At 42.4% G+C, this 120985-nt stretch overlaps 3 protein-coding genes, 2 long non-coding RNA genes, 1 other non-coding gene and 1 pseudogene across 11 annotated transcripts; 5 read left to right on the top strand and 2 right to left on the bottom strand.

Annotated features, from left to right (window-relative positions):
- Window positions 1-2048: 2048 nt before the first annotated feature.
- On the bottom strand, window positions 2049-2198 carry LOC133363523 (U12 minor spliceosomal RNA). Its single transcript, XR_009757694.1, has one exon. It is a non-coding gene; the product is annotated as a U12 minor spliceosomal RNA (small nuclear RNA).
- Window positions 2199-2483: 285 nt separating this feature from the next.
- Window positions 2484-28713, top strand: POLDIP3 (DNA polymerase delta interacting protein 3). Of its 2 annotated transcripts, none has more exons than XM_061639349.1 (9): window positions 2484-2671; window positions 6925-7309; window positions 11563-11637; window positions 15733-15828; window positions 22518-22700; window positions 23256-23333; window positions 24747-24876; window positions 26028-26094; window positions 26642-28713. In XM_061639349.1, the coding sequence occupies exons 1-9, from the start codon at window positions 2607-2609 to the stop codon at window positions 26814-26816; spliced, it is 1254 nt and encodes a 417-aa protein (XP_061495333.1). In that variant the 5' UTR covers window positions 2484-2606; the 3' UTR covers window positions 26817-28713. The 2 variants fall into 2 exon arrangements, with proteins under 2 accessions (XP_061495333.1, XP_061495332.1); XM_061639348.1 differs by having other exon boundaries at window positions 11560-11637.
- A 967-nt stretch (window positions 28714-29680) lies between these two features.
- Window positions 29681-40767, top strand: RRP7A (ribosomal RNA processing 7 homolog A). Of its 4 annotated transcripts, none has more exons than XM_061639344.1 (7): window positions 29681-29781; window positions 31549-31691; window positions 36460-36585; window positions 37231-37354; window positions 37918-38015; window positions 38648-38846; window positions 40349-40767. In XM_061639344.1, exons 1-7 carry the CDS (start codon window positions 29718-29720, stop codon window positions 40432-40434), a joined length of 840 nt encoding a protein of 279 aa, XP_061495328.1. In that variant the 5' UTR covers window positions 29681-29717; the 3' UTR covers window positions 40435-40767. The 4 variants fall into 4 exon arrangements, with proteins under 4 accessions (XP_061495328.1, XP_061495327.1, XP_061495330.1 ...); XM_061639343.1 differs by having other exon boundaries at window positions 36454-36585; XM_061639345.1 differs by having other exon boundaries at window positions 29739-29827; window positions 36454-36585.
- A 101-nt stretch (window positions 40768-40868) lies between these two features.
- On the top strand, window positions 40869-51015 carry LOC133390542 (tigger transposable element-derived protein 1-like; annotated as a pseudogene).
- On the bottom strand, window positions 41815-80949 carry LOC133390545 (uncharacterized). Of its 2 annotated transcripts, XR_009764422.1 has the most exons (8): window positions 80864-80949; window positions 58771-58812; window positions 58480-58499; window positions 57481-57555; window positions 49628-49707; window positions 43240-43316; window positions 42705-42798; window positions 41815-42171 (listed from the first exon to the last, which is right to left on the bottom strand). It is a non-coding gene; the product is annotated as an uncharacterized LOC133390545 (long non-coding RNA). The 2 variants fall into 2 exon arrangements; XR_009764421.1 differs by having other exon boundaries at window positions 43240-49707.
- Window positions 80950-97229: 16280 nt separating this feature from the next.
- LOC133363319 (uncharacterized) lies at window positions 97230-97769 on the top strand. Its single transcript, XM_061582724.1, has one exon. It carries the CDS (start codon window positions 97230-97232, stop codon window positions 97767-97769), a length of 540 nt encoding a protein of 179 aa, XP_061438708.1.
- Window positions 97770-99676: 1907 nt separating this feature from the next.
- Window positions 99677-119117, top strand: LOC133363410 (uncharacterized). The gene is made up of 3 exons (XR_009757671.1): window positions 99677-100137; window positions 101717-101888; window positions 119044-119117. It is a non-coding gene; the product is annotated as an uncharacterized LOC133363410 (long non-coding RNA).
- Window positions 119118-120985: the final 1868 nt, after the last annotated feature.

Raw genomic sequence — 120985 nt, 5'->3', positions numbered from 1 at the left:
CCAAAGAAAGGGGGTCCCGGGGAATGCAGTAATTATCGAACTATTGCCTTAATATCCCATGCAAGTAAAGTAATGCTCAAGACTCTACAACAAAGGCTCTTACCATATAGAGAACGAGAAATGCCAGATGTCCAAGCTGGATTTAGAAAGGGAAGAGGCACCAGAGATCATATCGCAAACATACATTGGATAATGGAACGGATCAAGGAATTTCAGAAGAAAATCACCCTGTGCTTTATAGATTACAGCAAAGCATTTGACTGTGTAGATCATGAAAAAACTGTGGAATGCTTTAAAAGAAATGGATGTGCCACAGTATCTGATTGACCTGATGCGCAAGCTATACTCTGCACAAGAGGCTACTGTAGGGATAGAATACAGAGAAACCGATTGGTTCCCCATCGGAAAGGGTGTGAGACGGGTGTATTTTATCATGCTGTTTGTTTAATCTATACACAGAACATATCATATGGAAAGTGGGATTGGACCAAGATGAAGGAGGTGTGAAAATCGGAGGGAGAAATATCAATAATTTAAGATATGCAGACAATACCATACTCTTAGCAGAAACCAGTAATGATTTGAAACGAATGCTGATGAAAGTTAAAGAGGAAAGCACAAAAGCAGGACTACAGCTGAACATCAAAAAGACTAAATTAATGGCAACAGAAGATTTATGTAACTTTACATTTGACAATGAGGACATTGAACTTGTCAAGGATTATCAATACCTTGGCACAGTCATTAACCAAAATGGAGACAATAGTCAAGAAATCAGAAGTCTAGGACTGGGGAGGGCAACTATGAGAGAACTAGAAAAGGTCCTCAAATGTAAAGATGTATCACTGAACACTAAAGTCAGGATCATTCAGACCAAGGTATTCCCGATCTCTATATATGGATGTGAAAGTTGGACAGTGAAAAAAGCAGGTAAGAGAAAAATCAACTCATTTGAAATGTGGTGTTGGAGGAGAGCTTTGCGCTTACCATGGACTGCGAAAAAGACAAATTGGGTGTTAGAACAAATGAAACCAGAACTATCACTAGAAGCTAAAATGATGAAACTGAGGTTATACTTTGGACACATAATGAGAAGATATGATTCACTATGTAAGACGGTAATGCTGGGAAAAACAGAAGGAAGTAGAAAAAGAGGAAGGCCAGACAAGAGATGGATTGACTGATTCCATAAAGGAAGCCACAGACCTGAATTTACAAGATCTGAACAGGGTGGTCTTGACAGATGCTCTTGGAGGTCACTGGTTCATAGGGTTGCCATTAGTCGTAATCGACTTGAAGGCGCATAACAACAAAGCTTCACCTAAAGATGGCAACATTCAAATATGGCTACATTCAAATATCATTGGCGATCACTCGTGGCCGAGTAAGATTATCTTCCAAGCTAAGGACTTTGCTTGGATGACACCTGTGCGTGATTTGTTTTATGTGGGGAGATCGGTGCACGACGATCAACACACAATCTTGACAGAAAAAGGGTTTCATCCAATGGCATGGATACGACGACGACTGGAAGTCTTTTATCTGCTGCAGCCTTCATCTGCCTTCTAAATGTAGACGGAATCCATGGCTCCAGCAGCAGCCAGTCCTCTCACCTTCTTTTGTTTACCATCTACTGGTAGATTCTTTGTTGTTATGTGCCTTCAAGTCGGCTATGACTTATGGTGACCCTATGCATCAGTGACCTCCAAGAGCATCTGTCATGAACCACCCTGGTCAGATGTTGTAAATTCATGGTAGATTCTAGTCTGATGAAAAGTGTTTGAGAACTTGAAAGGTTGTGCCATTTTGGTTGGCTCAATAATTGCCCTAATGTGGATTTTGTATTTTTTTCTTGAGAGTTCCACATTTCCTCTGTAATTTCTAAAGAAGTTTTCAATGACCAAACTGGAAAGTAGAAAGCACTTCAGATCGATCTCTTACAGAATTGTATTAGGAAAGAAGCCAGCAACACTTACGTTGGATTATAAGAATATTAGGTTAAAAAAAAAGCCATTTATAATTTTTGATACTGTTTTATGGGATAGGGCCGGGCAGATCAAAGCACCAAGGCATCCCACTAAGTAGGCGGGTCACCATAGGGACGACCTGTACCCGTTCAAAAATTCCTCTCACATTTGCAGTGAGGACCCGGGCGTCACCCCGGATCGTTATTTTCCTTACTCATAAGTTTAAGGCATAACTTTTCATGTCTCCGGGAGGCCATGTACTCGAAGACAGTAGCTTTGCCTGTGAGGATGAGCATGTCAAGATAAATACACAGAAACCCAGCAGTTACAGAGTACAACTTGCCGTTCTCTTTCCTGGTATGTAATTCACGAAACAAAGACAAAAAGCCCCTCTGCTTGTGAAAAAATATTGCTTATTCCCCTCCTCAGCGAGTATGCAAATGAACATTCTCGCTGCGAAGGATTATGGGAAGCCATTAAATTCTCCTCTCCTTAATCGCTCGCGCCCGCCCACACTGGTAGCCAGAGTCGCGAGACAATGGGGGGGGTGAAGAGAGAGAGAAGAGTGCGAGATCGGAAGTAGTTGGGTCTCATATCCGGACTTCGGTCGCTGCGACTTATCTGGGGCCTAGCGACAACATGGCGGACTTGTCTCTGGACGAGCTGATCAGAAAACGCGGCGTTAATGTGAATACGAAGGGGAGGTGAGCTGAGGAACGAGCCTGGCTTACAGAAGGCGCGGGAAGAGACCCGATTCCCAACGAAGGTTCCCCTCCCCCATATCTAGCCCAGATGCTGGATCCGTGTTCTGTTCCGGGAGGTTCTGGCCGAGAACTGCACTCTAAAGTCTGATTGGCTCACCCTCTTATCAGTTATAACCCACTGGAGCGTTCGGTTCTGTTGAGCCATCGTGAGTTGTGAGGTGACGTTGAGAGCCTGGAAGACAACGAGGGGGGAGCTCTGAGGAGGGAGGGGCACAGTATGCGGTGCGTGGGGGAAGGGGAAGGTGTTCAATATATGTGGGTCTGTGTGGAGAGCTTGTGACACCCTCCTCCCATAAGTCTCTCAGGGCCTTCTCCTAGGGGCAGGGACAAGTATTGCCCCTTTCCCGTTTACCTCATAGTAACAGTAAGGTCTTATTACTATAGTTGCGTGCACCCCAGTCTCCGAGCCGTGAGAGACCAACAGGTGCACCAGCGTTTACTCAAGGTTCGGTTTCCTTGGAATGAAGACCACTGGAGACTGTGCTGTCTTTATAATATATGGTTTTATTTACACATATATACAACCCGAGCATAAGAGGGAAGGGGCTCACAGCATTAATGCGCCAAACAGATCTTGCTTCCCCTTTAGGTTTCTAGGGAGGTGTAGAGACAGGATTATGGGCTTGGCAGGTCCGCACAGACATCATCCAAACCAGCCCCTCAATCCTGTAACACTATCCCATCTCCTTAATCTTTATTGTATTGATATTGGCCTTTTGTCACTAGTGGTGGCCCAGAACCTTTCGATGTATAATCCAAGAGGTGCATCTCATGTAGTGTCTCTGAGGTGGGGTGTTGTGGTGTCTGGCTTGGGGTCACAGGCTATGTCATTGGGCACCTGTAACAAGTTACTGCTTGCAGAGACTTTTGGGGTTGCTTGTGCAATTAGGCCAGCCCCATTTCTTTGCTTTCTGTGTCATTCAAAACTCTTGACTGTGCATTTCATACTGTTCCTGTTCCTGACCTCTCATCCTTTTGCTTCTCTTACATTTTCAGACTCCTTTCTGTATAATGTAATCTACTCTTGGCCCTGTATTTCTTCCTTCTCCTGCTCTGTTTGTCAGGCTGCTCTCTCTTCATCAATTCAACCCTTCATTTTCAGGAAAATCTTTCCTGAGCCACATTCCACTTGTTGTTCTGTTGTTGCCCAGTTCTGTTTGTTGTTAGTCCCTGATCTTTCTCTGCCTCCCTTCACTGTTGCATCTTGTATAAATTGTAAGTGCTCTCTTACTCTATTTAGCTTCCAGCACACTGTTGTCATCTATAAATAATTGCTTAGTAGGAACAAGTAGCTCTTAACTACTTCTCTAATCACCTCTGGATTTTTTTGATTGAGACTGCTCCAAGCTTTTTTTATGTGTAGCTCCACTATCCCTGAACTTTCCTTGAATAGTTTCTTTTCTTGACTTCCTGTAGGTACCATTATACTCTTTTATAATTGTCATGGGCACTGTGTGTGTGTGGGGTGTCTTTTTTGTTTGTTTGTCATGGGATAACATGCAGTGTGTCTTTAATTATTTTGCCAAGGAAGCTGTAGTTACTGTTGTTTATTCCAATTAAATAGAGAAAATCTTGTTATAAGGTACCATATTTAGGTAGTATTACAGTAGGGCCCCACTTACCGGCGCGTCGCTTACCGGCGTTCCGCTAATGCGGCGGCTTTAAATTCCCCATTTTAAAGCCAATTTTGCGGCATTTTCGTGGCATTTTCGTGCGACACACCCCATTATACTCAATGGGGTTCCGCTTTACGGCGATTTCCACTTTACAGCGGGGGTCCGGAACGGAACCTGCCGTATGAGCGGGGCCTGCCTGTGTTTCATAGGAGTGGAAGATGTAGTGATGGCCACTAACTTGGATGGCTTTAAAAGAGGATTAGACAAATTCCTGCTTCCAAGTAAACACTGGGTGTAAGGCCATTCAAGGATGTATAGTATGAAGAAAGTAGGTACGAAAAAGTTCTGTCTCTCTCATAATACTAGAACATACTGCCATCCAATGAAGCTAAATGTTGGAAGTTTCAGGACAGACAAGAGAAAGTACTTCTTCACACAGCACATAGTAAAACTATGGAGATTGCTCCGAAAGATGTATTGATAGTTACCGATTTGGGTAGCTTTAAAAGAGGGTTAGACAAATTCACAGAGAATAAGACTATGTACTGCCTCTTGTCTGAGACAGCATATGTCTGTATGCCAGTTGTTAGAAATCCCAAGTGGAGAGAGCACTGTTGGTAGTCAGGCCTTGCTTGTGGGAGTCTTATAGGCATCTCTTTGGCCACTGAGAATAGGATGCTTGAGTAGATGGGCCTTTGGCTTAATTCAGTAGGGCTTTTCTTATAAAGCAGTTTTGTAACCAGGATATCCAGTCTGACTCCTTTTCAAAACAAAGGTGCCTGTCTAGATTCTCCTTGAAGAGAAAGGAGATTCTACAGCCTCTATATGCAGTCATTCTAAGAGTGAGCTATTTCTGAAGGAGGTGGTCTGTTGTGTCTTTATAATAATAATAATAATAAAATTTTATTTGTTAGTCGCCTATCTGTCCGAATTAACGGACACTCTAGGCGACTTACAACAGCATAATAAAATACAATATACAATCCAAAACACACTCATCAATTAATAACATCAAAACTTCAATTAATTAATCAAAAAGCTAATCTAATCCACCCCAAGGACTCTGTAGGCCTGCCTGAATAGCCAGGTCTTTAACGCTCGGCGGAAAGTCATCGGGGAGGAGGCATACCGAAGATCATAAGGGAGAGAATTCCAAAGGGTGGGGGCCACAACCGAGAACGCCCTCTCTCTAGTCCGCACCAGCCTAGCTGTTTTGACTGGTGGGATCGAGAGGAGGTCCTGTGTGACTGATCTTGTAAGACGGCCTGATTGGTGATACTGGAGGCGGTCCTTCAGATACACTGGGCCAAAACCGTATAGAGTTTTAAAGGTCAACATCAACACCTTGAATTGGGCCCGGTAAACCACTGGTAACCAGTGTAGGTCTACCAACACCGGGGTGATATGATCCCGGCAACGGCTATGCTTAATCAAGCGTGCCGCTGCATTCTGTACCAGCTGCAGTTTCCGGACTGTTTTCAAGGGTAACCCCACATAGAGTGCATTACAATAGTCTAAGCGAGAGGAGACCAGGGCATGTATCACTTCTGGGAGCAGATGTACAGGAAGGTAGGGTCGCAGCCTTTGTATCAGATGTAATTGATACCAAGCCATCCGGCTCACTGCCGAAACCTGAGCCTCCATGGATAGCTGGGAGTCGAGGATGACCCCTAGGCTGCGGACCTGATCCTTCAGGGGTAATCTCACCCCATTAAGCACCAAGTCGATATCTCCCAACCTTCTCCTTTGGTTGAATTTACTGCTGGATGACACAGAAATTAAGTTCACAAAACAGATGCTTTGTCTCTAGGAGTGCTCTAGCATGGGGACCCTCCTTAAGTGATATCACAGAGCTCTATGTCTCTTTGCAGAGTATTTCGATAAATAACATCTTTTTTTATCTGCTGTGAAGACCAGAGCATCCTTTATCATGTCTTTGCTAGAGGCCAGCATTAGATTTTTAGGTACTGGCTCTGCTAGGGCTAAAGAAATATCACAAATCAGACTTCCACTCTCCACGTGAATGGACAGCAACAGTATCTTTAGTTTTAATTTTTAAACAGTGTCCACCAGTTTGGGTGACATGTGTTAAATGTAAAAGCCAACAACCAGCCAACATGTTTTTGAAATGTAGTTGAAAATTAATTTGTATTCACCCTTTTCTATCTTTCGTCATTTTATATCGGAATGCTTCTGTAAAGATTGGAGTGCAATATCCAGTCATTTTGGTGCAGTATATACAGTCTCCACAAACTCAGATCTGTTGGGAAAATATGAATTTCAAATTTTGTAAGCTATGATGGGCAAAAAAATCCACCCGTTTCACCTTAGTTGTATTCCAAAGGAGCATATATATGTGAGATTATGCTTGTCAGTCAGCTTATGTAATAACATTGGATTCAACTCCTGGCCTCTTCACAGGTGTTGTTGTCTTCTCTTTTCTGTCATTAACTCTAGCCTTATGTAGTTCTGATTTTAAAATCTCAGAGCCTGGAATTTTGCTGCTTCTTCTGGTTTCAAACTGTTTGGTAGATGTTCATTTAGTCCTGTTTTTAATACCTGACATTTCTGTTCCAGGTTGAACACAAGGCCATTATTCAGTGGTCGACCTCGAATTGGAGTCCAACAAACTTTTCTAAGCAGACCAGCGCCAAATGTTGGTTTCCAGAGGACATTTGATGCACGTCAAAAGATTGGCCTTACTGACGCCCGTCACAAAATTGGTGTGAAAGATGCCCGGGAGAAACTGCTTCAGAAAGATGCCAGGTTTAAAATCAAAGGAAAAGTGCAAGATGCCCGGGAAATGCTGAATTCCCGAAAGCAGCAGAGTGTTGAGAAGGTGACCAAAGTTGTTGATGCCAGAGAGAAGATCAGTCTGAAAAGGAGTGCTCCTAGTGCAGCCATTGTGAAAACTGCTGTAGAAACAGCGGCCCCTGCCATGAAGATCACAAAAACAATTCAAGTAGGTTATGGTTGCTGTCAAGATCACTGGGTCCCAAACCCTGAGAACCAGCTCTTGTAAGCCAAACAACAGTTGCCAACTTACCAGGGTCTAACACCAACCCTGCAAAGTAGAATGCCACCACTCCTGTCTACCAGTTTGGGCCAGGAGACTCCTAAACCTTAAATTAAATGGATGCCCCTGGGATTCCAAAGAAGCAAGAGCTAAAAGCCAAACTCTGCTTCCTGGGCCCCAGGCAAACAGATTATTCAGTCACAGATATCCAAATGCAGCCTGGATGCTGGATTTAGTACCAAAGCTTCACCTGAAAAAACATTTACCTCAGTAAATATGAGGCAGCTTTATTAAAAATATAAATAATTAAGAATAGCAGCATAAAAGAAACAAGAACACCTGTAAAAGTTACAGATGTAAAACACCTTCAATAATAAAGAGTATTGTTGAGAATTATAAAACAAAAGACTTAACTATTCCTACCTCTACCAACAAAGCAAAGGCAGATTTCTTATTATCATTATCATCATCATCAACATTTATAACCCACCCTTCACCCAGAGGTCCCAGGGCGATTACAAGAATTTTAAAATACAGCATTAAAAACAATGAAAAACAACCTAAAATCACAAAATAGGGTAGGACCTAAAATATGCACCTCAGGTGTCAAAGGCCAGGGTAAAGAAATACATCTTCAGCATTTGCCTAAAACTAAGTGAAGCTGCCAGATGTACCACAGTGGGGAGGGATTTCCACAACTTAAGGACCACCACAGAGATGCCCTCTTCCAGGCCACCACCCCACGAGCTTCTGATCTAATCTGGAACAGAACACATCACCTAAGGTGTTGCCAGACGTCAGGGAAGATGTGGGGCACCAGGACAAAGGAGAGGCTAACTCTTACAGAAAAAAATCATAGCAACTACTATAAAGTGTAAGAGCCAGTCAGAAGGCTTTTTTGATGAAAATTTCCAGTGCCTTCTCATGCCATGGCAAACTTGCTTTCTCACAGCTAACTAGCCCTCCCAATTAACAGGCTCACCACATTGGCCTTGAGCACCACTCTCACTAGATAACACAGGTGGCTTTAGCATGAGATCATGTCTCTGCCGATGAGAACAGGCTTCTTCCCAGCAGCAAGATTTTACACACAAAGTACATGGCAAAACCATTTTATTAGGACAAAGAAACTAGATTTCTTGACACTTACCACCTCTGCAGTCTCTTGTCTGTCCAGTAGTATCCTCTGGGTTGGTAGCTCCTGGAACAATAGTTGCACGTATTTCACGGAAAACAATTGGGGAAAGCAGTAATCCAGCAATACTTCACAATTACAATATAGAAAAAGAAATTCTTGAATGCGAGTTCTCAATTTCAGTTTTGTTTCATAATCTGAGCATTAATGGGTTGAGATTCTAGTTCCTGTTGTGATGTTGAATATGCCATCTTGATGAAACAAGTGCTTTCACTGAAATCTTCAGACCAACAGATCAAATACTTCATAGTCTCTTTAGGTGATATTAAAGGCTAGTCCTACTCAAAATAGACCCATTGAAGTTAATAGAAATTACTAATGTAGATTCATGTATTCCAATGCGTCTGCTCTGAGTAGGAGTTCATATATTACAACCCTTTGACTCCCCCCCCCCGCCAAATTTGCGGGAATTCTAATGTTAATTGTTTCAGTACTGCTTACATTAGTAAAACAGAAGTGGAATCTATTTGCACTTTTTTGGAATGTATAACTAAGGCTGCAATCCTAAACCCACTTACCTGGGAGTAAGCCCCATTGAATTCAGTCAGATTTACTTCTAATAGACATGGTTAGGAGTGCTGCCAATTGCTTGTCATTTCCAGTCATCTTACATATATGTAGGAACTTATATTTGTATTATACATAAGTGCTTTATATTACATGATATATGCAAAATGACCTGGTGCTGCTGCAGTCATAAAGAGCAGGCTACTGCACAGTGAGTACACTAATGATTAATTTGCCATATGAATCGAAAAACCAGGTTGTACCCCAGTTTACAGCTTTTCTACAGAGAAGTAGACACTGTATTATAGATTTGTTGTGCACATTCTAAGTAGGAGAATGCTTGGTTAGGCATCCTTTTCCTGTCGCTTACTCCTTTGCAATAAGTCCAATCAATCCTGTCTGCCAGTGACAGGTGCCTTCACCTTTCCCCTCAGAGCTGGACAAGGAGGTGGAGCAATACTGGCTTGCCTTGTCTCTGTACCTGTCAGCCACTCAATGTGTAGAGATAAATCTGGCCTAATACCGGAAAGGGAAGGCTTAGCAAGTGCAGAGGCAAAGCAAATCCCAGGCTTCCATCCCATTTTTGGCCTGGGAGAGGTCAAGAATCGTCCCTTCTGCAGCCCCAGGTTTGGGAGGAAGCCTTGGGCTTATGGTTATCAGAGACTGGCTGATCACTCATCATGATGAGTGCAGCAAGTAAGGTTGTGAGCTTTTTCTAGAATTTGTTGTTGATAATAATGATCTGATATTATTGAGTAAAGGTTTGATTTACAGTGGAAAAAACAGTATGGCTTTTGCAGAGTATTGTCATCAGACCTTGCAAATAGATCATGAACTGGACAAATTTTGGGAGTGAAAGACTCAACCAAAGCTCAGAGTAGTGGTTCTACAGAGCAGTGACTAGTCAGAACTAGGGATGGAAGAGGATTTTGATTAAAAATTGGACATGGAACCAGATTTCCCTGCAGTTTGCATGTTTGCCATCTGTACAAACTGACCTTGTTATTAGCAAGTTTTGCGGCTTTTCCCATCACTGGATCATGGCCTCACAGTCCATGATCTGCTTCCTGTCACTCCCGCCCAATCATCTCCCACTGCTCTTCCCCTTCTCCCACCTAGCCCCTGGCTCCGGGGCTGACAAGCTCAGCCACCCACCGCAACCTTTAGCTGGTTGGAGAGTGGGACCTCTATTGATTCTGCTGCACAAGATGCCAGCTGAGCAAACCCTTTCCCTTTCCAATCACAAGAAGGAAGAATAGAGCAAAGAGAGGGACTCAGTCACTCTCCCTTCCCTTCTTCTCTTACAACTGCTCATGCATGGAGAGTGAAAGAGAAAAAATTTAAAAGGCACAAGACTGTTCATCATCAACATTAGCTTCTAGACCTAAAAGGCCAAGCAAACTTTCCTGGGTTCTCACTCTTGCTGTTGAGATGGGGAGTGGGGTAGGATTCCCTGCTCAAGCAAGGAAGGAAGTTGCAAAGCAGAAAGAGGCACTCGCTTGCTCTCCTGTCCTCTCACAGCATCTTGCTCTCTTCCTCACGTCTATCATAGGCCAGCAGATTTTCCTGGGTTCTCGCTGCTGCTTGCTTGCAAATTCTCCCACCACACACACACACCCTCCCTCTCTCCCTCCCTCTCTCCCTCTCTCTCTCCCTCTCTCTCTCCCTCTCTCTCCCTCTCTCTCCCCCTCTCTCTCTCCCTCTCCCTCCCTCTCTCTCCCTCTCTCTCCCTCTCTCTCTGCGCCACAGGATCACTGGGAAAAAAATCAAACATGTAGAAGGTGGAGATAGTGGTAAACACACAAACATGGAACAGAATTGCCTGTCAATTCCATGGAATGAGTGAGAGCCACTGTGGCGTAGTGGTTCGAGTGTTGGACTACGACCTGGGAGACCAGGGTTTGAATCCCCACACAGCCATGAAGCTCACTGGGTGATCTTGGGCCAGTCACTGCCTCTCAGCCTCAGAGGAAGGCAATGGTAAACCCCCTCTGAATACTGCTTACCATGGAAACCCTCTTCATAGGGTTACCCTAAGTCAGGATCGACTTTAAGGCAATCTGTTTCCATTTTCCATGGAATGAGCGAAACAGCACCAATAAATGAACTCCAAACTCTGGTCAGAACTGATGAAAAACTCATCTCTTTGAAAGACACAGAGGGGGAAAATATGTCACTGAATTCAGTTGTTGCAGTTATTTGTTCCTTTTTACCTTCATACATTGATCTGCTAAATTGCTGGAAAGCCTGGCTGTATCACCTTACACAGTGTTTTATTAAAACATAATATATCCTTCCAGCAAAAGTTGCGAGTATTAGAAGGGACTGTAAAATATCATGGCTTTTGGGCCTCACGGTTTGGTAAATACTACACACATTTGTTACTAATAGCATTGAAGAAGGGCAGCCCGAGTCTTCATAATCTCTCATAAAATTAAGACTAGGAAATTATGTACTGTGATGTTAATTATGTCTTTCTCCTCCCCTAACACAGCAGAAGGCTGCAACTCCATTACACGCTCATCCTGCGTGCATGAAGGTCAACATTGTGAACAATCACACAAGCAAACAGGTGTGTGCCATTTAATAGCAGGATGGGGTTCTCCATTGTAGTAATCTTTGGACATAAAATTATGTTTAATATTTATTTTACTTCATTTATGAATTTGTTTCACTGAAACCTCCCAAAGCTATTTTAGAATAAGTGATTTTATAATGTTTGATTTATTATGAAATTGGCATAATTAATTATAGATTTAGAACTTTTAAAGTTTGTGAACCTTACATATCCATAATCCTAGAAAAGAACAGTAGATAACCTGATTAAACAAATGACACACAAACATGATGCGTTTTCAATGTTTATGTATCCACAACTGATTCAACAGTCAATATCCATGTGTGAAAAAGTATATGAACCTTTTGATTCAGTACCTGGCGGCACCCCCTTGAGCACCAATGGCTTCAAGTAAGTTTTCCCTGTAACTGTTGCTCAGTCTCTTACATCGGTTTTGAGGAATTTTGGTCCACTCGTTCTTACGGAATTGCTCCAACTCAGTGCCATTTGAGGGCTTTCTTGCATAAACAGTTCAGTTCAGCTCCTGCCACAACATTTTGATGGGGTTTGAGTCTGGACTTTGACTAGACCATTCTAAAACACAGAATTTCTTTGGTAGATCTGCTTGTATGTTTAGGATCATTGTCGTGTTGCATGATCCACTTTCAGTTCAGCTTCAGCTGTCGGACATTCTCCTCTGGAATCTTCTGATACAACACAGAATTCATGGTTGTGTCAATGATGGCAAACTGTCCAGGATCTGAGGCAGCAAAGTAGGCCCAAACCATCATATTCCTACCACCATGCTTGACTGTTGGGATGGGTTCTGTTGGGAACAGTTCATCTGTTTGAACTCAGAGTTTGTTTTTCGCCAAACATAATGCTTCTCATTGAGGCCAGAAAGTTTTGCCTTTGCTGTCCAGAGAACATTGTTCCAGAAGTTCCAGAAAAATTGTGGTTTTTTTATAAAGTGTTTTTAAATTTGTATATTTGTTTTTAATGTTTTTAATTGTTGTAAACCGCCCAGAGAGCTTCAACTATGGGTTGGTATTTTCATTCATTTATTCATCGGCGATCGCTCGTGGCCGAGCATGATTGTCTTCCAAGATAAGGTCTTTAACGGTGGGTCCGTAAGTGACTGTGGAGGCCAATTCTGGATCCACACAGCCTCCCACAGTGAGGACATAGGTTTCCAGATGGAAGATGTTCACGATGAGGATTTGCTTGACATGCCTTCTGCTTAGCTTGTTTGTCCCATTCGCCCTGTATTTGTGCTTCTTCAAAGTCCATAGCACCTTTGATAATGGCCGACCTCCAATTGGGACGCTCATGGGCCAAGGCTTCCCAGTTCTCGATGCTTATGTTACATTTTTTTAGATTAGCTTTGAGAACATCTTTAAACCTCTTTTGCTGTCCACCAATATTCTGTTTTCCATCCTTAAGTTGGGAGTAAAGTAGCTGCTTTGGAAGACGGTGATCAGGCATTCGAACAACATGGCCGGTCCAGCAAAGTTGATGTTGGAGGATCATTGTTTCAACACTGGTGGTCTGTGCTTCTTCCAATACACTAACATTAGTCCACCTATCTTCCCAAGTAATATGCAGAATTTTCCGGAGGCAGTGTTGGTGGAATCTTGCATTGGTCGGTATACAAATGTTAATAATAATAATAATTGGTGATCATCTATGTGATCTTTAACTTCAAACGGTCAGCAATGTTCTTTTTAGAGAGAAATGGTTTCCTCTTGGCTATCCTCCAATGAATGCCATTCCTGTTCAGTATTTTCTGATCATTGAGTCATGACCAGTCACATTAGCCAAGGTGAGAGTGGCCTGCAGATTCTTTGATGTTACTCTGGGGTTCTTTGTGAATTCCTGGATGATGCACCAGTTTGTTCTTGGAGAGATTTTGGTAGGATGACAGCTCCTGGGTATAATGACTGTGGTCTTGAACCTTCTCCATTGGTAGACTATCTGTCTGACAGTGAATTGGTGGAGCCCCAAATCCTTAGAAATGGTTTTTCAACTCTTTCTAGACTGATGAGCAGCAATAACTGCTTTTGTCAGGTCCTCAGAGATGTGGATTGTAGCGTGATGTGTTTCCACACAACATTATGGTGAAAACCAAACTCACAAAGTTGCTAATCCTTTTACAGAGTGGGGTGTCCCAAACTCATCCCTGCAGACCTACCTGATTCTAATTATTGCCTTTAATTGAGCTGATGCAACCAGCGGTTCACTTACTTTTGCACTTACCCTGATTCTTATGTACTTATTGTTTGCTCAATTTACACATTGTTTTATTTCACAAGACATGAAATTGTTTAAGACAATCCTATTGGATATTTAGCGAGAACCAGTGTGGCATAGTGGTTAGAGTGTTGGACTACGACCTGGGAGACCAGGGTTCAAATCCCCACATAGCCATGAAGCTCACTGGGTGACCTTGGGCCAGTCACTGCCTCTCAGCCTCAGAGGAAGGCAATGGTAAACCCCCTCTGAATACTGCTTACCATGGAAACCCTATTCATAGGGTTGCCATAAGTCAGAATCGACTTTAAGGCATTCCATTTTCCATTGAATATTTAGAAAAGGGCTGGTTTTGATTCATGAAGGTTATCGTGGTAAAACTTTGAAATTTCCATAATGATCATTATTATGGTTCACAAACTTTTTCTTGCCACTGTATTTGCCTTATGTAACATGTTCACAGACTATAGGTTTAGTCTTATCTGCATCCATTTTATTCAGGCAAGCCTCAGGTGTCTATGGGTACCATGTCTCACAGGTGACAATTCAGAGAGCATGATTTTTAGTGCCTTTGGATCCTACCCTTACCATTTTGTACTCCTTTGCCACTTTTTTACATCACTTTTGCAATATCATATTTAACTTCTGACCTCTTTGTCTACCTTCCCTGTGTTGATGTTATTGGCTGATCTTTTGTATTGTCATAGTAGACCTACACAAGAAAGAGATCCTGTCTGCTCTGACTGCCATTAGCTTACCTTTTTTTAAGTTACAAAGTTGCTGATCAAACTGAAGCTAGGCCATTGACTGGTGAGAGGGACTGGGGACATTCGGGACCCAACTAATGTTAAAAGCACCTCTGCATTTAATGTACATCTTGTGCTTAGGTCCTGCTTGTGGGCGTCCCATAGGTATCTGGTTGGCCACTATGAGAACATGATCCTGGACTGGATGGGCCATTGGACTGATCCAGCAGGTGGTTCTTACGTTCTTATTAAAAAAACAAAAACAAATAGCCACTGCTGGGGGCGGGGTGCAGGAATGGACTGCAGTGGTTGGGTAGAACGTTCTCCAAGCTGTGATCCTGAGGAACGTCTCCCCTTCCAGCTGCTATTTGTGTTAGGACTACAGTCCTGTTGGTGCCAGTGAGAACTTTCTGTACAATACAAATTACCGGGGGGGGGCATTTTATTTGAGATGACAACAGGGTGGAAAGGGTTACATTCCCCTACCTGCCTCAGTCCTGATCCTATTCGCCATCCCCATGTGCATTTTTGCACTTTAAAAAGTGTGCATGTTAAGGTGCATTTACCATCATGTTTAGTTAGTCCCTTAGAATTTGAATTGTAAGATTAATGAGCGACTTTGGTCAAAATATGGGTATTGACAACATGTGGTGGGCTTCTGAAAGATACTTGGTACTATTCAGTTGATTGTGATCTTTGAGGTCCTTTTTATTTTCATATCAAAATGTTTTAAGATGCAACACATCAGAGTGGTTGTATGCATGTCTCTGCTGAGACACACATTCAGAAAAGCCAGTTGGCTAGTGAGTGTCACGGCAATGAAACAGGTGTCCATAGAACTGTTTAAAGGGTATTGGTAGAAGGCTGGGAACCAAATGGAAACACTTCAGAGCTTACTTCAAGGCAGTCTGGCATCCTCAGAATATCTGTTTCACACCAGCAACCAAACATTTCAAATCAACCACTTGCATTTATAAGGTGGTTGATTTAACATGTTTTTATATACTGATTGATTGTGAAAAACCTCTAAGAAGTTTTTAAAAATTATTACAATTATCGATAAAAAAGTTAAAAACAAGCTATTTAAAACATTTTTTGTGTTTTCTGTTTTTAGTGTACATATGATATGGAAGATGATGATGAAACTTTATCTCCCCTTCCTAATAAGCAGATGAAAATCACCACCACAAACAGCTTTCTGCACAGTGCGGTAAGGGTCTGCCTCAGTAGCTTCCCCTACAATCTCTCTTCACCCCAGAAGACATGTACTTGGTTGTCTGCATGCACTCTGTATTTGCATTGGATGAACATGCTGGTTCCCAGTTTATGGCTAATGTCTTCTTTTTCTGGTTTGTAACTATCATGGCCCCTCTCTATTTCATTTTCATTGTGTTCGTAACAACTGTAACCGCCCAGAGAGCTTCGGCTATGGGGCGGTATATAAATGTAATAAATAATAAATAAATAATAAATAAACTGTCCCCTAGAGCAGGATGGCAAATTGCTGGCCAGTGGGCCAGACGTGGCTTGTAACAGGATCTCATCCAGCCTGCACCTCTCAAAGTGAGCTATCAGTGGAGAAATCGATCACTCTGTTTCTCCCAGGAGCCTGCTGTGTTTCCTTGCTAGGTGCTGAGGAAAAGAAAAGGGGTGCCTTGTCGTACTGCCAATAATTGGCCTCTGACCCCTTCCCCTGTGGAAATGTGGCAAAGCTACTACTTGCATGTGTTCCAGACAGAGTGATAATAGCCTGTATCGCTGGCAAAATAATAAAAAACCTCCCGCCCTTGATCTGCAGTTAATCTGTTGCCTAATTGCTTGGGCAGGGCAGTAATTGAAATGGTGTCATCCTGCTGTTTCTAGATGTTATTGTGCTTCATACGTATTCTGGCTATACAGTACTTGGATCAAGTAAAAAGGCAGTGGAAAGGAGAGCAGATCTGGACTCCTTTTGTAATCTTGACTGACTGACTTGTCTCTTGTGTCATTACTAAATCCATGCTAGCATTCTACTGGAGGTGTCATTACTTGAAGAATGCTTGGAACTTAGTTTGTGAACATGAAAGCCCTACCTGGTTCTTATTGTGAGGAAGGGGTAGTTGGATTCCAAAACTGACATTGGGTCATAGTAACTTGTCTCCAGCAATGCAATGCACAAGGTGCTTTGCAGATCAGTTGTGAAATGATACTTTCTGCAGAATTTTTTCACTTTTGCTTCTTTCAGTAAGAAAGGAGGTCATAATTGTTTATTGAACCTAAAGTCCCTGGGTAAAAGAGGTAAAGAATATTTTGTTCGCATTATAAGTGATAAATCACGTGCCCCTTACTCCTTTCCTAAGCTAAAGAAGCCTAAAATTCAAAAACACCACAGGCAATCTACTTCCAAACAGTGCCACTGGGATTAATATGGAAATAGGACATGGATTGGAGCATAATTCTGAAGTTGTTTCATGCTCTAGATAATCTTTGTCCACTTCCATTTCCATTTATTTTAAACCTTTGAAGTGGTCAACCAGCATGGCATGTAGCAATCCAGAATGGATTTATGCTATGGCATTCTGATTTCCTTAAAGATTAAAGCACCAAATGAAGATGACACTTCTAGCATATTATCCAGCATCTTTCCTGGATCATAGAAGCTACCTTAAAACTCAATGTTGTTTCTGTCACTTTTAGAACTTAGGGGCTTAGCTTAAGAAATATTCTTTAGCTTACATCCACTTACTTGAGAGTAAAATCCACTGGTCAGTGTCATATGATGATGAAGACAGCCTTTTGTGTTTCAAATTGGAGGTTATGTTCTATTTCTATTTTGGGTGCGTTAAGAGTTGACTGATTACAATATGTTGCTACTTAAGCAATGACTCTAGCTGTTGAAAAAACCAATAAAAAGGCTTTGAAATTAATAAAAATAAATTTGACACAGATTTCTAGGATGAATAATGAGAGAAATATAATTTTCTAGGTTAGATTCTCTGTAGAAACAGTAGTAACACAGAAAAGAAGCAAAGAAGAACACCAACAAACATACAAAAATGTAATTCTCCATCTTTGGAGATGGCAGATGTTGCCACCACTCACCATATGCTCAGAGGCACATGTTACCAAATTCTTCCAAGCTACACAGGAAGTGTATTGGACTGTGAAAGACCAACCCAAATTGTCTTTGGATTTTGACAAATTTATAGGGCAGTCCAATATCTCAGAGAGGAGGTCAGGTTTCCTACTCCCCTGGTGCATTCACTATAGCTGCCCAATTTCCCTGTTTTTTCAAGTTTGATAGAAATATCTGTTGGCTATAGGTATGTTCTTAAACTGCAAGGTTTGTCGCCTATTAGTGAATCTTCACACAGTGCTACAGAGAGTTTTTCTCATACAGCGTCTGTGATGCTTTGTTTGGGTTGTTTTATGGACACACAGAAAGAGAAAGCACTCTTGCATTAGAGACCCTGTGCACACATACTGGAGAGCCAGTTCTACTGAACTCAAGGGGATTTACTTCCTTATAAATATACATAGGGGCGTTCTGTACCTTAGAAGCCCCAATAGAGCTGTACTTTGAAATGGAAATGAAATAACCTCACAGGTGGTCTTTACAGTGCAACTCACAGCTTCTGAGTTAACTGCATTCTTTTTTTTCCTATAGAAAGGGAGGAAGAGCCCTGCCTCTGCCTTCACAGCACAGCTCTGTTTAACTCAAGGACAGCATAAGAGAGACTGAGTAAGAAATTAGAAGAGGCCTGTTAGGATCACACTGCACAAAGAAACAGAATGCACGATCCCTCTTCCCTTTCAGGAAGTGCTGGGGAAGAAGCAGCATTCCGAAAGCTTCCCTCTGCCTAACCTTAAAAAGCCAATAAGCTATTTAAAGCCAAAAAGAAGAATGGGGCTAGTGGCTACTTGTAGCCTTGTCTTTAACTAGCTACTGGTTTGTGAAACAACCATCTTCATTGTGTCTTAAATCCTACATCTAAATAGAGACTGTCTGTCTCTTATCTATCTAATCTAATTTCCCAAGATGATAATCCAGATTTGGTAGGTTTATGGTAGCTTCAAATCGATACAGATTATGCTTTGAGGCTACACAGAGTGCTTTCTAACACTTAGTATTTTACTTTTAGTTTGTTCGTCTTCTCAGTATTAAATTTTGGCTTAATGGCTAAACTACCCCTATTGCACTTATTTAGTTAGCTTAGAATAGATCAAATTTGTTTATTTACTTATTTTTATCATTTATATACTGTCCAATTAACAATGACCTCTGGACAGTTAATAATAAAAGTTAAAAACAAATAAGAATCCCTACAAATCAAACAGAATAAAATGAACCACGGCACAAAACTAAATAAATAAAACAAGCAGCAGAAAACATATATCAACTCAGCAGTGCAAAAAACAATAAATATTTGAAAACACATAGTGCACAAAAAGACCATAATGTAGGGACTTCCGGGAAGGGTGACTTCGCTTGTGCCTGCTTTTGAGCCGGGCTCCCGCCTCAAAAGAAGCTTATTCAGATATAAATCAGTCAGAACATTTTTTTTTTGACTGATGAAATTTCTCCCGGGCAGGGAGAAACGTAGAGATCAACCTCAAAAGCCTGTTTTTGTTGGGAGGACTGGATTTCATTAATTTATGAGAAAAGGTCCAGCCAGCAATGCCGGACGGACTTCCGAACAAGCTCTATCTGATTAATGCGATACGTTTATCTTTTCTTCAAAGAGAAAACGGACTAACAGGCAAGCACCCTTCTTTCTATTATTTTTTTTACTTGGTTTAAATTGTTGCAGCAAAAAGAGATTTGTCAAATGAATCAGCTTTAAAGAACTTCTGGGTGAGCTATAACTCTTCTCTGTTATTCACGAAATTAACAGCTTATCTCTGTTTCTATTGCAAAAAGCTGTCCTGGAAGTGCATTCTAAAGATATAAACAGAAGAGGGATTTCTATTCCGAGGAACATTATATTGTCTGGGACTATTCTCTTTTTGGTCTATTTTATTTTGACGAATCTGCTTCTTCACGACGCCACTAACTGTTTTGATGCTGGGAACTAAATTTGTTTTGTGTTCTTGAACATAGAGAGATAAGGCAGGCTGCTCTGTTTATACTGTGATGTCATCAAGCCTGGAATATTAACCCAATTGTTGCTGAAATAAGAAGTGGTTCTTCTTTATTTTTGTTTTGTTTTGTTTTCGTGGTTTTAAAAATGGCAATCAAGAAAGTGGCTGAGAATCTGGAAGTAATTATGTTTCAGAAAATAATGGATGAGATTGAGATAACGAAACAAACCCTGCGACAGGGCATTAAGGAGCTGAAAATTGAACTGAGCAAAATGACGCAGGAGCTTAAAGAAATAGGGGATCCTGTGAGAGAGGAGAATGAGATCAGAGATGAGAAAAGAAAAAATAAAGGGAAGATACAAGCCCTGGAGATTGGAACAAATGTGGAATTGGAAAAAGATCTGGAGTTTATGGATATTAGAAATAAAATCTACTGTTTGGAATTTAATGTTATCTCTGAAGAAATTAATGAAGATATTAGATATAAAGTTATCAATGGCTTGGATAATCTTCTGGACTGGAATGACGTGATGGAGCTTGATATAGAGAAAATCTATGGAATTAACTGCAGCCATGTGACAATGGAAAAACTCTCAAGAGATGAGCCAGTGCATTTTGTAAAAAAGAAGAACAGAGATATGACTTTACAACAATATTTCAGCAACTTATTCAGAATTGATGGCAAGAAAATATTTGGGATAGAGGAAATTCCCATCAGACTCTTATTATATGACTATGGCTATGACAGCAAGATTATTATGGAATACTGATAATGGAAGATTGGACACTGAAATTACTGGACTTAACAGGACTATTGAAGATGGAAGATGGAATTAATATGGATAATGGAATAATGGCTATTGAAATTATTGGACCTAACAGATTTTGATGAGATGGATTAATCGATATGTTTATTTGGACTATGGTTATGACAATAAGATTATTATAATTATTAACGAGATGGATTAATCGACATGTTTATTTGGAGAAAATTTGATAGATATATTTCTTAAAGAATTGAAACCTCTCTTTGACTTTTTGTGGAAAGAATAAAGTAATGTTTATGAGATTTGATGATTAATTAAGATAACTACTGGAGGAAAGTGATTTTATAATATAATTTAAGAGACAGGATTGTTATATATTGTAGACCTACAACTGATTTGATCTGCGACAAATGGGAAGTCAACATTTTATTTTTTTGTTTAATCATTTTTGTTTTGTTTTGTTTTTTGTCTTTGAATGTTTTATGATTTTGTTTTGTATGTTTTATGAAAATTTGAATAAAAATTATTGTAAAAAAAAAAAAAGACCATAATGTAGATGCCAGGTGATGGCATTCCACAGTTGGGATGCCACCATCGAAAAGTCCCTTTCTCTGGTAGGCACCTACTTTACGTCATTTGGTGGGGGCACCCTGAGAAGAACTTCTGGAGAAAACCTTAGGGCCTAGGTAGGTAAGTGTGGGAGGAAGCAGTCTTTTGGGGGTAATCTGATCCCAGGCTTCTTAGGGCTTTAAAGGTTAAAACCAGCGCTTTTAATTATTCCCAGAAATGGACTGGTAGCTATACAGATGGTATACTGGTATTATTTGATAAAAACAGCTTGTTCTAGTTATAAATCTAGCTGTCCTGTGTTTGACCTACTAAAAGTTACAGAGTATTTTCAAAGATAGCCCTATTTATAATGCATTGCAGTAATCCAGACAGGAGGCTTACCAAAGCATGGATAACTGTAGCAAATGGGGCTTCAATGTCTAGACTCACTTTTAGAACCTTTCTTTAAAAAAAAATTAAAGCAAAAAACTCCACATCTTCTATCTTCACTTTGGGTTTTTTGTGTCTTTCACCTTTAATTTCTATTTGCAGCTACAGCTGAATGCTATGTACTGGTGCTGACTACTACTTATTTCTGCTGCTGCATCATTATGTTTTTCAACTTTCTGTCTAGACTACTTGAGCTGTGATTGTTCTCCATATTACCAATTACACATGATTCAGGTGTGTAGTCCTAACATCCTAAAATGCCCGCCGGCCTATAATCTGAAAAGAACCAGCTTCATTCTAAGGGGCTTATGCTCTTTAATAGTCTTTTGATATCCTGGCAGGCTTTTTTCTTCTTCAAATGAAACAGGATGGTATTTGATCTATCTATTTCTTTTGCTTGCTGCCTTGTTATAAAACTAAGTTTAACTTCTAAGAGTTATATATGATTTGTTTCAAATCTACTTTTACTTCCAAAGCAATTGCTCTACCTTGTTCTACAGCCACTTTGGACTGTTGTCTTTCCCCCCTCTCTGTAATAAGGTATGTTAATGTATTCTGAATGACGTCTGTAGCATTTTCAGGATGCTGAATTTGACTATTGCATCGTTCAAAATGGCTCATGAACCATATATGATCATACTTGCTGTCCTAAAGCTACAAGCAGCTTCTGCCTGAGATGCAGTACTCCACTAACCTTAATGCTGCTATGGCATTTCTAGGAGTAGGGAAGCTTTTTTAACTTGTAAAACGAGTTAATAATGGGATACACTTTCTTTATGCCAAATGTGAAATAATTTTGCTTTCAATATTTTATAATGCAAATACATCTGACCCAGATCAGTTACCCAGTTTGGACAAATACTAAAAGGAATTGTTGAATACATTAACTGACTTCAACAGTCAGGGTTTGAGCAGCTGCAAATCTTTTCTACATCACATTGGCCTTGTTCCTGGGGTTAAATGTTTCTGGAATGGGAAATCTTGCCGTTGGCTATCGCTGCTTAAAAGAGGAAGAATTGGTTCTGCTTCTGGTACTTGCAATATTCAGGGATTTTTATTTTTGTTTATATAGGCTGGACTTGGTGGCAACAAGTTCTCTCTGTCAAAGACAGTTCCCCTCACAAAGGTTGTCCAGAATGATGCCTATACAGCCCCTGCAGCTCCACCTTCCCCCATCAGGACAAAGGCCCTGACAAATATGTCCCGAACCTTGGTGACCAAGGAAGAACCCCCTAAAGAAGAACCACCAGTTGAGGTGAGTTGAGGACACAAAGAGTATTTGTATGGCAGCTGCAGACTCCTATTCTGTTTTTTAATAAATTAAAAACTCCTGTTCAAGTACAACTGAATGGACAAATTTGCTTCCTTCTCCCAGACCAAAGGGTGGAATTGGATGTGGTAACTTTAAGAACTAATAGAGTCTGAGGTTAGTATTCAATACTAGTCCTACTTTGAGTAGATCCATTAAAGTTAATAAACAAGACTAGCTTAGGTTCATTAATTTTGGTGGGTCTGCTCTGAGTAGGACTTGGTTGGCTACAGCCCTATGACTCATTTTCTGCTCATGCTTGCTGAGCAGATCTTTGTCATATCTAATAGATGGATGAAATAATCTCAAGAAATTAACAAGATCTTCCCAAAAGAGTAGAAATTAAATTCTGAAGTTTGGACTTTGCTGAATCTTACCTTTACCGTGTTGCCTCTTCCACAAAGGCCTATTTACTTCAGTCTGTCTTTCTTTCTTCCCTTGTCTATCATGCCCTCCCCTTCTGCCTATCTGCGCGTGACACATTTGTCTGTTTCTTGGCAGCCGGTGTTCAGCCCATTAGAAGGTACTAAGATGACTGTGAATAATTTGCACCCTCGAGTCACAGAAGAGGATATTGTTGTGAGTAATGTATATTGTTGGAATCTGGGATTAGCCTGTTTTTTGTATCCATGTTATACCTATTGTTTACAGTAAAATGAGATGCGTGCTTTCTTGGGGGAGCCTGAACAATCTTAGCTAATAGCAGTACGAAGCTAAATAGTTGTCTGCAAATGCTACTCCTAAATATATTCAGGAAAATTAATTGGCTTGGGAACAATCCAGCAGCTTTGAGGAGAGCCATCCTTGTGTGTTCCTGAACTATTCCCTTGCATGAAGGCCTGGAAGACTTCAGTGTGTTCTAGGCTTCACACAGCAATAAAGTTTCCAAAGTTTGTGGAAAAGGTACATTGTGAAGGCAATACTCTGACAGCAGCCTTACTGTCACCTCCCTCACTTCCCATTTCCTCTGATTGTTGGTGGGGGGAAAATGAGGATCATGATGCAGCTTTGATTTTACTGGATGGGTTTTTTTTGCTCCAGGTGTAGTTTTCTGAGGATATATGAGACAGTAGGAATGCAAGAACTTCTTCATGTAATGTATAATGCATGAGAAGCATAAGACATTAACTGCCACAAGATGTAATTATTCAATTATGTGGCTTTAAAACAGGAGTAGACACATTTGTGGAGGGTGGCTCTAGCTATGGATAGCTACATGGAACCTCCAGGATTGCCATATATTGGATAATAAGGAAAGTCACTTGCCATCATGGCCCAGATTCTGAGCTGATTACCTAAAGCACAGAGAGGGGGTAGACTTCTGGCCCCCAAGCTTCATAAGGTCTACTAGGCTTCCCAGTTTGGTTTTCAAGACTGTTCTTCCTGGGCTACAGCCACCTGTCACTCACCTGATGTCATATGATGTCAGGGACAGGTAAAGCTGTGGCTGAAAAGAAAAAATCAGGAGCCTTGGATTGCACTCCCAATTGTTTCTTTGCAAGTGCAACTTGCATTCAGTGCTGTTGAAATTTGGTGCAAAATGCAAGTCATGCTACTTTAGCCAGGGGGTTAGGTCCACCCTGTCAAATGTGGCAAGTGGAGGGTTGACCACAATTTCATCCAGTCCTGTGGCCAAAAGTGGTTCCCCACCCCTGACCCAAAGATATCTATCTGACTGCTGTTTGAAACAGAATGCCTTGCCCCACATATGGTGTTCCTCTGTGTGCTTCAGCAAGGCAACTTTTATGTTCTTAATTATCCCCGCCCCTCCCAGTGTGATGGTTCAAATATAACAGTTGACAGCAGTGGCCTTGACTTCCAGAGTTAAGTATCCCCACAACTCTCCTAGTAGGAGGTACCTACAGTTAGTGATGCAGCACCAAAGATGAACTAATTTAAGTAGTTAGTGCCTCCCGCATGCTGTGATGATGAAAACTGTGACAGTGATACAGCTCTCTAATAAAATCCTACTGTACTTTGCTCTTTCCCCAGGAGTTGTTCTGTGTGTGTGGCGCCTTGAAGCGAGCCCGTCTAGTGCAACCTGGGATGGCTGAAGTGGTATTTGTGAAAAAGGAAGATGCCATTACTGCATATAAGAAATATAACAACAGATGCTTGGATGGTGAGTGTGGGCCTCATGTAGAAGGCAGAGGCATTTTACTTCACCAGAAAACTGAAGGTGCTGCAAATGTAACTTCTATTTATTGGAAGTCAGGAAAGATATTAGTGACTGCTGTGAGGGCTTCATCAGTTCTCGAGGACTATTACTGTAATATGTGCTTAGAATAGAGACACAAGCATTGCTCAGATTGGGGTGTGAGAGGCAGCGCAGGCACACAGATATGAGGTTGCCCCTACACCAACTGAATATAAGTTTGTAAGAATGAATGCTCTTGAGACCTGGCCAGAAAATTTGGTGTTTCAGAGTTTGTGGAAATAGTTGGGGTACTCGCATTATCTATAAAAGTTGCTTTTGGATGAGAGAGGCTTAGGTTCAAACCGCCTGTACCTCTTCTACCCAAGTAGGGTCACTGATATCAGAGCCTGACTGAAGGGAAAGTGATTCATCATTCCCTGCCTGCACAATCCTATTTGCTCATTAAATTGGACCTCTCCACTCTCTCCATGAGTGGGACAGATCTGGGTTTAAATAGTCAATCCAATTCCATAACACGTAGCTTGGTTGAGGTGATGCTAGCTGCCACTGAAGTTAACCTGAATTTCTTCAGCGGGAGTAAATCACTTTATGTGCTTTTATGGATGAAGGACAGTTATCAGCTAGATGCTTCAAAGTAACTACCTCTTGTATTGATTTACTGATTTCTGTTTAAACATTTGTTTATGATTTAAAGTTTTTATTAGCATAATTTCTGATGATAATCAGCAAATATACTGTACCGTAAACATTTTCATAGTTTACATAGCTATAGTTAAGGAAATGTTTCCTGTTTTGCCAAGATTTTAGGACCCATGCATTTACATAATTGGTGTTTTGATAATGTTAATATTTTAGTTTTTGTTTAAAGGCACAAAGAACAAATGTCTTGTCTCACCTGAAATGGCTTAGCCAGCCTGCTATGTCTCATTTGGTTTATTTGAATACTGATCTTTCCTGATGGCTTTTTTTGCTACTTGGAGTAAATGTGGTTGTGTTGGGGAAAATATTCTCTACCACCTGCAACAACAATGGCCAAATGTAGGTACAATACCTGATGCATCATATGACATCTTCTTAGTTTATAATGCTTGGTTTCCTTTGCTCTTCTCTACTAGGCCAGCCAATGAAATGCAACCTTCATATGAATGGAAATATCATCACATCAGATCAACCTATCTTGCTGTATGTGCTTATGGGTTTGTGTTCATAGATCTGTGGTGTAACATTTTGCTCCATGGCAAGATGGAGTATAAATGACGAGTATAATTCTTGTACCTGTGCAAAATATCAAAGGAGATTTGTTAATGTGGAGATTAATGCCTCTTTACTCATTTTCCTCTTAAAATATATCCAGCACTGCAGTACAGATTTTCATGTGTTTGAACAGTTGTTGTACTTCCAGCTAAATATAATTGTAGGATTCTCCCAGCCAGTAATTGCTTGCTTGATTATTGGAAGAACAATTTTGGTTTAACAATGTAAATTGATCTCCATTTCACTGTTCAACAGCTATTGGTAGTGGAGCTTTCTGGGTTTTCTCTGTAGTATTCGTCCTTTCTCTCTCCATACCTTTTTGTAACTTAATTGAAAATCCTGAAAGGTATACTTAGATTAAGCTAGCTGTACAGTGCTATGGGTAGAAATCGCTGAAAAGAATAAACTGTGATGCTTGACTCAGTATTTGTTCTGTCATGAGGTTAAATATTGTATCTCTTATTGTTCTCCCTAGTCGATTGAGTGACACCCCCTCAGTGAAGAAGGAAGGTGAACCACGTCGGACAAGTGCAGGAGCCTCCTCAAATCCTCCAGCTGAAGTGGATCCTGATACCATCTTAAAAGCACTCTTCAAATCCTCAGGGACCTCCGCCTCTGTGCAGCCTACAGAGTTCAAAATCAAACTTTGAGGAGTGGCAGGCGAGGAGCGGACTGGAAAACTTGTTGAGCGTGGGAAATGGGGAGACAAGTGTGGAAACACAATTATTGTTGTGTTTGACCATGCTGAAACCTTTGTTTTTCTACAGTTGCTACCTTCCTGTACAGTAGTGTTCTCCTTAGTGTATGTGTTCTGTTTTTATAGTTGGAGTTTTTGTCCACATATTTCTAATGGAATAATCTTCCCTTCCTCCAGTGAGATATATATCGCCAAGCTTAGACCATTTAACTCTTTTTTTTCTTTGTGTTAACCACCCCACCTGTATCCAGCCAGTAACAGTGCAGCTAACAAAGGGTGTGAGAAGCACTTATTTGGCACTTGCACCCTTTGAGTAAGAGATGGCTTTTTACTGATGAAAAACTACACTTCATTTTCAATGCAGCTGTAGGTGAGGCCAGATTAATACTCTACTCCCATGCATTTGACAACATTTTTAGCTGTTCTCCATTTGTAAAATTAGCCGTGGAGGAGCAGCAAATGTTCTGTCCATGAGACAACTGATGAAAGGAACTGTGAAGGCAATGGGAGTATGTATAGGTACAGGAATACAGCATGTTCTACACTTCATCTTCTTCCTTTGTCATGGTGATAATCTGCAACTGCACTGAGAGGAGCATGCCCTGGCGTTGTGTGAACTTCAGTCCAAGATGTCTCACAGATGCTCTGTTTTCATGAGAATGCATGGGCTTTCTTTGGGCAACAGTAAAATAATTATCTTCACTCTGTATCATCTACATTATGTTCTTGCTATGAAATTGTGTATTAGGAGAGAGGAAAGTGTTTCTTCTGGTTTTAACAATCATTTCTCTTCCCTGGTATCTTACAAGCACTGCAGTGAATCAGAGTCCTCATTGTGTCAGCCCTGACAGAATCTGATTCACAGCTATGTTTTGCAGCATCTGGACCTGGCTTGGAGGCAGCGTCACCAGAACAAAATTCAGCGATAGGCCCATTGGAACTATTTCAACAGGACTTCCGTTCTTATTTTACACAACCTTCTCTTATTCCCCCAATAAGGGTTGCTTATCCTATCTGGAGATGGACGCACACCAGCCTCTCCTACCTTTAATGAATTATCAATTGTAATAATTGCACCTTCAGTGCTCCACTCCATTGAGACACAACTGCTGTACAGTGCTATTGATTATTTGTACTGGGGAAGGGTGAGTATCCCTTGTAATTGGTATACAGAGGGGCATTTACGCACTTGTTTGTCATGGAACAGGGATGAGGGAAGGAAAGTGGAAGGAGTTACCTGTAGAGAAACAAGGAGAATGTACTTTTTGTCTGTGGTTCTCCGACATGCCAATTTTTGCTAAGACAAAAACACTTCCTTTTTCTAGCACCTCATTTAGTCCAGTGAAAATGGAAAACTGACAAAGGCTCAAGTATAGTTGTATTGGTTTTATACTAGATCAAGACACAGATACCTCCAAACTCTGGTTGGGGGCTTGCATTTTTATATGTTCAGCTACAAGATACAAACATTCCTGTTCAACTGTGCTAAAACCATGTAGTGTATATATCTGCTTATTTCAATGGTAGAATCTGCTGCTCTGTGGATTCTACGTTCCTTTTGGTCTTCATTCTGTGCAGTTTCTTTGTTTCATCGACAGGTACACGCTAGTTAGGTCACACTCATCCTTCACAACATGGAAGGTTTGTCCCAATGGGATTTGCTAATCTGGATTACTAATTTTGGACTGATCATAACTTCGCCCTCACTGGGAAACTACAAATACTATTTTGTGCAGAACTGCTATTCTCTGTGTCTGTGTTTCATTAGCAGTGGTGGTTACAGGGGAAGGGAAGGTTGGGGCTGGAGGACACTATGTACTATGTTTCTGAATAAACGTTTGTTATACAGAGCCTGTATTTTGCCCTGCCTTTTTTGGACTGCTCAGAAATCAACTGGTAAATCAGTAGAGCAGAGCTATGTTGGTTTTTCTCTGTTGGGGGCCAGTCCACAGAATCAAAGAATAAAACTTTCCCTAGTTTGTGCCACTTGCAGCTGCTGGTGGAGGCTAGCATGTGTGAATGCTTCCCCATGCAGCAGGTATATTGAGTGCATAGGAAAGGGACCCTACTCCCTGCACATAGAAAGCCTGTCAGGGTAAAGTGGTTCAGCTTGGCCTCTCTGCTATGCTATTTTTTATGCGCAGGAAGCTTTTTGTGGGGAATGTTGGAAAATTCATGTGGCAAAAAAACAAGATTATCAGACATGTAATCCAGAATATACCATTTAACCATCTCCTAGATGGAGCTATGTCTGTTTTGCCTGATGGATGTTTTGATAGGTCTGCCTATGCTCATTTATCTATCTCTTAAGAGAGGGAAAGCATCTATGGAAGCCTTGAGCCACAGACCTTTCAAGAGGCGCTGTTACAGATCTAAAGGTTTCCACATGTGTATTAAACTGCAAATGCAATTAAGCCCACGCCACAGGTACAATTTTGTAAATGTGTTCAGCTACTTCTGTACTACATATGGGAGCATATTAGGAAGCTGTATTGAACCGTCCTCCAGAAGAGAAAATTACAGCAGGACGTTGCTGGCGTGCGTTTTACTTTGCACACAATGTCGATTTAGAAACTAAGGCTGCAATCCTGTACACACTTACTTGGGAGTAAGCCCCATTCAGCGTAGTGGTACTTGATTCCGAGTAAGCATGCATGGGAACTGGAAGGACGCTGCTAAATTGAAAGCCAAACATCGGAAACGTTTTTTTCCCCCACGGAATCCTGATCTTGTCCCCCGGGAGCTACGAGCCTGCCTCCACCCCGCCCCTCTGGTTCCCTGAAGAACTACCGCTCCCAGAAACCTTTACGATATAAACTCGTTGGACGACGCAACTTCCTCCTAGTCAGTCAAGATGGCGGATTCCAAGAGGACGCGTGTGAAAGATCGGGAGGCTGTCGCCCCTCTAGGCTATGCGGGTGGGCAAACGAGGAGGCGGGGGGCGTCAGCACAGTAATTCCTCCGGTATTGGGGGAAGACAGTCGGGGGGTGGGGGAGATTTGTTAGATGCCACGAGATTCTTTGTGGGCTCTGTAGGGTGGCCCTTCCGGTTTCCTAGGCTCGCTCTGTTTCCCTATGGCTTCTGCAGTAGTTGCCGCTTTGCCTTCTATAAGGTGACAAGAACCCTATAGAAAGTCATTCTCTCCGCAAGTCAGACATTTCTATAAGGTTCATATCACTGAGGCACGAATCTCGATGAGATGGTAAGCGTAGAATTATATAAATATTTCCGGTTTTATGTTTTCTTCCTCGAGGTGACAGTGGGAGCTCTGCATGAAAATCAGTGGAGAAATTCAATTTTAATTGTCTGGCTGGGCAACGGGTTCTCTCCTCACGCCCCCTCAACAAGCATTAAACCAAGAGTGCTTGCTCCTTTTAACTCGGCTCTTACTTCGTATGTTTATGTATAGTTTTTGAACATTTTAAAGCACAACTCGTCTGCATGCAAGTCGGTGAAGTAGGAGGCCTTTCGTGCAACTGAGTCCTGGATTTGATCTGGCGTAGGGACAGAAGCGGAAATCTAAATAAGTTTACTGCAAAATTAGTAGTGTTTCGTATGCTGGATTTTTGCCTGGGCATAAAAACCATTCTCTGCCCTGCTGTGTGAACAGTGGAGTATATTGCTGGGGCATCTTAATCAAGGCTTTTTCAGCACAATCCCCTAACCTGCAGTGGATTATATTGTAGGGTTGCTGTAAACCACACTCTCAGCTTCACCCCAGCACTTCAATATTCAGAGTAAACTAGATTGTAGAGCTGTCATTAGCCCCTCTCCAGCCACCCTTCCCTCTAACCTGTAGTATGGCGATAATGGACTGTTTTTTGTTAATGTTGAAAAGCTTTTTTAAAAAGTTAAATGTTTCGCTCAAATGAGACCAGAGTTAGAAAAGACATTATTTTCTGTCCTGCCATCTTTTGTTTGTTATGGCTAGTGCCTAGTCCAAATTTTGGATTTCTCCATTGATTTCCATGGGCAGCTCTCACTGGTTTCTTAGTGGGATGCTGGAAATTGTCTCAATATACTATGAGATGGCCAAGCCCCTCTCTGATCTCTGTGTGATGATAAATCTGCTTCTGGGCTAAACCAACTCAGAGTACAAGGAAGCCGCATGCAGAGGAGCAGCACCCCACAGTATGGAATCCTCTTGCTTATCAGCTGATAAGTGGGAGGATTCATCTTTTTGGTGCTTGTTTGCGGGTGGCTTCCCTGCATGCAGAGAAGTTGCTCACAAAGGAGCAGCAACTGGCAACATGCAGAACGGAATCATCCTGCTTGCCAACTGGTAAGCAGAATGATTCCTTCCTGCACGGTGCTGGTTGCACCCGCCTGCTCTTAGTCAGGGGAGAAGGAGACATACTGTCTCCTTCCCACCCCCCCTCGGGACCATATTTTAATTTAAAAAAACTTAGCTCTGCCCTCAAATACCTTTGAAGATGGATCTGGGGCAGTGATCCCCTCTTTGAGACAAGGCCGATTGGCCCTCCCTGGGGGCCACACAACAGATAGGGAGGGCTGTCTACACCCCTACTTATCGGCATGTCAATAAACTTATATTTGTGAAAAGTCATTGGTTAATATGATTGATTTCTGTAGGCTGGTTTTTTTTTAGGTGTGTCAAAGTATTCTCTGGGCTATGGTACTTGCTGAAGTTATTTGTTCACACAATGTTCCTTTTTCCTTTTAGTTATTCCAGTTAAGTTCTCTGAAGAGCATCAGTCACCTCACTACCTCTATGTGAAGGAACACAAAGTCAGAGAGGACACAGATCTTAAGAGGCCTCAGAACCGTACACTTTTTGTCTTGAATGTCCCCCCATATTGTACAGAGGTGAGTTTATTTAGGGAAGGGGTTTAAACGAGGGCCCTTGTACACTTTGAACAGCAGAAAAGGTAACACACATTGATATTTAATCAGGAGAGCTCCAAAGAGAAGGTAGTGTTATAAGGAAAGAGAGAAGAGAGTGTTGAGTCTGTGTGTTCTGGTTGGAAAAGATAATTAAGAATTACATTCTGGCTATTTTTAAAAAGCATATCTCTAAAATAGTAGACATACAGCTCATAAGTTGTGGGACGTTGATAACTGGCTACTGGATTGCTTTTGATTTTCTTTGTCATCCATCCAGTCAGTGAACCTCAGTATCAATGCAACTAATTACCCCAGTTGTTGGGAATATTCAAAATATAGCCCATGTGAGTATCTCGCTAGGAGATTGTAGATATTGACCTGCAACTGATTCTTAGGACTAGATGACTGACTGGGTTGCATATGAAGAAGCTGCCTCACATCGAATCAGTCAATTTGGTTTACCTCCATCAGAATTGTCTGCACTTACTGGCAGTGGCTCTCCAGGTTTCTGACAGGTGACATTGGAGATGCCAGGGGATTGAACCCGAGAGCTTCGTCAGACAAAACAAATACTCTGCTACTGAGCTCCAGCCCTTCCCCTCAAGTTTGTTTCTATGAGAACTGTAAGAACTGAAAGTGTTAGTAGTTCCAAGTTAGTGTAGCATGATGGATAAGCTTTGAACCTGGCAGTCTCTTTTTCAGATCTCACCATCATTACAAGCTCATTAAGCACCCTTAAAGCCACAATGTCTCAAATGGCAGTCATTCCCCTCACCCATTTGAAATACAGATTTTTATTTTAAAAAATGAGACACTTGTTCAGCACTCTAAAGCAGCGATGGGAAACCTGTGGCCTTCCAAATATTGTTGGACTCCAACTCCATTTGCTCCATCTGGCATGGCCAAAGGTGTGGGATGATGGTAGTTGTAGTCCAACAACATCTGGAAGCCCACAGATTCCCAACCCCCGCTTAAGTATTATAGTGATGAAAATTATTAATTCTTTCAGAAAGGTTCTTTTATCTAATTGAGACAAAGAGCAAGTTGTAAGAGGAAGACCTGAAACATTTCTCACGCCATATTTATGAAATAGAGGCATCATCTTCCTCACCCTTCACCCACTCTGCAAAACTTTCCACAGTATTTCCTTTATTGCTGTGAAATATTCATGCTGCCTAGTGAAATGCTAGGAAACTCCTGCTGGATGATTCAGGAACATAGACCTGTACTCTGTCCATGGCCAGCCAACTTGTTTAATCAATGCAGACATTAGATCAAGAGTGCCAGTAACTGAAAAACTAGCCATTGCTGTGTCAGATGTGAGATCAGTTGTTTTTTTCTGTTGTATATCTGCACATATTCACTCTTTACTATATATAAATGCATTGGTGATATCTACAATACGTAAAGATTTTGGTTGAGGATGTAGGCTTAGAGAAGATGCATTATGCTTTGATATTGGAGAGTATACCAAAACTTTTCAGCACCAAGTCAAGACATTTTTTAGTTGTCCAGGCATTTTAAATTGGTTTTACTTCCACTGCTTCTGTCTGCTTTATACTTTTTATAGTTTTGTTGACTCTCAGTTTTACTGTAATGAAGGATGCCTGTATGATGTTGATATATTGCTCTTGAACACCGCCTTGCAGTCCATCTGAGTGAAGGGTGTTGTAACAGAAGAGGGAGCAGAAGAATTATTGACAGCAGAGCATGATGGAATGTTGGGTGGAGTTAGAGTGACAGGTGAAGAATGTATCTTGAGAATGACAGGTGAAGAGAGGGATGAGAAGCTGAGAAGATTGTGAAGGGACATGAAAGGAGGGAGAGAAAGAAAGTATACGTAAAAGAGTTAGGAATGTTATGAACAGGAGAGATAGGTTAGGATATTACAACTTGTGCGATTATTGTTTACTTATTTTACTTATTCTGGATATTAAATTCTCTAAATAAATATATGACAGTTTTAACTACCTGTGTTTGGGTCTGGGTGGCTTTTAAGGTTAGTGTCTCTCACCCCACATGTCTTGTTTGGATATATTCAAGTAAACATGTAGAGCAGGCCTAAGGAACCCTTTGGCTCTCCAGGTGATGTTGGACTACATAAGAACATAAGAACATAAGAAGAGCCTGCTGGATCAGGCCAGTGGCCCATCTAGTCCAGCATCCTGTTCTCACAGTGGCCAACCAGGTGCCTGGGGGAAGCCCGCAAGCAGGACCCGAGTGCAAGGACACTCTCCCCTCCTGAGGCTTCCGGCAACTGGTTTTCAGAAGCATGCTGCCTCTGACTAGGGTGGCAGAGCACAGCCATCATGGCTAGTAGCCATTGATAGCCCTGTCCTCCATGAATTTGTCTAATCTTCTTTTAAAACCATCCAAGCTGGTGGCCATTACTGCATCTTGTGGGAGCAAATTCCATAGTTTAACTATGCGCTGAGTAAAGAAGTACTTCCTTTTGTCTGTCCTGAATCTTCCAACATTCAGCTTCTTTGAATGTCCACGAGTTCTAGTATTATGAGAGAGGGAGAAGAACTTTTCTCTATCCACTTTCTCAATGCCATGCATAATTTTATACACTTCTATCATGTCTCCTCTGACCCGCCTTTTCTCTAAACTAAAAAGCCCCAAATGCTGCAACCTTTCCTCGTAAGGGAGTCGCTCCATCCCCTTGATCATTCTGGTTGCCCTCTTCTGAACCTTTTCCAACTCTATAATATCCTTTTTGAGATGAGGCGACCAGAACTGTACACAGTATTCGAAATGCGGCCGCACCATAGATTTATACAACGGCATTATGATATCGGCTGTTTTATTTTCAATACCTTTCCTAATGATTGCTAGCATGGAATTTGCCTTTTTCACAGCTGCCGCACACTGGGTCGACATTTTCATCGTGCTGTCCACTACAACCCCGAGGTCTTTCTCCTGGTCGGTCACCGCCAGTTCAGACCCCATGAGCGTATATGTGAAATTCAGATTTTTTGCTCCAATATGCATAATTTTACACTTGTTTATATTGAATTGCATTTGCCATTTTTCCGCCCATTCACTCAGTTTGGAGAGGTCTTTTTGGAGCTCTTCGCAATCCCTTTTTGTTTTAACAACCCTGAACAATTTAGTGTCGTCAGCAAACTTGGCCACTTCACTGCTCACTCCTAATTCTAGGTCATTAATGAACAAGTTGAAAAGTACAGGTCCCAATACCGATCCTTGAGGGACTCCACTTTCTACAGCCCTCCATTGGGAGAACTGTCCGTTTATTCCTACTCTCTGCTTTCTGCTTCTTAACCAATTCCTTATCCACAAGAGGACCTCTCCTCTTATTCCATGACTGCTAAGCTTCCTCAGAAGCCTTTGGTGAGGTACCTTGTCAAACGCTTTTTGAAAGTCTAAGTACACTATGTCCACTGGATCACCTCTATCTATATGCTTGTTGACACTCAAAGAATTCTAATAGGTTACTGAGACAGGACTTTCCCTTGCAGAAGCCATGCTGGCTCTGCTTCAGCAAGGCTTGTTCTTCTATGTGCTTAGTTAATCTAGCTTTAATAATACTTTCTACCAGTTTTCCAGGGACAGAAGTTAAGCTAACTGGCCTGTAATTTCCGGGATCCCCTCTGGATCCCTTTTTGAAGATTGGCGTTACATTTGCCACTTTCCAGTCCTCAGGCACGGAGGAGGACCCAAGGGACAAGTTACATATTTTAGTTAGCAGATCAGCAATTTCACATTTGAGTTCTTTGAGAACTCTCGGGTGGATGCCATCCGGGCCCGGTGATTTGTCAGTTTTTATATTGTCCATTAAGCTTTAACTTCCTCTCTCGTTACCACTATTTGTCTCAGTTCCTCAGAATCCCTTCCTGCAAATGTTAGTTCAGGTTCAAGGATCTGCCCTATATCTTCCACTGTGAAGACAGATGCAAAGAATTCATTTAGCTTCTCTGCAATCTCCTTATCGTTCTTTAGTACACCTTTGACTCCCTTATCATCCAAGGGTCCAATTGTCTCCCTAGATGGTCTCCTGCTTTGAATGTATTTATAGAATTTTTTGTTGTTGGTTTTTATGTTCTTAGCAATGTGCTCCTCAAATTCTTTTTTAGCATCCCTTATTGTCTTCTTGCATTTCTTTTGCCAGAGTTTGTGTTCTTTTTTATTTTCTTCATTCGGACAAGACTTCCATTTTCTGAAGGAAGACTTTTTGCCTATGGGAGTTGATGGGAGTTGGAGTCCAAAAACATCTGGAGCGCCAAAGGTTCTCTAGCCTTGATACAGGGAAAGAGCCCTGCTGCTCTCTATAACACAGTAGGTAGTGGCAGCTTGTGAGGATCATTAAGGGAAATCTGAACTCAGCTAGTCAGCTTGAGTGCCTTACCAAGTGACCAGTGCCTTGTAGGAGAGCCCTGGAATATAAATTATTTTTAAAAACATAAATAAATGTGAACCAAGATTGGTGGCCCTTCCTAGTTTCCTGTTTCTCAAATTTTCTTTGCTTTGACGAAATGCCTGAGTTGGAGAAGGTAGCATGACCAAGTTCTGAAAGGGAAGGGGCAGGGCAGTGGATGCTGCTGTGAGAGCATTAAAAGAAAATGGGGAACAGTTTTCAGTTGGAAAGGCAGCCAAGGATCGAATACAGGTAGCAGGGAAGCAACTAGCAGGTGAGGTTATTAGGCAAGGTAACAGGGATGATTTCAGCTTTCAGGAAATGGCCCTCATATAACCCTGAATTGTGCTGAATTTCATTTTGTTGCTTGAGGAATGTTTGTCAAGGCTGTTCTCCGGTTGCTGCGCTGTACAGTCTGTGGAGATGTGTGAAAAGCCAAGGCCGGGAGAAAAGACAGAAATGCCCAAGACGAAGTTCTTCAATACAGAGACATCTAGGGTACAAAAACTATTGTACAAGGGTGGAATTTTGAAGGGTGGGTGGGAAAAAGGTGAGATACTTGCATTTTGGGAGGAGATTGCTCTTAAAAAGGACCACAGCAAATGTTCCATGGCTATGTTACTGTTACAACCCCCTAAGCTTAGTTTCCCTGCAACTTAAGCAACTTTGCAGTTTGTCTGTGTATCAGGCAAAAAACTGCTACTTGCATAGCACAAAACTGCATTGTGGTGTTTGTGGCAGGAATAACCCTTTAATTGTGGGGTGGAGGAAGGAGAGCAGGCCATGTGTACAGCCTCCTGGGTTTGGATTCAGCTGTGGAAGCTGCTAATGGCCATCTGCTCTTTCCTTTTATCCTCCTGTTTAAAAGTCCAGCTGCATACATTGAGCTGAACACAGAGGTGAGCCATAGAGGCAGCATGCATGGCTGGTGCTCTCTCTTCATGTTGAGACAATCTGTAGAAGAGAGGGATCTGGCTTCCAAATGGGAAGGGAAAGATGATGATAATGGTGGTGAACACAGCAACCTGTAAATCGCTGTCCCATTCAGTGATTATTTCAGTGGCTGGCTAAGCAGCTCATTCTTTTGACAGCATGTGAGCAAAAACAGAATCTGCCCATATTAATGTGTTTCTTGCTTCATAGGGGTTCCAGGTTGCGTACATAGTGTTTAAGAGTCCTGCTGGGGTCCAGGCTGCCAAATGCTTATCAACACAAGAGCCTGTAGTGATATCTTCTAACAGACATCCTATACAAACTGGAATTCACAGTAAGTTAATACAGATGCTTAGAATTTCCCTCTGGCCTTCTGGTGTGCTGGGATTCAATATGTGGCTGCATCTCACACTGATGGAGAGGTTTTGTTTGAATGAGCATTAGGAAGACCAGGTTTCAACTCCCCATTCAGCCACAATGCTCACTTGCCAAGTCTCTCTCTCACGCACGCACGCACACCCCCACACATGATAGCATTTCAAACTCTACTCCAGCAGAGGAGCAGGGCAATGCTGCCTTTTACGCTTAAAGAGCAGGCAGAGGGCTTGATCTCTGATCACAGCACTGTGTTGCATAGCTCTAAATTCAGAGATAAAAGATCCCTTTGACTGTTCTTTAAAAAGGATCTTAAAGAGCAGGCTGAGTGATTTTATCTCCCAATCTCAGATCACTCTCTAAAGAGCAGGCAGAGGGCTTTATCTCCCAGTCACACTGCTGGATCACTTCCTGCATCTTGCAGGGCTAGATCTGTGCCATGGGTTAGCCACTCCTGTTTCATAGCATTGTCAAGGACTGTACACACTACAGAATAATTGCTAATTTTTTTATTTATTTCAGAATGGATTACCAGGTATGCAGCTTCAGTTGTGGATCCCACTGAGCTGAAGACGGAAGTGGACGCTTTCATGCAAGCCTACGACCAGAAAGTTGCAAAAGTATGGATTACTGGAGATTGCATTACCTGAATGTGCCTTGAATGTACCCTTGAGTGGTCCTTTGGATTCAGCATCACCTGTCTGGGTTGTACTTAACAATAAATGGGTAGAGAGCTGGTGTGATGTAGTAGTTAAGAGTACTCGACTAGGATCTGGGAGGCCAGAGTTTAAGTCCTCACTCAGCCACAAAGCTTACTGGGTAATCTTGGGCCTATCTCACTATCTCACCCTATCTGGCCTCACAGGGTGGTGGTTTGGATAAATTAGGGGGGACTCTGTATACCACTCTGAGCTCTTAGAAGGATGGCTGGGATATAAACATACATAAATTTTGGCATAGTTGGCTTGGCCAATGAATGTTTGGAGGATCACATTGTCCATATTTCCTGGTTGATAGCAGAATTCTGCTTTCTTCAACAAGCCCTGTCCACATGGCAGAAGAATTTGTGCCAGGACTCAAGGGTGGAAGGTCCCCCAGATTTGGGTGGAAGGTCCCCCAGATTATAAACAATGTGTCTGAGTTCAGGGGGCAGCAGTGAACTTAAAGCAACCCTTCCCTGACCAGGCTTGTGTGGCACTGCTTTCCTTTCCCTGCCTTCCTGTTTCTCCACTTGTTCTTTACATTGACGTAGGAAGAAGCCAAAGCTGAGAAGGAAGATGGTCTTCCAGATGAAGAAGGATGGGTGAAGGTGACACGGAAAGGTCGAAAGCCTGGACTCCCACGGACAGAGGCAGCCAACATGCGCGCGCTAGAGCGGGAGAAGCGCAAGAGAGCACACAAAGAGTTGCTCAACTTCTATGCTTGGCAGCATCGTGAGACCAAGAGGGAGCGTGAGTAATTTCCTCTTCATCTGCTCTTTCCCTTCTGTGGGATTTTGTGCAGGGGAAAGTTAGTTAATTTTAATGGGATATTCTGCATCAGTTTGAAGCTTGGGGAAATTGTAAACTACTACCGAAGAGCAGTAGCTACTGTCTGCTGAAACCCTCCTGTGTGGTTAGATAACCATGGGCTTTGTAGAAAGGAAGATTTTTTAGCTCCATTATTAAAAGGTGTAGAAAAAGGCAACCAAAATAATCAAAGGACTGGATCAGACTCCCCTGTGAACAAAGATTACAACATTTGGGGCTTTTTTAGTTTGAAAAAGGGAAGAAGCAAGAGGGAACAAGATACATAAAATTATGCGTGTTGTAAAAAGAGAAGTTTCTCTTCACTCTACTAGTACTGGAGTCCAGGGTCATTGAATGAAGTTAACTGGTGGGAGATTGACAAAGGGTGGACTTTTTTAAGTGCGGGGAGATGTATTCAGGAATTCTGAGGCAGTTAAAGCCTTTGAGAGCAAAAGACTAGGGTGCTCCTGGAATGGTAATTTCCAGGTGTGCAAAAAGAAAGGCGACTGCTTTACAAAAAGGGGGGGGTGGAGTTTTAGGTGGAGTTTAAAATACTTCTTGCAAAGGACAGCTGAAATTTCAGTGTTCTCCATAACCAAGTGATAGGTGATACAATGCTGGTTTGATGAGGGACTGAAGGAAGGCTGGGCATGAATGAGTTCAGAAGGTCCCATGCCAGTGTATCAAGGGTGTAGACATTCCCTTGTCCTTTTCAATAAAGGGTTTTGGTGGGAAATTTTCAAGTGCACTTTGTCTTGAGTTGCTTGACTCTTGCTAATTCACCTTTCCAGACAAAATGTACCCTTTTCAGCCCAAGATGTGTGTGACCAGACACATAAAATGGTGGCAGGATAGTGCTCTCTGGCAAAGAGTTCCTCTAAATTCAACTGTTGTCTTAAATGGCTGTACAAAATAGGGAATAGGAATGGTGAGAATTTTCATGAACTGTAACTATTTAATTTTGGTATTAAATACTCTGCAGATGTTTACCCTTGAGATTTAGAGGAGAACCTTTCCATTTCTCCTGCTGCTCACCTGGTGCCACAGCAGTGACTAATCTGGGGCTTATACAAGCATTCTGCAACTCACCCATCCCATCCCAATAGACTATTCATTTGCTCAGTCTTAGGCTCCAATCCAATACATATCTGCTCAGAAGTAAGCTGCATTGGGTTCAATGGAATTTACTCCCAGGTAAGTATGTATTGGATTGTAGCTTAGTCAAATATGTCCTTGCCTGATGGTGGTTAGCCTAAGCTTCATCTAAAGTCTCAATGCAAGGGCAGCACAGAGTTTGAATCCCCCAGGACCGTTTCACAACATACTGAGTAGTAAATAGTCACAGGCCTGAAATCATATGCTGGGGTGGAGTGTTTTTTAAGTGCAAGCCTTATAGGTTTTCATTCACTTCCCACTTCCCTGTCTCTCCTTTGTGTGTCTTTCAGACATAGCCCAACTGAGGAAGAAGTTTGAGGAGGACAAGCAAAAAATTGCTGTCATGAGGGCGCAGCGGAAGTTTCGGCCTTACTGAGTTGCAGATCTACAGCTGTTCCCAAAATGTCACAACTGGGAGAGTTTTTCGTGGGGCTTCTCGGAAGCCTGTTCTGATCCCTTCTCTGTTCCCCTGTAGTATCTCCTGGAGTGTGATGAATGAAGCAGGCGGATGTAGGGGTTTAGAAGTGAAACAATCCTGTTTGCTCAGATTGTGTAATGCTGGCAGTTCACAAGCAGCCATCCCCAATGGCTGACTGCTCTATGGACCATGCATAATATTAATTTCATCCAATGATTGAGTTCTGAGGTTGTTTCCCAGTTGGAGCAGACATGTGCCTTCAGATGTAAATAAATTTTTCTATTTGCTCTATACAGCAGATTTCTTCTTGTCTCCACCATCACTGATACACGCCTTCTCTAAAGTAGGACCTTTGCTGGATGACTTGTAAGTCAAACTGCCAGGTACCTTGTAGCTGCTTTTCTAACTTGTACAAATCCTAAAACTGTACTGAGTACCAATAATGCTCAGTGTAATAGAGCTAGCATAGTAGCATAGAATATTGTTATTGTTGTTGGTCAAAAACAGGTCTGGTAGGTGTACATTGCAACAGCAGAATAAATGGGTGCAATCCTCCCAGTCCTGTCTTAGACCCTTTCTCATGGAGAAAAAAGCTTGCTCTGCTGGTTACAATGAGGTGTTAATCTCTTGAATGGAGAAAACATAAAGCAGTACTGATAATAAAGCCTTCTACTTGCTTTTAAAGTTAATCTCATCCACTTCAAGTAGTCTAATGTGGCCTTTCCTCTACCAGTTTCTCTTTTAAGAAACATCTCTACACAACAGTGTCACATCTGCAACAAAAAAGGTTCCTGAGGTAATTAATGTTGGCAGAGACGAGACTAGCATGGTTATTATACATGCTTGTGCTAGTAGTATAGCAGAGAGTGGAAAGCAACAGTCCCTGGAACATCCTGTGCTGTTGCTAAATTTTATCAGGACAGACATGCAAATTTCTAAGGCAGATAAAGTATTTGTAATGGGCAGGTGTCGACACAATGTCCAGCCCTGTTTCTGTGGATGCAAGCAGCCTCTTTAACAATCCAAACGGTTAAGAGTCTTATTTTGAGACAAGAAGAAGAACAGCTCAATTAAGTTTGTACTGTCTATCAGTCCCATCAACCAGCATCTTTTAATAGTAAAGTCATTTGAAAGAACAGGCAGACAGTTTCTTTCTAGCTCTTTTAAATATTTCTAAAGTGCCTTTCCTAAAATGACTTCTAAAGGTATTACAAACTTGGTAAACAGCTAAAACATTCCCTTTATTGAACAAACTTCTGGTGTCTATTTAGAACACCTGGCTCTGACCCCCAAAATTACAATCCAGTACATGAATTGACATTGTAAGACAACCCTCCCCACCCACCCCTTTGCTTTATGTTTAACTAGACCATGGCATTCACGAGGAACTGAATCTGGCTGAACCATTCAGCAGAAACAGAACAGTTCATGCTAAATGTCAAGTTATTCCTTGTGCAAGTTGTCGGCGCTATGCCACAAGATTTACTCCTGCAGATAGTTCAACTGCACCATTCTCTTTCAAGAAGGGCTGAATCTTCCTAATGAATCCATCTGCCGGTAGGGTGGGGATGCTGCTTACAGTCTGGCTTTGGGGCTCCTGTCCTTGTTTAAGAAGGTGTTGATGATCTCAAACACAACCTGAGGCTCATTCAGGTGGACAAAATGATTGCCAGCAACTTTGACATGGAGGAAACGCTAAGAGTAAGGGAGAACACAATGAGAAATGGACTATAGAAGAGAAAATTCAGGGATATGAAACAATGATACTAATAGAGGTTACGAAACATTATCATTGGGGTCGTAAAGGAAGGCTGGAGGAACCCATCCAGCCACAGCTATAACTGGCAGTGGAGTGAAAAGCAGTTCAGTAGTTTTGTTGGCTTCTTAGCCAGGCCTGTGTTTATCATGGGCTTAAAGAAGAAAAAACCCCAAATGTGTATATAGGCTGGATACATTAGGAAAGGTCAGTTTACGTAATTCTGCTTCAGCTAGTTCAGGGGAGGAGAAGAGCTATGGAGGACAATGAAACTTTGCACAATGGAAATGCTGCTCAAGCTGCCATGTTATATCCTCCCTCTCCTCAACCAGACTCCTACTACTTCCTCTGCCATCTGTCCCTCGGTCCCCACTCAATACATGCAAACCCCAAGTGAAAAAAGCTGCTCCCCAGTTAGACCAATGCAATTAGGCCTAGGGGCAGAATTGTGTTCTCCAGGACTTGCACTCACCTCTTTTAGGTAGGTTTTCAATGCTTGCTGCAGTGGCTTTGCATAGTACAGAGGGCTAGCTGCAGTGTTCCTGGTAAAAATCCCAGTTTGTGCTCTAGAATAAGAACACCCAACTCTTAATTGCAAATAAGAACACAAATACATTTTAAGCAATCTGCAGGATAGCTTGCACTGATCCTTCTCACTGATGTGGTTATAAAAGGACAGACTATAGATTGGCTGAACATGTGATCAAGCTGATATTTACCCAGTTCAATATATTTTCATAATTAAAGCAGCAATCCCCTGCACGCTTACCTAAAAGTAAGCCCCCCTCAAAACAGTAGGACTTAATTGCGAGTAAACATGCAGAGGATTGCGCTAAACCTGAATTCTACACTACAAGAAGGTTTAGGCTCTACAGAGGGCCTATTCAATCTTATTCTTGGGAGATATCAGTGAAGCAATCAGTGTTCCTAATTCTCTCTCTTCCCCCCACCCCAACTTCCCTCAAGCAGTAATACTAGGCCCTGGGTTACATCTATATGTCACTTACATGATCACCAGTACATCAGCCTCAATTTTTTTCAAGAAGTTGAGACATCAGTCCAGAGATAAAAAAACGTGGCTGTGCTATATATGAAAGTGACAGATAAGCAAGTCAGACAGACAAGATTAGTTGTTTCTTAACACATGGGATTTCTTATACAGCCCAACAATTTGCATGCATTCCTGAAAATCAACCCACTGCTACGCTGCCCCTTTATTCTGTACTGGAGGAGACAGATATGGGGCAGGCACCCCCTTTCTCCTCTGCTGCCAATCATCTGTTTGGCAGGGGGGAAATAGGGAGTGCTCGATAAATGGTATTGTTGTTGCCACTATCTGGCCTTGGGATGTCCTTTGGTCTATGTTACCACATAAGTTGCTACAAGCATAAATGAGCTAAGGAAATACATAATATAGGAATACCCCGATTTACGTACCTTCGTTTAACGGACCCTCGTGATTACGGCCATGCTCCAAACTCCACCATACCCCACTTAAAGTACGCACGCTTTGCAATTACGGACACTGACAGCACGCCCAAACTTGTGTTCCACGTGCCACGTGCGTTGCGAAGCATCGTCTCCCATAGGGTTCAGAGCAACTCTGAGCGACTGCTGACCTGAAGGTTCTCGTTTCTACAGTAAAGATCTTCTTTAAATTGTTTACAGTAAATTGTTACTACAGTACAGTACAGTACAGAGCGATCGGAGCTCTGCCTGCCCCGGCCTAGGTCAGTGGCGGCAGTGTGTGTGTGTGTGGGGGGGACACCTCATGCTCTTTACTGTAGATCACCTGATTTCATTTTATACCTCTCCATTGTCCCATTTTATACCTCTCCATTGTCTCCCATTGTCCCATCTTCCTTTCCTGCTTTAATTGATTGTGATAAAAAAATTCTTTAGATCCCCCTGATTTCATTTTATACCTCTCCATTGTCCCATCTTCCTTTCCTGCTTTAATTGAATACTTTTCTCTCTGTCTCTGCCCATCATTAGTTCTGGCTTTTGCCACTGCTGGCTTGTGACTACCGTGTGTGTGGGGTGTGTGTGTGTATTGGTATTGTTTTCCCTTGCCTTCAGTACAGTACAGTATTACAGTATATAATGGCAGATACAAAGAAAAGTCGTAAATCTATTACCTTAGATACAAAGCTTAAAATGATTAAACTGTCTGATGAAGGTGTTTCTCAAGCTGAGACAGGCCAAAGGCTAGGCTTCACTCGAACTACAGTTAACACGGTCATGAAGAGCAAAGAAAAAATTATTGCGGAAGTTAAGAATGCTACGCCAGTGAACACAACAAAAATTAGAAAAAGGGATAGCGTTGTTGCAGACATGGAAAGACTCTTAAATAGTTTGGATAGAAAATCAGACTGCACGCCAGGCAATGATTCAAAGTAAGGCCTTAAGCCTATTCAATGACCTGAAGGCTAAGAAAGGTGAGGCAGCGAAGGATGCCGAATTTGTTGCAAGCCGTGGATGGTTTGATAGGTTCAAGAAGAGGTCTAACCTACATAACATCAAAGCGCAAGGAGAGGCAGCTGCTGCAGATACTGAGGCTGCAGAAAGCTATCCACACGACCTTGCCAAAATTATTGAAGAGGGAGGCTACTCCAAGGAACAAATTTTTAATGTGGATGAGACTGGGCTGTTCTGGAAAAAGATGCCTGCAAGAACCTTCATCGCAAGAGGAGAAAACAATGCCAGGCTACAAGCCAGCTAAAGAAAGAATAACCCTTCTGTTAGGTGGCAATGCTTCTGGTACCCTAAAGCTAAAGCCTATGCTAATTTATCGTTGGCAAAACCCTAGAGCTTTGAAGAACTACGTTAAAACTAGACTTCCAGTGCATTAGAGGTCTAATAGAAAAGCATGGGCGACCAGCCGTTTTCAAAGATTGGTTTGACACCTGCTTTGTACCAGAGGTGAAAGCCTATTGCAAGGACAACAATATCCCTTTTAACATTTTGCTCCTTGTAGACAATGCTCCTGGCCACCCTCAAACGTTAGATGAACTGAACCCTAACATTCGAGTGGAATTCCTACCACCGAATACCACCTCACTCCTGCAGCCCATGGATCAATGTGTCATAGCCACCTTCAAGTTGAACTACTTGAAAAGAACCTTCAGTAAGTGTATTGCAGCAATAGACAATGAAGAGGGGACAGGGCAAGAAGTCCTAAAGAAGTTCTGGAAAAGCTACGACATCTTGGATTGCATCAAAACTATAAGAGATGCTTGGAATGACATCAAGGAAACAACAATGAAAGGGGCCTGGAAAAAATTATGCCCACAGTTTGTTGATGATGTCGAAGCCTTTGAAGATTATGTAGCTAATGTTACTGAAAATATTGTAGAGATGGCAAGGCAGTTAGAGCTGGAAGTGGAGCCAGAAGATGTTGCTGAACTTATGGTGTCCCATACTGAACCCCTCAGCAATGAAGATCTTCTGGAACTTGAAGAGGAGAGAGAAGAAGAAAATGTGCCGGATGAGGATGAGACCATGGAACAGCCTGAAGGCCTAACTTCAAAAATTCTCTTGGAAGCTTTCCATCATCTTCATAGCGCCATGGCTCTTTTTGAAAAGCATGATAGGGACTTTGAAAGAAGTTCCAAAGTCAATGCTAACATTTTGGGGGCTTATGCCTGTTACAAAGAAATATACAGGGAAAAGAAAAGAGCTACAGTTCAAACCTCCTTAGACACCTACTTTCGTTAAAGGCCAGCAGCACCCAGTCAATCTCCCAGACCATCAACATCCACTGAAAGTCCATCTCTAGCATCGACATCAGCCCCAAGCCCTACTTCTACTTCAGGTAGTCCATCCAAATCGCCAGCAAGAAAGCGTCTAGACCTTGATGACTCGACTTATGAAGTAGAAGATATGCCCTCTCCTTCATCCTTCCTACAATACATGTGAATTTTCGTTCATCCATTTCGCGTCTGCCAGCTGACATTAACGGTAAGCTTACCCTTTTTCATGAAGGGTTTATTTTATTTTATGTTTATTTTAGTTATAAATGCGCTATTTACATCAGTTTTGCCCGTATATGACGATTGTAGTGAGGTACATGCATCGATAAGTGAAAAAAAAGTAGTGCTTCACTTTAAGTACATTTTCACTTTACATACATGCTCCGGTCCCATTGTGTATGTTAATGCGGGGTATTCCTGTATTTTGCTATAAAAAAGGTGAATAATAGGTGTCTTCAAAGCTTGATAACAGACAAGGAGAAAGGGGGGCAGTACACTAGAAATTGTCTTGCATTTGTGGGAAACTGCAACACAATGGTGCAGCATGGAGTGCCCTGTTTACTGTTTTAGTCAGTGTATCTTACCCTCTTCCAGTCAGCCAACATTCTGTGGCCACTAAATACACTCAGTCTTCAGTAGGCTGGGTTTTTTGGGGCAGGGAGACATTCTGCCATTTAGGGGGTTGTTTCTTTAAAAAAATGAACTTTTGCAAACTGGGCTTCCTCCAAGCCTACTGATATCTCATGTACATGAATGGCGCTGTTTTGGCCATATAAGCAATAGCACTAATCCCTGAACATTGGAAATTGAGGGAATTACATGAATTTTCTGATGCATGGTGAGCCCTTCAGGTTATACTATTTTTGCTGTTAGGCTTAAATGAAAAAGTGTTTGGGTATCTTATGAGGACACACTCAAAATTTTATCACAGCATTCATTTGCTTTTTCATGTGCCTCAATGTGCTATTGATTTTAATACAGATAATTTTGGGAGTGTTTTGTGTGCCTTAAATATTTGTGCATTTTGCTTGTTTTTTATTATCTGAAATATTTGTAAAATGCTAAACAGTACCAAATACCATACAACAACAAAAACAGAACAGTTAGAAACAGTTCTCCCAACAAGTTGAATATTGTACTCAAGTCAGCTCATCTTCTGGGAAACCTGTAGAAATCTTGAGTTTTTAGCATCTGACAAAATGTGTACTGTGTCAGAGCCCATCTAACTTCAATAGGCAGTGTGTTCCACCAGGCAAGTACAAGGGGGGAGAAAAGCATGACAGATCACGAAACGTAAAAAGCCACCTTCTAGCTCGGAATCAGCTATTGGCTGGTGATGGCTTTCCAGGATTCAGACTGTTGGAATGTATGAGGTTCAACTTCAACTTGTGGGTTGAGGTTGCATGGGGGTAAAGACGTAGCTAGAGAGGAGACCTCTTGGTTGCTAGGCTATACCTATCTCTTTGATCTCCTCCTGTCTCTTCTCTTCCTGCTAGACTGATATGCAGAAGGATGTTGATCTCAGTTCCTTCCCTCCTTCCAGTCGTCTTCTTTCTCGCGAGGGGAGCAGACATCTTTCCTTTGTCTCTCCCTCTTATCCAGCATGAGGGCGAGCACTGGGCGCAGTGCTCATTGCTCCAACTTAGCTAGTTAGCTAGATATAGGACTCTTTCCTATCAAACATGTACTTCCAGAATAAAGTAGTTGTTTCTTATTTTAAAGCTTAAAGCCTCTGTCTGACTAATTTACAGGGAAGGTAGAATCTTAGCAAAGATTCAAACACACACACATAAGCTCGCTCAATACTCTCCGTTCCGCTACACAAGTCTGCAGGGTCCTGCAGGACATTGGACCCAGCCTCCTATACAGACAATGCCAAGGAAAACCTGGTATTTACTTCCTATTAAATGCCAAACCTCAAATATCATTCAGGTTCTCAGATGATGCAGCTGTTGTATAGGATTGCACAGTACACACAGTCCTAGGCACACCTATCATGTGTTTCAATAGCATTTTTTTAATGTACAAATTGTTTTACAAAAATGCACATCTTCAGAAGAGCCCTGTAGGACAGCCAGAAATAGGTGGAAATTAAATATTCCAGTATGCTGGCATCTAGCCAGCAAAAGCTCTCATAGCAATTCCTTTGACAGCTGAGATTGAGGAAACGGGCTGAGGTACCAACATGTTTAAGGCATTCACAATTCAGGTGTGGAGGACCTCCAGTTTTTGCTGAACTACAACTCCCATCCACACCAGCAAGCATGGCCAATTACCAGGGATGATGGGAGTTGTACTTCAGCCACAGTTGGAGGGCTAAAGGTTTCCCACACTTGGCCTAATTTGTCTATATCAAGCATACTGTTTCCATGGTTAGATACCCTTTGGGTAAATGAAAAATACAAGGGGAGGTACATAAACTAGAGCAAAACTCACTGCAAGGAGTCTTATATCTCTGTTATACACCAAACCTAGAGAAAGAAAAGAACTACATCCCACATTTTGTACAAACTTTCTTCCATTTCTCTTTAACCCAGGAGAGAGGGAAGTTACTATAAATGGTAAACTGGATTGAATGTCATAGCTAGGAAGATTAAAATTTAAAGACCTGGGGAGATGAATGCTGCCTGTTCTGGAAGACCACTTTTGTAATGGGAGGGGGGTACCTCCTGGACTTGACACTATCTATGGAGACCTCACAGATGGTGCTAGTGGCTAGGTGGGCATTCTACCAGCTTAGATTGGTTTGCCAGCTGTGACCCTATCAACAGAATGTGGAGTTTGCCTCAGTTACTCATACTCTGGTTATACTCCAGACTAGACGACTGTAATGGGCTCTATGTTGCCTTTAAATATGGTCCAGAAATTTAGTTGGTGTAGAATGCAGCCCTAGGATGTTTCTGGAAACCAGGCATTCAGATACCTGCTGCATTGGCTGCCTATTTATTCCCAGGCACAATTTAAAGAGCTGGTGGTAAAATGTAAAACTATATAAAACTGTTTGGGGCAAGGTTATTTGAAGTTATGCCAGCACCTGTACAAATGTGTGTGGACCTTAAGATTGGCCTCTGAAGCCCTGCTCACAGAATCATGATCAAACTGGTGAGCACTAGAGACAAAGGCCTGAAAAGTAGGGGCACCCCAAGAGGCATAAATAGTTTCTATGGCCTCTTCTCAACCAGTTTTTCATAATAGACCTTAGTAAACTTGTTGGTTACAAACTTGCTGTTTTTCAGTTTCATAACTGATTTGTTTGCATTTTTTAAAAATAAGATTTTATGCTTTCAGTTGTCTTCTATAAATTGCCTTGGAAGAATTTTGTCTTGAAAGACAGCATATAAGTACTATAAAACAAACAACATCAGTACTGAATATTTAACCACAGAATGTGCTAGTCACTGTGCTAGGTCATCTGACATCCTTAGGCAGAGTCAGATCACTGGTCTAGGTAGCCACTAACACAACTGACAGCTCTGATGCCTCTTAGCAAGACTGCTACATTCCCTACCACCAGAGAGATTTTTTAACTCAAGATGCTAGCCATTAAACCTGGGGCCTAAAGTATGTTCTACCACCAAGCTCTCCTCCCCTAATGGCAGGTTCAGTGCATCACAACAGCCAATTCTCTGTATTGATGTCTTACCTCCCTCCACTTCAGTAGCCCCTCGCTGCAACAATATCTTTGCACTCTCTTCTGTTAGGTGGTTGTTTGATTTTAATAACCTAGGTAAGTCAAGGAGAAACATGCATTATGTTCATCATTAAGACATGGGCAAGAATGATATTCTTGGAAATGCCCCCATCAAGTTATCCCATATTTTGTTAAATAACCACATTTGTCCCTTCTGAATCATTTTTCTGTGATCAGCCCAACTATCTCATGTTGACTTTTAGCTTATCCTCTAAATGCTGCCCTGGGCTCCTGCTGGGAGGAAGGGCAGGATATAAATCTAATAAATAAATAAATAATAATAAATTATTTGCAATTCCAAAATTATTTGTTTCACCCACTTGTTCATCCAAATCCCTAGTACTGTAGAACTCAAAAACATAACAAAGTTCACCAATGCACAGTAGGTAGAAATTCCAAAAGTGACCTGATGGGGCCTGGGTTACTTTATTGTACCACAGCAATGCATTGCAAACTTCCTGAAAATATTCAGAAGCAATGCCATCAAACAGGACACTGGGCTTGATGGATTGCTGTTATGAACCAGTAATACCAGTTATGTTCAGAGTTTTGGTGAGTTAAAAAAAAGTTTTAAAAGGCCTTTGATAGAAGGCTTTTTAATTAAGTAATTAAGCTCTGAGCACCATTATTTTTCCTTTCATTCCAGTGTCCTAGTTGTGGGTCTTCTGCACTGGGGTGTGCGTATGGAGGAATCTTCAACAAAATGCCTTTGGAAAGTACCATGTTGGATATCCTTGACATTCCCTTGCAGATCAGCAGACCTTTCAGAAGAACCGTTTCTGAAGAAGGTCAGCTACTGGATTGTACCCAAAGGCACACGATTAGCAGGACACACCCTTGTAACACCCTAGCTCATGGAACAAACACCAAAACCTGGAAGATTCCAAGGAGAAAAACTCACATCTGAAGCGCCACTTGAGGACTGCGCACTTTGGGGGAATTGAGCAGGTTGGCTTCAAAATCCAGCAGAATGTCATAAAACATCCGCTCAGACTTTAGCATATTCTCCCATTCCTGTAAGTCAGATGCAGTTATCTGCTTTCAGTAGCTTCTTGCACTGAAAGCCTCTCAAGAAGTATGCTAAACATCAACACTAGCAATAGCTTCTTTGGAGGCAAGGCATGCCCAATGACAGTTATGGAATGAAAGTGTTAGCTCTTTGGAGGCATCCTGACACTAAGACCCACTTAAATGACATGACATCTTGAACCTCACCTCTAAACTTGAGAGGGCATCTCTAGGGGTGAACTGGAAGCTCCTCGGCTTCTCTTGTCTATGTAATCCTGGGCCCCTCTCATAACCCTGCCAGCAAGAGAGCCAATAAACAACAACAAAGTTTGGCAATGGCTTCTGTGGGAGGTAGGAACCTGAGTAAAGTAACTCACTGAATCACATACACAAGCAGGGCTTTGCTTAACCCTCATGCAGACCTGGCCAAAAAAATCACACTGGCTGACTTTGGTATATCTTTGTAGCCCAATGAGGTTTCCAGTGGAAGGATGGGATCACTTTGTCCCTCAGAGACTTTTTTGTTTGGTCATCATAAGCGTGCTTAACATTGCCACAGCATCTTGAGCCAAAAAAATTTATTCAGAGGAGGTAGAATTTTTCTGAGCTGTATACGGTGGCTCCTTCTCCATGCATATTGAGGAAACAACACGATTTCTGGGGTATTTTGGGACCCCAGTGGGTGTTTTTTTTTGTTTCCAGAAGGAAAACAGTAAGTGGTAACTGGCTGGAATTTGACATTGCACAGATGACAGTTTGTGACAATGTCTTGTAGGTCTACTCATGTGTAAATTACACAATGAAAAGTGCACCTGGGGCCACAAAATGCCCCACAAGTCTGCATGAGAATTAAACTCACTCCATTTTGTGCAACAAGTAAACACTGAAAAGAACAATGCTATCTGAAGAGAGTAGGCCTCTTGATTACAACCTTTTGGGAGCCCTAGACTACAGATTAAATTCCTCATAACCTATCACCAGCATAGGCAGTTGCTAATTTGGTAGAGAAAGATTTTTAGTATGCACATTTTGATTGACCCCAAGCTTGCTATGTGAGCTGGATTAATCACATCCCAGAAACAGTATACATGCAAGAGAGGGAAGCTGTGTCTCACCCACCGTCTCTGCAATCACAGTACATACTTGGAAAAATGATAACTTACATGGCAGTGGTTGAGAAGCCTCACCATCCGAGTAGGTAGTAACCACCTTTCCTGCTCCATGCTGCCTTTTAGTAATTAACACCCCCCCCGAAAGGCTGTTTTCAAAGTTTTGGTCCTAAATCTACAAGCGACACTAAGCCTGAACTCCTGGCTCTTCCCGATAGATTGCCAGTTTCCCTTACCCACCAAAATTCAAGTGACCACACCATACTTGAATTCTTGATTTTAACAGAAGCGAAAGCTGAGTGTAACCATATGCGCACCCTGGACTTCAGGAAAGCTGATTTTAATAAACTCAGAACGATTGTAAGTACAGTTCCATGGCAAGCGACCCTAATGAGAAAAGGAATCCAAGATGGGTGGGAGTTTCTAAAAAACAAAATTCTAAAAACTCAATGGCAATCAATTCCAACAAGGAAAAAGGGGGAGGAACAACAGAAGAAGCCAATGTGGCTTCACAAAAAGCCTAGACAGGACCTGAAAACAAAAAAGGACACATACAGGAAGTGGAAAGAAGGCCAGGCCACAAAGGAAGAGTACAGGCAGGTATCACGGAATTGCAGGGATGGTGTCAGGAAGGCTAAAGCTGAGAATGAGTTGAGGTTAGCGAAGGATGCTAAAAGCAACAAAAAAGCTTTCTTCAGGTACGTACATAGTAAAAGACAGAGAAAAGAAAAGGTGGCACAGCTACTCAATGAGGATGGCAAAACGATAACAGATGACAAAGAAAAGGCAGATTCCTACTTTGGCTCAGTCTTCTCCAAAAAAAGGATCTGTGACCCTCCTGGGAAACATAAAGTAGAAGGGGCAACTTCACAAAAATGAGGGGATTGGTAAAAAGAAAGCTGAAAAACAAAGTCCAGAGGGTCACATCACTCGAAAATGCTTGGAAGTTGTCTATATTAGAAGCTCAACTGGAGTGCATACCGCAGATCAGAAAAGGTACCGCCAGGGCCAAGAAGATGCCAGCATGGTTAACAAGCAAAGTCAAGGAAGCTCTTAGAGGCAAAAAGTCTTCCTTCAGAAAATGGAAGTCTTGTCCGAATGAAGAAAATAAAAAAGAACACAAACTCTGGCAAAATAAATGCAAGAAGACAATAAAGGATGCTAAAAAAGAATTTGAGGAGCACATTGCTAAGAACATAAAAACCAACAACAAAAAATTCTATAAATACATCCAAAGCAGGAGACCATCTAGGGAGACAATTGGACCCTTGGATGATAAGGGAGTCAAAGGTGTACTAAAGAACAATAAGGAGATTGCAGAGAAGCTAAATGAATTCTTTGCATCTGTCTTCACAGTGGAAGATATAGGGCAGATCCCTGAACCTGAACTAACATTTGCAGGAAGGGATTCTGAGGAACTAAGACAAATAGTGGTAACGAGAGAGGAAGTTCTAAGCTTAATGGACAATATAAAAACTGACAAATCACCGGGCCCGGATGGCATCCACCCGAGAGTTCTCAAAGAACTCAAAGGTGAAATTGCTGATCTGCTAACTAAAATATGTAACTTGTCCCTCGGGTCCTCCTCCGTGCCTGAGGACTGGAAAGTGGCAAATGTAACACCAATCTTCAAAAAGGGATCCAGAGGGGATCCCGGAAATTACAGGCCAGTTAGCTTAACTTCTGTCCCTGGAAAACTGGTAGAAAGTATTATTAAAGCTAGATTAACCAAGCACATAGAAGAACAAGCCTTGCTGAAGCAGAGCCAGCATGGCTTCTGCAAGGGAAAGTTCTGTCTCAGTAACCTATTAGAATTCTTTGAGAGTGTCAACAAGCATATAGATAGAGGTGATCCAGTGGACATAGTGTACTTAGACTTTCAAAAAGCGTTTGACAAGGTACCTCACCAAAGGCGTCTGAGGAAGCTTAGCAGTCATGGAATAAGAGGAGAGGTCCTCTTGTGGATAAGGAATTGGTTAAGAAGCAGAAAGCAGAGAGTAGGAATAAACGGACAGTTCTCCCAATGGAGGGCTGTAGAAAGTGGAGTCCCTCAAGGATCGGTATTGGGACCTGTACTTTTCAACTTGTTCATTAATGACCTAGAATTAGGAGTGAGCAGTGAAGTGGCCAAGTTTGCTGATGACACTAAATTGTTCAGGGTTGTTAAAACAAAAAGGGATTGCGAAGAGCTCCAAAAAGACCTCTCCAAACTGAGTGAATGGGCGGAAAAATGGCAAATGCAATTCAATATAAACAAGTGTAAAATTATGCATATTGGAGCAAAAAATCTGAATTTCACATATACGCTCATGGGGTCTGAACTGGCGGTGACCGACCAGGAGAGAGACCTCGGGGTTGTAGTGGACAGCACGATGAAAATGTCGACCCAGTGTGCGGCAGCTGTGAAAAAGGCAAATTCCATGCTAGCAATAATTAGGAAAGGTATTGAAAATAAAACAGCCGATATCATAATGCCGTTGTATAAATCTATGGTGCGGCCGCATTTGGAATACTGTGTACAGTTCTGGTTGCCTCATCTCAAAAAGGATATTATAGAGTTGGAAAAGGTTCAGAAGAGGGCAACCAGAATGATCAAGGGGATGGAGCGACTCCCTTACGAGGAAAGGTTGCAGCATTTGGGGCTTTTTAGTTTAGAGAAAAGGCGGGTCAGAGGAGACATGATAGAAGTGTATAAAATTATGCATGGCATTGAGAAAGTGGATAGAGAAAAGTTCTTCTCCCTCTCTCATAATACTAGAACTCGTGGACATTCAAAGAAGCTGAATGTTGGAAGATTCAGGACAGACAAAAGGAAGTACTTCTTTACTCAGCGCATAGTTAAACTATGGAATTTGCTCCCACAAGATGCAGTAATGGCCACCAGCTTGGATGGCTTTAAAAGAAGATTAGACAAATTCATGGAGGACAGGGCTATCAATGGCTACTAGCCATGATGGCTGTACTGTGCCACCCTAGTCAGAGGCAGCATGCTTCTGAAAACCAGTTGCCGGAAGCCTCAGGAGGGGAGAGTGTTCTTGCACTCGGGTCCTGCTTGCGGGCTTCCCCCAGGCACCTGGTTGGCCACTGTGAGAACAGGATGCTGGACTAGATGGGCCACTGGCCTGATCCAGCAGGCTCTTCTTATGTTCTTATGTTCTTAAGGGGCAGGATTGGAGTTCGAGATTGATAGACAAATGGTCAAGGAATACCTAATCACTTTGAACAAGTTCAAATTGGCAGGGCCCGATAAAGTGCATCCTAGAGTACTGAAGGAACTGGCTGAAGAACTCTCAGAACCATTCTCTATTATCTTTGCGAAATCATGGAGGACTGGTGAACTTCCAGATGACTGGAGGAGAGCTAATGTTGTCCCTATCTTCAAAAAAGGCAAAAAGGAGGAACCGGGGAACTACAGACCAGTCAGCCTAACATCAGTCCCTGAAAAAACTCTGGAGCAGATTATAAAGCAGTCAATCTGTAAGCACCTTGAAAACAATGCAGTGATTACTAGAAGCTGACATGGATTTATGAAGAACAAATCCTGCCAAACTAATCTTATCTCATTTTTTGATTGGGTAACCTCCCTTGTAGATTGTGGGAATGCTGTGGACGTAATATATCTCAACTTCAGCAAAGGTTTTGACAAAGTGCCCCATGATATTCTGATTAGCAAGCTAGCTAAATGTGGGCTGGATGGAACAACTATCAGGTGGATCCACAGCTGGCTCCAGAATCATATTCAAAGAGTGCTTATCAACGGTTCCTTCTCAAGCTGGGCAGAAATAACAAGTGGGGTACCACAGGGCTTGGTCCTGGGCCCCGTGCTCTTCAACATTTTTATTAATGACTTGGATGAGGAGGTACACAGCATGCTTATCAAATTTGCAGATGATACAAAATTGGGGGACATAGCTAATACCATGAAAGACAGAAAGAAAATTCAAAGGGACCTTGATAGGCTGGAGCATTGGGCTGAAAACAACAGAATGAAATTCAACAGGGATAAATGCAAACTTCTACACCTAGGAAAAAGAAACCAAATGCACAGTTTGCACAGGGGATACTTGGCTCAGCAATACCACATGTGAGAAGGATCTTGGAATTGTTGTTGATCACAAGCTGAATATGAGCCAACAGTGCGATGTGGCTGCAAAAAAGGCAAATGCTATATTAGGCTGCATTAACAGATGTATAGTTTCCAAATCGCATGAAGTATTAGTTCCCCTCTATTCAGCACTGGTTAGGCCTCATCTTGAATACTGCGTCCAGTTCTGGTCTCCTCACTTCAAGGATGCAGACAAACTGGAACAGGTTCAGAGGAGGGCAGCAAGGATGATCAGGGGACTGGAAACAAAGCCCTATGAGGAGAGACTGAAAGAACTGGGCATGTTTAGCCTTGATAAGGGAAGACTGAGGGGAGATATGATAGCACTCTTCAAGTACATGAAAGGTTGTCACATAGAGGAGGGCCGGGATCTCTTCTCGGTTGTCCCAGAGTGCAGGAAACAGAATAATGGGCTCAAGTTGCAGGAAGCCAGATTTCAACTGAACATCAGGAAAAACTTCCTAACTGTTAGAGCCAGACGACAATGGAACCAATTACCTAGAGAGGTAGTGGGCTCTCTGACACTGGAAGCATTCAAGAGGCAGCTGGACAGCCATCTGTTGGGAATGCTTTGATTTGGATTCCTGGGAATGCTTTGATTTGGATTCCTGCATTGCGCAGGGGGTTGGACTTGATGGCCTTATAGGCCCCTTCCAACTCTACTATTCTATGATTCTATGAAAATTCCCTGTCCCATCAGGTAGTGTCAAAATATTCAGACTAGCTAAGGATGAATATTGTACCTCCCTCCCAAGAGTCCTGCAGTCCTTTACAAGTCTGCCTCATAACTCTGGAACCCTACAGAACTGAAGGAAAGGGGCATGAGTACTCTAACAAAGGGGATCATTCACTTGGCTGAGTTGCTGGGGCAAATGGCCATTAGTGCACATGGCAAGCCATGTATGTTGGTCCAAAGGCTATGTATGGCTGCTCACAGTTTACGAAGTAGAGCTTCATCCTCATGCTGCAGCCACCCACATGAGTCACTTCCAAATTAGCCCCAAATCTTACTGCAAGGAAGGATGGGTGTTTATTGCACTTTAGTCTTGAAAGGCATCATTATTTCTCCATCTTCTAAAGTACAAAATCCCAACCCAGAGGGCCACACTAAGCAGAGAAAGGGGCCACAAACTAGATCAGGACCACAATGAGGGGGGCAAAGATTGAAAGCCCCCCTCCTGCCCCCACAGACCAGGGTTCCAATCCAGATTGAGAGGGCTCACCCCTGCAATTTACTTTTTTAAAAACCAGTCATGCAACTCCTAGTTACATGAAGAGTGCCATGTCTAGTCTGGGCCTAAATAGCAGAGCAAATAGTGAGTTGTGCTGCTGCATCTATAACAGCAAACCTGCGTGTGATTAAAAGGGCAGAGGTATTTTGTCCTACCCATTTGCCACCTATCTCTCTCTTATAAAGAAGGGCAGAGGTGGGGCTTTCACCACATGCCTGGCTAACCTCTACCTCGAAAAAAACAAAAAATCAAACTCTTCTATTAGTGCAGTCACTTTTCATAAAGTTTCTTCAGCTTATGTCATGTCTCTTGCAATATACTGCAAAGTAGGAAAAGATTTTAGAATTTAACCTCAGGTGCTGGGTGAAAGCCGTAGGTTTCTACCAGGATCAGCTTGTCCACCATTTCAGGGAAAATACACGAGAACTAGGAACACAGGGAGAGAAAGGAGGTTTAGTTCCTTTATCATTGGCACAAGTGCAATTTCTATTGTGTCTTCCTGGATGGCATTTCTTATTCCTTTGTGCGACTGCCACAGAAAGAAACTGTTCTCAGGAGAAAAGACATTTCTATATTCCCTGTTCCTGGCCACCCTGAAATTATTTGCTTTGAGAATAGGCAATTGCCTTTAGAAGGTTGTTTTTAACTGTTTTTAGACATTTTACTTGTATTGTTTTAGTATTGACATGTCTGCTTTCCTAGGCTCCTTTGGAGGAAGGGCAAGATATAAATTTAATTAATTGATTAATATATCAAGAAGTGAGATCTTTAACAAAATGTTGCAGTGTGGAATAATGCTGTGAAGAATAGTTCGTTCTTTGTCCCCTCCCCCCAGTTTTCCATTTCCTGCCCCCAACAGTCAGACAGCATTTTGTGGCCTGACTGCGCATGCTCAGTCTTCATTGGGCTGTTTTCTGATCCCCTCTTCTTTTAGAGTTTTTTCCCCCTAAAGATTTTTTGTACTTCTGCAAACCATGGACTCCTGAGCTTGCCAACGCCTCTCTGCCAACGTGCATGGATGGTGCACATTTTGGCTGAATAAAGCCCAGTACTCAGAGAATATTGCACTGCTGTTGTTCAAGATTCCAGCCCCTCTATTCCATTCTCACTCGCTCCACATTTTCTCCTCCACCCCCAACTCAGTCAGGATTCTGTGGCCACTGAGCACACTCATTCCTCATTGGGACTGTTTGGGTAGTTTTCTTTACAAAAAAACAGTACTTCTGCGAACCACAGAATTCTTCCAAGCCTTCTGATATCTTCCTCTTGTGCTGTTCTGGCTACATAATCAAAGCTTGAACATTGGAAAAAGAGGGAATGATGGTAACACCTCATGAAGAATATACTCACCATGCCTGCAACAATCCCACCTATATGGAAGAAAAGGAAGTGGGGTTTATATATACACCATAGTATGAACCACAGTGACCACCCATATGATTAACTCCTCTCCAAGAGTAGAAATTAACGGGCAATGAGAAAACACACCAGGTTTCTATTAATTTGATGTGAACAAATGACAAAAGGGTTTTATATCACTGGGAAAAAGGTGCAGTGACTGCAAAGAAAAATTAGCTAGAAGTTAATCATTCATTAATGCGTGAGAAACACTAGCTTGTTCAGGGGACATGAATTACTTACCAAAACTGTGACCCGTGATGGAAAATCGATTCCACTTCAGTGCTAAAAAGGAAAAGAAAAGAGTGTCTGAATAAAGACTGAAGAGCCCTGTTGCATGCAGACAGCAGCATCTCAATGCAAACATTAGCCCACATCGTGCAGACTTCTGCAGAACAACCTTCCTCAAGTTGATACCCTCTAGAGGTTTTGGACTACAACTGTCAAGAGCCCCAGTCAACACAGTTGGAAGTTATAGTGCAAAACATCTAGAGGGCAGCAGATTTGAGAAGGCTGTTGTAGGCTGCCCCAAGCAGAGAGTCCCTTTGTTTATGATCAAGAATGACTAACTGAGTCCTTTGAAAAACAGTTGGCTAGCAAGGCTCATCTCCCTCTAGGATGCACACCTTAAAGTGGTGAGGGGGTTTGCGAGTGTTGAAGAAGCTGAGAGCAATGCTGTCAGGAGTCTAGACCAAGAGGCTAGACTCCTGGCAGGGGCACCCAAGGCGGAATGGTCAAAGCTGAGACACCAGACTAAGATGCATCCAAACTCAGAGGAAGGCAATGGTAAACCACCTCTGAATATCTCTTACCACAAAAACTGTATGAACAGAGTATCCTAAAGAAATATGGAAAACTAAACAATGGCTCACAGACTGGAAGCGTTCCATATACATCCCAATTCCAAAGAAAGGGGATCCCTGGGAATGCAGTAATTATCAAACTATTGCCTTAATATCCCATGCAAGTAAAGTAATGCTCAAGATTCTACAACAAAGGCTCTTACCATATATAGAGTGAGAAATGTCAGACGTCCAAGCTGGATTTAGAAAGGGAAGAGGCACCAGAGATCATATCGCAAACATACGTTGGATAATGGAATGGATCAAGAAATTTCAGAAGAAAATCACCCTGTGCTTTATAGATTACAGCAAAGCCTTTGACTGTGTAGATCATGAAAAACTATGGAATGCTGTAAAAGAAATGGGGGTGCCACAGCATCTGATTGTCCTGATGCACAACCTATACTTTGGACAAGAGGCTACTGTAAGGACAGAATATGGAGAAACCAATTGGTTCCCCATCGGAAAGGGTGTGAGACAGGGGTGTATTTTATCATCCTATTTGTTTAATCTATACGCAGAACATATCATACAGAAAGCGGGATTGGACCAAAATGAAGGAGGTGTGAAAATTGGAGGGAGAAATATCAATAATTTAAGATATGCAGACAATACCATACTCTTAGCAGAAACCAGTAATGATTTGAAACGAATGCTGATGAAAGTTAAAGAGGAAAGCGCAAAAGCAGGACTATAGCTGAATGTCAAAAAGACTAAAGTAATTACAACAGAAGATTTATGTAACTTTAAAGTTGACAATGAGGACATTGAACTTGTCAAGGATTATCAATACCTTGGCACAGTCATTAACCAAAATGGAGACAATAGTCAAGAAATTAGAAGAAGGCTAGGACTGGGGAGGGCAGCTGTGAGAGAACTAGAAAAGGTCCTCAAATGCAAAGATGTATCACTGAACACTAAAGTCAGGATCATTCAGTCCATGGTATTCCCAATCTCTATGTATGGATGTGAAAGTTGGACAGTGAAAAAAGCAGATAAGAGAAAAATCAACTCATTTGAAATGTGGTGTTGGAGGAGAGCTTTGCGCATACCGTGGACTGCAAAAAAGACAAATAATTGGGTGTTAGAACAAATTAAACCAGAACTATCATTAGAAGCTAAAATGATGAAACTGAGGTTATCATACTTTGGACACATCATGAGAAGACATGATTCACTAGAAAAGACAATAATGCTGGGGAAAACAGAAGGGAGTAGAAAAAGAGAAAGGCCAAACAAGAGATGGATTGATTCCATAAAGGAAGCCACAGACCTGAACTTACAAGATCTGAACAGGGTGGTTCATGACAGATGCTCTTGGAGGTCACTGATTTATAGGGTCGCCATAAGTCGTAGTTGACTTGAAGGCACATAACAACAACAACAGCAAGGCTCATAGTAGGAAATGGAAGATTTCTGCCCAAAAAAGTGTGCTTTGGAAGTGGTTAAAGATGTAGTGGGCGCAAATTCCATTGAATTCAATAGAACGTTATTCTGAATGAGCATATATAGGATTGGACTGTAAGGGTCTCACAGGAAAACATCTTTGCCAAATAACACATCAGCATCTTGAACAATGGCCACTTGTTTCCAAGTGTTTTCACTCTGTGTCCCACAGAACCAACCCAGGCTATCACAGAGGCTAAAAAGATCAATTGTTAACTCTTGCCTAAGCTGAGAAGAAGTGCGGAGGAAGGGGGGGGGGAGAGAAGGGAGTGATAGAGATTATGTCAGAGGCCAGAGTGAAATACTAGAATGGGACCCTTTGTGTGATGTACCAGAATGGGGCCCCTTGTGCGATGTACATTTAAAGCATTATACCATTTTAAACAATCATGGCTTCCCCCAAAGAATCCTAGGAATTGTAGTTTGGCTAAGGGTGTTGAGAGTTGTCAGAAGTGTTAGAAGTGGGGCAAGAGCAACTCCTGTATTGTTCTTTTGTTTGTGCTCCAGAAGGAAGATAGGGCTAGGGTCCTCCAGATAGATAGGCTTGTTTACCTTTTACCTGTGATGCTCTGACTGATTTCCTTCTGTCGTTAGACTGTGACATCTTTAGGGAAGCTTACCTGCCCCTCCTCCTCCTGCCCTTTCCATTCATTTTTCCTCTGGCTGTCCAGGAGAGACGAGACATCCCTTTTGCTCTCTATCCTAGCATGGGGCTAACTCCCACATCTGGGCATTACTCCTCCAACTTAGCTAGTTAGTTAGAACTAGGTTTGCCTTTTCTATCTACTATGTATTTCTATAAATAAAGTAGCTTTTCTTATTTTACTAAGTCTCCAGTCTCAGTGATGCTGATGCAGGGTAAAAGCCTGCTTTCTTAGGCAAACACATGCACATGCTGGCACACTCGCATTTCAACATCTGCTGCTACTCTCTGCTGCTGTGCTGCTGCTTTTAAACGAAATTAAGCAACACGGCTACACACAGCGCCACAAGGGTTACGGGCCCAGCAAACTAAGTTGAATGCAAGTTGTAGCTGAAGCTAATGGTGCTTGTGTGTAATTTACAAGGGAGACTTTAAGTTAGAAAGAAAAGCAGAACAGAGATAGAAAAGATGGCTGAACTTTCTTCACTCGAGAGACGCATTCCAAGGCTTGAAAAGGGATAACTTCGAACTATGGGATTTGAGATTTAAAGCGCTCCTGGAAGGAGAAGAGTTGGAAGGAATACTGACTGATCCTTCACCCTCAGCTGAGGATGTGAACGCAAGAGCTGCATGGACACGTAAGGACGCAAAAGTAAAGTATCTGCTTGTTTCTGCTCTATCAGATGAAGCTTTGAATATCTGTACAGGCTGCAGCAGTGTTAAGGAAATTTACGAAAGGCTGCAGGGAGTCTATAACAAGAAACCAAAGAGCCAAGTCTGATTTCTGTACAAAGAGTTGTTTTCTCTGAAAAAAACTAATGAAAGGGGCAGTCTAATTAAACACTTAGAGAATTTTACAAGCCTTCTTGCTAGACTGGAAAGGTGTGGAAATTTTTTTGAAGAGGATATGAAAAAGGCTTTGCTTTTAAGCTCTCTTAATCAAGATCATAAATTAATTTCCTGTGTACTAGACAATTCTGAACAAGACTTGAATCAGCTTATATCGTATTTGAAGGATCAGGACTTTCAGGGAAAACAGGAAATACAGGCTGTCTCTGAGCAAGCAAACCTCACTGTGGGGAGAAACAAACAGACAAATGGTAGCCAGATGAGTCATCAGCTCAATCCACAAAAGAGGGGGGACAGCCGGGATCTGTGTTTCAAATGTGGCTCTCCAAACCATTTTCAAAGAAATTGCAATAGGGGGCAGACGAGAGAAAAGCCTGACTTCAAACAGAGGCTGGTGGAAGTGAGAGATGCCTCCAAGGCAAGCAGTCTTTAAACAAAGACAAAGAATGTCTCCACCAGAGGATTTTAGCTATGTGTCTTATCCAAGCAAGAGTGACTGTAAAAGCAGATTTTTAATTGACTCAGGATCCACCTCACATGTAATAATTGATAGGAACCTGTTTAAAAGTTTTGAAAGTCACAGGCAAAAGATACTGACAGCATCTGGAGAGGAGATTTTCTCTGAAGGAAAAGGGACAGTGAAATTATTATGTACAGTGCTAGATGGACAGACATCGATGGAACTGAAGGAATGTTTATATGTTCCAGAGTTTAAGGGCAATCTAATCAGTGTTACCAGAATATTAAAATTTGGAGGCGAATTCCATATGAATGCAGAATTTTGCCATGTTCTAAGTAAAGGAGTAATAAGTTGTACTGCAAAAGTGAAAAATGGACTTTTAATTTTGGATTATATTGAAACTATGCAAATGTGGTCAAGGAAACCAGTGATTCTCAATGCTTACATATCTAGCACAGGAGAATGGGACATGTCGCTTTTGCCAGAATTACTGCTCTTGAAAAAGATAATTTAGCAAGAGGCTTTAAAATGAAACAGTGCAATTGTACACAGACTAGCCAGTGCTGTATTAAAACTAAACGTGTGAAGCCAAAATTTCCTAAGAAAAGTGAGAGGAAAACCACAAGGCCTCTAGAGTTAATCCACACTGATCTATGTGGGCCAATGAGAATGCCCTCCCAAGGTGGAAATTTATACATGCTGACTTTTATAGATGACTACTCCAGGTATACTACCATGTATCTGATAAGGCAGAACAGTCAAGTACATCAAAAACTGAAGGATTATGTTAGGATTGTGCCCAACAAATTTGGCAGAAAGCCACAGATCATAAGATCTGACAATGCAAGGGAATATGTGTCTGGGGCTATGCAAGACTTTCTCCATGAGGAAGGCATAGAGCGCCAGACTACAGTGTCCAACCCAGAGCAAAATGGGGTTGCAGCACACATGAACTGGACTCTTGGAGAAATGATTAATTCCTTGTTGGAAGATGTGCAGTTACCAAAGGAGTACTGGGGAGAAGCTGCAGTTACTGCCACTTACCTGCAGAACCGACTTCCTGCATCTGCAACCAACAAAACACCATTTGAGCTGTGGCATGGTAGGATCCCAAGTATGTCACACCTTTGTGTATTTAGGTGCAAGGCCTTTGTGCACATCCCAAAGGAAAAGAGATCCAAACTTGACAACACTGCCAGGGAAGTTATTTTTATTGGATATTCTCCAACAAAAAAGGGACACAGAGTAATAGATCCCCAAACTGGCAAAGTTGAAGTATGCAGAGCTGTCCATTTTGATGAAAGTGCGCACACAGACCAGAAGGGGCGTCACACCAAACAGATGACAGCAAAATGGAAGAAGAAGCTGAGTTATTCTTCCACCACAGAAGGTATAACAATACACCTGCAGAGGAAGGTGAGGAGTCTGAACCAGAAGGGGCAACAAAGCCAGAACAGGCATCAGAGCCAGAAGGGGCAGCCGCAGCGCCAGCACCCAGACGCTCTGAATGCACCAACAGAGGTGTACCACCAGAGAGACTTGCTTACCTTGTGAGAGATGAACTTCCAGAGCCAGAAACCTGGAAAGAGATTGAAGCCTTACCCAAAGCCGAAGCTGAGAGGTGGAGGCAGCCAGACAAGGAAGAGCTGGAATCTCTACACCAAAGTAAAACTTGGACACTAAACAAGCTTCCTCAAGGAAGGAAAGCTGCAGGCTACAAGAGAAAATTCAAGAAGAAGCCAAATGCTTAAAGAAAGGCCTGTATATGAGCACTGTTACCAAGCCAGATGTGGTGCTAGCAGTGGGATACCTGTGCTGAAGAACCAGCTCGCCAACCAAAAGGGACTGGGAAGCAAGCAAGGATGCAACAGACTCTTGCAGTCAGAAGGGGTGAGTTCATACACCAAGTATATATACGTACGTGAAGCACCCACCTACCGCAGAGGACTACTCAAGATGGAGTATTGTCCAACAGAAGACATGACTGCAGACGCTCTCACAAAGGCACTGGGCAAAGTCAAGACATTGCAAGCTGCGAGACAAGATGAATCTCGTGGACTGAACCAAACACTCGTTGAGAAGGGGTGTTGGAAGTGGGGCGAGAGCAACTCCTGTATTGTTCTTTTGTTTGTGCTCCAGAAGGAAGATAGAGCTAGGGTCCTCCAGATGGATAGGCTTTGTTTACCTTTTACCTGTGATGCTCTGACTGACTTCCTTCTGTCGTTAGACTGTGACATCTTTAGGGAAGCTTACCTGCCCCTCCTCCTTCTGCCCTTTCCATTCCTTTTTCCTCTGGCTGTCCAGGAGAGACAAGACATCCCTTTGTCTCTGCTCTCTCTCCTACCATGGGGTTAACTCCCACACCTGGGCATTATGCCTCCAACTTAGCTAGTTAGTTAGAACTAGGTTTGCCTTTCTATCTACTATGTATCTCTATAAATAAACTAGCTTTTCTTATTTTACTAAGTCTCCAGTCTCAGTGATGCTGATGCAGGGTAAAAGCCTGCTTTCTTAGGCAAACGCGCACACACGCTGGCACACTCGCATTTCAACATCTGCTGTTACTCTCTACTGCTGTGGTGCTGCTTTTAAACGAAATTAAGCAACACAACTACACACAGCACAACAAGAAGTTCCCTATACCTCTCGCAGAGCTAGAGTTCCCTGGGAAGAGGGGTTGACTGTTAAACCACTCTGAAAATTATAGCTCTGTGAGGAGAATAGGGGGCTCCTAACAGTTCTCAGCACCCTTAATCAACTACAGTTCCCAGGATTCTTTGCAGAAAGCCATGCCCTAGCTCACATAAGGGTCACACTTGTGTTTTCTCTCTTTCTTGTTTTGGATACCGACCCATAGCTGAAGCTCTCTGGGCGGTTTACAACAATTAAAAACATTAAAAACAAATATACAAATTTAAAAACACTTTTTTTAAAAAAAACAATTTTTCTGGAACTTCTGGAACAATGTTCTCTGGACAGTTGAGTCAAAGGTAGAACTTTTTGGCCTCAATGAGTGTCAGGATGCAGGATTGGGATCCTGGCACTTCGGAGGACGAGGAGGGGGAGAAGATCATTTTCCCAGAGTTGAGTGAAGAACAACCAGGGGAGGGGGGAGGAATTCCAGAGTTAGCTTTGCCCAGCAGTGAAGTCCTTGGAGCCGAGACAGACACAGACGCTTCCCAGGAACTTCCCACGCTCACCCCCCTTCCCAGGCCAGAGCAGTTAGAACCGAAAGGAGGGGGAATTCAACTCCCTCCTCAGTCAGAGGAAGAATCGCCTGATGGGCATGACATCCACCCCCCTCTTTCTCCAATACCAGAGATAGAATCCTCAGAAGGGGAGGGGGCAGCGCTTCCACCTTCACCGCGAACCAGGAGAAAGCAAAAGAGGAGAGAAAGGAGGGGTGTAGACGAAAGCACCTTAAGGCGGAGTGAGAGGATTCGCGCCAGAAAAGCCCCTTTATAAAAGTGGGGGGGGGGCAGGGATTTCTTGTTCTGTCAACTCTCTTACATGTCGCTGGACACATGTTATTGTATTGATTCATGAGAAGACGTAGTTTCTGTTTGGACATTACTTTAATAAAGACTGAATTGCTTTCACCAACTGCTCTGGTTCCTGAGTTCAGTTCGGGACACGACAATGAGAAACATTATGTTTGGCGAAAAACAAACACTGGTATTACTTATGTCTCACAACCACTGAACTCAAACTCTGATCAAGAAACTGATCCTGCTCCTTCCCTTCGAAGCACTGACACAAATATATTGGGCAGTGCAGGAGGCCCACCTGGCTCTGCTTCCCACTCCTGGACCCCACCTTTTAGCAAGATGGTAAAGACTGTGTTTTAAGGCAACCTTTGCTACCCTGGTGCCCTCCAGATGTTTTGTAAGGGCTCGGACTGATAGATGTTATGGTCCAAAACACCTGGAGGGCATCAGACTAGCAAAGGCTGTTTTAAGGTATGCTGTCACCATTTTCTTTCCCCCAGAACCCAATGAACTGAATGCTTCATGATGCGGCAGTTTCAAGTCATTCTGGTTTCTAAACTGGTTGATTTTACTTCTTGATGTTTATTGCTTTACATCTTTAAGAACATAAGAGCCTGCTGGATCAGACCAGTGGCCCATCTAGTCCAGCATCCTGTTCTCACAGTGGCCAACCAGATGCCCATGGGAAGCCTGCAAGCAGGACCTGAGTGCAAGAACACTCTCCCCTCCTGTGGATTCCAGCAACTGGAATTCAGAAACATACTGCCTCCGACTATGAAGGCAGAGCATAGCCATCATGACTAGTAGTATTTGATACTGTTATCCTCCATGAATTTGTCTAATCCTCTTTTAAAGTTTTCCAAATTGGTGACCATTACTGCCTCCTCTGGGAGCAAGTTCCATAGCTGAACTATGCACTGTGTGAAGAAGTACTTTCTTTTATCTGTCCTGAATCTTCCAACATTCAGCTTCATTGGAGATCAATGAGCTAGTATTATGGGAGAGGGAGAAAAACTTCTCTCTACCCGCTCTCTCCATGCCATGCATAATCTTATAAACTTCCATTATGTCACTTCTTACTCGCCTTTTCTGTAAACTAAAAAGCCTCAAATGTTGCAACATTTCCTCCCAGGGGAGTTGCTCCATCCCCTTTATCATCTTGGTTGCCCTTTTCTGAACCTTTTCCAACTCTACCATAGTCTTTTTGAGGCGCGGTGATCAAAACTGTACACAGTATTCCAAATGCAGTCGCATTATGATATTGGCAATTTTATTTTTAATACCTTTCCTAAGGATCCCCAGAGCCAGTGTGGTGTAGTGGAGAAAGTGGAGTCCCTCAAGGATCGGTATTGGGACCTGTACTTTTCAACTTGTTCATTAATGACCTAGAATTAGGACTGAGCAGTGAAGTGGCCAAGTTTGCTGACGACACTAAATTGTTCAGGGTTGTTAAAATAAAAAGGGATTGCGAAGAGCTCCAAAAAGACCTCTCCAAACTGAGTGAATGGGCGGAAAAATGGCAAATGCAATTCAATATAAACAAGTGTAAAATTATGCATATTGGAGCAAAAAATCTGAATTTCACATATACGCTCATGGGGTCTGAACTGGCGGTGACCGACCAGGAGAGAGACCTCGGGGTTGTAGTGGACAGCACGATGAAAATGTCGACCCAGTGTGCGGCAGCTGTGAAAAAGGCAAATTCCATGCTAGCGATAATTAGGAAAGGTATTGAAAATAAAACAGTCGATATCATAATGCCGTTGTATAAATCTATGGTGCGGCCGCATTTGGAATACTGTGTACAGTTCTGGTTGCCTCATCTCAAAAAGGATATTATAGAGTTGGAAAAGGTTCAGAAGAGGGCAACCAGAATGATCAAGGGGATGGAGCGACTCCCTTACGAGGAAAGGTTGCAGCATTTGGGGCTTTTTAGTTTAGAGAAAAGGCGGGTCAGAGGAGACATGATAGAAGTGTATAAAATTATGCATGGCATTGAGAAAGTGGATAGAGAAAAGTTCTTCTCCCTCTCTCATAATACTAGAACTCGTGGACATTCAAAGAAGCTGAATGTTGGAAGATTCAGGACAGACAAAAGGAAGTACTTCTTTACTCAGTGCATAGTTAAACTATGGAATTTGCTCCCACAAGATGCAGTAATGGCCACCAGCTTGGACGGCTTTAAAAGAAGATTAGACAAATTCATGGAGGACAGGGCTATCAATGGCTACTAGCTGTGATGGCTGTGCTCTGCCATCCTAGTCAGAGGCAGCATGCTTCTGAAAACCAGTTGCCGGAAGCCTCAGGAGGGGAGAGTGTTCTTGCACTCGGGTCCTGCTTGCGGGCTTCCCCCAGGCACCTGGTTGGCCACTGAGAACAGGATGCTGGACTAGATGGGCCACTGGCCTGATCCAGCAGGCTCTTCTTATGTTCTTATGGTTAGAGGACTATGACCTGGGAGACCAGGGTTCGAATCCCCACACAGCCATGAAGCTCACTGGGTGACCTTGGGCCAGTCATTGCCTCTCAGCCTTAGAGGAAGGCAATGGTAAACCACCTCTGAATACAGCTTACCATGAAAACCCTATTCATAGGGTCGCCATAAGTCAGAATCGACTTTAAGGCAGTCCACTTCATTTTTTAAGGATGCCTAGCATGCAATTTGCTCTTTTCACAGCTGCTGCACACTGGGTCGACATCTCCATTGAGCCATCTACAATATCCCCAAGGTCTGGGCAGTCACTACCAAGTTAGGCCCCATGAGCCATATATGTGAAATCAAGATTTTTAGCTCAGACATGCATCACTTTATGCTTGCTCACATTAAATTGCATTTGCCATTTTACCACCCATTCACTCAGTTTGGAGAGGTCCTTTTAATGACCCTGAACAATTTAGTATCATCAGTAAACTTGGCCACCTCACTACTCACCCCTAATCCTAGATATTTTTTATGAGCCACTATTGGGTACGTAGGGTATATATTAAAATAAATACATTGCAACATAAGTGATGTTCTTTCCCCCTTTTCCCAGGAGAAAAAAAGGGGGAGGGGAGGATGAATGAGCAAAATCAGGCAATGAGAAGTGAACCAACAGCTGAACTTTCCCCTCCAACATGTAATTGCCCTATAACGTAGTTCCTCCTCTGAAAGAGGCTTACCAGGCACAACTGGATTCTGTGGCATGCCCTCAAATTGATCTTTCCACCAGATGGCATGGCTGGCGGTCCAGTAATAGTCAGGTCAGTGACCCTGTTGTCATGGTCAGATCACGACCTGATGAAGTTTGGACTCACACAGCCACATTCCCTCTGCAGAGAAACTAGTTTTTCTCCATGCGCCTAGAAGTTTTAATAGACTGTTTCAACAATCACTGTTAATGCATCAGTAGTAACAGTTCTATTGTAGAAGGGTGCAAGAGAGGAGGAGGAAGATGGGAAATAAGGCAGGCACAGAGTTTACTTGCTAGAACTCACTTTGTCCTCTTACCTCATTATATAAAACAGGAAGCAACACCAGCATATTTAACACTACTGACTATTCTCTCCATATATGTACTTGTACTGTGCTGATCTGTGTACATGCCCATACCATCCACTTTATTAAACTTAATTTCTAAAACAAATTTCAAAAATCTATAAAGCAACACTCTTGTTCTCAGGGAGTTGTTAGTGTCTTAGTGTCCTTTGTACATGCTTGGAGGCAACCCCTTCTTCACTGACGACGCTGAAGTTGGTTCCTAGTTCCCAGTTCCCAGTTCCTTATTTGTGTGAAATTTCAGTCACTAACAAAGAAGAAAAGTTGACAGCTACAGCAACGTCAAGCCAAATTTAAAATGCCCCTGAACCCAAAATAAATAATGGGGTACCCTGTATGATATATCGCTGTAATCAGGAGACTCTCCCCGTCAAGACCGACAATAAATTTATACAATCAAAATCATCAGGATTCCGATATCATAAATACATAATGATGTCATAAAATCATAAATCATAAGTAACTGGGGGTACGCACCGCAAAATCTGCTCTGGGCCAGGACAAATCATATACTCCAGGAAAGGGGAGGGTGTCCCCTACGAGATGCCACTGCGTCCCGCCCGGCCCAGAGCTTCTGCTGGGCACCAGACACTCATGAGGGCATCTATGCAAAATCAAACTGGACAAAAACACGCAGAAAAAAATAAGTAACTGGGGGTACACACCCCAAACTCTGCTCTGGGCCAGGACAAATCATATACTCCAGGAAAGGGGAGGGTGTCCCCTATGAGATGCCACTGCGTCCCGCCTGGCCCAGAGCCTCTGCTGGGCACAGGGCGCATAGCAGGGCATCTATCCAAAACCAAAGCAGACAAAAACATACAGGAAAAAATAAGTAACTGGGGTACACGCCCCAAAATCTGTTCTGGGCCAGGACAAATCATATACCCCTGGAAAGGGGAGGGTGTCCCCTACGAGATGCCACTGAGTCCCGTCCGGCTCAGAGCCTCTGCTGGGTGCAGGGCACATGGGAGGGCACCTATCCAAAATCAAACTGGACAAAAACTTACAGAAAAAAATAAGTAACTGGGGGTACACGCCCCAAAATCTGCTCTGGGCCAGGACAAATTGTATACCCCCGGAAAGGGGAGGGTGTCCCCTACAAGATTCCACTGCGTCCCGCCTGGCCCAGAGCCTCTGCTGGGCACCAGACACTCACAAGGGCATCTATGCAAAATCGAACTGGACAAAAACATGCAGGAAAAAATAAGTAACTGGGGGTACACGCCCCAAAATCTGCTCTGGGCCAGGACAAATCATATACCCCCGGAAAGGGGAGGGTGTCCCCTACAAGATTCCACTGCGTCCCGTCCGGCCCAGAACCTCTGCTGGGTGCAGGGCACATGGGAGGGCATCTATCCAAAATCAAACTGGACAAAAACTTACAGGAAAAAATAAGTAACTGGGGGTACACACCCCAAAATCTGCTCTGGGCCAGGACAAATCGTATATCCCCAGAAAGGGGAGGGTGTCCCCTACGAGATGCCACTGCATCCCGCCTGGCCCAGAGGTTCTGCTGGGCGCAGGGTACATGAGAGGGCATCTATCCAAAACCAAAGCAGACAAAAACATACAGGAAAAAATAAGTAACTGGGGGTACACACCCCAAAATCTGCTCTGGGCCAGGACAAATCATACACTCCAGGAAAGGGGAGGGTGTCCTCTATAACATTCCAGTGCGTCCTGCTTAGCCCAGAGGTTGTGGAGGCCGCAGGGCGTGTATGATGGCATGTACTCACAACTAAAATGGACAAAAACATTCTCTACAAGAATCCATGGCTTCCTGACTTGCCCAGAATTTCTTGTGTGCAGAAGGAGTGGATCTGAGCAACTATACATACCCAAATGTTTAAATTAGGTAGGGGGAAAAAGGATCTGGTGGTGCCCACCCCAAAACTTTATTTGAAGTATTATATATCATTCATTCATTCATTTCATTCATTCATTCATTGACGATCACTCGTGGCCGAGTAAGACTGTAAGGTCTTTAGCGGTGGGTCCATAAGTGACTGTAGAGGCCAATTCTGGATCCACACAGCATCCCACAGTGAGGACATAGGTTTCCAGATGGAAGATGGTCACAATGAGGATTTGCTTGGCGTGCCTTCCGCTTAGCTCGCTTGTCCCTTTTGCCCTCTACTCGTGCTTCTTCAAAGTCCATAGCACCTTTGATAATGGCCGACCTCCATTTGGGACGTTTATGGGCCAAGGCTTCCCAGTTCTTAATGCATGTTACATCTTTTAAGATTAGCTTTGATAACATCTTTAAACCTCTTTTGCTGTCCACTGATATTCCTTTTTCCATCCTTAAGTTGGGAGCAAAGTACCTGCTTTGGAAGACAGCGATCAGGCATTCGAACTCAGATGATGCTGAATTTCAGCATCGATGTCAGCTTTTACAGAGAGATGGCTGCCAAGGTAAGAAAATTGATCGACATTCTCCAGCATTGCACCATTAAACTGGATTGACGGTGCTACAGAGGAATTGGTTCGCACTTGCTGATGAAGCACTTTGGGTTTTTTTATGTTAAGCGAGAGGCCAAGCTTTTCATATGCTTCTGCAAAGACATTTAGGATAGTTTGAAGATCTTCCTCTGAATGTGTGGAGACTACATTATCATCGGCATATTGAAGTTCTATGACAGAGGTTGTAATTACCTTACTTTTTGCTTTCAGCCTACTGAGATTAAAAAGCTTTCCATCTGTTCGATATGTGATTTCCACGACAGTGGGAAGTTTCCCCTCAACAACGTGTAGAATCATGGCGATAAAAATAGCAAATAAGGTCCGAGCAATGACACATCCCTGTTTGACGCCTGATCCCACTTTGAATGGATCACTTTGAGAGCCACTGTTATCCAAAATTGTTGCCCTCGTGTCGTCATGGAGGAGTCGCAAAATATTCACAAATTTATCAGGGCATCCAATTTTCAGAAGGATGGTCCAGAGGGCAGTTCGATTTACAGTATCAAAGGCCTTAGTCAGATCAATAAATGCCATATACAGAGGTCGGTTTTGCTCCCTGCATTTTTCTTGAAGCTGTTGTGCAGTGAAGATCATGTCCACTGTCCGCCTGGAAGGGCAGAAACCGTTTTGGGATTCAGGGAGAATGTCTTCTGAAATAGGTAGGAGGCAATTTGCAAGGATCCTTGCAAGGATTTTACCTGCGGTAGCAAGAAGAGAGATACCTCGGTAGTTCCCACAATCTGTTCTATCACCCTTCTTGAAAAGAGTGATAATTATGGCATCCCTAAAGTCTTCCGGGATCTCCTCCCTCATCCAGATTTTTTCGATGAGTTTATTAAGTTGTTGTGTAAGTTCAGGCCCACCTTTTTTAAAGACTTCAGCAGGAATCCCATCAGGTCCACTAGCTTTGTTATTTTTCATTTGATTAATGGCTTTACTGACTTCATCCAAATTAGGGGATACTGCAAGCTCATCTCTAATTTGTTGTTGTGGGATTTGCGAAAAGACCTCATCAGCCACAATAGAGTTACGATTAAGGAGATCGTGGTAATGCTCTTTCCAATGCAGTGCAATAGACTCTTTGTCCTTTAGAAGTTTGGTACCATCTATTGAACGTAAGGGATCTGTACCATAATTTGTTGGTCCGTAGATGGCCTTTGTGGCATTAAAAAAGCCCCGTGCATCATGAGCATCTGCAAAATGTTGGATTTCTTGAGCTTTCTTTATCCACTGGGCGTTCTTCTCTAGTTCTTCTTTGGACCTCAGCCTTTGCACTAGCATAGATTTTTTTTCTTAGCAGCACAGTTAATGTCTTTTTGCCATATCTGGAAGGCTTTCCTTTTCTTGTCAATGATATGTTCAATCTCACTATCATTCTCATCAAACCAGTCCTGATGTTTCTTAGTTTGGTATCCAATAGTTTGTTCACATGCTGCAATAATGGATGTCTTCAGTTTAATCCAGTGTTCCTCGACATTTTCAAGGAGTTCCGTCAGTAGATGTTTCTTGAGAGTTGTTTGAAAGCAAGCTCGCTTAATAGGATCTTGAAGGGCATGGGTGTTCATTTTATGCCTTGGTTTTCTTCCTTGGAGCCTACGTTGAGGAACAATATTAATGGCCATAGTGGATTGAATTAATCGGTGATCTGTCCAGCAGTCATCGGCGCTCATCATGGCCCTGGTGAGGAGTATATCACGACGATCTCTGGCACGGACAATTATGTAATCCAGGAGATGCCAGTGCTTCGACCGAGGGTGCTTCCATGATGCTTTAAATTTATATTTCTGTCGAAAGAGTGTTTGTGATAACAAGATTATGCTCTGAACATTAACTCAGAAGTAGAGTTCCATTCAGGTTGCTATTGCCAACTCCTTCTTTCCCAAAGATTTCTGGCCATAAATCAAAATCACGCCCAACTCTTGCATTGAAATCGCCCAGGAGGATAATTTTGTCCTCCTTAGGTATCTCTGATAAGATGGTGTCCAGCTGGGTATAAAAAATTTCCTTGATGTCTTCATCAGCATCTAATGTTGGTGCATAAGCACTTACAATAGTTGCCTGCTGGTTTTTGGCAAGTTTTAATTAGAGAGTTGAGAGTTGTTCATTAATGCCAGTAGGAACTTCTGACAAGAGCTTCACAAGATCATTTTTAATAGCAAAGCCTACTCCATGTATTCGTCGTTCTTGTTCAGGCAGTCCTTTCCAGAAGAAGGTGTAACCACCATTTTCTTCCTTCAATTGTCCCTCTCCTGCTCTTCGAGTTTCTTGGAGTGCTGCTATGTCAATACCAAAACATCTCAACTCCCTCTCAATGATGGCAGTTCTGCGTTCAGGACATTCACTATCTGTATTGTCCAGCAATGTCCGTATATTCCACGTTCCAAAGTTCATTTGTCTTTTGCGACTGCTAAGTGGTGACCCCACTGGACGTGGTAATCCAGTCAGGGAGAGAGATGAGGCAGACTATATTTAGGGCACCTTTTCTAGCACCTTCCCCATAAGGGGTGAGCAGAGTGGATCCTGAATCGGAATGCTCAGTCATGGATACAGCTGCCGAACAACTCAACTGCCTCGGTCCTTGAGCCAGGACTACTGAGTCTGTATCCACTGCCCATGTGCCGGTCCATGACTAGCGGCTTCCAGATTTCACAGTCCTGCCCCCGTTGCCATCCGCCGATCGCCATGTGACTTTTGGTTTGGTTTGGTTGGAAGACACCTGTGCGTGAATTTGTTTTATGTGGGGAGATCAGTGCACGGCGATCAACACACAATCTTGATAGAAAAAGGCTTTGATCCCACAATGATTGCAAGTCTTTTATCTGCTGCAGCCTTCATCTGCCTTCACAGCCGTTGTAACATACACATTGTTATCCTCCGCTTGTTCTGCCGTTGAGGACTTTCTTTGATTGTTCTTTGTCTGGTTCCTCTCCCTTGACCTTACCGCCATGGATGACCCCGCTGGGAGTACATGACTCCCGACGGCATCACTCACAGGTTTCATTGGAACACGCAAGCCCACTCACTACTCCAAGGTGACGATCCATACACATATTCATACAGGACAGGGTCCTCTACAAGATGGCATTGGTTCCAACCCAGGTCAGAGCTTTTTGTTCAGTTATAGCTCAGACAAGGTCATTTATCATTTCTGATTTTAGAGTGTTTTGAACTGTATTTAATTATGCATTTTATAACTTTTGTGATCCGCCTGAAACGTTTTAGTTAACTGCAGGGAATAAATCTAAACAACACCAACAACATTAATTTATGTATCAGAAGAATAGCCAAAATCTATAGGAAACATTATAAGAAACTTGGATGCCCATTCCAAATTATGATTTGGGGCACCACGAATCATAGTTCCACACATCAGGGATACTGTCTTCTATTAGATGCCATCCATGCATAGTTTAGAGTCTCATCTATGAAATTACATCTTTATGCTTCTTGAGTGAATCGTTGTCTGGTGATCCGGCCAAGTTTCCATCTGCCATGGCACCAGATAACATAGAGTCATACTGTGAGAAGAATTGTTGTGCATTTGATTTATTATATCTCTAAATAAATTACTACACATATATATTATATTTCTCCAACAGGTAAGAACCAAGTATACAAATGAACATATAAACAAGTGCAGACTTAATTTAAAAAACAAATAAGGAAGTCACATTTATCAGAACTGGTAAAACGGTAAAAAACATTTTGCTTAGAAATATATTAGAACATTTTTGCAGTTTGCAAAATCAACACCATTTGACATGGGCTGGAATTAAACAATTTCACCCATTCGAAATAATCTCCTGGTTTTCAAACATCTCTGAAATAGTAGTAGATTTAGAAGAGGACCTTCTAAACTGCACATTGCACATCATCGTTATTGTTTGGTCCTTTATAGCCTCGTTGCTACAATATGACTTGGAGTACTATTTTTCTTTGTGAAGTCTTGGAACAACTCATTTGTTGCACAAACATCACCACATTTGCCCAGGGTGGCAAAAAAGTGATACCCCCCCAAGTCTTTTAAAAACATCTTAAAAACAAAAGATCTTTACAAAATCAAATACAAAACATTGAAAAACACCTTTTGAAAATTACAAAACATTGTTGAAAACATCTTGAATATAATTCCAATACAGATGCACACTGGGACAAGGTCTCTCCTTAAAAGGGTTGTTGAAAGATGGGATTTTCTTATGTTTAATTTTTGTATCGGTCTACCCTCTTACTCACCTTGTTACAGCTCAAATATTATTATTTCAAAAAGCCATTGGTATTGGCGACAGAAGGAAACATGGCAGGTTAAACAACAATGATTTCTTGAAGTTGTAATTTCATAATTGACACTAAAAAGCATTCATGGATGGCATCTCAGAGAAGACACTCTTCCAGGTGCAATGTAGTATGTTTTATGGTGCCCCAAACCATCTTTTGTGATGGGCACCTCATTTCCTTATTCTTTTCCTGTACGTATTTGCTATATTTTCTAATACATATATGCCCTTGTCTGTGCCATACAGATACAAGAAATTCTGAATTGGGTGGGAACCCTCTCCAGAATGCATGGGTGTATGACCTGCAGTGCCCAAAGCATGTTTGATGGTGTAATCCCACAGTTCCTTATGTATTTTTTACATAGCTTGATTATTGTTGTTGTGCATAGATGTTGATACCTGTTCCGTATGACCACAAACCATGCCTGGCAGGATGCAGTGGCATCTCGCGGAGGACACTATTCACTTTGCTCAAGTGAATGATTTTTCATAGCCCACAGAAGATTTTGTAGTGGTCACCACAAATTATTTATTTATTTATTTATTTATTTATAGAATTTATTAGTCGCCCATCTGGCTGGCTGTCCAGCCACTCTGGGTGATGTACAACATAGGCATATAATACCTAGACATTGAAAATCTAAAAACAATGAAGATAAAATCTAGCCCACCCCAAAAGCCTGCCTGAAGAGCCCGGTCTTCAAGGCCCAGCGGAAGCTCATCACAGAAGGGACATGGCGGAGATCATTTGGGAGGGAGTTCCACAGGGTGGGGGCCACAATTGAAAAAGCCCTCTCATTCTCACCAGTTTGGCTGTTTTGACTGATGGGATGGGGAGAAGGTCTTTTGAGGCTGATCTTGTTAGGCGGCATAGCTGATGTTGCTGGAGGCGCTCCTTTAGATAGACTGGGCCGAAACCGTATAGGGTTCTAAAGGTCAAAACTAACACCTTGAATTGGGCCTGGTAAGCAACTGGTAACCAGTGCAGCTCTTTTAGCACTGGAGTGATATGATCTCACCAGCAGCTGCTTTTAATCAGGCACGCCGCCCCGTTCTGTACCAGTTTTGCCATATTTACTCTTCATTATTTTAGCTGGGAAAGACATGCATGTCATAGAGTACACCATCTTTTTTCCTGGGGTATATGATTTGTCCTGGCCCAGAGCGGTTTTTGGGCGTGTACCCCCAGTTACTTATTTTTTCCTGTATGTTTTTGTCTGCTTTGGTTTTGGATAGATGCACTCCCATGTGACCTGTGTCCAGCAGAGGCTCTGGGCCAGGCGGGACGCAGTGGCATCTTGTAGGGGACACCCTCCCCTTTCCTGGAGTATATGATTTGTCCTGGCCCAGAGCAGATTTTGGGGTGTGTACCCCCAGTTACTTATTTTTTCCTGTAAGTTTTTGTCCAGTTTGATTTTGGATAGATGCCCTCCCATGTGCTCTGCACCCAGCAGAGGCTCTGGGCCAGGCGGGATGCAGTGGCATCTGGTAGGGGACACCCTCCCCTTTCTGGGGGTATATGATTTGTCCTGGCCCAGAGCAGATTTTGGGACATGTACCCCCAGTTACTTATTTTTTCCTGCATGTTTTTGTCTGCTTTGGTTTTGCATAGATGCCCTCGTGAGTGCCTGGTGCCCAGCAGAAGCTCTGGGCCGGACGGGACTCAGTGGCATCTCGTAGGGGACTCCCTCCCCTTTCCGGGGGTATATGATTTGTCCTGGCCCAGAGCAGATTTTGGGGCGTGTACCCCCAGTTACTTATTTTTTCCTGCATGTTTTTGTCCAGTTTGATTTTGCATAGATGCCCTCGTGAGTGTCTGGTGCCCAGCAGAAGCTCTGGGCCGGACGGGACTCAGTGGCATCTCGTAGGGGACACCCTCCCCTTTCCGGGGGTATATGATTTGTCCTGGCCCAGAGCAGATTTTGGGGCGTGTACCCCCAGTTCCTTATTTTTTCCTGTTTGTTTTTGTCCAGTTTGATTTTGGATAGATGCCCTCCCATGTGCCCTGCACCCAGCAGAGGCTCTGGGCCAGGCGGGACGCAGTGGAATCTCATAGGGGACACCCTCCCCTTTCCGGGGGTATATGATTTGTCCTGGCCCAGAGCAGATTTTGGGGCGTGTACCCCCAGTTCCTTATTTTTTCCTGTAAGTTTTTGTCCAGTTCGATTTTGCATAGATGCCCTCGTGAGTGTCTGGTGCCCAGCAGAAGCTCTGGGCCGGACAGGACTCAGTGGCATCTCGTAGGGGACACCCTCCCCTTTCCGGGGGTATATGATTTGTCCTGGCCCAGAGCAGATTTTGGGGTGTGTACCCCCAGTTACTTATTTTTTCCTGTAAGTTTTTGTCCAGTTTGATTTTGGATAGATGCCCTCCCATGTGCCCTGCACCCAGCAGAGGCTCTGGACCAGGCGGGATGCAGTGGCATCTGGTAGGGGACACCCTCCCCTTTCTGGGGGTATATGATTTGTCCTGGCCCAGAGCAGATTTTGGGACATGTACCCCCAGTTACTTATTTTTTCCTGCATGTTTTTGTCTGCTTTGGTTTTGCATAGATGCCCTCGTGAGTGCCTGGTGCCCAGCAGAAGCTCTGGGCCGGACGGGACTCAGTGGCATCTCGTAGGGGACTCCCTCCCCTTTCCGGGGGTATATGATTTGTCCTGGCCCAGAGCAGATTTTGGGGCGTGTACCCCCAGTTACTTATTTTTTCCTGCATGTTTTTGTCCAGTTTGATTTTGCATAGATGCCCTCGTGAGTGTCTGGTGCCCAGCAGAAGCTCTGGGCCGGACGGGACTCAGTGGCATCTCGTAGGGGACACCCTCCCCTTTCCGGGGGTATATGATTTGTCCTGGCCCAGAGCAGATTTTGGGGCGTGTACCCCCAGTTCCTTATTTTTTCCTGTTTGTTTTTGTCCAGTTTGATTTTGGATAGATGCCCTCCCATGTGCCCTGCACCCAGCAGAGGCTCTGGGCCAGGCGGGACGCAGTGAAATCTTGTAGGGGACACCCTCCCCTTTCCTGGGGTGTATGATTTGTCCTGGCCCAGAGCAGATTTTGGGGCGTGTTCCCCCAGTTCCTTATTTTTTCCTGTAAGTTTTTGTCCAGTTCGATTTTGCATAGATGCCCTCGTGAGTGTCTGGTGCCCAGCAGAAGCTCTGGGCCGGACAGGACTCAGTGGCATCTCGTAGGGGACACCCTCCCCTTTCCGGGGGTATATGATTTGTCCTGGCCCAGAGCAGATTTTGGGTCGTGTACCCCCAGTTACTTATTTTTTCCTGCATGTTTTTGTCCAGTTCGATTTTGCATAGATGCCCTCGTGAGTGTCTGGTGCCCAGCAGAAGCTCTGGGCCAGGCGGGACGCAGTGGTATCCCGTAGGGGACACCCTCCCCTTTCCGGGGGTATATGATTTGTCCTGGCCCAGAGCAGATTTTGGGGCGTGTACCCCCAGTTACTTATTTTTTCCTGTAAGTTTTTGTCCAGTTTGATTTTGGATAGATGCCCTTCCATGTGCCCTGCACCCAGCAGAGGCTCTGGACCAGGCGGGACGCAGTGGCATCTGGTAGGGGACACCCTCCCCTTTCCTGGGGTATATGATTTGTCCTGGCCCAGAGCAGAGTTTGGGGCGTGTACCCCCAGTTACTAATTTTTTTCTGCGTGTTTTTGTCCAGTTTGATTTTGCATAGATGCCCTCGTGAGTGCCTGGTGCCCAGTAGAGGCTCTGGGCCAGGCGGGACGCAGTAGCATCTTGTAGGGGACACCCTCCCCTTTCCTGAGGTGTATGATTTGTCCTGGCCCAGAGCAGATTTTGGGGTGTGTATCCCCAGTTACTTATGATTTATGATTTTATGACATCATTATGTATTTATGATAATATCGGAATCCTGATGATTTTGATTGTGTAAATTTATTGTCGGTCTTGACGGCGAGAGTCTCCTGATTACAGCGATATATCATACAGGGTACCCCATTATTTATTTTGGAGTTCAGGGGCATTTTAAATTTGGCTTGACGTTGCTGTAGCTGTCAACTTTTCTTCTTTGTTAGTGACTGAAATTTCACACAAATAAGGAACTGGGAACTGGGAACTAGGAACCAACTTCAGCGTCGTCCTTTCCTGCTAGAAAGGTAGAGCTAGACAGGCCCGCAAAGGAGACTTTCGTCTGGGCACAAAGCTACTACCCCCGTGCTACCTTTGTACAGCATTAACAAGAAAAGAAAGAGAATGTATGCCTTGCTTGATAATCAAAGCGGAAGGTAAGGACTTCAAAGTACGAGGTGCCTGACCTGCAGTAGCTGCTGCAATAACCCAACCAATCCGAGCCAACACACTCACCAGAGGACACAGATCTCTCGTTGTCAAGCTGGTAGAAGAAAAGCAACTCTCTCCCCCTTCCCACCCTTTTCCCCATCAGCGGTTGCCGGAGCATAGAGAAGGACCTCCCCTCTGTACGGCCAGAATGAAACAGCAAGTTAGTAGCTCTTAAAGGGACCGAGCGCTAGTCCCTTTTTTTCTTGCTGAGCAATCTCTTTGAACTGTAGGAGTTCAAATAGATGTGTAGTGCAATCCTACACAGGATTAAAACCTATATTTACTGGCAATCCTATGAATGTTTACTTGAAAGTAAACATGCTCAGTGGTGCTTACTTCCAGGTAAGTTTGCATAGGCTACGATTGTATGGAGTAAAACCCATTGAACTTTATGAAACTTACTTCTGAGTAAACACGCATAGGATTGCGCTGTAAATGTAAGTTGTAATCAGAAGCCTGAAACAGAACTGGTTTTGATAAATAGTACTGCAAAGAGCATCATGAGTTGAAATCATCATTCATCATTTGTATAAGCTTGAAATGTGTAAAATATTTTACCATCTTTATTACATATGTTTCTTCACAACAAGGACCCCAAACTGTGAAAGTGACTTGCCGAAGACCACCCACTTAGGCTGCAATCCAATACATATCTACTCAGACATAAGCTCCATTGGAGTCAATGAGACTTACTCCTAGTATTAGATTGGAACCTTCGTGCAATACTTCCTGACTGTTCAGAAGTATGTCACCTTATGTTCATCAAGACTTATTCCCAAACAGGTATAGGATTTTGAAATTAGGGAAATTTGCATCAGAATGTTTTTTGATGTGCAAATTTAGATTGTATTTGCAATTATATTGTATTTGCAATTGGCATCCATTCATTATTACTAATGAACTTATGAAACAGAAAGTTTTCCATGGAAAAATAAAGCACTGGAAAATTTCTAACTCACATCACTGATGATCAGATGCAAATGAGCACAGAGCTACCTTTAATTGTAGTGCTGACGTGAATTTCAACAGCTGCAACTGCAAACCACACAGGCAGCATTTCCCTCTTCTACACAGCTCTTAAAGGTGCAGGAGCCCTGTCCTCTATTGCAGGTGCCATTTGGCCATCCTAGTTTATGGCAAAGATATGAAATCCACACCCTTTCACGTTCCCTCCCTACTTCCACACCTTACAATAATTGTGTGCTTGTTAATGATCTACTGCAGGTTGTCAAGATATGTTTTCTCAGGGAAGCATTTTTGTAGTGTGGTTTATCTCACAATCCCAGCAATGAACCTCCAGTAGTTTGTTCATAGAAAATGCTTCTCTCCTCCTACCTGTCAAATCCATTTGTGACTTTAAACTGTGAAATATATCTTTGGAAGTTTATTGCTCCATCTACCACTGAAATAACACTTATTTAACTGGTGTCAAATGCACAAGACTACATCCCTCCCTCTCCTCTTTATTTATTTATGTATTTATTTAATAGATTTCTAGGCCACTTTTCCTTCATTCACACATCTAATAAAGTGGACATGAGTCCATAAAAATAACCCACACATTACACTGTAATAAATTGCTTAGTCCTTAAGGTGCCACAAGACTCTTGCTAAGAGATTAACATGGGTACCCTTCTGAAAATAAATTAAACAATTAAAACATGAAGCATGGAACACATCACAAAAGGAGTAAAACTCAGTAGAGTGGATATAATTTCTAGAAGAGGTACTCCAGGCTCGAGCCAGCCTGGAATTTCTCCTCTGTGTATATGTGTTTGTGTACAGTTGTACACTCTGCACATACTCAGAAGCATGTGTTTGTTGTTACCTCATATGATCCTGGATAAAACCTGGCATTCAAAATGGGTTTGAGGCTGATTCCAATGTGGAAATACCTAAAATTAGATGCACCACAACCTAATTAGCAAACAAACTATATATTTATTTATTTATTTATTTTTATTTTATTTATTTATTTATTTCATTTTTAAACCGCCCATAGCGAATAGCTCTCTGGGCGGTGAACAAGATTAAAATACAATATTACAATAAAATTACAATAAAATCAGCAACAAGTTAAACGAAAAAAAAAATTAAATGAAACACATTGAACATTAAAATGCCTGGGAGTATAGCCAGGTCTTAACCTGGCGCCTAAAAGAAAGTACCGAAGGCGCCAGGCGTATCTCCACAGGTAGGCTGTTCCACAGTTCGGGGGCCACTACAGAAAAGGCCCTAGATCTAATAACAATCCTCCAGGCATCCTGATGAGTTGGTACCCGGAGGAGGGCCTTGGATATTGAACAAAGTGAACGGGTAGGTTCATAGCGGGAGAGGCGTTCCACAAGGTATTGTGGTCCCACACCGTGTAAGGCTTTATAGGTCAAAACCAGCACCTTGAATCTGGCTCGGAAACAAATAGGCAGCCAGTGCAGGCGGGCCAGGACAGGTGTTATATGCGCAGACCAGCGGGTCCTCGTTAACAACCTGGCTGCCGCATTTTGCACTAGCTAAAGTTTCCGAACGGTCTTCAAGGGCAGCCCTACGTAGAGCGCATTACAGTAGTCCAGTCTAGAGGTTACCAGAGTGTGAACAACTGAGGCGAGATCGTCACTGTCCAGATAGGGGCGTAGTTGGGCTACTAAGCGAAGATGGTAAAACGCATTCGGTGCCACCGAGGCCACTTGAGCCTCAAGCGACAAGGAAGGGTCAAAAAGGACCCCCAAGCTACAAACCTGTTCCTTCAAGGGGAGTGTAACCCCATCTAGAACATAATTATTCAATAATAATTATTCAAACGTTATGCTGTAATTCTCCCATCCCAACTGTTTTTTTCTGGAATGATAAGTATCTCTCTCCACTATATTTTTGATTGGATAGTTTGGGGAAGACTGGTTGAAATGAGGGGAATATGTTAGTCATGGGGGGGGGGGTCGAGGATTCAAAGGATCATCCAAAATGGAGAATCACAACAATGGCAACAAAGTCAAAACATCTGCAAAAGGAAGGATGGCTTTATAACAATATAAGCTCCCCCTCTATTATTATTATTTAAATATTTATTTCCCAGCAGCAACTGAAAGCAACTTTCTGGGTGGAGTGCTGGTTCTTCAAATCCCCATGGAGCTGTGAAGTTCCCTTGGTGTCATTCACAGAGCTCTTGTGAAGATAAAATAAGATAGCCCCCCTCCCCCTGGATGTCACCCAAACTCCTTGGAGGAAGGGTAGAATGGAAAAGTCATAGATCAGGAGTAGGCAGACTTCAGGCTTGTCAGATCTACTTTGTATGTTTATTAGAAGCAACCTGGAGGTAGAACTCGGGAGGGAGCTGTATTGCTGTCTAGGACAGTATCTCTGTGGAATTGAAGGGTGGGAATTTATTTTGAGATTTTATGTGGTTCTGTCAGTGAGTGGTTTCATTGTCTTCTGGTGTTTTTGCCACACATTTTAGTAGAGTGGATGGAGAAATTGGTGATAGAGGCTTGGTGACCTGCCATCCAGAGCCAGATGCAAACGATATACAGTTAGAATCAAGGAACAAGGTGCCACTGAGCATGTTCATGGGAACATAGGAAGCCATCTTCTATTCGGACAACTGGTCCATATAGCTCAGTATTGTCTACACTGACTGGTGGTGGCTCTCCAGGGTTTCAGGTGGAAGATATTCCCAGTCCTACTTAGAGATGCCAGGGACTGAACCTGACACCTTCTGCCTACACAATACATTTTCTACCACTGAGCTAAGGCTTGTCCCTAACCCCTAGCAATTTGTTTTTAGTATTAGAATTCAACTGATCTCATAGTCCTTTCTCACAAAAATGCACTCCTGGTTTCTCACCTTAGCAGTATAATTAAGTGGAAAAAGTTGCTTTGGGGCTGCTATTGGCTTTATTGATGTTTCCTTTATATAATCATTCAGAATCCTTTAGAGTAAAACAGAAACCAACAGCAGCAGCAAACACTAGAATCCTATGTGTTTGACAAACTCATTTGAATCTGTCTTGAGGTTCAAGCACAAGGTGGTTGGTAGTGCTGCCTCGTGGACACATGTCATTCCAAAGCAGCCCACAGTTCTGTGGTGGCACCATTGGAGGCATTCCTTTCCCAATATGGCTACTAACCACGATGACTATGTTCTGTCTCTACTGTCAGGGGCAGTATGCCTCTAGATATCAGTTCCTGGGATTCCCAAGTGGGGAGGGTGATATCGCACTTGCCTGTGGACTTCCAGTAGAAATCTGTGAGAACAAGATGCTGTAGTGTGTCCCTACAGATCAGGCTGATGCCAACAGGAATATGACTAGATCTCTGTGCACTAATTTCCCTTTTCAAATTTCTAAAATGGATAATGAAGTCAGTGCTGGGTCCAGAGTTACTGTTTGTCTCAGAACCTTTGAAATAAGGCTAGCTAAGGCAAACCAAAATCTTTGTACTTCTGCACATGATCATGAAAGATGAAACAGTGTTCCTCTTTCCCCACTGCCTCTTCAGCACTGATTTGAGATCTGTCTATCAATGTGATGCAGCCAGACATGGGTTAAGTGCTATCAGAGGATAACTTTGAGAGATCATTCTCTGACACTGGCGAAGTTGCCAGTGCTGAGATCATAATTTTCCCAATTCACTTCTGAAGATTTCTATCCTCAAGTCTTGGTCCTCAGCCAACTGGAGGCTCACTGTATTTCCAAAGCTGCCTGAGATCAAGAGGTGGTGCATCAGAGACAGTGTGCTCTTCTCAAGGAATGGGGACTGGACACATGCAGTTTCAAAGAGGGTGGGAGACCTAGCTAGAATTCTTGACCTATATCATTTATGAGCAAAGAAAGTGAGCCAGGGGGTATTCTGCAGGTTTGCCATAATATTAACTTCCTCCATAGGCGTCCCCTGTCCAGCAGATCTTGCAGTCTCTACAAGCTCCTTTCTTCTCCTCCCATGTATTGCCTATATTTGTCTGTATTACAAAAGCCGGGGCTGTCTAATTTAGGCATCAGTGGAGAGATATTGCAGGAGCCAAGAGTTTAACCCAGGATGGGGAAACTTTTTCAGCCCAAGGGCCACATTCCTTTCTGGGCAACTTTCCGAGGGCCACATGCCAGTGATGGGTGGGGCCAGATGCAACAGTGGGCACAGCAAATGTAAATTTTACCTTTGTACAGTAAGCTAGTTTCTACCCACACTGACACACCCCTCCGTATGCAGGCAAGCAACAGTCTGATTTATCAGATTTCAAGGATACTTTCTAGACAGACAGACAGACAGATTCAGGGTGCAATGCACGGCCAGTGAGTGGTGTGGTGGGGAGAGAGAGTGTGGCTTGGGGAGAGTTCCAAGGGCCAGATAGAGAAGCCCCGAGGGCGATATTCAGCTCCTAAGGTTCCCCACACCTGGTTTAGGCGATTTATTCCACATCTTCAAGTTGCTGCAAAGAAGAGATTGTTAATACTCAACGGCACTGACTGCGTGAGGAGAAGGAAAGTGAGGGATCTAGCTGTCGGGTTAGACTGGGTAGCTTCCATAGGAACCCACAGAAATTAGCATTGATATTACTTCTCTAATTTGTGCCGCTGCAGAGTAATAACCTAAATGTGGCATACCAAAGCCTCTCTCTTTAATATCCCTGTGCATACTTGCTCTGTTCTAGCTAGATTTCTTGCCTTGGTGCACAAGAGTCTCTGTTGGTTCTCCCCCCCCATTTTTTAAAGTTCTACTTCTGTCTACTGGTAATGACTGAAACAAAAAAAGAACCCTCAGTACGACCATAATTCATCTCACCCGTGTGTGCTGTAAACTGTGCCAGGTTCAGAGTTCCCTCTTTAGTGACGTAATAACTGGGGTGAAGTTAAATTTTCTGAGCTATTTCAGATCTTCACTGACAATTATTCCCAAACACTTTAAACTACTTGATTGGGGCTTTATGCTAATGACCTTCTGCAACTTTCACTCTTGTTCTAATGCAGTACTCTCTGACTTTGTATAAAGGACTTCCAGCCCTGCTACTAACTGAAATGCTCCCAAGAGATCCTGAAGTCTCAGAAGGGCCCTCTCACAGTCAATTAAATATAGTAATATGTCATCAACAAAAAGGCTGATGACATACATGCTCCTATTACTTATCGTGACCCCATTATTTATTTATTTATTTATTTCTCTATCTTCCTTTACTGCTGTCACCAGCACTTCCACAATTATGAAAAAAGGTTGCTGACAGCCCTGCTTGGTTCCCCTATCTAGTTCCATCGACTCTGAATCCAGTCCATTGGTGTAAATTATAGTGATGGTGGGAATACTCACTGTGCTGCTGAGTTGTGAAATTACATGTAAGAATTTGTTTCCAAAATTTAACTAAACATTTCCCACCACCTCCTTAGGTAATTGGTTCCATTGTCACACTGCTCTAACAGGAAGTTTTTCCTGATGGTCAATTGAAATCTGGCTTCCTGCAACTTGAGCCCGTTATTCCGTGTCCTGCACTCTGGGATGACTGAGAACAGATGCTGGCCCTTCTCTGTGTGATAACCTTTCAAGTACTTGAAGAGTGCTATCATAGCTCCCTTCAGTCCTCCCTTGTCAAGGCTAAACATGCCCAGTTCTTTCAGTCTCTCCTCATAGGGCTTTGTTTCCAGTCCCCTGGTCATCCTTGTTGCCCTCCTCTGAACCTGTTCCAATTTGTCTACCTTCTTCTCAAAGTGTGGTGTCCAGAATTGGATGCAGTACTCAAGATGAGGCCTAACCAGTGCCAAACAGAGGGGAACTAGTACTTCACACGATTTGGAAACTGTATTTCTGTTAATGCAACCTAAAATAGCATTTGCCTTTTTTTGCAGCCACATCACACTGCTGGCTCATCTTCAGCTTGTGATCAACAACAATTCCTTCTCACATGTAGTATGCTGAACAAAGTATCCCCCTATCTTATAACTGTGTATTTGGTTTCTTTTTCCTAGTGTAGAAGTTTGTGCTTATCTCTGTTAAATTTCATTCTGTTGTTTTCAACCCAATGCTCCAGTATATCAAGATCATTTTGAATTTTGTTTCTGTCCTCCAGGGTATTAGCTATTCCTCCCAATTTTTTTATCATCTGCAGATTTGATGAGCATTCCCTACACCTCCTCATCGAAGTCATTAATAAAAATGTTTAACAAGGAAAGGTCAGGTTTGAGCCATAATTTCTGCATTTACAGGCTGGTTGGAGAGAGATTTCAACTTATGCCTCCAACTGGTTCAATGCAATTCACACCCATAGTGCTGCTATTGTTGAACAATTGTGAGTCAGAAACCTTGTCAATCTACTTTAAATTACCTAGAGATCTACCAATAGATCCTGATGTACCCTCTGCCCACCCCTATAATAGCTCTCTATCTAAAAGCCAGTCAACTACCCCACTGTCCCAACATTCTGTCACTGCTGAGGACATAAAATCTGGCCAGAGAGCAGGATTTGTCCTATCCCAATGTTGTTCCCAAATGTACCCTCTTCGTTTCTTCTGTATAATTGAATTACTGCCATACACTCATACAGGGAATAGTAAAGTTACACACTTGGGACTCCATCCCCGATAATTTGGGACCGTAGCCTTCACAGGGATTCTTCCAGGGTGTGCATGCATGCATGCCTGTGAGTGTGCATGTATATACATTGTATCTCTGTAAGCACTGTACTCAGGATCTCAATTTCCTTAATATATAGAAGGGGTCCTGTCATAATGACAGATGTTTTGCTAGTAATAAAATAAATTGCAGCCACCAGCCCAAATTGTTATATGGATCAGCCCCTGGTGGCCACGACAGGTAACTTCAGCCTTGAAAGCTGAATAGGAATGCTGCTGCTCCATTATAATTAGCAAACAAACAAGATGGGGAACAGTAGGAGCCACTAGAAATTGACATCATAGCTCCCAGTCCACAGTAATACAGTAACAGGCTCCATTTTCTTATTTATAGCAAAAGCCATGTGGCCATTAAAATATTTTCATTGCCAAGTTGGAATTAGAGCTGCCAACTTTCTTCCAGCAGTATTCCTGCCCTCTGCCTTTAACAGTTGTAACATCAGAAGCAGAAGCTCAGCAGATGAAATGTCCATTTCATTTTATCTGCATGCCAGGAAAACCTTCACAATTGAATTTTTGTCAGCATGCAGCTCTTAAGGCACAGGAGCTTGGCCAGAAGTAAGGTTGCAAACCTGAGTAGAATGTAGTTATTGTTTTCTGTATTGTCATTTATTTAACACAAAAACATAGTTCCCCACATTTTTTGAGATGAAATTGTAACAACAGCAAAAAAGTGTTTTGGCTGCTTAGTCTGACAGGTTATCTTTCTAAGGACTGTTAAGCTGTCTGATCTGGTACCAAACAGTTTGATGGTCCATAGAAACATAAACTATCATTGAAAGGCTACAACAGTAAATATATCAACTCTTTCTAAAACAGGTAAACCCTAGTAAAATTCATTTCCTAAGAATATTTTGAATGAAGAGATATGTGTGATATGTACAGTTTTCCTGTAAGGTCCAATTCCACTAAGTCAATCAGCCTTTAGATTACGTCCTGGACCTTTCTGGAAAGCTGTGAACACTACATACCTCTTCATTCAAAATAATCCTAGTAAATGAATTTTCCTGGACAAGCTACATGATCTAAGCATCACATCATCACAAGAGAATCAATGTTCATTTAAGGGAAAAGGCTCATAAAAGTGAACGTAATATACTTAATAGAATGTAATATTCTTAACAGTCGGAGCATCATATTAAGCATCAACAGGAAATGGGATGTATACCAAAATGACATCTCTTGTATTCAGGGCCAGCCCTACCAGAAGACAGAGTGAAGCAGCAGCCTCAGGCAGCAGCTACTGACAGGCAAGGAGCAGCAGGGAGATCCTGGAGGACAGAGCTGTGTGTACATTTGCAGCCTGTGTTGTGTCCCCTAAGCTAGCCTACTGCCCTCAGGTGGAGTAAACCAGACTGACCCATGGCCAGTGTTTAAGTAAGATTCAACTATCAATCCAGTCAACTTCTCTACATGGAATGGGGGAGGCCATTATGTCCACCTGAGGCATGTATGTGACAGAGAGTGTGGGAGGATGGGAAGCCTTCATTGACCAAAACCTGCTGACAGTTCACCATTCTTGCTACATTTACCAACAGTAGAGGCCCATCTGTGTAGTGAGTTGGAGGCACACAGGTACAACTGCTGAAATTTCTTCCTTGACACAACTGTTAAAGGTGCAGGAATCCTGTTTTGTTTTTATTTTTTTGTATCTGATCACCATAAAACAGAGTGCTAAACTAGATGAACTTTTGTTCTGACTCGACAAGGACATTCTTATGTATTGATTCTTAGGTTATGCCCATTGGAACTGGAGGTTGAGAAGATCATATGAAAAGTGCATATTACTTAATGATTTATTCTACTTATACTTAGTCACTCCAGGACTCTTACAAAAAAAGGGGGGGGATGTAAAATTATAAGAACCATTAAAATATAATATAATCTGTAATAGCACCAAAATGTCAGAAAATAAAACTGAATTCCCTGCATTTGTCTAAATAAAATATATTGTTGTGGATTTTCAATCAGGTTTCTGTAAATAGAGCTATCAGTGTGGGTTGCCCTGAGGCACTACCTGGTCAGGAACCTTAGACTTAACAAAAGTGTGTTGACAGCTCTGTGATATGTTTCCATGGCAACTAATTGTTAGAGCATTTCCTTTAAGTTTTCTGAATAGCTAGCAGTGGTACTGTCAGGTTTGAGGGCTCCCTGGGTAAGGTGCTTGTTTGTGGAGGGGCTGCAACCCTGACCAGCCCCTCACTTCCTCTCTGCTGCTGTCCCACTCTTTTTAAAAAACTTTTACTGGCCATCAGCAATGGTGGTGGAAACACCTTTCTCCTCCCCTGGCTGGCTGGCTAGCTAAACAAGGGGGCAAGGCTACTTGCCAGCATTTGCTGTGAAATGAAGCACTGTACTAGTCAACTCCAAGGCTGCATCTGCCCACCATTTTAATTTTAAATCATTCCCCCTCCACCCCATGGCAATTGTGTGGCAGCAGTGAGCTGAGCTAATCAGATGGCACATTTGAGGTTGTAAGACCAATGAGGACACCAGAGCCTTGAAGTGGCTCCACTCAGTTTCTTGCTGCTCCAGTGCCCTCATTGGCCCCAGCACCAGAGCTTGGAAGTAACTAGTTACAAGTAACAAATTACTTGTAATTCATTACTTTTTCGAGTAACTAGTGGGTAATTCCTTTACATTTTGATTGTAATAGAACTAGGAGTAATTTTACTACTTTTGTGGAGTAATTGTAATGTTTCCAGCATTACTTTTGGGCATTACTTGGGGGGAAAGCAGGGGAAGTCTTCTGCTCCTTTGATTTGTGGATGAAGATCATGCACCTCAAACTGGGCTTCTGTGCAGCGTCGCTCTTTCCTCATGCTCTGTGGATGGGTAGGAGGCGACGAGGGAGGAGGCGGAGAGTGACATGGGGTGGAGTGGAGAAAACAAGTGTGTGTGTGTGTGTGTGTGTGTGTGTGTGTGTGTGTGTGTGTGTGAGAGAGAGAGAGAGAGAGAGAGAGAGAGAGAGAGAGAGAGAGTATATACTGTGTTTGCCCTTGGCACAGAAAGTGGCCTCCATCACCCTCTGTGGCTACTGTGCTGCATTTGCAGTATTTTAACTGTTTTGCATCTCGGGGGAAAATGTTTGCTTGAGTGATTGACCCTTAGTTGGTGGTGGGGCAGGGTCTGCGAGGTGGTTAAGTGAGAGAGATTATGCTGGCTGGCTGAGTGGAGGGTGGGGTTGCACTTGATATGACGTGCAGAGATCTGAGTAGTGGCCTCAGCCTTCCTCCCCACCACCCTTACCAGCGGAGAGACCACCATTGCTATCTTATGAATAAAAATAATTATTCTACCACCTCTGTATATGTTTGTTTATTCTTAATGTTGTTTTAGGCTACTTAGATGTGCCGCAGCCAAGGCCAGCACCTTGTAGGTGTTTTTTTAAGTAACGGAAATGTAATTGTAGTGATTACTTTGGAGGAAAAGTAAAGTAATCATTTACTTTCAGAGCAATTGTTACTGTAACGGTAATTACTACTTTTTTGGACCATGTAACTGTAACTGTAATTTATTACTTTTTAAAAGTAATCTTCCAAGCTCTGCCCAGCACCCCAAGAGATGGCAGCTGATTGGATCAACATGCTGCCATGGATTTGCCTTGAGGAAAATGACAGGCAGGCAAGCTCCGTGGAACCTTGGCTGCCAGTGCAGTGTTACATTTCATGGTGTCTAAGTTTTCATGGTGATACACAAAACAGTCAGAGAGAATCGAGAATTCAAAGTGTAAAAAGAGGGGGGGGGAATCCAGACCCCTGTTGGACCTCTGTCAGTGTTCACATAATTTGTTAAAATCAATGAAAAATCAGCCATGTTCACAGAGCACCGGTAATCCTTCTACTGACCTTGCCCCATACTGCTGGGGCAATACTTCATCTTCATACTTCATCTTCATACTTCATATCTTCATACTTCATCTGTCAGTGTTCACATAATTTGTTAAAATCAATGAAAAATCAGCCATGTTCACAGAGCACCGGTAATCCTTCTACTGACCTTGCCCCATACTGCTGGGGCAATACTTCATCTTCATACTTCATCTTCTGCAGTTTAAAAGATGCCTGGCTGATTTTTAATTAATTTAAGAAATTTAGCATTGGAGTCAATGATAAGCCCTGGCATGCTCACCAAGAACCAACTGTCAATGTTCTAAAAGCCAGACCCACAGCTGCTTGGCTTGCCTAATCAGGGGGCCACACCCACACCAGACTTTGCTTTCACTTGAGACAATCATGGCTTCCCCCAAAGAATCCCAGGAAGTAGTTTGTGAAGGGTGCAGAGAGGAGACTCCCATTCTCCTGACAGAGCTCCAGTGACCACAGTGGTTTAACAGTCAGCTGCTCTGACTGAAGGTCTGTGAGGGGAACAGGGCATCTTCTAGCAACTCTCAGCACCTTTCAGTAACATTCAGATATGGATCAGTGGGCCAAGAATGCAATAGCTAGTATGTTGACAGAAGCGAGTTCTTGGAGGGGTGGTGGTGTCACACCAGATTGGAACAGTTGCACCAGCTTCCAGATTGTCTCCAAGCACAATTCAAAGTGCTAATTATTACTTGTAAATTCCTAAACACTTTGGGGCCAGGACATTATTTTATTTATTTTTGCTTCTGCTACAATTTTATTTTTTTATTTTTATTAATTTTATTATGAGAGGTTCAGTTTTTAGTGTTGTATTTTTAATGTTACTGGTTGCTGTCCTGGGACTCTTGAGTGAAGGGTGAACTACAAGTACTTAAAATATAAAAATATCTAAAAGTACTGTCTCCTCCTGTATGAGCCTGCTCACTCTTTAAAACCTGCAGCGGAGCCTCTTCCTTGTGTCCTTAACATGACTGAGTGCATCCAGCAGGTATGTAGGCAAGATTGCTCTCTACAGCTACAACTAGGATATGGAACTCTTTGCCTAGGAAGGCTTGCCTTTGCTCAGTCTCTGGTGAACTTCTGCCATGTGGTTAAGATATGACCTTTCTTTTTTGGCATGCTTGAGAGATTTCACTGATCACTTGTTTTTAAGGTTGCTTTAGCTGCTGTGACCTGTCTGAAGATTGCTGCAAGATTTTTATTAGTTTTATTTGTGTTTTTATATATGCTGTAAGCTAGTGGTTCCCAAACCATTTCCCTCATGGCCCACTTGAAAATTGCCGAGGATCTTGGCAGACCACTTAATGATTTTTATTTATTTATTTATTTATTTATTTTATTTTATTTCATTTTTAAACCGCCCATAGCGAGTAGCTCTCTGGGCGGTGAACAAAACAAGATTAAAATACAATATTACAATAAAATTACAATAAAATCAGCAACAAGTTAAACGAAAAACATTAAATGAAACACATTGAACATTAAAATGCCTGGGAGTATAGCCAGGTCTTAACCTGGCGCCTAAAAGAAAGTACCGAAGGCGCCAGGCGTATCTCCACAGGTAGGCTGTTCCACAGTTCGGGGGCCACCACAGAAAAGGCCCTAGATCTAATAACAATCCTCCAGGCATCCTGATGAGTTGGTACCCGGAGGAGGGCCTTGGATACTGAACGAAGTGAATGGGTAGGTTCATATCGGGAGAGGCGTTCCACAAGGTGTTGTGGTCCCACACCGTATAAGGCTTTATAGGTCAAAACCAGCACCTTGAATCTGGCTCGGAAACAAATAGGCAGCCAGTGCAGGCGGGCCAGGACAGGTGTTATATGCGCAGACCAGCGGGTCCTCGTCAACAACCTGGCTGCCGCATTTTGCACTAGCTGAAGTTTCCGAACGGTCTTCAAGGGCAGCCCTACGCAGAGCGCATTACAGTAGTCCAGTCTAGAGGTAGCAATTGTAATGCACCATGCTAGATACTATACGATTTTTAATTATATTTTTACAGACATGCTGCAGACCACCGGAATGGAGCTTGCAGATCGGTCCACAGCTGGAAAACCCCTACTGTAAGCCCCTTTGTGCATTAAAAAACCCTGAAAGCTGGGATATAAATACTTGCAATAAAAGTACATAATAGTAAATATATGTATTTAAACTTGTTTTCTTTCTAAGGGAAAGCGCAAATGCAAATAAATGTGTTTAAATTTAATAGATTAATCTATGAATTAAACAGTGAAGAGGCAAATGATTAATCAGCTATCAGTTGATAGTCCTACTTCTAATTTCTAATCCTTGGCATTCAATTTGCTTTTGCAGCTTTATAGGAGTTTGCTACATTGGTGTTGTGAAGTGGGCAAAGCATCAGACTTGGGCTGCATATGCACTAACCCAAAATGTAGATTTTTCTCAATCAAAAATCGTTCATGCTTGTCTTCAACATGTAGTTTTCAATCTAGATTGATTCTAGATGCTGTCATCCGCAAGTGGTTACTTGATACACATTTGAAATCTTCTCTGATAAGAGTTTATTTAAAAGCCTATCATCTTGTTCAAGAAATATTTATATGCCAGAAGAAAGAAGTATTCAAGAACAGGGAGAAGGTGATGCCATGCTGCAATGCAAAATGCCAAGTGGTGCTAGAGAGCTTGAACTGAAATACCGTCTTTATGTTCCACAACTTAAAGATAGCTTAATTAGCGCCACCTCAATTATGAGATTGGAGGTGAACTGCATTTGTTTGCTGGTAGATCCAATGTTTATGATCAAGATTAAATATGTTGTTCTGCTAAGCTCAGAGATGGACTTTTGGAACTGGAACATTATGCACCTGTGCATACTAACAGTGTCAAAGATGGCAGTAATTTGCAATGTGAATGTTTATAGCATCGTAAAATGAGACATGCCAATTTTTCCAAAATTAATGCCCTAGAGAAGGAAAATTTGGCCAGAGGCATAAAAAATGGGAAATGCAAATCTATGGGAATCTGTGAATGCTGTGTGAAAGCTAAGAGTGGAAACCCACGCTTCCCAAAGCAAAGTGACAGGAGAACTAAAAGGCCTTTAGAGCTCATCCACTCAGACCTTTCAAGGGTATTTAGACCCTTGAAGACCCACTCTCAAGGAGGAAACCTTTATTACCCTTCACCGATTATTATTCAAAGTGCACTGTTATGTATCTGCTGAAAGAAAGTCAAGTGCTTCAAAAATTCCAAGACTATGTTAGAGCTGCTTGCAACAAATTTAGCTACAAGCGAAAGATTCTGAGATCTGATAATGGTGGAGAATTTGTCTCAATAGCCATGGAACAGTTTCTACATGAAGAAGGCATAGAACACCACACCACTGTAATTTATGCTCCACAGCAGAATGGGGTCTCGGAAAGCTGGAACAGATCCATTTTGGAGATGATTCATTGTTTATTAGAAGATACACAGTTACCACAAAAGTACTGGGGGGAAGCAGTGGTTACTGCCACCTACCTGCAGAATTGGCTCCCTACACATTTAACAAACAAAATGCCATTTGAGCTATGGCATGGATGCCTACCAAACAAATCTCACCTAAAAGTCTTTGGATGCAAGGTCTTTGTACACATTGCAAATGAAAAGAGACCAAATCTTGACAATTCTGCAAAGGAAGGAATATTCACTGAATATTCTGCAAAGTAGAAGGGGTCACAGGCTCCATGACTGGAGGAGTTGGTGTGTACAGAGCTGTCCACTTTGATGAAAGAAAGTGTGCACACCAACCAGAAGGGGTGCCACTTCAAGCAGATAACAATGATGATTTTTAGGCAGGCGTTTGGGACGGATTAGTTTTTACTGTTTTTTAAATTTTTAACTGTTTATGTACTGTTTTATCTTGTACGTCGCCCAGAGTGGCTGGACAACCAGCCAGATGGGCGACTAACAAATTTAATAATAAATAAATAAATGATGATTAAGAAGAAACTGAGCTATTCATCCACAACAGAAGGGAAGACAACAATGTGCCAGCAGAGGAAGATGAGCCTGAGCCAGAAGGGACATTGGAGCCAGAAGGGCAGCTGTGCTGCCAGCACCTAGCAGAGGTGTGCCACCCCTAAGACTTCCCTACCTTGTGAGAGATGAACTTTCAGAACCAGGGATATGGCAAGAGATTGAAGCCTTACCCAAAGCTGAAGCTGAGAAGTGGAGGCAGGCAGCCAAAGAAGAGCTGGAAGTCCTACACAGGAATAAAACTTGGATACTGACCAAGCTTCCTCAAGGAAGAAAGGGGATCTTCAAGAAGAAGCCAGATGGTGAAGGAAATGTTGAGAGGTACAGGGCAAGGCTAGTTTCCAAAGGTTATTCACAGAAATGTGGAGTATGACCAGATGTTTGCTCCAGTAGTCAAGCATACCACCATCAGGACACTCCTGAGTGCCTTTGCCAATAAGAAAATTCAAGTGGAGCACATGGACATAAAAACAGTGTATTGCGTGGTGAAAGAGAAGAAATCTATATGTGCCAACCACCAGGGTTTGAAGTTCAAGGAAAAGAAACCCTAGTTTGCAAACTGCAAACATCCATCTATGGACTTAAACAGGCTGCCAGAGCCTGGAATGAGAAACTTAACTGAATGCTCCTGAAAGAAGGCTTTGTACAGGGCATAGCTGAACCATGCCTATACAGTAGATTCAGGAACAACCGATGGACTTAACTTTTGATTTACATAGATGATCTATTGTTAGCTTATGCAAACCCACAGGACAAGCAACATCATCTAAATAAGGAGGATGAAATGAAGCACCTGAGTGATATCACTCACTGTCTTGGAATTCAAATTGAAAGAGAAGAAGATGGATCCTTCTTGCCGAGTCAAAGACAAAAGATCCAAGATCTTCTCAAGAGTTTAGGACTGAAAGATGCAAATCCAGTACATACTCCAATGGAAACAGGATGCCTGAAACCAGTTCAACCAACCAACCATGGGAATCCCATGAGAGCTACAGACAAACCTTCAGGAAACTCCTGTATATCAGCACTTTTACCAGGCCAGACATAGTAGTAGCAGTGGGATACTTGTGCAGGAAAACTAGCTTGCCAAACAAGAAGGACTGGGAAGCAGTCAAGAGAGTAGTAAGATACTTGAAGGGCACTCAAGCCATGAAGCTGAAGTTATTGGTTACCCAAGATCCCAAGCTGATGGAATATGCAGATGCTGACTGGGCTGAAGACACCACAGATCAGAAATCCATCAGTGGAAAAACCTTCTACTATGGAAATTCAATGATCTGCTGGGCAAGCAAGAAACAAGAGGCTGTAGCACTCTCTTTCAGAGAAGCAGAGTACGTGTCAGCTTCTGAAGCAAGCAGACAGTTGGCATGCCTGCTCATGCTGTTTAAAGAATTAGGCATCTCTATACCTGGCCCTGTCACAACGCATGAAGACAACCAAATAAGCATCAGACTCGTGGAGTTAGAAGGGGTGAGTTCATGAACCAAGCACATAGACGTGAAGCACCACTACATCAGAGATACCTAATGCAGAGGACTGCTCAAGATAGAGTACTGTCCAACTTAAGAGATGTCTGCAGATGTCCTGACTAAGGGATTGGGTAAAATCAAAAGGGCACATAAACTCAAGGTCTAATCAGATATTGTATGATTCTGAAAAATATATGTAGAAATGAATGGTAGAAAATATAGTCTATGGGTGATAGCCAACAGAATGCTCAATACTGCCCAATTTCTAATGCACATTAGAAAGGCAGTAGGCTGCAAGTGGATCACACAGAGTGTGATGTGAACTGCTGGTTCTGTGGACAAGATATACATATACTCCGAATGACAACACGGCAATAAAATGCAGAGGTGTACTAATAAAGAAATATAAAATGTGAAGATAATACACACAGCAAATCTCAAATAATATGCCAAACATGTTTTGACTTGAAACGAGTCTTCTTCAATGGCATCTATTCGGAGAGCTTCTTTGCATGTAGATTCAGATTATAAAATGCTTAAAGATATAAAAAATATAAAAATGCTTTTTATTGTTTAATTAGTTTAAGCAGAGAGTAACAGCGGTCTGAAAAGCGAGTGTGCGAACAAAACAGGAGTTGCTCGTGCCCCACTTCCGACATTTATTAGCCTAAAAGAATGTACCAATTCATATAAAAAGTATACTAAAAACAAAAATCAGACTTACCATGTGAACTATGTTGCTGCTGCAGATATCATTTATGAAAATTATTTAACAATTCTTCCATAAAGCAGCATAATATAAGCCTCTGTAAATGTAACCACTCAGGATTATATTCCAATTCAAGCAAAGATTTAAAATAAAATTGAGACAAAAATTGAGACCAGCTGAGACACAGCAGACATCTTCCTTTTGCTTCTCTTCTCTCCATGGGGGTAGTAACTGAGCCTGACATTGTGACTCCAACTTAGTTAGCTAGACTAGAGCCTTTTTTATCAAGTATGTTTTCCTATTAATAAAGTAATCTTTTATTATATTATTAAGTCTAAAGTCTCAGTGATTCAAAGCAAGGTAAAAGCTTGCTTTGTCAAACCACACACACTCACTCTGTAGAGAACGTGAGCAATTTACACTCAGCTAAACTCTAACACTTTTCAGGAGCAAGAAAATTTGCAGTAGATCAAGTTTGTTTGTGGACTACATAGAAAAAACAAGTACACAGTCACCATTAAATTTAGAACAGTGGTTCCCAAACTTTTTCCCCCATGGACCACTTGAAAATTGCTGAAAGTCTGGTTGGGCACTTAATAATCCTTCTGCCTGTTGTAGCAATTGAAATGTGCAGTGCTAGATGCTGTATGATTTTTAATTGTATTATTACAGACACGGCATGGACCACCTGAATGAAACTTGCGGTCCGTGGACCACAGTTTGAGAATCCCTGATCTAGAATAAAATGCCATGTGTACATAGCCTTGGGCTGGGAGACAGGGGTGCAATTCACTGGGAGACCTTGGACCAATTGCTACCTCTCAATTAACACAGGATTGTCATGAAGAGGATAAGGGGAGAGTGTGCGAGAGATCATGTATAAACTCCTGGGAGGAACGGCAGAGCAAGAGAGCAAAAAATCATATAAAATTAATGAAAGTTTCGCGGATAAGGCTGGAATTCTTGAAAGGACCCTGCCTCAGTGCAGAAACTCCTGTCGTGTAAATGCCAGTTACCAACTGCTGCAGTGATCATTAATGGATGCAATTCCCCTCATTTCGACCATGTTCCTGTGTCTTCCTATTAATATGCAGCTTTTGATGCGTCACAGATGGGGCATGATGAGGAAGAAGCAGGAGTAGGAGTCCACCCACCTACCTCTCTACGTTTCTGAGGAGGGGATGGCAGTTGCGAGCTGTCCCTTAAGCACCCATTCATTCCTGGAACGAAGGAACTTTGAAGTCGTTTTCTCGGGCAGTGCGCGAGCTTCCCGCACGCGAGACTGCATAGAAAAGTGCTGCTCCCCGCCCCTCCGGGTGGAAGCCCGCGCACCGGGAGCGTCGAGTTGCAGCTGCGAGTTGCTCTCGCCATTAAGAACCACTTGCAGCAGAGTTCAGACCCCAAATCTTACTTTTGATTTGTTTCCCTATCTTTTATTTTTTCATGCTTACTACTGCTTTGGGGGCCTTTTTTCTGTTCTTCACTGCAAAAAGGAATCGAGCATTAATAAATAAATAAAACGGCATTCGTCGGGAAGGTAGGCATTTGCTCGCTCTCCCGTCTCCCCAGTTCTATTTTGAGAACGTTCCTCTCTTTCTTGAAAACTTTCAGGGTCCTCCAGTAACAGGAAAGCAAGCGGGACGAGTCGCCTGCCTGTCCAGAGGGCACTGAAGTAAGTATGAAAAGTCTTAACATCTCTTTTTGTTTCTACAAGCATCTTCCGAAAAGGGGGGGGGGGTGGCGGGACGGGCGCCTGGAAGCGGAGCGACGGGGGGATTGGCTGCAAGGGATATCTGGTTCCACTAGAACAGTGAAGTCACCGACGTCATGAAAGTAGAATGTATGGGCTAGATCCAGACTAAAAACTGCAATCCTAATCCCACCTACCTGGAAGTAAATCCCATTTAATTCAGTAAGACTTACTTCTGAGTAGACATGGTTAGGATCCGGGTCTAACTTGGATCTCCTAACTTCTTCCGTTGATTTAAGTGGGACCCAAATTCAACTAACTTAGTCTGATCTGGATCCAACCCTATATCTATAATTCACAAATTTTGCCCAATAATCTGGAGTAGAGTGTGCGCCTTCCGCCTGCGCCTTGATCTAAATTGCTGCCGTATTTTGCCTGTAAATTGCTTTTTTGACCGTCACCGCAGATGAAAGGTGCACAAAACTCTCCTCCTCGCTTGAAAACGCATTCGGGCCGCTGCCGAGTCAGCGGTGTCGGGAGTTAAGGCAGCAGACAAAGGCAGCAGCCATGGTGATCGGCCGCTGGCAAGCCAGACTGGAATCCCGCGGAAGGATCCGCGTCTGGGACCAGTTAGTCGGAGATGTTCCTGTGAGGTGACCTGGGTGCGGGAACCGTCCACTGGAAAGAGACTTGCTTTTTTCCTTATGTTTTTTCCCGAATGGAAAGATGCACTGTTGGTTACCCATGCCCGCTTCAAACGGATTGTTTGAGTCACATTTCGGGAAGGAAGCAGCGGCTAACCTCAAAGTTGTTTTTTTAATAGCTCCTGGAAATGAAGAGAATACTGCAAATGTGGTTAAATAAGAACAGATGTTGGTGTTGAAAACACAGTCACCTACCTACATCAGTCCAGCCTTGAATTAACCTTAGAAATCTGTAGAAAACTGGCAATAGCTTATTCTTTAGAGCCCTGCTGGATCAGGGCATAGGTCCATCTAGTCCAGCATTCTGTTCTCACCCTGGCCAACCAGATGCGTATGGGAAGCCAGCAAGCAGGACCTGAGTGCAAGCCAGCACTCTCCTCACTTGGGGTTCCCAGCAACTGGTATTTATGGGCATACTTGCCTTCAACACTGGAGGTAGTAGCCATGGTTAGCCTTATACTCCAGGACCTTGTCTAATCCTCTTTTAAAGCTGGTGGCCATCACTACATCTTATGGGAATGAATACCGTAGTTTAACTTTGAGCTTTGCGAAGAAGTACTTCTTTTTGTCTGTCCTGAATCTTCCAACATCCGGCTTCATTGGATGGCTGTGGGTTCTAGCATTATGATAGAGAGACTTCTCTCTGTCCACATTCTCCACTCTGTGCACCATCTGAATGGTCGCATTATGCCTGATGTTTACTTGGAAGTAGGACCCTCTTTGTTTAATGGGGCATATGCCACTTAAGTAAGTGTGCATATGATTGCTGCTCTAAACTCTTTACAATGTAACTTACAATTGTTTATGTTTGCAATGAACTTGGGCAGGTGTAACTTCTATTTCTTGTGTTACTGCAGGGATCCCACTTCAGCACTTCAAGCTGGCTTGTAAGGTCCAGGCTAGTCCTCTGTGGTTGCATTTCAAAAAGCATAGAAGTAGAACTGGAAGATATTTTGGAGATCATCTAGTCCAGCCCTTTGCTCAGTGCCGAGTCTTGCAACCAAAGCATCCCTGAGAGATAACCACCCGGTATATCTTGCCATCCCCTGTTAGTTAGCTTGGTCACTCTAAGTAGCCCGCTTTTCAGTTGCCAAGTAATCTGAAAGAAATTGTGGGTGATGTAACATACGCAGTATGCAATTACTGTTTTCATTTAAAATATATTTGAAATATAGAAATTTCTAAATATTGTAACATTGGATTTGCTATTGGCTATCAGGTGGTCCAAATGAATGCTTAATCCCTATGTTGTTCATTTCACCTGAATAATTATATATGACACAGAGGACGGGAATGTTCGGGACAGGAGGTCAGTGGTGGAGTGCTAGTTTTTAACACTAGGAATACTGTGTACAGCTCTGGTTGCTGCACATTAAAAATGATATTGTAGAGCTGGGAAATGTTCAGAAAAAGGCAACCAAAATGGTCAGCTTCCATATGAGGAAACATTACACTGTTTGAGGGTTTTTAGTTTAGAAAAAGAGTTGAGTAAGGGGAGAACATGATTGATGCGTATAAAATTATGCATGGTGTAGAGAAAGTGGAAAAGGAGAAGTGTTTTCTCTCTTTCTCATAATACTAGAACCCCTAGGGTCATCCAGTGAAGCTGAAAAGTAGGGGATTCAGGGCAAATAAAAGAAGTACTTTACACAACACATAATCAAACTATAGAATTCACTTCTACAAGATGGCAGTAATGGCTGCCACCTGGGATGCCTGTAAAATAGGATTAGATGGATTCAAAGAGAAAAAGTTTCCTCATCATGATGGCTGTATTACCTACAGTACTGGAGTCCTTATGCTTCAGAATACCATAAGAACATAAGAAGAGCCTGCTGGATCAGGCCAGTGGCCCATCTAGTCCAGCATCCTGTTCTCACAGTGGCCAACCAGGTGCCTGGGGGAAGCCCGCAAGCAGGACCTGAGTGCAAGAACACTCTCCCCTCCTGAGGCTTCCGGCACCTGGTTTTCAGAAGCATGCTGCCTCTGACTAGGGTGGCACAGCACAGCCATCATGGCTAGTAGCCATTGATAGCCCTGTCCTCCATGAATTTGTCTAATCTTCTTTTAAAGCCATCCAAGCTGGTGGCCATTACTGCATCTTGTGGGAGCAAATTCCATAGTTTAACTATGCGCTGAGTAAAGAAGTACTTCCTTTTGTCTGTCCTGAATCTTCCAACATTCAGCTTCTTTGAATGACCACGAGTTCTAGTATTATGAGAGAGGGAGAAGAACTTTTCTCTATCCACTTTCTCAATGCCATGCATAATTTTATACACTTCTATCATGTCTCCTCTGACCCACCTTTTCTCTAAACTAAAAAGCCCCAAATGCTGCAACCTTTCCTCGTAAGGGAGTCGCTCCATCCCCTTGATCATTCTGGTTGCCAATTGCTGAGGAACAGAAACACGAAAGTGCTACTGCCGTCATTGTTCAAAACATCCCAATTCTGTTCCTTAAAATGTGCTATGTTTTAAATATTTTTTTCTTTTTGTCAGCAATTCCCAAATAGCATTCTAGATTTGCAGGTAAGTCATAAGGACACTAAATGGTCACCAAAGTCCTTCCCTTCAGTTAATGCTGGGACAAGATGCTTGGAACATTTAGGAGAGAGGGAGCTCCCCCTTGGTAAAATGTATGAGCCACTGTTCTGTGTTTCTGTGTGAAAGCATGGTATTGTATGGAGTGACCATGTCCAAACTATACCAGTTGAAAAGGTGCCAAATAATGGAAGCTCTTATGGCAATATTTATTGTTTGAGAGCTGGTGATTAATGAATATAAACCATGCTTATATTCTCAAGAGTAGCTCCACTACTGCAAACCTTGCATTAGTCAGATTGTAGCAAAATCAGGTCAGCCATGAGTGTAAGGCTTAATTTGGTGTGCTAATGAAACAACGTAAGAAATAAATTCTACTTTGTCTTTTGATTATTGTACTGCCAAAAGAGTGGCTGTATACTATACCCAGCATGGATTTTTCACATTCTGCAGTGTTAAATTGAAAATACCCCCCCATCCCATTCTGATGCTTCCCATAAGCTCATTTCAAAACAAAACCTTACAAAATTTATAGTCCTGAACTCAGAAACGCTTGCTTAACAACCCTCTAAATTTTCATGGCGATACACAAAACAGAGAGAAAAGAGAGTTCAAAGTGTAAAAAGAGAGAAAAAGAATCCAAGACCCCTTTTGGACTTTTTTCTGTCAGAGTTCTCGTAATCTGTTGAAATTAATTAAGCATCAGCCATGTTCACAGAGTACCTGTAATCCTATTACTGACCTTGCTCCATACTCTGGCCTTCATCTTCTGCAGTTTAAAAATTTTAAAAATGCCTGGCTGAATTTTAATTAAGAAATTTTATATTGAATTCAATGATAAGCCCGGGCATGCTCAGTAAGAAACAACTGTCAGTGTTCAAAATGCTCAGAGGCATGTTACCAAATTCTTCCAAGCTACACAAGAAGTGGAAAATGAAACCCACCCCAAATTGTGTTTGCATTTTGACAAATTTGTAGGGCAGTAGGTAGGTAGATATAGCACAGTGGGGAGGAGAGCCTGGCTGGGAGACCAGGGTCTGTGAGTTCAAATCCCCACTCATGCCTCCTGGGTGTCAAGGGCCAGCTAAAAATCACTCCCACAGTGAGTGGCTCAGGGGTTACATGCCCTGCCACCTGTGCAGCTGTGGGCAAGCTGCATAGTCCCAAGGAGCCCAGTTGCCCCCCAGCTGGCAGTTGTGGACAAGGAAGGGGCTGGCTTGTGCAGCTGTGGCAAGCTGAGCAGGCCCTAGCCGGCTGAGGAGGACTAGCCTCAGAGGGAGGCAATGGTAAACCCCCTCTGAATACCGCTTACCATGAAAACCCTATTCATAGTGTAGCCATAAGTCAGGATCGACTTGAAGGCAGTCCATTTCCATTTACAATATCTCAGAGAGGAGTTCAGGTCTCCTGCTCCCCTCGTGCATTCACTATAGATGCCCAATTTTCCTGCTTTTTAAAGTTTGATAGAAATAGCTGTTGGCTATAGGTACGTTCTTAAACTGCAAGGTTTTTTGCCCGTTAGTGAATTTATTAAAGACTTGTGCAATATAGTGTGATGAGGAGGACTGCATTGTAGCAAAAGTAATAGATTCCAGTGCTTTACTGTAGGGATATGACTCACAGAATCTAACTTTTGGTAAAGAAGTGTCTACCATTTTTTCAGATTAAGAAATAAAACACATCCTCCTCATGCTACGTTTGCAACACACTCTTACAGTGTTCCTGTTTCAGAACCACTGAATTGATGCATAGCCTCAAGATTCCTGAATTCCTAACTTGTGAATTGATGTCAGTGGCATAAATAAATCAAGGGTATATTTCTTTTTAAAGCTTGGAACCTGTACTCATCTATCTTTAAAGGACAGCTGGCCCCATTCTGAGATTGAAGTGATTGTATAGAATAGATTAGTGCTCCACATCAAGATTAGATCATCTGTGTTGCTTTACACTTAATCAAATATCTTATGATGTTTCAAGACTGGAAAATGTTATTTATTTCATAATGTAATTCATTTATAATAATTGTTATGTGCAAGTCGATTACAACTTATGGCGACCCTATGAATCAGCAATCTCCAGTAGCATCTGTTATAAATCACCCTGTTCAGATCTTGTAAGTTCAGGTCTGTGGCTTCCTTTATAGAATCAATCCATTTCTTGTTTGGTCTTCCTTTTTTTCTACTCCCTTCTGTTTTTCCTAGGATGTCTAGTCTTTTCTAGTCATTTGTCTTTTCTAGTGAATCCATGTCTTCTCATTATGTGTCCGAAGTATGATAACCTCAGGTTCATCATTCTAGCTTCTAATGATGGGAAATGGAAATGGACTGCCTTCAAGTCGATCCTGACTTATGGCGACCCTACGAATAGGGTTTTCATGGTAAGCAGTATTCAGAGGTGGTTTAGCATTGCTTTCTTCTGAGGCTGAGAGGCAGTGACTGGCCCAAGGTCACCCAGTGAGCTTCATGGTTGTGTGAGGATACGAACCCTGGTCTCCTAGGTCATAGTCCAACACTAACCACTACACTGCACTGGCTCTCACCTTGTAATGATAGTTCTGGTTTAATTTGGTGCATGGTATCCCCAAAGCTCTCCTCCAACACTAGATTTCAAATGAGCTGATTTTTCTCTTATCCACTTTTTTCACTGTCCAACTTTCCTATCCATACATAGAGATTGGGAATACCATGGTCTGAAGATCCTGACTTTAGTGTTCCATGATACATCTTTGCATCTGAGGGCCTTTTCTAGTTCTCTCATAGGTGCCCTCCCCAGTCCTAGCCTTCTAATTTCTTGACTATTGTCTCCATTTGGTTAATGACTGTGCCAAGGTATTGATAGTCCTTGACAAGTTCAATGTCCTCATTGTCAACTTTAAAGTTACATCAATCTTCTGTTGTTGTTACTTTAGACATTCAGCTGTAGTCCTGCTTTTGTGCTTTCCTCTTTAACTTTCATCAGCATTTGTTTCAAATCATTACTGCTTTCTGCTAGTAGTATAGCATCGTCTGCATATCTTAAATTATTTACATTACTCCCTCCAATTTTCACACCTCCTTCGTCTTGGTCCAATCCTGCTTTCCGTATATGTTCTGTGTATACATTAAACAAATAGAGTGACAAAATGCACTCCTGTCTCACCCCTTTTCCAATGGGGAACCAATCAGTTTCTCCATATTCTGTCCTTACAGTAGCCTCTTGTCCAGAGTATAGGTTGTACATCAGGTCCCTCAGATGCTGTGGCACCCCCATTTCTTTTAAAGCATTCCATAGTTTTTCATGATCTACACCATCAAAGGCTTTGCTGCAATCTATAAAGTGCAGGGTGATTTTCTTCTGAAATTCCTTGGTCTGTTCCATTATCCAAAGTATGTTTGCAACATGATCTCTGGTAAAAAATGGAAATGGACTGCCTTCAAGTCGATCCCAACTTATGGCAACCCTATGAATAGGGTTTTCATGGTAAACGGTATTCAGAGGTGGTTTTACCATTGCCTTCCTCTGAGGCTGAGAGGCAGTGACTGGCCCAAGGTCACCCAAGTGAGCTTCATGGCTGTGTGGGGATTTGAATCCTGGTCTCCCAGGTCATAGTCCAACACTTACCGGGGGGGGGCAGGGGGGGAGGAGGGGGGGAGGAGATTCATGATCTCTGGTACCTCTTCCTTTCCTAAATTCAGCTTGGACATCTGGTATTTCTAGCTCCTCTTCACCCCTCCTGCCTTTGCTTTTTGGAGAGCTGACAGTCTGGTAACAGGAAGCACCTCTGATATGAATTTGAGTCAGCACAGTTCCAAGAACTACTTTCAAGGTACTCGATAATACATGTATAATACATGTTCTCTTCTGTTCTGCTTTGCTGCTTTCTCGCCTGGTATCTCTAGGTTCTGTTTCTGTGTACAATTATGTAATGTGCAGAAAAGCCCTGAATGGTCTTTTAAAAAGAACTTGAATATAGATTATAGCCATATGTTAGCAAAAACGTGTCAGGGCATATAGATTTTTGCCAATAACAGCCTTCATAAGCCAGAAGGTAGAATTAATCAACGTGGTGTAGAGTAGGAGATCCCGAACAGTGGTCCGTGAGCTTCATTCAGGTAATCCGTGGCATGTCCATATTAAATATTCATATTGATTTTCAGTTGTATTTTGATTCTTTTGATTTCTTACATTGAATTACAATTTGAATTCTGTGGAATAGAAATTATAATACAATCAAATGCAATATGAGACATAAATGAAGCAATAAAATATTAAAAATCATACAGCACCTAGCACAGTGCATGGCAATTGCTACAACAGGCAGAAAAATCATGAAGTGGTGTGCCAAGAAAATCAGCAATTTTCAAGTGGTCCATTGGGGGAGGGGAGTTTGGGTGCCACTGGTCTAGATTAGTTTTAGTTTACTTTTGCTGTTTATAGAGTTTCACACCTCCAGCAATTAAGACATTTAAGGGTCATCCTTATAAGGAGGGGATACTGGAGAAATTGTGTTTTTACCATCCTCTAATAAAAGTGAGCATTTTCTCTGAATTCAAACCTTATGAAGCCAAAATAGCACCATTCATGCACGAGAGGGAGATATCAGCAGTCTTGAAGGTAGCCCAAGTTTTGCAGAAGGGCAAAGAAACTCTGGGGTGGGTTTGTGGGGAAATTGTGCCATTTGTATCAGCTGGCTTTGGGAAAACCCTTATTTTGCCAAAATTCATAGAAACTTCCAGGAAAAAGAATTAAGGAGGAAAAAAACCTGTTAACAGCCCAATGAGTACTGAGCACACTCACTGGTCACAGAATGCTGAGTGTGTGTGTAGTGCGGGAGGATGGAAAACAGCAGTGGTGGTGGTAGTGGAATGGCGTATCCTAGAAATGTTCACTTTATTGGTACGATTACTTTCCAAAGATTCCTTTTTTAATTTTGCATCAGCATTGCTGTTTTGTTTTTGATCCATGTCTCATGTTAGGACTAACTTGAAAATATATTCCCTTCTAATATACTCTAAGTTATGACAAATGGTATATGAAGCATTTAGCTTGCTATGAGTTTATTCTATTGAAATGCTTGACTGTTTTTGTTTTGTTACTTACTTTATTACATTTATATCGCACCTTCATTGAAGGAGCTCAAGGTGGCATACATGGTTCTCCCCCACCCAATTTTATCCTCACAATAATGCTTTGAGGTAGGATGGGTTGGGAGAAAGAGGCTGGCCCAAGGGCACCCAATAAGCTTCCTGGCTGAAGGGGGATTTGAACCCTGGTCTCTTAGGTCCAACACTAATCACTACACAACACTGACATATTTTAGACGTGAATAGATGAAGCTCCTCTCTTTGTTTTATAGCAGATATGATGCAAGTTAGATTTTCTGTCTGCTTTGGACACTCATTTCCTGTTATTAGAAGGCTGATAGACTTTGCCTCCTTAATGTGGTTTAAGGTTGCTTTTCTAGAAATAAAAAAGACCTGCATCAGTTTGGTTTTGCAAAGCACTTAATGCTTCCTTTGCTGGACTGGATCTTGCTAGTCCAGGGATGGGGAACCTATGGCCTTCTAGATATTGTTGGACTCCAGCTCTCATCAGCCCCAGCCAGCTGAGGCAATAGCCAGGGATGATGGGGGATGGACCTCAACAACACATGGAGAGCCACAGGTTCCTCACTCCTACTCTTGTCCAGCACTCTGCCTCAAACAAGGGCCTACCAGTTGTTTGTTAGTATCTCACAAGCAATGCATGCCTTTTTGCCTCCATTATCTGGCAGTTGCAGGTATACCTTTTCTAAATAGGTTTAAACTGTTGAGAATAAATTTTAATGAAGTATTTTTTGTTTCTCTTAACACCATGATATGAGACTTTAAAAAAAATGCAATGAAACTTGGAGAAATTATTCTAATAGTATTCCAAAGACTGATTAAAACGTCACATTCCTCCAGAGGCTGGGGGTGAGGGGCAATTAGGAGCTATTTGGGCATTATCCAGACCTGTTGTTATTTGTGCCAGAACACTGAAGGCAACTACGTGAAATGAGCATTCTTTGCTGCCAGCTGAAAAGTATTCCTGAACTGCCTTAAGCATCTGAGGTTTGAGCCTCACATAGTACACTCAAGCCTTCAGAAAATGGCCAAGTGACCCTACCATTTGTAGAGTCAAAGTGGTCTTATGCTTTTTTATTTATTTTATGTACAGTATTTGTAGTCCAGTCTTCACCCAAGGGTTCCAGGGTGGCATACAATAACCATTGCAATCATGCACACACACACACACACATATGTATATGTCACCATACAGAATATCAGGGTGGTGCACAGCAATATATGTATACAATAAGACTCTATTAACAGTACAAAATAATCATTAAAATCATTCAAAAGTTTTAACCTTCTACATTGGCCTTTTGGCATAAAAAGGTCGTCAAGAGATGCCTGAAAAGAAAAAGCAAGGATATCTGTGGAATATCTGCTGGAACAATGTTCCACAGCATGGGACTGGCACTGCTAAATGCCTGACTTCAGGTTGAGGCCGATCAGGCCTCTGTAACACAAGGGACAACTAACAGTGCACCTCTGGATAATCATAGCAATAAAAGCTGGACTGTAAGGCCTCAGGCAGTTCTTAGGGGATCCTGGACACAAGTTGTTGAGGGCTTTGTATATTAACACAAGTGACTTAAACCTGGCCTGGTAACATATGGGCAGCAGTGCAGATGTTTTAGCTAAGGTGTAACATGCTATCAACTGTCTGCCCCCATTATCATTCTAGCTGCTGTAATTTGTACTAGCTGGAGCTTCTGGGCCAGGTCCAATGACAGCCCCACATAGCTGTATTGAAGTTACCTGTGCATGAACTACAATGGCTAGATTATCCCAGTCCAGATATCATAGGTGGTATACCAGAAGAAGCTGGTAAAAGGCACTGCTAGCCACCAAGATCATGTGGGCCTCTAGCAGCAATGATATATCCAGGAATACCCCCAAGGTGCAATATATTAAAAACAAATCCAACATCATCGTACAATTAAATAACATAAAACCAGCAGCAGAAAATAAAGTGAAAATGAAAATAATACTCTACCATGCACTTCAACATTGTCTGCCGGAGCCATCAGTGGGCTGGGTTGGAACATGCAAATAGCCAAGCTGTTCAAATGGCACCCCTCCTCACTGCTCTCAATGTAATCATTTCACCAAAATCACTTTACAAATGACCATGCATATGGTAGCTGGGATATGGCACCTACCGCTCGTCTGTGAACCTGCAACAATTATTCAAGAATCTAAATCATGAGTTTTAATTTATTGGAAGTGCAGTACATCAGTGCAAAGCTGATACACTTCAAGGTCATATTATTATTGAATATAATAATACATGCTGATTTAAAAACAGTTGAATGATATACCTGGTTTATAGTGCTGGAAGTCATTTATACCATTGCAAATACTGTGCTTGCTGCCTTCAAACAGGATAAAGACCTCAATGCGTAATCCTCAAAATATTAGAAAACTGTAATCTAGACCAGTGGTACCCAAACTTCCCCCCATGGACCACTTGAAAATTGCTGATTGTCTTGGCACACCACTTAATGATTTTTCTGCCTGTTGTAGCAATTGCCATGCACTGTGCTAGGTGCTATATGATTTTTAATATTTTATTGCTTCATTTATGTCTCATATTGCATTTGATTGTATTACAATTTGTATTCCACAGAATTCAAATTGTAATTCATTGTAAGAAATCAAAAGAATCAAAATACAATTGAAAATCAATATGAATGTTTAATATGGACATGCCACAGACTACCTGAATGAAGCTCACGGACCACTCTTCGGGATCCCCTACCCTACACCACGTTGATTAATTCTACCTTCTGGCTTATGAAGGCTGTTATTGGCAAAAATCTATATGCCCTGGCAAGTTTTTGCTAACAGTCAGTGATATGGCTATAATCTATACTCAAGTTTTTTTAAAAGACCATTCAGGGCTTTTCTGCACATTCCATTGTTGTAATAATAATAATAATAATAATATTTAATTTGTTTGTCGCCTATCTGGCAATCAGCCACTCTAGGCGACGTACATTAAAAGAGATAAAATACAATAACAGATGTAATCACATTAATAACAATAGGTAAAATACTGGACAGTCATCAATACATATAAAAGCAATTATAATAACAACATACGATAAATGACAGAACCATGGTGATTTACCCAATGACCTCAAAGGCTTGCTGGAATAGCCACGTCTTCAGGGCCTTGTGGAATACATCTAGGGAAGGGGCATGTCGAAGATCATATGGGAGGGAGTTCCAGAGAGTGGGGGCCACCACAGAAAAGGCCTTCTCCCTAGTACCCACCAACCTAGCTGTTTTGGTTGGAGGGATTGAGAGAAGGCCTTGTGTGGCTGATCTAGTTGGGCGGCATAATTGGTGGCGGTGGAGGTGCTCTTTCAGGTAAGCTGGGCCGAAACCGTACAGGGTTTTAAAGATTAAAACCAACACCTTGAATCGGGCCCGGAAAACAACCGGCAGCCAGTGTAGGTCAAACAACACTGGCGTGATGTGATCCCGTCGGCGGCTGTTGGTAAGTAAGTGCAGAAATAGAACCTAGAGATACCAGGCGAGAAAGCAGCAAAGCAGAACAGAAGAGAACATGTATTATCGAGTACCTTGAAAGTAGTTCTTGGAACTGTGCTGACTCAAATTCATATCAGAGGTGCTTCCTGTTACCAGACTGTCAGCTCTCCAAAAAGCAAAGGCAGGAGGGGTGAAGAGGAGCTAGAAATACCAGATGTCCAAGCTGAATTTTGAAAAGGAAGAGGTACTAGAGATCATATTGCAAACATACTTTGGGTAATGGAACAGACCAAGGAATTTCAGATCAAAATCACCCCGCACTTTATAGATTACAGCAAAGCCTTTGATGGTGTCATGAAAAACTACGGAATGCTTTAAGAGAAATGGGAGCGCCATAGCATCTGAGGGACCTCATGCGCAACCTATACTCGACAAGAGGCTACTGTAAGGACAGAATATGGAGAAACCGATTGGTTTCCCATTGGAAAAGGTGTGAGACAGGAGTGTATTTTATCACTCTGTTTATTTAATCTATACGCAAAACATATCATACGGAAAGCAGGATTGGATGAAGACGAAGGAGGTATGAAAATTGGAGGGAAAAATATCAATAATTTAAGATATGCAGACGATACCATACTACTAGCAGAAACCAGTAATGATTTGAAACAAATGCTGATGAAAGTTAAAGAGGAAAGCACAAAAGCAGGACTACAGCTGAACGTCTAAAGTAATGACAACAGAAGATTTATGTAACTTTAAAGTTGGCAATGAGGACATTGAACTTGTCAAGGATTATGAATACCTTGGCACAGTCATTAACCAAATGGAGACAATAGTCAAGAAATTAGAAGAAGGCTGGGACTGGGGAGGGCACCTATGAGAGAACTAGAAAAGGTCCTCAAATGCAAAGATGTAGCACTGAACTCTAAAGTCAGGATCATTCAGACCATGGTATACTTGATCTCTATGTATGGATAGGAAAGTTGGACAGTGAAAAAAGTGGATAAGAGAAAAATCAACTCATTTGAAATCTAGTGTTGGAGGAGAACTTTGCAGATACCATGCACCAAATTAAACCAGAATTATCATTACAAGGTGAGAGCCAATGTGGTGTAGTGTCCATAGTGTCCAAAAATAGTCCATCTGCCCCTATAAAAATGCAGCCTTTTATAGCTAGAAATGTAGTGTAGTCTGTGTACAGTCTTATACATTGTGATAAATGTTGTGAAAGCATAGTAATGTTGGACAGATTGATCTGAAATCAAACCCCAGTTCTTTATTTGGAACATGATTATTCACTAATGGACAATTAACAGCCTTAACTGTGTCTTTACAAGACAACCTGGCTGTGAACTTGCCAGAGGGCATAAAATGTTGAAAGGTGGAATAATACATTAGGGCAAGTTTAGGCTTGCCCTTGCAAGCCAGTAGACCAGCGTTCCCCAATGTGATGTCCTCCAGCTAGAGCTGGCTGGATTTGGTTACATGTGCCTCTGAGCATATGGTGAGTGGTGGCAACACCTCCCATCTCCAAAGATAATTATATTTTTGTATGTTTGTTGGTGGTGTTCTTACTTTGCTTCTTTCCTGTGTTACCAATGTTTCTACAGAGAATCTAAACTAGAAAATTTTATTTCCCTCATTCATCCTAGAAATTTGTGCGAAATTTATTTTTATTAATTTCAAAGCCTTTTTATTGCTCAGTGTCATATGATGATGAAGACAGCCTTTTGTGTTTCAAATTGGAGGTTATGTTCTATTTCTATTTTGGGTGCATTAACAGTGCAATCTGAAACTGCAGTATGATGTAAAATCAGACTGATTACAATATGTTGTTACTTCAGCAATGACTCTTAGCTGTTGGAAAAAAGAGGATGCATGGTTTCAGCCTGCTATGTTTAAACCACTTCATTTAAGGCAAGGTGGGCACAGTCAATTAAAACATAGAGCACATCTATTTATTTATTTATTTATTATTATTTTATTTGTTTCATTTATAGACCGCCCATAGCGAGTGGCTCTCTGGGCGGTGTACAAAAAGGTTAAAATACAAAATGTCAACAATAAAATCAGACAACAAACAATAAACACAAGCAGCAGAATTTTGCTAGAATATATTTCACCTCCTATTCCTGAGATCCACTGGAGACTATTCTGCAGAAGTCCATGCCATTATTCCACAATTATGTTTGGAGTTTTTTTAGAATAAATTTTGCAAAGTGTTGCTATACTTCACAACTCACAGAAATAGAAACAAAAGAAAATGATTTCCTATAGGAAACTTCACTAAAATTGCAAAGGAAATCAGACATATTTAAAGTGACCATATGAACTATATCAGCTGTCTTAATAAGGTTGCTTCCTCCCTGCTAAAACAAGATCAGCACAGCACATGTCTTGTTTCTATTCTTTGGGCTGATTGCAGGTGTTGCCACCACTGACCATGTGCTCAGAGGCACGTTACCAAATTCTTGCAAGCTACACAGCAAGTGGATTGGACTGTGAAAGACCAACCCAAATTGTGTTTGCATTCTGAGAAATTTGCAGGGCAGTACAATATCTCAGAGAGGAGTTCAGGTCTCTTGCTCACCTGGTGCATTCACTATAGCTGCCCAATTTCTCTGCTTTTTAAATATCTGTGGGCTATTGGTACGTTCTTAAACCGCAAGTTTTTTTGCCTATTAGTGAATTTCCCTGCTTTTCAATCCTGGAGAGCAAGAAATGGGATCCTGTGCAGGTTTGCTGAGAATGGATTGATCATTTGTATGCTTATTGAGTTCAGTGGGATTTACTCCCCTGCAATCATGCTTAGGATTGGTGAAACTGACCACAGGGGATCGGGAGGGGGGAGGAGGAGGGAGGGAAGGAAATGCAGAGGGGAGGACTGGGATGGGAGCAGGCAGGATGGGGAGGGGAGGAGGACAGGTTTGATCATCTGCATGTTTATTGAATTCAGTGCGCTTTACTCCCGTGAAGTCATGCTTAGGATAGGTAAAAGTGACCAGGGAGGGAGGGAGGGAGGGAGGTCTGGAGTGGGCAGGGGTGGAGGAAGAAGTTAGAGGGGAGGGGAGGAGGAAGGTAGAGGAGAGGGGAAGGAGGGGAAAAGCAGGTCTGATCATTTGCATGCTTATTGAGTTCAATGGGATTTACTCCTATGCAATCATGGTTAGGATAGAAAAAACTGATCATGGGGTGGAGCAAGGGGAGGGGGAAGGAGTGTATTGGAGGGGGCAAAGGAAGGGGGTGGGGAGGGCAGGTTTGATCATTTGCATGCTTATAGAGTTCAATGGTATTTACTTCCGTGCAATCATGCTTAAGTAAAACTGACCATGGGGAGAAGGGGGGAGGGGAAGGGGGAGGGGGGAGGGGGGATTGGAAGAGGATGGGGAGGGAGGGGCAAAGGAAGTGGGAGGGAAGGGGCAAGAGGGAGGGGGAGGGAGGGTGGGTTTGATCGTTTACATACTTTTTGAGTTCAATGGGATTTATTTCTGTGCAATCATGTTTGAAAATGGAAATGGACTGCCTTCAAGTCAGTCCTGACTTATGTTGGCCCTATGAATAGGGTTTTCATGGTAAACGGTATTCAGAGGTGGTTTTACCATTGCCTTCCTCTGAGGCTGAGAGGCAGTGACTGGCCCAAGGTCACCCAGTGATCTGCATGGCTGTGTGGGGATTCGAACCCTGGTCTCCCAGGTCATAGTCCAACACTGACCTGGGGGAAGGACAGAGAGGGAAGGGGGAGGAGATTGGGTGGGTGGGCACTGGGCAGAAGGGAAGCCCCTTTCCTTTATCTGTCTGTCTGTCTATCATTTGATTTATATCCCACCCTTCCTCCCAGTAGGAGCCCAGGGCAGTAAACAGAAACGCTAAAAACACTCTAAAAATTCATAAAAAGACCTTAAAATATACTAAAACAAAACAACGTTAAAAACTTTTTTAAAAGCTTTAAAAACATCTTTAAAAAAAAGGGGGGGTTTAAAACATATTAAAAGCAATTCTAAAACAGACACAGACTGGAATAGGTTTCAACTTAAACGGCTTGTTGAAAGAGGAAAAGTCTTCAAAAGGTGCCAAAAAGATAGCAGAGATAGCAAAAGGAAAACATTGTGAACAATATCATTGCTTTTCAGAGTTTCCCCTACCTTTTTATTCTACAGCAGGCACATGTAGCCTCCTACCCAAATTTAAACCAAAGCTGTCCCTGGCCACATCCACACGAGGCCTTTATTTCACTTTGGACAGTCATGGCTTCTCTCAAAGAATCCTGGGAAGTGTAGTTAGTGAAGGGTGCTGAGAGTTGCTAGGAGACGCCCTGTTCCCCTCACAGACCTTCAATCAGAGTGGCTGACTGTTAAATCACTCTGGCCACTGGAGCTCTGTCAGTGGAACAGGAGTCTCCTCTCAGCACCCTTCAGAAACTACACTTCCCAGGATTCTCCGAGGGAAGCCATGACTGGTGTCTGCTGTGGGTGTGGCCCCGTGATTAGGCAGGCCCAGAAGCTTTGAGTCTGGCTGTTAGAACTCTGACAGTTGGTTCTTACTGAGCATTCCCCGCGTTATCATTGGGTGCCAGCCAAAATTTCTTAAATTAATTAAAAATCAGCCAGGCATTTTTTAAACTTTTAAACTGCAGAAGATGAAGGTCGGAGTATGGGGCAAGGTCAGTAATAGGATTCCAGGCACTCTATGAACATGGCTGATTTTTAATGAATTTCAACAGATTATGAGAACTCTGGCAGAAAAAAGTCCAAAAGGGCTCTCGGGTTTTTTTCTCTCTTTTTAGACTTTGAACTCTCTATTCTCTCTGACTGTTTTGTATATTGCCATGAAGATTGAGAGTGTTGTTAAGCAAGTGTTTCTGAGTTCAGGACTATACGTTTTGTAAGGTTTTGTTTTGAAATGAGTTTATGGGAAGCATCAGAATGGCATGGGGGGTATTTTCAATTTAACATTGCGGAATGTGAAAAATCCACGCTGGCTATAGTATACAGCCAGTCTCGTGGCTGTATAATCTTTGCACTTTGTGTGCTGGTCTATCTCTCCCTCTAGTGCACAGTTAAGAGCAATAGCAACTGAAGGCCGTATCAGTGCTAAATATAATCAACGTGAGTAAGATAATGAGAGGTTTAGGGAGGAAAATGTTAGTTGCCATAAAAGAATTTTTTTTTAAAAAAAGTAGGAGGATAAGATCGGGAGGAATGATAAAAGCTGTAAGTCGCCAAGGGGTCAGGTCCACCCTTCCTTACTTTGTAATTCTCATTAGAAACTTCCAAGCAATGTGCTTTGTCCTGTTAATATAGATTGTTTGATTATAAACATTTTCAAATATTGGAGGAGGTTAAGTTCCTGACATGTTTTCATATTATGGAGATGTGCTGCAGTATATTTTGGCCATATAGGACTAGTAGGATAAAAAATACACTTCATATATGCATAGCAGTCCTGAATAAGCACTTGATAGTACCATAATGTGGTTAACAATATAGATTTCCCCATGTCAAATAATATTTCCAGAATCCTCCATCTGGAAAGTCTTGAATGTCAAAAGCCTCCGGTGAGCATGGTACTACCAAGTGTTTATTCAGGACCCCTGATCTGGTAACCTAATGTTATCCGCAACTGGGGGGCGGAGTTCATTCACCTGCTCATCTTCCAATGTGATTTATGCTGTCATCTGCCAACAGTGCCCTTCTCAACTCTGCATAGGATAGATAGGTCAGTCTAAGCAAAAGAATAAATGTACACAATCTATGGCAATATCCATAAAGCAGTGAGAGAACATTTCAGTCTCTGCATTACTACTAGATCCTGCTTGTTACTTGTCCAGCTAACTGCTTCACCTCCACAGAAGAACAAGTTACCACTGATGGATTTGTAATCTGCTGTGTCCCCAGCCCAGTCTGCATCTGTGTAAGCCACTAGTTTGGGACTATTGGTGGCCTGTAATTTTTGTTGCAGATGTCCCCTCTAAATATCTGGTCAGTCCAATCTCTTTTTCTTAATTGACTTTAATTACTTTAACCATCCAGTCTGCAACAAAGGACCTTCCAAGGAGGAAAAAATACCATGGAACAGCTGAATTACAATTCCTGAAGAAGTTTAGTGCCATCACCTGTTATGTGGGTTAAAATGAGATAAAAGGATTTTTATCCATTACATGTTAATTAGATTACCAATGCCAGGATATCTGTGCTGTCTATGACTGTTGCTTGTGAATGGTTCCCTGCCCCATGAAAAGTGTTAATGCAATCATCTCAGCAATATCACCAATCTGCTACTGTAAAACATTAAATTGTGCCTATTTATTTTATTTATTAATTATTTGATTTATATCCCACACATCCTCCCAGCAGGAGCCCAGGGTGGCATATTTGGCATAGATTTAAAATAATTATCACTGACTGTAATTTTTGCATCTTGTTGCCATTCAATTCCTATCTTACAGTTTTCTCCCTTATGTACCTGCCAACCAAGATTTCACTTAATGCATCTGACAAAAGTGATCTTGAGTTCACAAAAGCTTATGCCAATAAATGTGCCACGAGACTTGATTGTTTTTGCTATAAGAGGCTAACATAGTTACCCCTTTGGAAATTCATTCTAAAGCAGCATTCACTAACCTGGGGCCCTCCAGATGTTTTGGATTACAACTAGAGATATGGTAGCCTGGAAACAACAGGGAAGATTTGGAAAAAATGTCTCCCCCCCCTCATTTTTTCCAGGGTTTTTTTTCCCCAATTTTTCAGGAAAAAAACTTAGAAAGCTTAGTAAAAAACTTGTACCACCACCTCCCATTTTCCTGGGTCTTCACATCACTAGCTGCAACTCGCATCAGCCTCAGCCATCTGGAAGGCACCAGGTTGATGAAGGGTGTTGTAAAGTATGTGTGGACCCCGGGGCAGGGAAGTTATCTACACAATAGCGCTCTCCAGCTTTCCATTTGTTTAGTTTTTACAGTAGTATTTAAGAATGGCTGCTTCTAGCTTCCATATGCCATTGCTTACCTTAAAGTAATTATTTTCTTTTGCTCATGTAAGGGTCCAAAACTTACCTTCTTATTTGTGTTATTTTCTCCAGGGCTAAATGCAAAGATAGACGTGGCATCTTCCTGTGATTCACAGGTTCTCTGTGAGATGATCAGAGGAAAGGCGGATGAACAAACTCGGCAACTTTTCCTCTTCACAGAAGCAGCAACAACAGTCTCCTTGTAGTCCAACGTCAGCCAGATTGTTGTCTCGCTACCGTGTGTTTCATGATCATGAGTGGGAGGTGGTAGAACGATCACTTGGCCTCCTGCAGGCCAGTGGATTTTACTGGGGCCCTTTATCTGTACATGAGGCACATGCTAGGTTATTGCAAGAGCCAGTGGGGACTTACCTGCTGCGAGACAGCTCTCAGGGAAATTTCCTATTCAGCCTCAGTGTTCGCATGCCATCTGGACCTGTCAGCCTCCGGATCTCTTTCCAGAAAGGCTACTTTTGGCTGAAGGACTGGTTTTCAGACTGTGTGGTGAGACTACTTGAACTGGTGGTGGCAGGAACCAGGACCAAACCTCTCCATTGTGATGAAGTGGGAGAAGCTCCTCTAGTATTTTCTGAGCCCCTCTGCAGGGAGCACAGGGTTGTACCCACACTGAAGGAACTCTGCCAACGTGCTTTACCTGCTTCCAGCAGGATTGAACAGAGTGATTGTTGGAATCTACCTCTTTGTTGGCAACAGAAAAATGCCAAAGTGTATGTGGTGGACAAAAATATGCAAATATCAGTGATGCCAATACATTAACTGAATGAGTCATTGTTTTTACTTCAGCACTGTTTTTAATTGTCTGAGTGTGGGAAATGCATTTTTTAGGGTAGAGATTAACGTTGCCTTTAATTGGGAGGCAGAGAATCTTTCTCTCTTGGCAACCTGTTTCACTTGTGAATCCAGATGCAGGGACATGGAACAAGAAGAGTACCACAGCTCAGTATTCCAGCCACCTAAGCCTCTCTTGCCCGATGAAATATTATGAATGCTGGAAGATTCAGGACAGACTAAAGTACATATGTCTTCATCCACTGCATAGTTAAACTATGAAATTTGCTCCCACAAGAGGTAGTGATGACCACCAATAGCTTTAAAAGAGGATTGGACAAATTCATGGAGGATAAGGCTATCAGTGGGTGCTAGCCTCCACAGGCGGGGGCAATATGCTTCCAAATACCAGTTGCTAGAAACTGCAGGAGAGGAGAGTGCTGTTTGCACTCAGGTCCTGCTTGCAGGTTCCCCATGAACAACTGGTTAGGCACTGTGAGAACAGGATGGTGGACTAAGTGGGCCATTGACCTTATGTTCTTATTGAAACATGGTTTCATAGTTCTGACACTGAAATAGGACTTGCTGGGTAAAAGTTGATCTCCAGAATCAAAAGAGGCTTGGACTGCATATACACTTGCCCACTTACAGCACAAAAGTAGTTTATCTGAATGCCGAATTGTTCATAGTTGTCCTCGGCTTGCTGCTTTCAAACTAGATATATTCTAAATCCTTCTGGCCACAAGGATGGTTTGGTTACTTTATATGCATTTGAAAGCTCTCCTCTTGATTAAGCTCTCCATATCTTTTCCCATGCCCTCCACCAGCAAGTGGTGATTGTAATCTTGTTATATGCCTATCTACAATATCATTGGGCAGATGTGGATACACCCCCATTGCTAAGACTGCCTCTATCCATTTTCAGATTGGCTTAAAATTAGCATTGTTTTATAAGAAAAAATATTATTCTTTATTTCTACTATCGCTAGTCAAGATTATTGTGTTTGGTGATTTACATGAAAGTGGAAAGATGAGTAATATTAAAGAGAATCTATACCACATTTAAAAATAAAGCAAGTTTTAGCCAGTCTTTGTGCTTTGGCAGAGTCAAGTTGATTTACCAGAGTTACTCCAAATTTTGGACTTCAAGATGCGGGCTAAAATGATATAATTGGCATTGCTAAAATAATGTAATCAGCATTGCTAAAGGCATTCATGACCCTGC

Source organism: Rhineura floridana, chromosome 8 (assembly GCF_030035675.1).
Source record: "Rhineura floridana isolate rRhiFlo1 chromosome 8, rRhiFlo1.hap2, whole genome shotgun sequence".
In the NCBI taxonomy this organism is placed as follows: domain Eukaryota; kingdom Metazoa; phylum Chordata; class Lepidosauria; order Squamata; family Rhineuridae; genus Rhineura; species Rhineura floridana.
The sequence above is the reverse complement of the archived record's forward strand: the minus strand, read 5'-3'. Positions and strand labels throughout refer to the sequence as shown.

Bases quoted from the DNA above. Each gene is read 5' to 3' on its own strand.
- POLDIP3 (XM_061639348.1), top strand. From the start codon at position 2,607: ATGGCGGACTTGTCTCTGGACGAGCTGATCAGAAAACGCGGCGTTAAT. The intron at 7,310-11,559 runs GTAGGTTATGGT...CCCCTAACACAG, and splicing joins AGATCACAAAAACAATTCAA to CAGAAGGCTGCAACTCCATT. The intron at 11,638-15,732 runs GTGTGTGCCATT...TTCTGTTTTTAG, and splicing joins ACAATCACACAAGCAAACAG to TGTACATATGATATGGAAGA.
- RRP7A (XM_061639343.1), top strand. From the start codon at position 29,718: ATGGCGGATTCCAAGAGGACGCGTGTGAAAGATCGGGAGGCTGTCGCC. The intron at 36,586-37,230 runs GTACAAAAACTA...CTTGCTTCATAG, and splicing joins TCAATACAGAGACATCTAGG to GGGTTCCAGGTTGCGTACAT. The intron at 38,847-40,348 runs GTGAGTAATTTC...TGTGTCTTTCAG, and splicing joins TCGTGAGACCAAGAGGGAGC to ACATAGCCCAACTGAGGAAG.
- LOC133363319 (XM_061582724.1), top strand. From the start codon at position 97,230: ATGCCTGAAACCAGTTCAACCAACCAACCATGGGAATCCCATGAGAGC.